At 38.8% G+C, this 142,266-nt stretch overlaps 2 protein-coding genes and 1 non-coding gene across 7 annotated transcripts; 2 read left to right on the forward strand and 1 right to left on the reverse strand.

Annotated features, from left to right (window-relative positions):
* Positions 1-3,749: 3,749 nt before the first annotated feature.
* NT5DC1 (5'-nucleotidase domain containing 1) lies at positions 3,750-116,388 on the reverse strand. Of its 5 annotated transcripts, none has more exons than XM_086317193.1 (12): positions 116,018-116,388; positions 109,301-109,392; positions 107,591-107,662; positions 104,910-105,016; positions 101,543-101,622; positions 98,101-98,182; positions 25,291-25,465; positions 20,412-20,509; positions 18,776-18,894; positions 17,574-17,726; positions 14,691-14,859; positions 3,750-5,534 (listed from the first exon to the last, which is right to left on the reverse strand). In XM_086317193.1, exons 1-12 carry the CDS (start codon positions 116,108-116,110, stop codon positions 5,419-5,421), a joined length of 1,356 nt encoding a protein of 451 aa, XP_086173319.1. In that variant the 5' UTR covers positions 116,111-116,388; the 3' UTR covers positions 3,750-5,418. The 5 variants fall into 5 exon arrangements, with proteins under 5 accessions (XP_086173319.1, XP_086173318.1, XP_086173320.1 ...); XM_086317192.1 differs by having other exon boundaries at positions 98,101-98,185; positions 116,018-116,346; XM_086317194.1 differs by lacking the exon at positions 116,018-116,388 and adding an exon at positions 109,509-109,609 and having other exon boundaries at positions 98,101-98,185.
* On the forward strand, positions 44,306-44,378 carry TRNAS-GGA (transfer RNA serine (anticodon GGA)). The gene has a single exon. It is a non-coding gene; the product is annotated as a tRNA-Ser (tRNA).
* On the forward strand, positions 89,692-96,740 carry COL10A1 (collagen type X alpha 1 chain). The gene is made up of 2 exons (XM_086317200.1): positions 89,692-89,855; positions 93,898-96,740. Exons 1-2 carry the CDS (start codon positions 89,702-89,704, stop codon positions 95,766-95,768), a joined length of 2,025 nt encoding a protein of 674 aa, XP_086173326.1. The 5' UTR covers positions 89,692-89,701; the 3' UTR covers positions 95,769-96,740.
* Positions 116,389-142,266: the final 25,878 nt, after the last annotated feature.

The raw sequence follows: 142,266 nt of genomic DNA on the forward strand, positions 1-142,266 counted from the left end.
GAGTAGTATTGCATTGTGTGTATATATACACACCCTATCGTCTTTATTCTTTGATCTGTTGATGGGTGCTTAGGTTATTTTCATGTCTTGGATATTGTAAATAGTGTTGCTGTGAACACGGGTGTGTGCATCTTTTTGAATTATAGTTTTGTCCAGATATATGCTTAGGAGTGGGGTTGCTGTATCATATGGCAATTCTGTTTTTTAGTTTTAAGGAACCTCCATACTGTTTTCTGTAGTGGCTGCACCACCTTATATTCCTGCCAACTGTGTCAGAGGGTTCCCTTTTCTTTACACTCTCCAGCATTTGTTTGTAGACTTTAATGATGGCCATTCCTACCAATGTGAAGTAATAATTCATTGTAGTTTTGATTTGCATTTCTCTAATAATTAAGCTCCAGTACTTTGGCCACTTCATGCGAAGAGCTGACTCATTGGAAAAGACTCTGATGCTGGGAGGGATTGGGGGCAGGAGGAGAAGGGGATGACAGAGGATGAGATGGCTGGATGGCATCACTGACTTGATGGACGTGAGTCTCAGTGAACTCCGGGAGTTGGTGATGGACAGGGAGGCCTGGCGTGCTGCGACTCATGGGGCCACAAAGAGTTGGACACGACTGAGCAACTGAACTGAACTGAACTAATTACCAATGTTGAGCATTTTTTCATTTGCCTATTGGTCATCTGTATTTCTTTGGGAAAATGTCTTTAGTTCTACCTATTTTTTGATTAGGTTGGGTTTTTGTTGTTGGAACTGTTTGTGTATTTTGGAGAGTAAGTCCTTGCCAGTCTCATTTGCAAATATTTTTTCCCATTCTGTAGAATTGTGTTTTTGTTTTGCTTATGATTTCCTTTGCTGTGTAAAAAGCCTGTATGTTTCATTAGGTCCCATTTGTTTTTATTTCCATTGCCTTAGAATGACCCAAGAAAGAATTGGTATGATTTATGTCAGAACGTTTTGCCTGTATTCTTTTAGTTTTATTGTGTCATGTTTGTCCTTTTGAGGTTGTGTCTGGTGTGAAGAGGGTGTATTCTAACTTCACTGATTACATGTGGCTATCTAACTTTCCCATCAACCCTTCCCATCAACCCGTTTTTTTACCCATTGTGTATTCCTGCCTCCTTTGTCAAAGATTTATCGACCTTAGATGCGTAGATTTCTGGGCTGTCTATATTCTGTTCCACTGCTCCATGTGTGTGCCAAAAGCTACAAAGCTACTGTAATCAAAACAGTATAAATAGCACGACAGCATGCTGCTTTGATTACAGCAGCTTTGTAGTATTGTCTGACATCTGCGAGGCTTATGCCTCCTGCTTTGTTCTTTTTATTCAGGATTGCTTTGGCAACTCTGGGTCTTTTATGATTCCATATAAACTTTAGGATTATTCTAGTTTTCTGGAAAGTGTCATGGGTAACTTGACAGGGATCACATTAAATGTGTAGATTGCTTTGGGTAGTATGACCCTTTTAACAATATTCTTTCAACCCGAGCATGAGATGTATTTCCATTTCTGTGAATTGCCAGTTTTCTTAATGTAACTCTCAGCTTATCTTTCACCTTGTCAGATTTTATAGGTTTTTGTTTTTTTTGATGTGATTTTAAAGGGGATTGTTTACATTCCGTTTGTTAGTGTAAAGATGGCTAACAAACACATGAAAAGATGCTCAACATCACTCATTATCAGAGAAATGCAAATCAAAACCACTATGAGGTACCATTTCACACCAGTCAGAATGGCTGCGATCCAAAAGACTACAAATAATAAATGCTGGAGAGGGTGTGGAGAAAAGGGAACCCTCTTTCACTGTTGGTGGGAATGCAAACTAGTACAGCCATGATGGAGAACAGTGTGGAGATTCCTTAAAAAACTGGGAATAGAACTGCCTTATGATCCAGCAATCCCACTGCTGGGCATACACACTGAGGAAACCAGAAGGGAAAGAGACACGTGTACCCCAATGTTCATCGCAGCACTGTTTATAATAGTTAGGACATGGAAGCAACCTAGATGTCCATCAGCAGATGAATGGATAAGCAAGCTGTGGTACATATACACAATGGAGTATTACTCAGCCATTAAAAAGAATACATTTGAATCAGTTCTAATGAGGTGGATGAAACTGGAGCCTATTATACAGAGTGAAGTAAGCCAGAAGGAAAAACATAAATACAGTATACTAACGCATATATATGGAATTTAGAAAGATGGTAACAATAACCTGGTGTACGAGACAGCAAAAGAGACACTGATGTATAGAACAGTCTTATGGACTCTGTGGGAGAGGGAGAGGGAGAGGGTGGGAAGATTTGGGAGAATGACATTGAAACATGTAAAATATCATGTAAGAAACGAGTTGCCAGTCCAGGTTCGATGCACGATACTGGATGCTTGGGGCTAGTGCACTGGGACGACCCAGAGGGATGGTATGGGAGGGAGGAGGGTTCAGGATGGGGAACACATGTATACCTGTGGCGGATTCATTTTGATATTTGGCAAAACTAATACAATTATGTAAAGTTTAAAAATAAAATAAAATTAGAAAAAAAAAAAAGAAATGCAACCAATTTCTGTATGTTAACCTTGTAGCTTGATATTTTGCTGAATTAGTTTATCAGCTCCTATAGTTTTTCTGTGGAGACTTTAGGGTTTCCAGTATATAGATAGTAGTTCAATGTATAGAAGACTCTAGTAATAGTCATCTGTATGTAATGAGTTTTACTTCTTCACTACCAATTTGAAAACATTTTATTTTCTTGTCTGATTACTGTTCCTAGGACTTCCAATACTGTGTTGAATAGAAATGGTGAGTGGGCATCCTTGCCTGATTCCAGATTTTAGTGGGAAAGCTTTTGGTTTTTCACATTATATTGGTTTTGAGTTTGTAATAAGTAGTTTTTATTATGTTGAGATATGTCCCCTCTATATCCACTTTATTAAAGAATTTTTATCTTAAGTAGATGCTGAATTTTATCAAATGCTTTTTCCGCATCTGTTAAGATGATCATGTGGTTTTCGTCTTTTTGTTGATGTGGTATATCATATTGATTGTTTTACATACATTGAACCATCCTTGTGACCCTAGGATGAAACCAGCTTGGCCGAAGCATATGATCTTTTTTCTGTTGTTGGATTTGGTTTGCTAATATTTTGTTGAGAATTTTTGCATCTATATTTGTCAAAGATATTGTCTTGTAATTTTCATTTTTGGTAGTGTCTTTGTCTGTTTTTGGTATTGGGTGATGGTGGGTTCATAGGCCTGTGTGCTAATATTAAACTTAAGTCCTTTGTCCATTTACACAATTTTCTTGCTTTTTTACTTCATGTAACTTTATTATCGAATATACAGCTTTTGTTCTCCAATATTGTCTTTAAAATTTTTGATGATTATTTTTCTGGCACTTTTTAGAAACAAATAATAATTTTAAAAGTTTAAATACAATTCAACAGATCATTCATTAGAAGCACTGACTGCTCTGCTAGTAAAGTGGGGGGAAACTTGGATATAAACTTTAATTTTCTTTTGACAAATGGAAAAAACTGAAAGGTGGTAACTTGTTCAGATTTCTTAGGTAGGTACTGCTGAGAGGAGCACCAGAACTTCTGACTTGAATCAATTTCTTCCACTCCTCAGTGGCTAAAAGAATGAAATTAACTTACTCGGAGGTTCTCATTTTTCATATTAATAATAGCAGTTTAGAAGTATTTAAAGATATATTATTCTTTGCCATTGACAAAATAAACATGCATAAGGAAAAATAGCTTTATTTTTAAAAGAAATCAAAGGTATCCATGAAAGTATACATGAAAACAGCATCTTTCCTTGAGCCCTAAGCTTGATTGTGCAGCTCTTTATTATATTCCAATGAGATTTTGGAAATAAATTTCAAAGACATTAACATTTATTAACAGATACTGAAGAAAGCTACTAACTTTGAGAGAAAAAAATTCAGTAACTGTTTACCTACCCTGAGATACTCAATCCCACAATATATTGGGGATTATTTGAGCATTTAAAAATTTAACAAAATATTTATCTTTTCATTGCATCTATCAACATGTTAAACTCTTGGCTACAAACCAAGTAAAATGATGGTGACCAGTGTTTTCTGATTCTGTCCATGATGGACAGAGTGAAATTACAGCATAAAGAGTAGCCAGGAATTTATACTGTAAACATTATCTGGGTCCAAACATCTTGCAACAAACCGCTATTAATATGACTACACATAGCACATAGAACACAATAATCCTGGACTGCAATACATCTATAAAACCTTTTAAAAATAACTTTTTTCAACCTCTTTTTTCATTACCACTGCCCCTTGCCCTAGAAGAAAAAATATATTTAATTAATAAATTTAGCTTTAAATTACATTTCTCCCTAATGAGAGAATTTACTAAGGAATAAGATTTTATTGTGTAGAATAAAGATATGGAGAACCATAATCCACTGCATTAAGATTTTTTTTACACCAAGAACCAATTTTTGCCCCACTGAGAATACACGACTTAAAGTGAATGAAAAGTGAAGTAGACATTAGGGAGGAAAATGAAGAAAACATTAGGGAGGGAAAAAAAAAATTAAACCCTAATGATTAACACTGGAGGCTCAAACAGTTGGCTTCTTCTATCATCCAGGTCCCATTATGGCTGCGAGGTCTCAGAAGACATCATGTCTATCTCCTTGTTTGGGAAATTAGGAAAATAGCATAAAATCTGATAGTTTGGAATAATAATTTAATCTGACTAGACTTGGTGTTTTTGACTGTAAATTCAAACAACAGGTATAGATCAGTTATTCTCAATTTTGGCTGCATTTTCCTGGGACATATTAAAGATGTCAATGTTCATCTGTATCCCCAGATCAATTAAACCAATGTCTGGAGGTTATAGTCTAGCCAGTGGTTCTTAAACTTTGGTGTGAGTCATACTATAATTAAACACAGATTGCTGGGTCACAGTCCCAGATTTTCTGATTCTGTAGGTCCGGGATGGGGTGTGCAAATTTACTTTTCTATCAAGTTTGCATCTGCTGCTATGCTAGTGGTTTGGGGACCACACTTTGAGGGCCACTGGTCTAGGTAAGTGTGTAAATATGTATGTGTATATGTATGTATGTATGTATATACGTATATATAGCCCCAGGTAATTCTAATTTCAGAACTACTAGTATAGAAAATATTGATAAGATTCTTTTCAACTCTAAGATACTGAGATTTTAACATAATGAGTGTCGTTGGGTATCAAGACAATCTCTATAGAAAGGAGACCTATGGAAAACATACCAATTTCTTGGTCATGTTTCATTAATAATTTTGTTTCTATAAAACATTTTACAGTAGTTTTTGAGAATTAACATGTTTACAGTACATTTGCTGCATATATGGTTTTCACTCATTTTTTGGTAAAGATAGTTTATTTGGCTGTCAGTTTTCCAGCATTTGATAAGACCAATGGAGGGTTTGGATAATAGCCTGCTGTTTTTGAATTATTTGAAGAGAACCTTGTAAATTTGTAGTCCAGGGGTAATTCTGAAAAAAAAAAAAAAAATTATTCTGCAGATCTCAGAAGGCCTTTTATAAATATAAACAAATCAATATTTGATAGTTATTTATAGTGAAAGTTTTTAGAGTTTCATAATTTTAATATTTCTTTTGTCACCAGGATAGGTTGCACCTGGAATGAACAGTGTAGATGTCTTTTCCTATATAATGTACAGTAATATTTAAGTCAAATTACATTTAGAGATATTGCAAATTATATTCAGAGGTCTAACTAGTGAATAAACTCCTTTATTGACTCTCTACACAAAAGTAAATACACAAAATAGGAACACTCCTCTGATTTGTTTTTTAAATTTAAACATCTCTAAGCCTTTATCCAGAAACTTATGTAACTGGAAAATGAGAACTAATCATCTTCATGCATGTGTGTGTGCTAAGGTGCTTGAGTCATGTCTGACTCTTTGTGACGCCATGGACCCTGGAGGCTGCCAGACTCCTCAGTCCATAGGAGACTCCAGGCAAGAATACTGGAGTGGGTTGCAAAGCTATCCTCCAGGGAATCTTCCCAACCCAGGGATCAAACCTGGGTCTCTTATGTCTCCTGCATTGGCAGGCAGGTTTTTTTTATCACTAGCTCCACTTGGGAAGGCAATAATCTTCATAGCCCTGAACAGTAAGAGAGTTATGAACAATAATCTTTGAATGCTTAGCTAACTAATTCCAATATGCACAATATGGCAACTTTTCCATACGATAAGCATCGCACACACACACAGCCACAAGAGGAATGTGTGGAGAGAACATAAAATTCGTACTTTCTCGATTGTGGGACATTGTGACATTTTCATATAAATATCTCAAAAGCTAGCCTTCAGATATATTCTTCCTAAGTTTCTTCAAAGAACCATTACCATAAATATTACAAGTGAAACATTAAGACCTACGTCATGTAATGATTATTCATTCCACATGCAGATACTGGTTAGTAATCCTTATTTCACAAATTTTACAGGTAAAACATCATTTGGTAGTACTGAGTGTTCTGAAAATGATACTAAAATAAAAATTATATTTTAAATGCCAGTAAGAATCATTAAGACCCAAACAGTTAATCCTTACGAGGAAAAAACTAGTGCTGAAAATTGCGAAGAAGGAACACTGCCTTTCTGAGGTCAGAGAAAACTAAGATTACTTTGAATAGAAAAACATTCAATATTTTTCAGTATTAGTGAATTTCACTGGTCTTCACTGCTTCAAGTTAGCCGGAGCATATTTTCAGCCATTAAAAAGGCTCATTAAAAAGCACTGGAAATAAAATTGATAAAACTGAGTTTCAAAAATAGTGCACCTGAGGTTCTGGACTTCTTGTAAGCCACCAAAATGATACAGGCTAAGAGGTGACCCAACTACCTCTTTCTCTGTCTTTTCTATACATTTCCTAAAGTAAAGGTAGCTATTATTAAAAGGTTAAAATGATTACATTATCAAAACACTTATAAAACAAACATTGCAGTAATATATACTGCAAACTTTTATAATATCTATAAAAAATGCTTCTAAGAAATCCTGAAAGAGATGGGAATACCAAACCACCTGACCTGCCCCTTGAGAAACCTATATGCAGGTCAGGAAGCAACAGTTAGAACTGGACGTGGAACAGATTGTTTCCAAATAGGAAAAGGAGTACGTCAAGCCTGTATATTGTCACCCTGCTTATTTAAATTATATGCAGAGTATGTCATGAGAAACCCTGGGCTGGAGGAAGCACAAGCTGGAATCAAGACTGCCAGGAGAAATATCAATAACCTCAGATATGCAGATGACACCACCCTTATGGCAGAAAGTGAAGAAGAACTAAAGAGCCTCTTGATGAAAATGAAAGAGGAGAGTGAAAAAGTTGGCTTAAAGCTCAACATTCAGAAAACTAAGATCATGGGATGTGGTCCCATCACTTCATGGCAAATAGATGGGGAAACAGTGGAAACAGTGGCTGATTTTTATTTTCGGGGGCTCCAAAATCACTGCAGATGGCGATTGCAGCCATGAAATTAAAAGACGCTTACTCCTTGGAAGGAAAGTTATGACCAACCTAGACAGCATATTAAAAAGCAGAGACATTTCTTTGCCAACAAAGGTCCATCTAGTCAAGGCTATGGTTTTTCTAGTGGTCATATATGAATGTTAGAGTTGGATTATAAAGAAAGCTGAGCACCGAAGAATTGATGCTTTTGAACTGTGGTGTTGGAGAAGACTCTTGAGAGTCCCTTGGACTGCAAGGAGATCCAACCAGTCCATCCTAAAGGAAATCAGTCCTGGGTGTTCACTGGAAGGACTGATGTTTAAGCTGAAACTCCAATACTTTGGCTGCCACCTGATGCGAAGAGCTGACTCATTTGGAAAGACCCTGATGCTGGGAAAGATTGAGGGTGGGCGGAGAAGGGGACGACAGAGGATGAGATGGGATGGCATCACCGACTCAATGGACATGGGTTTGGGTGGACTCTGGAAGTTGGTGATGGACAGGGAGGCCTGGCGTGCTGTGGTTCATGGGGTCACAAAAAGTCAGACACAAATGAGTGACTGAACTGACTGACGCATTTAAATGTCAATGAGAGAATCACATCTAACAGAATACAGACGAATAAAGAAACTTTCCCTGGTGACTCAGATAGTAAAGAATTCACCTGCAATACAAGAAACCTTGGTTCGATCCCTGGGTCAGGAAGATCCCCCGGAGAAGGGAATGGCTACCCACTCCAGTATTTTTGCCTGGAAAATTCCATGGACGGAGAAGCCTGGTGGGCTACAATCATGGGGTCGCAAAGAGTCGGACATGACTAAGCATGCAAAGAAACATTACATGAATTCAGGAAGGTTTCAAGCAATGATGGGGAGTATCAGGTTTTTCATTCCCTATCTCCTTTAAAACAGAATGTTATTCTGTCTTCCAGGTAGCACAGGAAGCAGAAAGTCTACTAAGGTTAAGAAACTGGGTATGGAATAGCCAAACTGAGGTCAGATGACTATTCCGTTAAAAAAAAGGATGTCCAGATTGGGGTTCACCAAGAGGGAGATATTTGCATCTGTCTTAGGAAAATCACTGTTGGGTGCTGTTTGGAAGAAAAGAGAATGATAGACAAAGAACCAAATTCTTGTTTACCACAGTAATTTTCTATTAAACTGTGTACTGAATATACTATAATATCAACCACATTATCTAATAATTATATGAACTGAACCAAAATGAATATTCATAAACAGTAAGTTCAGTGTAAAATAATGAAACACAGAAATACAACAACTCTTGTGACTTTTTTTAAAGATATTGACAGGATAACATTTATATAAAGATTTTAAAAGCCATGACCATCATACTGTTTTTCTTTCAGCCATTTTTTTTTTTTTTGTACTTGCAGGTAGATTACACAGTCCTATCCAAATTTACTGAATATGTTACTGAAATAATTTCAAGTTCTATGCGAGAGGATTTCCTTATGAGAATGTGATCATAAGCAATGAGTGCTAAGTTAAAGAGAAACTAATACTTTGCCTTTTGAGGAAATGTCTTAGGCATCAAAATCAATACTGAATGTAATATACCAACTCTCATTCTTTCTCCACAAAAACAATCTACTTGTTTGGCTTTGTTTGACTACTGGTGAGTCCAACTAAGTATTTTCTCCTAAAAAAAGTCAGAAGACAAAGGCTCTGCCAAGTTCTCTTTCAGGGCGCTGAGGAAGGAAAGTTTGGGAAAATGAAAATGGGAGACACTGATGTTATTATTGCTTCTTTAAGGAGAAGTGATCACCCTAGAAGACAGGGATTATTTTCCCTTTTTTTTTGAGAAATATTTAAATCCTAGAATAATGGAGAGTCACTTTTCTTTAAGTCTCTTACTCTTTCAGAACCATATCCCATTGAACAGTTTTTAGAATAATTCAAGTACTTTAGAATAATTCATTGACTTCCATTATCATAAAATCCTACTCTCACTATAAATTTGAGTCACTGTGAAGGAAAGAAAGTGAAATATAAAAACTGAAAATGACAGTGTAATTCTGGGCCAGTCCCTCCCTTCATGTTACAAGGTCCATTTCTTCAATAAGAAAATTGTATGTAAAAGAAAGAAACATATTCTTTAATTTTATGTGTGTAAGCATGGAGCAAAATGAAAAAAAAAATGCTTTTGAAACTAGTGAAAAATGAGTATTTCAGCAAGTAAGATGTATTGACATATTGGATTTGGATACTGATGTAGAAGATGGACTTTTTGGAAGGCCACACGTCTTAGTCATCACTATCATCCCACTACTAAACATCAGAAAAATATCTTGCTTTACTTTCACATCTGTCCTGTGAGGGTGGTATACACCCAGTTTAAGGAAGAAGAATCTGAGATTCAAGGAAAACCACATCTGAACTGGAGCTGATACCAACTAGAAGAGCTAGATAAAATAAAAACGTCAGAGTGAAGTCATTGGAGAATTGAAGAGACTACTAAGACCCAAGGACACACAATTCTTGGAAAGGAGAAAGCAGCAGTGAAGTGAGTGAACATTCTGCCACAGCTTTTCCCTTCAGGCACCTGAATTCTGGGTGGAGGCGTGGAAGGGGCAGTTACCAGCAGCAGGAAAACCAGAAGAGATTTTGGCAGTCTTGAGGGGCTACAGAGACAAAAAATTGGGCTGTAGCCTAAAATAGAGGAAGGTGTGGAGAACTGAACTGTGGGCTCAAGCTGCTTGCCAAACTCTGCAAGGAAACGCAGAAATATACCCCTCTGTAAAACAGAGTGGATTTTTCAGCAGTTTCTTGGTACTGAGAAAACAGGGAGGGATTAAGTTCTGACCTGAGAGAAGAGAGGGTGAATTTACTATTATGAAGAGAGGATGAAATTATTATGAAGTGATGCTCTTTCATGTTAATAATGGATTTTTTTTATCCCCTTCACATTAACAGAGCTAACTCTTAATTTTCTTTTGGTTACCATTAACACGGTACTGGAGAAGTGGGTGGCAGAGGAAGAGATGGTTAGATAGCAACACCCACTCAGTGGGCATGAATCTGAGCAAACTCCAGGAAACTGTGAGAGAGGGAAGTCTGGCATGTTGCAGTCCATGGGGTTGCAAAGAGTCAGACACATCTTACTGATTGAATGACAATAAACATGGTATTGTCTCTTTCCATCTTTTGATATTCAAACTTTCTGCATCTTTTTGTCCCCATTTTAATTTTTTTTGGAGTTTTAAAATTATTTTACATAATTAGATCAGTACGTGTATAATTATAATTCTTTTCATAGTTAATATCTTATTAGAGACTATGATATGCATTTTTGGTTTAATAGCTCTCATCCTTTGCCATATATGTTAGAACACTCTACTATGAGATTTATATGCCCTTGGTGTCAGGTCTTAAAATTCTTTCCTTATTCAAACCTCATAGGATTAAAAAAAAATCGTTTCTAACTGTAAATACTCACATATTTACAGTTCCCATTTATTCACATGTCCTTTTGTTGCTGTACATTCATTTATTCTTGGGTTTCTCGTCTTCCAATAGGGACCGTTTTTACTTTTGCATGGGCAACAATACCCTTTAGTGTCTTCCACAGTGCACGTCTTCTGGAGATACACTTTCTCCATTTCTGTCTGAAACTGAAGTCGCACAGTCGTGTCTGACTCTTTGTGACCCCATGGACTGTAGGCTACCAAGGCTCCTCAGTCCATGGAATTTTCCAGGCAAGAGTACTGGAGTGGGTTGCCATTTCCTTCTCCATGGGATCTTCCTGACCCAGGGATCGAACCCATGTCTCCCGCATTGCAGGCAGACACTTTACCGTTAAGCCCCCAGGGAAGCTCCATTTCTGTCTACAAATACTTTTTTTTATCATTTAATGATATTTTTAATGGGTATAGAATTCTATCAAGGGTGACAATCATTTTCTTCCAGCAATTTAAAGATATCACTTTACGGTCTTTTGGCTTTTGTTTCTCTTTTGTTGAAGTACTCCTTTGAAATCAATCTGTCTTTATTCTCTGACTGCTTTTAGTATTTCTTAATTATGTGGTCTTTAGCAGTTAACTTCGGGATTTCCTTTTATGTACCGTGTTTCAGTTCTTTGGGCTTCTTAAACCTTTGGCTTATTTGTTTTCATCATTTTTGGAAAGTCTATAGCTACTGCTTTTGGCTTATTCTCTCATCGCCTAAGATTCTAATGACAGGAATCTTACTCCTCATTCTATCTCCTGTGTCTCATAGTCCCTCTGCTTGTATCTCCCATGCTTTTTCCTCTTCAGGATTTATTGTGGGTTTTTTTTTTTTGGCTGATTTTCCAGGATACCAGTGCACTTTTCCTGTGGCCACTCTTCTGTTAAACCCATCCATTCAGTTCTTAATTTTGACTTTTTAATAAGAATTTCCATTTTCCCAAGTTTTTATATATCTACCAAATTTCTCATTCCTTTCTTTTCTATCCTTGGTTACTTCTGTTAGTGTAGTCTCATATCCTTGCACACCTGGCTATTTTTTCATTACATGCTGAACACTATATAAATTGTTTTTTTTTTTTTTTAATAATTTGAGTCCTAAAAGATGTTATCTGCCTCAAAAGAAGAATGATTTAAAGTTGAGCTTCAAAGTGTACGTGAAAATGTAATGAGATGAAAGAAAATCTCAGTCACCAAAATCTCTTTAGAGAAAGCATTGTATTGGTCCTGGAGTAAGTGTCTGAATTAACCATTATTAGTCAAAGGTAAGAATAACCTACAGGGTGTAGATGCATACTCAAGAAACAGGAATCACTTGCTAAGTTGTCCTGTATGACTGGGAAGTGAAGGATTTAAAGTTCTCTTTGAAAAGAGAAGGAGAAAGAGATCAGAGAAGGAAAATCCCACAAAGGGCAAGAAAAAGAAGAACCGAGAACAGATGTATTGGATGGTTAAACCATAACCAAAAAAGGTTTGCTGCTGCTGCTGCTGCTGCTGCTAAGTCGCTTCAGTCGTGTCCGACTCTGTGCGACCCCTGAGACGGCAGCCCACCAGGCTCCCCTGTCCCTGGGACTCTCCAGGCAAGAACACTGGAGTGGGTTGCCATTTCCTTCTCCAATGCATGAAAGTGAAAGTGAAGTCGCTCAGTCGTGTCCAACCCTCAGCAACCCCATGGACTGCAGCCTTCCAGGCTCCTCCATCCATGGGATTTTCCAGGCAAGAACACTGGAGTGGGTTGCCATTTCCTTCTCCAATGCATGAAAGTGAAAAGGGAAAGTGAAGTCGCTCAGTCGTGTCCGACTCTTAGCGATGTCATGGACTGCAGCCTACCAGGCTCTTCCATCCATGGGATTTTCCAGGCAAGAGTACTGGAGTGGGTGCCATTGCCTTCTCCATAAAATATATATATATAAAAAAGCTGAGCTTTAATTCCTGTGAATGCCTACTTCTAATTCATCCTTCAGGGTCTCAAGATGGGTTCAGAGAGTCTATCAGGTCTATCCCTCCTTTGGCAGGTCTTACCACCGCCACCCGCCCCCGCCCCGCCTACACACACACTTTCTACCCCTGTACATTCATGAAACTACAAAAAAAGCCACTCACTCCTTTGGGTGCCTTCTCTTGAGTTAGCAAAGAGGAAGAAAAGCAGGCCCCAAAGTCAGCATCGCCCAACTGGGCCTCCTTAGCATCCTGTCCTGGTAACTTTCCCCTAGCTTTATCCTGTGACTCCAGGCTGATTAAAAAAAAAAAAAAGTGCAGCATTTGCAGTTGGTTCCAGCAGACAGGCAAGTCCTAATTACCTCAACTGCCATATCTATATGTTATCCAAGAGAAACCTACATATGTCATGGGAAAATTTTCTTCTTTTAAAGAAAAAAATTTCACTGTTTGCAGATGACATGATACTGTACACGGAAAACCCTAAAGGTAGTATCAGAAAATTACTAGAGCTAATCAGTGAATTTAGCAAAGTTGCAGAATACAAAATCAATACACAGAAATCACTTGCCTTTCTATGAAAAAATCAAAGAGACAATGAAAAAAATCAAAGAGAAATTAAGGAATCAATCCCATTCACCACTGCAACAAAAAGAATCAAATATCTAGGAATAAACTTACCTAAGGAGACAAAAAAATTGTACACAGAAAATTACAAGACACTAATGAAAGAAATCAAAGATGACATAAACAGATGGAGAGAGATTCCATATTCCTGGGGAGGAAGAATCAATACTGTGAAAATGACTATACTACCAAATGCAATCTACAGATTCAATGCAATGCCTATCAAATTGCCAATGGCATTTTTTCAAATTAGAACAAAAAATTTCACAATTCATATGGAAACACAAAAGACTCCGAATAGCCAAAGTTGTCTTGAGAAAGAAGAATGGAGCTGGAGGAATCAACCTTCCTGATTTCAGATTATATTACAAAGCTAGTCATCAAGACAGTATGGTACTGGCACAAAAACAGAAATATAGACCAATGGAACAAGATACAAAGTCCAGAAATAAATCCATGCACCTATGGGTACCTTATTTTTGACAAAGAAGGCAAGAATATAAGAGGGGGCAAAGACAGCCTCTTTAATAAATGGTGCTGGGAAAACTGGACAGCTACATGTAAAAGAATGAAATTAGAACACTTCCTAACACCATACACAAAGATAAACTCAAAATGGATTAAAGACATAAATGTAAGACCAGAAACTATAAAACTCTTAAGAGGAAAACCTAGGCAGAACACTTGATGACATAAATCAGAGCAAGCCCCTCTATGGCCCACCTCCTAGAATAATGGAAATAAAAACAAAAGTAAACAAGTAGGACCTGATTAAACTTAAAAGCTTTTGCACAGCAAAGGAAACTGTAAGCAAGGGGAAAAGACAACCCCTGGAATGGGAGAAAATAATAGCAAATGAACAACTTCACTCTGTGTAATAGGTTCTAGGTTCATCTACGTCATTAGAACTGACTCAAATGTGTTTCTTTATGGCTGAATAATATTCCATTGTGTATATGTACCACAACTTCTTTATCCATTCATATGTTGATGGACATCTAGGTTGCTTCCATGTTCTAGCTATTGTAAACAGTGCTGCAGTGGACACTGGGATACATGTGTCTTTTTCAATTTTAAAACTCTTCCTCAGTCCACAGTAACAGGCAAAGCTCTTAAGTATTTTCCCTCTTACCTGCTATTGCTTCAATACTTGGAATTGCAATAGTGCTGTAAGCACTTATTCGCTTACAGGACCATGTATAAACCAAGGAATCTTCTCTGTTTTCCAGTCCGGAAACTGAATCAATAAAAAAAGAGCCCCATTTTTTAGATGATGTATTCAGAGGCTTTGCCTTTGATCCCTGAAACAAGAAACAGAATAATGAAACTGATTAATTAGTGTTCAACCTCATTTTTCCCACCACTAAGTAAATCAAAATAGAAAAACTCTGCAGAAATTTCAGTTGTTTAGCCAGACTATATAAAAAGTAAAACAAAGCTCAGTAGTCCTTTAAGGGCTTCCCCAGTGGCTCAGCAGTAAAGAGTCCAGCTGCCAATGTAGGAGACACAGGTTCGATTCCTGGGTCAGGAAGATCCCCTAAAAAAGGAAATGGCAACCCACTCCAGTACCCTCACCTGGGAAATCCCATGGACAGAAGCCTGGCGGACTACAGTCCATGGGGTTGCGGAAGAGTCAGACATGACTAAACAACAAAGCAGTCCTTTGAAGTACTCTCTCCCGGCTTTGCCTGGGAACGCCTTTCTCAGCCTTTGGGATCTGGTTTGGATACCACCTAGGACGTTTTCCTTGACTTTCCACACTTAGGTGAGATTAGGTCTCCTCCTCCATTTTCTCACACTCTTGAGTTTATTCCTAATACAGTACTTTTCAAACCATCTTGTAATTATCATACTATTTACTTTTTGCCCTGGACAGATTATGAACTATATAAGGTGAAGAACTATCTCATGTATTAGTTTATCGCTAGGGCCTAGTGCCTAGGACATAGCAGGCACAGGAAAAATGTAGACTAAATAAAAGACTTATTCAAGAAATACTTCTCAGTGTTTTATAGATGCCGTATAAAATTAAGAATGAAAAAAAAATCCCATCACACCCATATAATTTGAATTATAAAATTTGTCATACTTTCTGGATGAAAACTTTGTTTTAGAGCATCAGAGAGTCCCCAGTATGCCTTTAGATTCATGATTCTTTGTGCTGGAACTCAATTTGTGAAGTAAGATGAAAATACATGTTTTTCAGATGATGCTGTTGTTTAGAAATTCCTTAGCAAGAATTTATTTGGATTTCACCAAACATACTAAGCAGTATGGAATACAAATATCTGTGCTTCTGTATATACATTTAAGGTGTATTTAAATATAATTTCTCAAGGTGTAAAGAGAAGCTTATAGTGTAACTTTTATTTGGCTCATTGTCTTTGTCTAATGAGACTAAGAAGAGATGACTCACATTGCACAGACTATATGTGGATAATGGTTCTACCAACACTGAGTTTTGGTAATCTGGGCTGCATGTTATTCCTCTGAAAAGAGGAAAGCAGACTTGTTTACCCTTTCTGGTTCAACGTATTATGGATGCTGTTACTGTCTAAATGTTCATGTCCTTCCAAAATTTGTACGTCGAAATTCTAATCCTCAAGATGATGTAATTATGAGGTGAGGCCTTGAAGAGGCACTTAGGTCATGAAGGTGAAGCCCTCATGAATGAGGTTAGTGTTCTTATAAACGAGATCCCAGAAAGCCCATTATGTAATGTTGTGTTTGTAATGAATTAGCAAGGAAAGGGGTCTATGGCAGAAGATGGAGCTACTGTTTACATAATGCTGAAGGAAACATTCCCACCATGTCTTCACTTTCTTTTCATTGTCTGTGCATTCTCAAATCATTGTAAAGAAACCAAATTTCCTTTACATTGTAGAGAAACCAAATTTCTCTTTAAGGGAAACCTCCTCCACAATCCCTCAAGTTAGAGGGTCCACCTCCTGGAAGGTTATTTTAAAACTCTTCTTAACTCAGTCCACAGAGCTATATAGTTCACAGAGTTCCCAGTGTCACGCTGAACACTAAATGTTACTCAGTGGAAACCTCATAGAAACCTGACTCCTTTCTTCTAACATAGTAGTCTTTATTTCTTAGAACAGTTTTAGGTTTACAGATAAACAGGGCAGATAGTATGGAGACTTCTTAAATATGTTGCCTCTGGTCCACCCCTAACACGATCTCTCCTGTTATTAACAATTTGTATTAATTAGTGTGTTATGTTTGTTACAACTGTGCTCCATTTATTCATCCCCTTCCCCTCTGAGCCCTGGGGCATTCACTGGTCTCTTCCCTGTCCCTATACTTCTGTCTTTTCCAGAATGTCACACAGCGGCATACAGTATGCAGCCTTTTCAGACTAGCTTCTTTCACTTCTTTCACCTTAACATGCACTTTAGGTTCCTCCACGTTTTTCCATGGCTTGATAGTTTCTATTGGTATTTTTTGATTTGATCTTTGGTTTTTGACTTTTTAGATTCTTCCACTGGAATGAATTTAGAAGAATGCATAGTGCATTTTATTTTCTGATCTTTTTTTTCTGCTTATTTTTGCTTTTATATACGACTCTCCCTTTCTAGATTGATGACATACTTTATTTTCGTTCCCTCAAAGTTCATTGGGGGTGGCTCAGGAATAAGTTTATGGGAGCTACCAATTTCCGAAATTAGACCCATGGAAAGAGAGCACAAGGGCTTTCATGGCTAAGCCAAAGAGACAGAGTGTAACTACAGCGGGTCAGGATCTGGCTGCCTTGTCATCAGCCAAAGCACAGCCATGGTGCCACAGCTCTGGACGAAAGCAGGGAGCCCAGAAGACAGACAGATGGTCAATGGCATTATCTCGGCATCATTGAAAAACTACCCACAATATCAACTGCAGAGTTGAGAGGGCATGAAGATTACAGTTAAGTGCCAACAGACTTCATTGCTCATGGCAGAAACAAGCACTTTCTAAGATATGACAAACACAAAGGTCTTCTTTTAAGGAAAAAACTAAAGGAGACTCTTACCTCATATTTTCCTTTTTTCTCTTCAGGTTCTGATTCCTCAGGCTTCCCATCTTTGTCCCCTCGGAGCTCTTCGAGGATAAGGACTGTCTCCCAATTACTATAATGACAGGCTGGGAAAATATCTGAATGCATGCTGTCACCAAAGTAAACAACCTGTAAGTCAGACAGCAAATTTTGTCTGAGACATGAGGACTGTGAAGGGGCGTGGTGGTCATTTTACAAAAGGCACAAGAAAATTCCTTAACAGCTATCAAAGAGTAAGTCATGTAAAAGCTGCATAAACATCTTAAATTTCCTTGGATAACTTCACAAGTGACCACTGACTTGTTCCATTTGATTCACAGGGTGTCAGGTTTAAGAAATTACACAATTCATTTGCATGCAGAAGAGCAGAAGATAAGTGAACTTAATTCAAATTTCTGAAATGAAAATGAAAGAGCCCCAGTGTTTACAGTTAAACCTTCCCCTGGAATTGAAGAGCAGGTGACATACTGGAGACAGCCTGTTATAGAGGATTAGATTAGCAAGAACACTCACAACAGAGCCAATTTACCAAAGTTTATAGGCCCCACTCACACCTGCTGAAACAGCGTCTCTGAGAGTGGGTGGGCGAGGCAGGTGGACTCCAGGAAGCTTCCCAGGTACTCTGAGGTATTCTGAGGCAAAGCTTACAGATGAGGAAACCAGGTTAAGAGCATATGAGGTAGAACCTCCAAGTCAGGAGGCCCCGGGGGCTTTGCCAGTGTGGGAGCCAGTGGATCAGGGCTCAGTGATGGACTGACCCATGCTCTCATGGGGCTTGTGGCAAACATTTTTTAGAAGGAAGTGTCCTGCTATTAAAAATATACCAATGTCCAACATCAACAATATGACAGGATGTTAAAAGCTAATGTGTCTTTAGTCTGTAGTATAATCAGTTATTGCTGGTTTCACATATAAAAAGGTCCTTGATGGGCAGTTAGCAGGGTAACATTCCTCAGGTAACCCACACACTATTCTAGGTCTGTGTTCCTGCTTGGAATATTTGCTTTTCTTTGTCAGAGATAAAAATGTACATCAAAGGAAAGACTTATTTAAGCAGAAGAGACAGGCAAGGAGGTTGGCAGATAGTTATGCGGAATGCATTTAGAGTTACGGTTTTAGTTGACAAAGGTTTCTCTCTCCAAGTGGGCCACAAAGACTCCACCCCAATGATAAAATACCTTGGGTTCAGGCTTGCCAGTCATTTTCTTCAGAAGTTCATAAAGGTGGACAGCGTTCCCTTGGGAGTACCAGCCAGGTTTATCCAGAAATGGCAGTGCCTCGCGCTCCTCGTCATTCTCTGAGAACACAGGTCAACAATCATACGTTTTCATCGAGTGGCAGCACTCATCTGGACAGACCACGCTTTACATGGCTGAAGGACATGTGTAAGAAGGAACCACGTGGGGATGGCAGCCAGCATTCAGCAATCACCTATACGTCATGAGCATTTAGTTGACATAGAGACATATTTTTTAAAAGAATTTTTTAAGAGCAGTTTTAAGTTCACACAAAACTAAGAGAAAGGTACAGAGATATCCCATATACCCTCTGCCCTCACAAAGGCACAGCCTCCCCCATTACTGGTGATAATAAAACAGTCCAACATATAACAATGGAAGATGAATTTCTACACAACCTCAGTTATTCTGAACAAGAAATTCTAAAATCACAATTACAGATAATTAAAGCCACATCACAGCTAAAGGTCAAAAGATATTCAGGCCTATTTGGCTGACATTTCAGCAGCCATTTTTTAATTCTTTTATACAATCAAATTAAAACCCTATTATTCTCTAAAGAATAGGTCAAAAATAAGCCATGGTTAGCCTAACATTAAGAGTCTAAGAATCATCATCATATTCCTGGAGAAACATGGTGAAAACCAATTATTTCTCATGTCTGTCTGTCTTTACTTAGTACAGAATGTCTTGCCATGTAAATAATCTGGGTTTATGGCAACTGGAAAATGATTAACTTACACAATTATTTTTGAAAGCAAACCTACATCTGATATGTAGAGGCTCCCTGCGTAGGAAACGTTGGAAAGGGAAGCTTTCTATTGCTTAGTAAAAAAATACAAATCTATAGAATCATGATTTCTCAGATACTGGGACTCAATTATTAACAAAAAAGAAAATTTCTTCTTTATACAAAAACTAAAACAAAAAACTCACTTTACACAAATATATCCCTTCCCTTCCCTGTTTTCAGCCCCCAGACTGGAAGCTGCTCTGTAGGGTCCTATCCACGCAGGGCAACGTGGAGGGCTTAGAACGTTCGTAACTGGGAAGCTGTGGGACTCAGAAAACCATTAACTCCAGCAGCAGACAGCCAAGGTGGCTTATGAAAGCATCAGAGCTGAAGCAGAAGCATACAGTCCAAGGGAGCACACTCAAGGAAGTTTCAAGCAACATCTTCATAAACCCAAATACAATACTTAAACATTTCTTCTCATGCTCTATGGGAAGCACCACCCTCCCTTTCTGTGTCTCCATGACAATGGCTGACATCAGTCCCTTGCAACTGCCTCCCTGTGGGCACTCTAAGGTGGCCTCCCAGTTTACTCGGTGTCACCAGGCAGTCACTGCCACCTTGACAGGGAACATGGCCTGTAATCCCGTCCCACGCATTCACCGACTTGCTTATGTGTTTGTGTTTGTAACCTCATGAGGGGAAAGGACACTTATCATCTCTTTAATTCCCTTCATTGCATCTAACATGAAATTTTGCACATGGCTGTCAGCCAACAGGGTATCTATCAAGTGAATGAATAAATCTTAAGCAGGAGAGGAAAGACACAAACTGTGAACTCACCAAGCGTCCGGAAAGGCCTCTGACTTGGTAAATGAGAGAAGAAGCCAGGCTTCAATGCATTTGTAATCACAATGTCAAAAAGATCTTCAAAATCATTCCTACAAAGCAGTGATATTTTTCATAAGTTTATTTTAAGGAATTAGAAAAGGTCCATAAAAAACAGAACTTAATCTTTGTCTATCTGACCACAGCATCATTTATTTTTGATTAAGAAAAAAATAAGAAAGGAAATAGAAGGTGGTCAAGCACTAATTATCCAGACACCACCCTGAAGTATACACATAAGGGGAAAAAAAGCACATTAACTCATTAACTCTAGGTGCTAAGCTGACTTTCTCACTATGGCAACAGTTATAAATTCGACAGTTCTAACATCTATGTATTCACACACTATGTTTTCAAATTCAGGGCCTGAAATTTGTTTGAATTTATTAGCATCAAGAGTTATTAATAATTTTGTGTATCTCATGGGTCTTACCAAAAGCCAGCATTGTATTGAGTCAGGAGACATCTTTCAGAGAGTGTTAAAAAATCAGGGTAGTCTTATAATATGGTTATTTTTGTATAATAATAAAAATGTTTTTTTTAGTCTGTATTTAATACTATACTAAGGATTATTTGGGACAGCAAAGGGAAGATAATTTTTGTTCCTGACAGACTCACTATTACATTGGGGAGACAATATTTACTCAACACTTCAGAATACTTTTATAACAGCAGAACTGTACTACAGAGGAATTCAGATATGGAGAAAAATTCTGGTAACCTACAATGAATGTAGGTCACCAATGAAAAAAAATACTCCCGAGTGTTTACTCTGAAGCATGGTCCTGGTACCAGGACACAAATGTTCTATAGAAGGCATTTACTTCCCAAGGCACCTGGGACTGCAGCCTTAACTCACTTCAAGGGTCCCATCCCTTAATATTAATAAGAAAGCAGAAAACCACCAACAGACTGTAACTGTACCACAGGTCAGTCTGAACCTACATGTGCTGAAAAACATGGGAATTAGGAAACTAAACCAGTCAGCAAGGGGTCAGTCTGGAGGCTAAATTTTGCTTCATACTCACAGCAATTCAGTACAGTGTCTGTTAAAATTTGAGGAAACATTAGGGCAAATCTAACAGCCGATTTCAGAATCTAGATCTGACCATGGATATTCCCAATATGGATGCCATAAATAAGTATTAATGCTTACTAAAATTTATCAACTACTCTGCCTAATACTTTAACCTGTATTATGCTATTTAAATTTCCCCTAACACCTATGAGGTATTGCTGTTGTTCAGTAGCTAAGTCATGTCCAACTTTCTGCAACCCCATGGACTACAGCATGCCAGGCTTCCTTGTTCTCCACTATCTCCTGGAGTTTGCTCACTGTCCCATTTTTAAGAAGATGAAATGAAGGTTCAGAGAGGTTACAGAACCTACCCTGGGTTACAAAGTAAGTCGCAAGGCAGGGCTTGTGCCCACATCTGCCTTGAGTCTACACATTTATACTGTCTTGATGTTCACGGATGTCAACCCCACACCTGGATGGGTAAATGGTGAAGTGCCTGGCTCCACAGGGAAATTGCTGCAGGGGGGCTGTATTCCAGGTGAGTGTCAGGGAGCATAATCTGTAACTCAGTGTCCCTCAAGAATCACCCAGCAGCGTGTTGTTCAGCCTCCATATGTTGGAATTTTTAATAGTTTTTCTCCTGTAATTGAGATCTAATCTTACTGCATTGTGGTCAGAAAAGATGCTTGGAATGATTTCTATTTTTTTGAATTTACCAAGGCTAGCTTTATGGCCCAGGATGTGATCTATCCTGGAGAAGGTTCCATGTGCGCTTGAGAAAAAGGTGAAATTCATTGTTTTGGGATGAAATGTCCTATAGATATCAATTAGGTCTAACTGGTCTATTGTACTGTTTAAAGTTTGTGTTTCCTTGTTAATTTTCTGTTTAGTTGATCTATCCATAGGTGTGAGTGGGGTATTAAAGTCTCCCACTATTATTGTGTTATTGTTAATTTCTCCTTTCATACTTGTTAGCATTTGTCTTACATACTGCGGTGCTCCCGTGTTGGGTGCATATATATTTATAATTGTTATATCTTCTTCTTGGATTGATCCTTTGATCATTCTGTAGTGACCTTCTTTGTCTCTTTTCACAGCCTTTGTTTTAAAGTCTATTTTATCTGATATGAGTATTGCTACTCCTGCTTTCTTTTGGTCCCTATTTGCATGGAAAATCTTTTTCCAGCCCTTCACTTTCAGTCTGTATGTGTCCCCTGTTTTGAGGTGGGTCTCCTGTAGACAACATATGTAGGGGTCTTGTTTTTGTATCCATTCAGCCAGTCTTTGTCTTTTGGTTGGGGCATTCAACCCATTTACGTTTAAGGTAATTACTGATAAGTATGATCCCGCTGCCATTTACTTTATTGTTTGGGGTTCGAATTTATACACCATTTTTGTGTTTCCTGTCTAGAGAATATCCTTTAGTATTTGTTGGAGAGCTGGTTTGGTGGTGCAGAATTCTCTCAGCTTTTGCATGTCTGAGAAGCTTTTGATTTCTCCTTCATACTTGAATGAAATCCTTGCTGGGTACAATAATCTGGGCTGTAGGTTATTTTCTTTCATCATTTTAAGTATGTCTTGCCATTCCCTCCTGGCTTGAAGAGTTTCTATTGAAAGATCAGCCGTTATCCTTATGGGAATTCCCTTGTGTGTTATTTGTTGTTTTTCCCTTGCTGCTTTTAATATTTGTTCTTTGTGTTTGATCTTTGTTAATTTGATTAATATGTGTCTTGGGGTGTTTCGCCTTGGGTTTATCCTGTTTGGGATTCTCTGGGTTTCTTGGACTTGGGTGATTATTTCCTTCCCCAGTTTAGGGAAGTTTTCAACTATTATCAAATACAATACAAAATAGTTTCAACTATTATCAAATACAATACAAAAAACCTCGAATAGCCAAAGCGATCTTGAGAAAGAAGAATGGAACTGGAGGAATCAACCTACCTGACTTCAGGCTCTACTACAAAGCCACAGTCATCAAGACAGTATGGTACTGGCACAAAGACAGAAATATAGACCAATGGAACAAAATAGAAAGCCCAGAGATAAATCCACACACATATGGACACCTTATCTTTGACAAAGGAGGCAAGAATATACAATGGATTAAAGACAATCTCTTTAACAAGTGGTGCTGGGAAATCTGGTCAACCACTTGTAAAAGAATGAAACTAGAACACTTTCTAACACCATATACAAAAATAAGCTCAAAATGGATTAAAGATCTCAACGTAAGACCAGAAACTATAAAACTCCTAGAGGAGAACATAGGCAAAACACTCTCTGACATACATGACAGCAGGATCCTCTATGACCCACCTCCCAGAATATTGGAAATAAAAGCAAAAATAAACAAATGGGACCTAATTAAACTTAAAAGCTTCTGCACATCAAAGGAAACTATTAGCAAGGTGAAAAGACAGCCTTCAGAATGGGAGAAAATAATAGCAAATGAAGCAACCGACAAACAACTAATCTCAAAAATATATAAGCAACTCCTACAGCTCAACTCCAGAAAAATAAATGACCCAATCAAATAATGGGCCAAAGAACTAAATAGACATTTCTCCAAAGAAGACATACAGATGGCTAACAAACACATGAAAAGATGCTCAACATCACTCATTATCAGAGAAATGCAAATCAAAACCACTATGAGGTACCATTTCACACCAGTCAGAATGGCTGCGATCCAAAAGTCTACAAATAATAAATGCTGGAGAGGGTGTGGAGAAAAGGGAACCCTCTTACACTGTTGGTGGGAATGCAAACTAGTACAGCCACTATGGAGAACAGTGTGGAGATTCCTTAAAAAACTGGAAATAGAACTGCCTTATGATCCAGCAATCCCACTGCTGGGCATACACACTGAGGAAACCAGAAGGGAAAGAGACACGTGTACCCCAATGTTCATCGCAGCACTGTTTATAATAGCCAGGACATGGAAGCAACCTAGATGTCCATCAGCAGATGAATGGATAAGCAAGCTGTGGTACATATACACAATGGAGTATTACTCAGCCATTAAAAAGAATACATTTGAATCAGTTCTAATGAGGTGGATGAAACTGGAGCCTATTATACAGAGTGAAGTAAGCCAGAAGGAAAAACACCAATACAGTATACTAACGCATATATATGGAATTTAGAAAGATGGTAACGATAACCCTGTATACGAGACAGCAAAAGAGACACTGATGTATAGAACAGTCTTATGGACTCTGTGGGAGAGGGAGAGGGTGGGAAGATTTGGGAGAATGGCATTGAAACATGTAAAATATCATGTATGAAACGAGATGCCAGTCCAGGTTCAATGCACGATACTGGATGCTTGGGGCTGGTGCACTGGGACGACCCAGAGGGATGGTATGGGGAGGGAGGAGGGAGGAGGGTTCAGGATGGGGAACACATGTATACCTGTGGTGGATTCATTTTGATATTTGGCAAAACTAATTAAAAAAAAAAAAGAAAAGAAAAGAAAAAAAACATTAAAAAAAAAAAAAAAGAATCACCCAAAGCTGAGAAACCAGAGACATGGAGGATGCCTGAAGGACTTGTGGTCTGTCCACAATATTTTCCAGAAAATCTAAAGTCCATCAGCTGTGAGCATACTGGGCCTGGCAAGACTGCTTTGCTGAAATGTACGTGGGGTATCTTGCTGTCAGCAGATGTTGAGGGCTGTTACGAGAAACAACCACGTGTCACTCAGTATTGTTTAATATAATGACATGGTCATGGCTGAACACTTAAAAAGGGCACTGGTCTAATCTGTTATCAGGATTTTATAAGACCATGAAAACAAAATGACTGACCACTTACCCAAGGATATACTGGCAGAGGAGTCTACAGTAATCACTGTGAGAACTGGTAATTAACATAAGGATTTTGCCAGCATTCTTTAGCTGTCGAAGCCACTTTTTTACTGATTCCGGACAAGTGTGTAAATATTTGCCTGGATCTCTTTTTATTTCTGGAAAATATATTCCACAGTTTTCTGAAAAATAAAAATATCACAGAGATTAAAAATTTTTTTTGATTCAGTGTATTCTCAAATAAGTTCGTCTCTCTCAAATTATAAAATTAAAAGGATAAAAACTATGTTCAAACAATCTAGCAACAATGCCATTACTAACTTCTTGAATACTTACTGTTCTTTAGTTAAAAACATGATGACTGAAAATGTCAGTTGAAAACATTTTCTGGTTGTTTGACAAGTATTAAAACAGATAACATAATAAACAAAATATATCAGCACTTTCAAATCAGAGAAAAACTTACTGTATTTGAAATGTCAATAAATATTCTTTCAATCATTCAACAAATACTTGCTGAATTCAGAAAACAAACAAATACATTTTCAGATAATGCAGCAGGAACACACCTTGGCATGAAGCAGTGGAGAAAGGAGCTGTTTCAGGTTCTGTTTCAGACGGAACTGAGACTAGATGTCCTGGGTCTGTTACAGCCCTTTGGAGGCTGTGATATTAAATGGAAAAACAAGCCAGAAAAGGCAGGAAGGCAGTGCGACTGACAGAAGCTGAAGAACCTGAGTCACTGAGCTAGCCCAGCTCTGTTCCTCTGGGTCTATAAAGAGTCCAGGGGGTCAGCCTGAGCTCTGAGGCAGCTGGTGCCAACATTTCCAGAAGTCCTGGTCAGACGCACCCAGTGTTTGATACGGAGCCTTCAGAGTTATGCGTGCTTAGGCAGACAATGCAGGTTTGGTTGAAATGCGATTAGATTCATACAGCACTTTAGAGATACAGGTTTTGGGGGCGTCATAGCACTGGTAAGCACAGAAAGAGAACCTGAGTTCTTACTTTCCTTAACTGCTAGAGAAAAGACATGTGCATAGACAAAACAAGAAGTGAAAGAGCTTGTGCTGAATGATAAAATTCTGCAACAGAGTCTATACATCTGTAATTCTGTTCAGTGTCATGCACTTAAAATAAGGGAAATGAAGTTTTACTTCAAGAACGTCAGGACAAGAAAGAAGAGTCTCTAGCGGGGAAAAAAAAAGAAACAAACAACAAAACCAGAAATGGCACCAAATACTGTTATCTGACTGCCCAAATCCACTCTCCCTCTTCTTTGCTGGAGAGCACTCTAATTGTGCTGGAGGTTTCTGAGGGGCTGGGTGCTTAGAGACGGTGGGTCTCTCTACCAGTCCAACCTAACAGGGTAATTCCTTCCCATGTCCTGGTCATGTGAAACAACCCAATTTAGCAATAGCTTAACCATTAAGGATATCTATTATTTGCAGCCTACAACATCTTTCTTCAGAAAATAATACAATGTAAGAATTATTCATAATCAGACCAAAATATTACTTAACAAAAGAATGAATGTTGTAAAATGAGAAAAACAGCTCTCAGAGTGCCAAGAACAACAAAAACAAACTTCGTGCCCTCATATTCTGCCCTACAAAGAACATGTGTTCTTGGATCTCTTAATATCCCAGAAGCCATGTAATGGGCCTTGAAAAAATTAAAATATATCTTCTGTTTTTCAGGGATGAGAAGGTACTAGTAAGAAAGGACTAACTTAAGAAAGAAAAAATAATATATTTAAATAGCTAAAAACAGAATAGTTTGATGAGTAATGATCAGAGCAATGGCAGAAGCTGTGTCTCCCAGAATTTACCTGAGGCAGTCATATGTAAGATTATTTCACCCAGAAAAACAAAGGCTTTTGTAGTGATATTATGGGCTGGATAACAAAAGATTTGTAGTATGTAATGCTGAAGATACTTAAGCATCTGTATTCAGAAACAATCGCTGAGAAAAGGCTATTTTTTCCTTAGCTTATTTGTGCTTACCACACATAAGTGTGGTCAAAGTGCCACCTAGTGGTCAAAATGTAAATTACTGTTAAAAAGCTTTTCCATTTCCAAATGAATTAAAAAAAATAAAACATGCATTTAAACAGAGCATTTTGAAATTCCTGCCTAGATTAATATTAGTTTCCCTTAGTAAGCCTAATCTAAAAGAGTGCAAACATAATAGTTTAGTTGGAGAAAACTGCTCCCTGAGGAAATAATGGAGATGTTCTCGCTTTGTCCACAAGCCAGAGAGAAATGAACAAATTAAAAAAGACAAATCCTGTACAAATGGATATGTTATGGTAGATTATGGGTTGCTCTTTGTATAAAAGGTCACTAACCGTGGTTGGGGAAAATATTTTTCATCCCTTGTAACCTCAAATCATTAAGGGAATAGGAGGTATGTTCATGTAAATACACACTCATCTTTCAAAGTTTATTTTTAGTGATATAACTAACACATAACACTGTGCAAGTTTAAGGTGTACAATGTGTTGACTGACATTTATACACTGCAGGGGATTATTACTGTATTTAGCCAACACCTCTATCATGTTGCACAATCATTTTTCTTTTTTTGTGGTGGGAACAATTAATATCTAATCTCTGAGCAATTCTGAAGCTTATAATTTAGTACTGTTGTCCATAACATATACCCATCATTTTTACTGAAATGGTCAAGCTATTAAACCAGAGGAATTTATGTTAAACATATTATGCTGGAATAATGACTGCTTATTAAATTATTTCCCTAAAGGCAGGGAGTCTGATTTTCTGTTTGACATTGAGCAATCATTCAATGAATGAATACTTAAATAAGTGGAGAGGCAGACACAGGAACATTTATGTTTATTTAAAGTCAAAGTAATGATTTGTAACATATAACCTATGACAAAAATTCTATTATTCATGTCCTATTAATGTCATCCTATCTAAAGTACCTTCCTTTCTATACCCCTATTGATAAAAATAATCATGTTTATTCTATTTTTATACTGAGAGATTGACACTGACTAGACAAGACAGGGAACTGAGACTGAGACCTAAGGTGGAAAGAAAGGAATGGTCCTGTTTGTTCTCCACTCACAAAGCAGCCTGTGTTTTCACTTAACCTCAAAAGAATTCCATTTCATTGCCATTTTATGTAACTCATTTTCCTGGCCTTTACACTCCTATCCTTAGATGCTGATATTTTCTGTATCCAGAGGGGATTAAAAGTAAAAAATTTAAAAAGCTAGTTCTAAAGAATAAAGGTTTCACTCTCCTATATTAAAAGTTCGGTATTAATGCAGTCACGGGAAGAACAGCGAAGTGCTGCGACAGTCCTTCGGGCAGAGAAAATGACCTGCATGCAACCACTGTAATTCAGGATTGAGGGACCTCTCGTGGTAAAAAAAAATAAGTACAACTTGAATATTAAAAATGCTTTTTTAGCTTAATAGACAATTGTGCCACATCACGATTTCTATCATCATGGAATAAGTAAGCATTTTCCTTGTTAACTATATCGCCAGTGTTGGTGTGACGTGTGGGTCGTGTTCTCTAAGCTGCCGTGCGGGAGGATCAGAGATTCTGGAATGCTATCAGCTCCACCATCAGCCTCCAATTAAGGTCTGTTATCATTTCCACTGCAGAACATAATTTAGGAGAGACTGAAATATTTACAACCTTTGTAGGTTATAGAAGAGCAGGCCAGTGAACAGCTAAAATGTTCAGCCATGAACTGTTTAAATGTATTTGCAGTAAGGGATGATACAATTTTCTGAAATACACATATACTATATAAATTTCTTTTGGCCAAGAGATACTGAAATAGTTTTTGAAGGATGAATGAGATAAACAATAGATTAAAAAATGTTCTAATTTTTTTGTTTGTTTATAGAAGGCAAAAGATGAGACTGAAATTTAACGTTAAAACAGATTTTCTGTTTATGGACCCTATATGGGCCCTAAATGGTTTGCTTTTAATATTTGTAAATAAATCTAGAATATCTAGATTGAGTATCTATGTACTAAACATAATGCTTGGAAAAGGACAACGAGAATTGAGAAATGAAGGGTAAAGGTATTGAAAACCATAATCTATAAAATTTACATGAACAGTGTTTGACTTCTATCTCTGTATCTGTGTCTTACCCCAAAGATTCTGATTTAATTGCTCCAGGCTGGAGCCGTGACACTGATATATTTTTTTAAAGCTCCCCAAGTAATTTCAATGTACAATTAGGATTAAGAATTATGGCTCTAAGCATAAGAACTAGAACTTTTGCTATTATTATCTGTATATCCTGCCTGCCTCATTGGGATCACTGGCTCTCAGAGAGCAGGGACTTCTTAATTTTATAGTATCTTGTTACCTAACATGAGCTACGTAACCTCACTGCTTACGTGTCTAAAACCTTGTTTTAAATTTAACTTATCAGGTGATCAGTGTCTGTTAAAGAAAAATAACATGTGCAGAAGCAGCAGAAGTCAAATGCTTCAAATCCATATTCAGTGCTGTAATTGTTGAATAATATGCTTTTCCTCACAATACCTACCGAAGTTTTTTTGTAGTGACTGAGCTGATGTTGGGCTTCCCTGATAGCTCGGTTGGTAAAGAATCTGCCTGCAATAAAGGAGACCCTGGTTCGATTCCTGAGTCGGGATGATCCCCTAGAGAAGGGACAGGCTACCCACTCCAGTATCTTGGGCTTCCAGTATTCTTGAGCTGACGTTATCTATGCTATTATCTGGGAACTGAGATTTTATATTGATAGGCCAAACCAAAAAACAAACCCAAAATAAATGTCTTCCACATTGAGGTATAAGCATTACCTTCCTTTGTGGAATGTACTCTCCTCTCTCTGCTGCTTTAGAAATGCTTGCCGCTTGTCTGTGGAGCATTTCCCAACACCCTCACCCAGTCACACCACCTCTGGACATCATTCATCACACTGCACGATAATAAACACTTGTAATAAGTGTGTTTATGTATTTTTCTTTCTCCTGAGACTGAGATCTTTTAGGAAAAGAACTGTCTTTACCTTGGTATTTACATTCTCAATGTCAGGGAAACAGCAGAGGATGAATAATTGTAGAAGTAAGTCTGTGTGCGGGGAGAGCTATCAAGTGAGATTTATCAGGTGATCAGAAAAACCCGAGGCCGCAAACCACAGCCCGCAAGCTAAGAAAGGTATTTACTTAACACGGTTATAGAAGTATCTACATAAAGCCTATAATATTTACATGATCTGGTCTTTTGAAAAAGTTGGTTGATTCCTGAGACAGTATTTCATAATTTTAAGACAGTAACAATAAACAATAGTTATAACTCAGTTTTAGAAAATGCCAGCAAGACTAATGAAGTTGTTCATTTGAGAGATCCTGTTGAAAGGTTTCATAGTATCTCAGCAGAGTGACTATTAGAAGATCATGTGTGATAAAACTGCTTTCTGAAAGACAATATAAATACTTTTACATATGTTTTTCACCATGACATACCTGCTAAGTGCTGAGTTGCTCAATCATGTCCGACTCTGCGACACTATAGACTGTAGCCCATCAGGCTCCTCCGTCCATGGGATTTCCTGGCAAGGATACTGGAATGGGTTGCCATTTCCTTCTCCAGGGGATCTTCCTGACCCAGGAATCAAACCTGTGTCTTCTATGTCTCCTGCATTGGCAGGCAGATTCTTTACTGCTGAGCCGCTAGGGAATCCCTACTTGTAGCCCCTCAGTTATTTTCTGGCCTGGGTCTTCTAACAGTCTCTTCTATTGAAGCAGAGAAGGTTCTCGTCACTTTTCCATCTTGTTAAAACAAACCTAAATCTGCCTTTGCCGTTGCCTGTATGATTCTGATACACCTTATTTTTTAGTCTCTGAATAAAATATTTCCAGGTTCATTTGCTCTGCTTACTAATGGAGCAATTATAGCAAGGGCCACAGCAAGACACTTCTAGTCCAGGCCAAAAGCTTACAGCTGGTAATATTTTCCCTTGTTAAGGTCAGAGGAAGTAGAAAGATCCAAGAAAGGCACATGAAGACAAGATGACATCATCAGAAGGACCTAAAGAGTGTGCCACTGGGGATGAATAAAGGCACTACTGCCTAAACACACGCAAGTTAGCTTCACAAGACCCAGGGACATTTTCCTTGGCAAACCGATGCCCCAGGTAAAACCTGGGACAAGTTTTAGGGGCCAGCTTCAAGGAGCTGCACTGTAAATTTTGTCTCAAAATATGTTTTTAAATGTATTTACCAGGCATGAAACCACCTTGCATGGTTTTTGTCTTCACCAGAGGACACAGACCCACATATTATTCTGACTTGAAACCTCCTATCTCCTCCAGAAGAAAGAAGATGGAAAAAATCAGAACTAAAACAGGATAGCTTGGGGCAAAGCAGGCTCAGAGAGGTGCCAATGCTTAATCCTTTAAAAGAAAGTTATAGGTGGCTTCTCTAGCTCTGAGGCACACAGAGATCAGAAACAGTAACAGGAATAAAGCAGGCATATGCCAGACATTGGAGAAGGTGATGGCACCCCACTCCAGCACTCTTGCCTGGAAAATCCCATGGACGGAGGAGCCTGGTGGGCTGCAGTCCATGGGGTCGCAAAAAGTCGGACACGACTGAGCAACTTCCCTTTCACTTTTCACTTTCCTGCATTGGAGAAAGAAATGGCAACCCACTGCAGTGTTCTTGCCTGGAGAATCCCAGGGACGGGGGAACCTGGTGGGCTGACGTCTAGGGGGTCGCACAGAGTCGGACACGACTGAAGTGACTTAGCAGCAGCAGCAGCTGCATGCCAGACATTAGGGTTCATTTACAATAAACATTTTGAGGGAACCTTCCCCCTACTGAGGAAGCCAGTGCTCAGTTACTTAACGATTCTTGAAACAAAAACAAAAACAAAAAACCCCCACCAAAATCCAAAAAACTGTGTTTCTTCCCACCTGGTTTTTCTTCTAGAGTAGGCAGCTTAACAGAATGCCAAGACAGCATTTTAGAGGGTACACACAATGCTCAATTCAGCTCCCAAAAGAACATAAATAACTAAAAAACCCCATTATGGGAACCCAGTCTTCATTCTACAATAATCCATTTTGAGCAGAGTGGAGAAAGCCTGGGGGCACAGCTGACCCAGCCTCAGCCACTAATATACAGCCTGTAGCCTCTGCATGGAGGGGGCAGGACCTCAGGCAGAAACTGGGGAGAATGGGCTGGAGGGGATCCCAGCTGAATCACGCTGTGTTCCACTGGCTTCCAGAGAATTTTCTACTTTAAGGAGTGCTTTTAATCTTCTCAGTCTCTCTTTTTCCTTCTTTGCCCTACCTCCTTCCAATTTGACTAATACAAATAAGTTTATGTATCTGGGGTATTTTTGTGAACTAACAAACATATAGTCATAGTAATATGACAACCATATATATTTTTAAAATACTTAAATAAGAAAGACTTCTAAAACTAAAAATCAAAAAACAACTCAGCCAGGTTAACATGAAAAAATCTTAAAAACAATGTTAAATATTCAATTTTATACATACATACATATATACACATAAAATTAAATATTTTGAAAGAAAGATATTTTTCTGCTTTCTCCACCACACTATCAATCTTAAGCCATTATTCAAAAACCAATTTCTTTTCTGCTTTTCTAAATTCCATCCTGCTTTTGGGACTCAACATAATTTCCACTTTTTCTACTTTTCAATCTGTCAGCTACTATATTCTAGTTTACATACTCCAACCCTTAGTCATGTATTTTTCTATATAGTTTATTGTGTAAGAAGTTTATCTTCTATTTAATCTCTATAAATCAAATTTCTCTGTGTCATTATAGTGACTAGCATTACAACAATTAGATTCTGAGCATAGAACACATTCAATAAAGGTAATGTAATTAAACTTTCTCTTAAGGATGTTGAACATACTTGCTTGAAATCTTGGTGAGTATAAAGTATTATGTGATTCAATGAAATAAACAATTCCTTCCGTAGTCAAAGGGAACTTTATTTCTGCTCAATCTAAATGAGGCCTACTTATAAATTTTAGGGCTTTCCAGGCGGCGCTAGTGGTAAAGAACTCACTTGCCAATGCAAAAGACTTAAGAGAAACGGTTCAGTCCCTGGGTGGGGAAGATTCCCTGGAGGAGGGCATGGCAACCCATTCTAGTATTCTTGCTTGGAGAATCCCATGGACAGAGCCTGGTGGGCGGCAATCCATAGGGTCACGACTGACGTGACTTAGCATGCATGCACATATAAAATTTAATTAAATGGAATCTCAAGACTAAAGTTCTTAGGAGAAGCAGTGCAGCTCTGATTGCTGGTATATATTTAGTGAGTATCACCAGTGTTTCAGAATAAAGCACAATAAATCTGCTATAAGCATAGAATAGTTCTAGTTATCAAGGCAGGGATCCTATAAGTGCACCAAAGTGTGTGTTAGTTGCTCAGTCGTGTCCAGCTCTTTATAGCCCCATGGACTATAGCCCACTAGGCTCCTCTGTCCATGGGATTCTCCAGGTAAGAATACTGGAGTGGGTTGCCATTCCCTTCTCTAGGGAATCTTCCCAACCCAGGGATTGAACCTGGGTCTCCTGCACTGTAGGTAGATTCTTTATTATCTGAGCCACCAGGGGAGCCCAAGTTCCCAGAAAACCCAAATAAAACAACAATGTCCTAATCAAACTTTGTCACTATGAAAAATTATATTCTGACTTCTCTTGACCTAAGAAAAAAATCTGTTAAGAAACCATATGACATCAATGATCAGACTGTTTCTTTCTAAAGGAAAGGTGCTGTCAACATAAATCCAGAGAAGCAGAAAGCCTAGAATTACTCAATAACCAAGAAAGAAACATTCAAAATTCAATTTAAGTAAGGCAAATATTTTACTCACAGTATTTGGCAAAAGTTAGCAATAAACACCAAATGAGCTATGTGTACTAAATGAAGAAAAATGTGAATGAAAAGGAAATTGCACTAGACCTCACAGATGCCCAGTAACAATTCCATTTATCTGAAAACTATGAGAAAGAAAATGTTTTTCCTTCCAGATAAGAACTCCATTTACACTTCCAAAGGAGTTTAAGTGTCTCGTGCCAGCAAATTAAATCATTATAGAACAGGGGAGGAGGGCGAAAGGAATTTGTGATTTTTCAGATGAAGTCTTTACGTAATGGCTCTTGCTACTGATGAAAGGAGAGCAGCTACTCCATTCTTACTGAAAAACCTTCAAAGGACAGAGCAGTTGTGTGCAGAGCATATCAACATATACAACAAGCACATTACAGGATGCAGGCCTGGGTGATCCTGGATGGCCTGATCTCAGACAGTCCTGATTCAAGTCTCAGTTGTGCAATTTGTGTGGCTAAGTGTCCTGGTCATTCAGACACTGTGTTGGCTTATCTGTGAAGTGATGATGATATTAGAACCCACCCGGTAAGATTATCAGGTGGATGAAACACGATAATGTATGTGAAACACCTGCTCAGTGCTTGGCACATGGTAAACACTCTCTGTGAGCCGCCCTGGCTTAAATATAGGCTTAAATCAACTGTGAAATCCCCCCGCCTATGGGCCATGTTGCATCAGGAGCCTGTCCCACAAGGGTTGAATTCATGATCACATGGTCAGTTCAGTTCAGTCACTCAGTCGTGTCCGACTCTTTGTGACCCCATGAATCACAGCACGCTAGGCCTCCCTGTCCATCACCAACTCCTGGAGTTCACTCAGACTCACATCCATTGAGTCAGTGATGCCATCCAGCCATCTCATCCTCTGTCGTCCCCTTCTCCTTCTGCTCCCAATCCCTCCCAGCATCAGAGTCTTTTCCAATGAGTCAACTCTTCGCATGAGGTGGCCAAAGTACTGGTTTCAGCTTTAGCATCATTCCTTCCAAAGAAATCCCAGGGCTAATCTCCTTCAGAATGGACTGGTTGGATCTCCTTGCAGTCCAAGGGACTCTCAAGAGTCTTCTCCAACACCACAGTTCAAAAGCATCAATTCTTCAGCACTCAGCCTTCTTCACAGTCCAACTCTCACATCCATACATGATCACAGGAAAAACCATAGCCTTGACTAGACGGACCTTTGTTGGTACTTACTTTCAAAACGTATTTGGAAAAAAACTTCAAATGTTCTGACCAGGATGCAAGGCAGTGTCTCTTTTTGCCACTTTCAGAGAAAAACACAGGACTGAATGCCCACCGCTCCATTATTTGACATTTCTCATAGCACTGGGCAGACAACCTCGCAGACCACAGAACCCCATCTCCTCACTGTGGATACTGAATACAAGGCCTAGAGGCTGACTTGCCTGTCAGCACACAATGCTGTTATTATACCTTTCATTTTACTGTCCATTAATAAAGTAGAGAATCTTTTTGTATTGTTATTAGTCACCATCTTTCATTCCTTTTGCAGTTCTATCTATAATACACAAGGTTGGGAATGAAGCACTCACCAAAAAAAAAAAAGTTTGTTGAACCAACTAGGTGAATTGAGGGCTATTTGTGTCAAATTACTTGATTATAAAAATTCACCAAACTCACTTGGAGAGCACTTGGTAAACCCAAGTATTATTAACTCCTCAAGTATTTCTGATTCCATCAAATGCCTACAGGCTCACATCAGAGCATTATTCTCTCTTATCCAACTGTTTCCCTGAAGGACCAAAGGCCATTGTCTTCAAGGCATTTTCTAGATGGGCCTATGGAAAGTTAGAAGTGTGTACATTTGATGATCACTCTGCACGTATGTAGAACAAATAAATTGTGGTAGAGTCATACAACTGTGTACTACCATACAGTAACAAAGAGGAATGAATACATTATACAACAGGTATAAATTATAGAGATATAATGTTTAGGAAAAGAAGCCAGACAGAAGAACACAGATATAGCCTAATTCTACTTCTATAAAGTTAAAAATCAAGCAAAATTTATCTATGGTGTGAGATATCCACCCAGGCAATGGATATTGGCTAGAAGGGAGAATGAGGAGAGCTTCTAGGGGACCAGAAATTGTTCTATCAGCTGAAAATATGTTCATGAATAACACTATTTAACAACAGTACTTATAAAAAACTGACACAACATTTTCATGACCATAAAACATAATATAAGAAACTGAGTAGAAATAAGTGCTAAATCAGAAATTTAAGAGTCCAATCAAATGAGAATCTATGTAACCCAGCATTGTAAAACTGTTCAGAACAGAAAAGCAAGCATTTAGTGAATTAGTTTGTTTAAATTTTCATTAAATAACATCTTAGAGTAGCTTTACTATTTCCTGTCTCCCAGCACAAGAAGTGTTTTTCTACTATCATAATCTGTGGGAGATAGTTGTCCATTAAACTTAATTTGAAAGCATTGTATTAAGCTGTCAAAAGCCATGTTATAAGGAAGAAAACTTCTAGTGGGATAGGACTCCAGTTTTTTTTGGCATTTAATATTGCTCCTAATAATATCTGTTACCTGTGTATTTTCCTTACGCCTTGAGAATTTCCAGTACAGAAACTGTTGACTAATCAAAAACTGTCATTCTAATTTTTTCTACAGAGCTTCTGAATTCACTTGTTCAATTCAGCAGCAGTAGTAATGGCAAGAGCTGTCACTGTTTTAGCATTTATCAGTAAACGCATTCTCACTTTATAAACCACAGTTCCCCTTTTCCCAGACTATAATCTCAGAATTCTGTTCTTAACTTAATGCAAATATCATGTAGCGAGATTTTTGTCTGGCTCTGTAAGTATCACTCATTCCTGATTTAACGTGTCCCTGAATTTTGCAGGCATCAAATAACAGATTTGTATCTGTAAAAGAAAATAGTCCTTTGTTTTTAGAATTAAAGAAGTAAACCTCTTGCCAATAATAGTTTTCTAAAGGTTCAAACTCTTAAAGGTAGAATCAAGGGCATATGAGACCACTGTTTCCTCATTTCCCCCAAAGAGTATGGTGAATTAAAACTCAGCAGCTTTTATTTTTTAGGGTTGACTTAAGATCTCATGACTTTCAAGTCAGAAAGACAGAAACAAGTATTGTATATTAACACACATATATGGAATCTAGAAAAACAGTACTGATGAACTTATTTTCAGGGAAGGAATGGAGACACAGATGTACAGAATGGGCTTGTAGATACAGTCAGGGAAGGAGAGGGTAGGACGAACTGAGAAAGTAGCACTGACATATATACAAAACCATGTATAAATTGGCTAGCTAGTGGGAAGCTGTTATATAAAACAGGGAGCCCAGGCTGGCGCTCTATGATGACCTAGAGGGCTAAGATACAGAAGGGGAGGGAGGCTCAACAGGAAGGAGATATATATATACACACATATATATATAAAATATAAATTATGACTGACTCACGTTGTTATACAACAGAAACCAACACCACATTATAAAGCAATTGTTGTCCAGTTAAAAAAAAAGATCTCACAACTTTCAATTTAAATGGGCTAAAATTTAGTAGGAACTTTGTTTGGCCAATGGTTATATATTTGAAATATCCTAAGCACAAGAAAAGAAAAGTTCCTCAAAAAATAATTTTTTTTCTAAAAGAAGGGCCAAGCATGCACAAGCAGCTCTGAGGGCTAACATACAAGAGGAGCCTACATCCAATACTGTCTAGACCTGTGTTGTCTAATATGGTCATTAGCCACACGTGGCTATTTAAAGTTAAATTAACTAAAATTAAAATGTAAAAGTCAAGTCCTGCAACACCCTAGCCACATTTCAAGTGCCTGGCAGCAGCATGTGGCTAGTGTCAGCCACACTGGACAGCACGGATACAGACCATCTCATCCCTGGGAGGTTCTACTGGTCAGAACTCCTCTAGGATAACTTCAGTCCATGATTCCTAAAATTATCAGCCGTGGCTGCATAAAACTACGGTGTGGCACTGGGATCAAAATAGCAAGCAAACATGATCTGGTCCAAAAATAGAGCATTTAAAAAAGCAGAAGTCATAATTATAATCATGAAACCAGGCCAAGGCTGCAGTGTGGACTTGTGCGAGAAACACTATGGCCAGAATCAGGCGGCTTGGGCTTTACACCTGCATTTCAGCTGTGTGTCTGTCCTCACCTGCCATCTGGCAGTCATTGTTAGGGTTAATAATCAGGGTATTGGGTGGGATGGATGACAGACCTAAATACCTAAATGATGCAGGTGCCTTAGGAGAGTGGTAAGCACTTGTTCATGTCATTATTCTTATGTTAAACGATGCTTTTGTTATCAGCAGTAAGCTTAATGTTTAGCTCACTGTGGTGCTTGAAACCAAAAAGCATTATCGGGGTGATTTCATGTTGGTAGTTATATTAGGGAACTTGACTGATCAGTTCGTAAGTACTAAGAGATTACAGAACACTGCTCTCTGTATAATGGAGTGATTCTGAATTCAGTATTTATAATGAACCATGCTCATATATGTACCTCTATACAGTGTTACTTGCCTGGGATGAATAAACTGTTCACTGAAATGAGGAGGGTGGAATAAAAAGGTAAGAGTATCACAAAGAAACCAGGTGTGTGCTGTCACTTCAGTCACTTTTGACTCTTTGCAACCCCATGGACTGTAGCCCACCAGTCTCCTCTGTCCATGGAACTCTCCAGGCAAGAATAGTGGAGTGGGTTGCCATTTCCTCCTCCAGGGGATCTTCCTGACCCAGGGATCGAACATGTGTCTCTTCTGTCTCCTGCACTGGCAGGCGGGTTCTTTACCACTAGCTCCATCTGCGAAGCCCCTACATAAAATATTTTTTTATCCTGTAAAGTTATGACCAACCTAGATAGCATATTCAAAAGCAAAGACATTACTTTGCCAACAAAGGTTCGTCTAGTCAAGGCTATGGTTTTTCCTGTGGTCATGTATGGATGTAAGAGTTGGACTGTGAAGAAGGCTGAGTGCCGAAGAATTGATGCTTTTGAACTGTGGTGTTGGAGAAGACTCTTGAGAGTCCCTTGGACTGCAAGGAGATCCAGCCAGTCCATTCTGAAGGAGATCAGCCCTGGGATTTCTTTGGAGGGAATGATGCTGAAGCTGAAACTCCAATACTTTGGCCACCTCATGCGAAGAGTTGACTCATTGGAAAAGACTCTAATGCTGGGAGGGATTGGGGGCAGGAGGAGAAGGGGACAGCAGAGGATGAGATGGCTGGATGGCATCACTGACTCGATGGACGTGAGTCTCAGTGAACTCCGGGAGCTGGTGATGGACAGGGAGGCCTGGCGTGCTGTGATTCATGGGGTCGCGAAGAGTCGGACACGACTGAGCGACTGAACTGAACTGAACTGAATACGATGTCTCACCAAGGTTTTACCATTGTGAAGGATCTCCCCACCTTCTATTCCTGTTCTGCATATATCTAGGTGCATTACCTGCTGGGCAGTCTGTGCTTCACCTGACAGCAAAGAGGGTGCTGCCACAGTACCTCATTTTTCCATTCCTCTTTGAGAAAACAGAAACCAAACAGGGAATCTTCTAGATCTTGGTTAGAAGAAAGAACCTATAAGCTGTAAAGGCAGCTCTGATAAGGTGCGGTAAGAAGGGAGCACATGTGGATTTCCTCACAACAGAAAGTAAAGCTGGTCTGCCACCAGATTTACACCAACATGGTGAAGACTGTTAAGTGATACATAAATACCATAGACAAGGACATTAAACATTACCGTGAGAATGATGTCTGGGAGAGATTCCACAAACAGACTTTTAAACCTTCAGTTAGTTCAGCTGTGTCTGACTCTTTGCGACCCCATGAATCACAGCACGCTAGGCCTTCCTGCCCATCACCAACTCCCGGAGTTAACTCAGACTCACGTCCATCGAGTCAGTGATGCCATCCAGCCATCTCATCTTCTGTTGTCCCCTTCTCCTCCTGCTCCCAAATCCCTCCCAGCATTAGAGTCTTTTCCAATGAGTCAACTCTTCGCATGAGGTGGCCAAAATACTGGAGTTTCAGCCTCAGCATCAGTCCTTCCAAAGAACACACAGGATTGGTCTCCTTTAGGATGGACTGGTTGGACCTCCTTGCAGTCCAAGGGACTCTCAAGTCTTCTCCAGCACCACAGTTCAAAAGCATCAATTCTTCTATGCTCAGCTTTCTTCACAGTCCAACTCTCACATCCATACATGACCACAGGAAAAACCATAGCCTTGACTAGACAGACCTTTGTTGGCAAAGTAACGTCTCTGCTTCTAAATATACTATCTAGGTTGGTCATAACTTTCCTTCCAAGGAGTAAGCGTCTTTTAATTTCATGGCTGCAATCACCATCTGCAGTGATTTTGGAGCCCCCCAAAATAAAGTCTGACACTGTTTCCACTGTTTCCCCATCTATTTCCCATGAAGTGATGGGACCAGATGCCATGATCTTCGTTTTCTGAATGTTGAGCTTTAAGCCAACTTTTTCACTCTCCACTTTCACTTTCATCAAGAGGATTTTTAGTTCCTCTTCACTTTCTGCCATAAGGGTGGTATTACCTGCATATCTGAGGTTACTGATATTTCTCCCGGCAATCTTGATTCCAGCTTGTGCTTCTTCCAGCCCAGCGTTTCTCATGATGTACTCTGCATATAAGTTAAATAAGCAGGGTGACAATATACAGCCTTGACGTACTCCTTTTCCTATTTTAAACCTTAGAGATTCATAAACTAGACCTGCTAATATCTTTCTGGATAAAATAACCACTGTTTATAATAGTACCTTAATTTTATTTACCTATACTTTTAAAAATAAACTGTAGAATAACTTTAGATCTACTGAAAAACTGCAAAGATAGTAAGAGAATTTCCATCACTTGCTATTTCCCTATTATTAACACTTTACAATATTCCACGTTTGTCACAATGAATGAACCCAGACTGATATATTATTAAAATGGCCACGCTTTATTTTTATTTCCTTAGTTTTTATCTCATGTCTTTCTCCTTCTTCCAGGATCCCATACCACATTTAGTGGTCATGTCTCCTTAGGCTCCTCTTGGCTGTGACAAGTCTCTCAGACTTTCCTTGTTTCTGATGACCGTGACAGTTTGGAGGAGTATTGGTCAGGTATTTTGCAGAATGTCCCTTGACCGAGATTTGTGGTGAGACTAGGGTTATGGGTTTTTGGGAGAAAGAGCCCAGAGGAGAGGTGCCATTCTCACATCATATCAAGGGTATTTATGTCATCAACATGACATCTCACTGCTGATGTTGATCTCGAGCACCCGGATGAGGTAATGCTCATCAGGTTTTTCCACTGAAAAGTTACTCTCTTTTCCCCTTACCATTCTGTACTCATTGGAAACGAAGTCACTATGCACAGCCCTCAATTAAGGAGTGGGGAGTTATGCTCCATCTCCTAGAAGGTGAAATGTCTGCAAAAATTATTTGGAATTCATTTGTATAGGCAAGCAGTCTCTTCTCCTCATTTATTCATTCAGTCATTTATTTATATCAACAGACTCACTGGTATTTATTTTATACTTTGGGTTATAATCCAATACTACTTTATTTATTTTGTCCTTAAATGGTTCCAGCTTTGGCCACTGGGAGCCCTATTACTTGATTCCTGGGTCCCTTTGACGTATCCCATCATTATGTTTTGGTTTTTCTTTTGAACCACTTCCCTACTTTGTGGCACCACAGGATGCTCTAGTCATCTTGCATGTTGCCTGCCCCAGTCCTAGAGTCAGACACTCATCCAGAAGAGCTCTGGTTCAGATCTGGGTTCCTTTTTAGTTTCTAATGGGTTTTGCTACACGTGCTTCTCTCACATCCACAGCCTCTTGGACAGATGGGTAAACCAAGGTTCTGAGTAGCTGAGGCATTTGCTCAAGATCAAGACTAATAATGGCAGGGTTAGGATAAAATTCAGTCTTTCGATGATAATATTGTTCTTTTCCATTACTGAGTGATTTCTGGATGAGAACCTGGACTCAAAGACCAGTCTCACAACTTGTAGGAAAAAGGAAAAAAGAAACTGACATTACCAGAACATAGTCCTTCCAGGAGAGAAAATATTAACAGAGGTATGTGACAGACTCTATCTATCTAGAAGGAAACAACTGGAGATTCTGTATTCTACGGACAAAGGTCTCTAATTGTATTACAGCAGTGGTTCTCAACTGGAGGTGATTTTTCTTCCTGCTCCTCCTCTGCCCTACCCTGAAACATCTGGCAATGTCTGGACACATTTTGTTGGGGAGGGGTGTGCTGCCATTGGAGTCTAGGGGAGAGAGGTCAGGGATGATGTCAAACATTCTATAATGCACAGAAGAGCTCCTGCAACAAAGAATTATCCAGTTCAAAATAACAACAGTGTTCACACTGAGAGACCCTAAACCCAGGGACGGCTAAAGAACTTCACCCAGTTTTATGCCATCTCTACTCTTGCTGAATTACTTTCCCATTGGTGGCTATGAGGGACAATCGTGGAAGATTCTGGGGGGATTCTGTGGCTTAGTGAGTTAGTCTATTAGCAGGAAAAAAAAAAAAAACCAACCCATTTTGGTTAAGAGATACAGCTCAGCATCAGATAAAAGAGTTCTCCCTGGTGGCTCAACTGGTAAAGAATTTGCCTGCAATGCTGGAGACCCAGGTTGGATCCCTGGGTTGGGAAGATTCCCTAGAGAAGGGAATGGCAACCCACTCTAGTATTCTCCCCTGGAGAATTCCATGGACAGAGGAGCCTGGCAGGCTACAGTCCATGGGGTCATAAAGAGTCAGGCATGACTGAGTGACTAACACTTTTGGTTCTTACACGTGGGTCAAACAGGAGAAGGGGTGCTCATTACAATGAGCAGCCATGGCTCATGTGTTTACCATATATGCCATCGTTTACTAGTGGGCCATGCATCTGCTATCTTCTAGTTCAGGAATAAGCTGTGCAGAATGGTATGGTGGCTTAGAAAGTCTGCCAATGAACTGGTCAGCCTTACTAAGTAGATGGCTGTTCCCCAGAAACTGCTGTTCATTGCTCAGTGACCTCAGTTTGGAGAGGAAGTAAGTGACTGAATCCCTGTTTGTTGATGCTGTCAGTGAGCACCCAGCAGTTTGACAGAGGAAAAGAACCCTTGTTTACTATGACCTCTCGGAAGCTTTAGAAAAGCTTGCTCATCCTTGGTACTAACATTCAATGGAGGACATTTTCTGAGCAAAGCTAGGTGTGTCCTGGGATCATAAATCGCCATTGCCTTCTATAAAAAAAGAGAGCTTACAGGGGCAGTATAGTTTGGGGTGATCCTATTTGGGGAGATCCTGATGATGCAGATAGGTATATGTAAAAGTACTCCATGCACTGTAATGACTGGTACATAGTAACTGCTCATCAATTGTAGCAACAATAAACACCCAAATGTTTACTTAGTGTTTTTTAGGTGTCAGGCCCTGTGCCAAGTACATGTTTATCTCATCAAACACTCATAATTAGCCTATGAGATAAGTGCCACTCTCACTATTACTACCTAAGTTATGAAGGAAATCAGATGCTTATGGAATATATGATAGTTAAAGAAAGGAAAACTGTCATCTTGTGATACAATCTTATTCCTGGAGATGACATGAGGTCACAAGACCACAGTGATAAACAAATGCCAAGTTTAGCCCCTTAACATCCCCATGTTACCAACCACAGTCTTACAGGAGGTGTCAAACACTGGACGGGATGGGTGGATGCGCCCGGAACTAAAACAGTGCTGCAGGTCGATTACACTTCAAAACCAACTCAGCACAGAGATCAGACTTGGCATTAACAGAGGTGGGGAATAGGGGATGGGGCATCAGATAAAGGCAGTCAAAGGTACAAACTTCCCGTTATAAGATAGATATACATTAGGGATGTAATGTACAATATAATAAATCTAATTAACACTGCTCCATATGAAAGTTGCTAAGAGAGTAAATCCTAAGAATTCTTACAAGGAAAAAAAGCTTTTTTCCTATTTGTTTACTTTCGTATTTATATGAAAAGATGAATATTTACTAAACTTACAGTGATAACCATTAATGTAATTATTATGCTGTATACCCTGACTTGGGCTTCCCTGGTGGCTCAGAGGTTAAAGCGTCTGCCTGGAATGCAGGAGACCCGGGTTCGATCCCTGGGTCAGGAAGATCCCCTGGAGAAGGAAATAGCAGTACTCTTGCCTGGAGAATCTCATGGAGGGAGGAGCCTGGTAGGCTACAGTCCATGGGGTCGCAAAGAGTCGGACACGACTGAGCGACTTCACTTCATACCCTGACTTATACACGGCTGTATGTCAACTGTATCTCAATAAAACTGCAAGAAAAAAAAAAATTGAAGTTTCTAGGCCTATACACACCCCTCTTCAGTCCTGCACTCAAAAATCACCATTTTTAGTCATTTGTTCTTAACCCTTCTGATAATTTACATTCACAGCTCTGAGTAATATACTTAATTCATAAGCTTTAGACAATATCCACTGACTTCCTACTAAGAAATGAGAATTCACTTAATTCACATTAACCTTTATTATTCTTTTCCTTCCTCTTTATAATATTTATAGTTATATTCAGATTTATTCTCTTACTGGTCACTTTTTAAATACTGCGCATCCAGCTCTATTTGTTGTTCCATCAAAATTTAACTCCCCACAACATAAAATAGGCTATTAGTAATTCTCCTTCCCATCAACTCTCCAACTCCCTTCTACATTTTTTTTTAAAATAGTTATTTATCTGACTGTGTTGGGTCTTCATTTTGGCATGCAGGATGTTAGTTGTGTGGCATGTGGGATCTAGTTTGCTGAAGGATTGAACCCCGGGCCCCTTGCTTTGGGAGGGTGAAGTCTTAGCCACTGCACCACCAGGGAAGTCCCCTTCCCCTTCTACAACTTACCATCTGATCATCATCTTATTTTCTTCAAATTACCAATAAACCTTTCTGCGCTTAATGAGTTGCTTCTAAAAATCAAAGGTAAATAATCTGTGTTTACTGTATTGTGATCTGTAAATATTATTCATTACAGAAACAAGGAGTGTGTTAGAATTACGTTTCTACTTCCAGAAGTCCATTTTTTACTGAATTGTCATTCAAAAGAACATGTTATTAGAATAAAGGTCAAGTGGATTTCTTTTTCTTAGTTTTCATAATTGCTCAAAATCCCACATTTTTGTTGTATTGTGATTGCACAATGACATTATTGTACATTTTTTAATCTGGAGTTTCTAATTGCCTTTACTTTTCTACTGTTCATATCATCAAATTTTTACAGCAAAATTATATTTGGGCTCACCAAATAAAGATGAAAAATTCAAAGTTCATTATAGCAGACTTAAAAACAATCAACTTTTGAAAACACCATTTTGTTTTTAAATTCTTAAAGATAACTTTTTGCTTATGTGTCCTTTAACACAGAGATGAAGTGTATTCCGTATACATTAGTAAGATCCATTTATATGATATTTTCAGTTTATAAAACACTGCCTGCAAATATTGTTTTGTGCTGTCAACCCATGAAGGAGGCAGAATCGTCTCTAGTTCACAAATACAGCAATTTAACATCACAGAGAGTGAAAGATTCAGCTACAATCAGACAGCAAGTAAGCTGCAAGTTCCAAATGTGAAACCAAGTTTTCTTTTCCCCTCAAAGCCCAAGGTTCTTTGCTTCTACCTCAGCTGCCTAACACATGGGCTCTTTCTGCCTTTTGTTTAGAAATAAAACATCATGATTCTGGTTTAGATGTTTTATCATCAATTAGAGCACTCTTATGGAAAGCAACACACTACTCTCACTCCTTATTTACTAAGGATAAGGCGGGGAAGGATTTTTATAAATAAACAATAGAAAAACTGGCAGAACTAGAAAACACAGAAAAACACAAATCAAAAGGCCATTACATAAAGACACTACAATGACAAACTGAATAGTCAAGGCAGGCCAAAGATTCGTAAGCGCTGGGCTTCTCAGGTAATACATGAGCATCTGTAAGCACTGGGGTTACTACTCCAGCAGGATAGTGCTGACATGAAAGGGACACCGAGCCCAATCACACTCTCACAAACCAGGCGCATCTCACACAATTAGCTTCTGAGGAACAACTCTGGGTACTGTCTCTGAGAGGTCAAGGTCTACCAAAGAGGAGAACCAGGGTCCTGAGAAGACGCCATGTGAGGACACCAGGGGAAGTTCAGCACAGAGAAGTAGGCTCAAGTTACAGTCATGAGCACCAAGAAATGCGTTTCAGCATAACATGAGGAAGAATTCCTGACAGAGGAAACATGCCCTCAAAACCTGACAAAATAACAGCATTCAGACCAGCTAGACTCTGGTTAGTTGAAGCTTTAGACTCTCTATACAGGTATAAGGCAAAAGCTGAAAATTCAACTTCTGAATTTTGAATTTCATGTTTACCATTTATAATAAAGCAAATATTGTTTGAAGTTATTTAAGACTTGATTTTGACTTACATCAGAAGAAAACAGTTCAGGAAAAACAGTTTCTTAAAATAAGAACTTACTTAATGTAAATATTAACAGAAACACAGAACTCAATTTGAGCAAGAAATGTCCAGGCTTTCTTCTTATATATACCTAAACTCTAATATGTCAACTTTTTTTGAAATAATGGGGGAAAGCAGTCAAGTTTGATTGTTTTTGTATGTAGCTATCCAGTTTTCCCAACACAGTCTAAAAATTGACAGTCTTTCCCCCATTATATGTCAATTAATTGACATATTATAATATTGACTATATTATATGGCCAATTAATTGACCATGTAAGTGTGAGTTCATCTCTGGACTCTATTCTGGTCCACTGATCTGTATGCCTGTTTTTGTGTCAGGACCATACTGTTTTGATTACTGTAGCTCTATACTACAGTTCAAAACCAGGAAGCATGATACCTCCAGCTTTGTTCTTCTTTCTTAAGATTGTTTTGGGGTCTTTTGTATTTCTATACAGATTTTAGAATTGTTCTAATTCTGTGAAAAATGCTATTGATATTTTGATAGGGATTTTACTGAACCTACAGAATGCCTTGGTTATTACTATGGTCATTTTAACAATATCAACTCTTCTAATTCATGAGCATGAACTATTTTTCCATTTGTTTGTGTCATGCTCAACTTATTTCAACAGTGCATTATAGCTTTCTGAGTTGCTCTATTTATTTCATCAGGGTCTTGTAGCTTTCTGAGTATAGGTCTTTTTCCTCCTTTGATTTATTCCTGGGTATTTTATTCTTCTTGATGTGCTTATAAATGGAATAGTTTTCTTAGCTTCTCTTTCTGACAGTTGTTAGTGTACAGAAATGCAACAAATGGAATATTACTCAGTCATAAGAAGAATGAACTCTTGCCATTTGCAAGAATACAGACAGACCTAGATTGCATTATGCTAAGCAAAATAATGATTTCACTTATATGTGGAATCTAAAATAGAAAACAAATGAACAAAGGCAGGTGATTGCCAGAGGGGAGAGGGGTTTGAGGGGATGAGAGAAACAGGTGAAGGGCAAACTTCCAGTCACAAAATAAATGCGTCACAGGTATGAAATGTACAGTGTTGGGAATATGGTGAATAACTGTGTAATATCCTTGTACGATGACATACTATAACTAGACATTCTGTGGTGACCATTTTGAAACATATTAAAACATCAAATCACTATGTTGTACACCAGGAACTTATAGAGTGTTGTAGGTCAGTTATTCTTCAAAAACAAACTTACAGAAAAAGAGGTCAGATTTGTGGTTACCAGAGGTGGGGAGTGGAGGAAGGGGATATTGAATGAAGGCAGTCAAAAGGTACAAACTTTCATTTGTAAGATAAATAAATACTAGGAATGTAATGTACAATGTGATAAACATAATTAACACCGCTATACATTATATATGAAAGCTGTTAAGAGAGTAAGCTCTAAGAGGTCTCATCACAAGGAAAACTATTTTTTTCTTTTATTTTATATCTATAGGAGATGAAGGATGTTTACTAAACTTACTGTGATAATCACTTCATGATGTATGTACATCACATCATTATGCTGCATACATTAAACTTTTACACTGCTACATGCCAATTATACCAGAATAAAACTGGAGGAAAAAATTCAAATGATGGGGATAGAAGAAACATATTTCATAAGAATATTTGATTACATACAAAAAGGGAATCATCCCTTTCATCAATAACAGTATTAGCTGATATTTACTGAGAGATCACTACATACTAGGGACTCTGTTTAACCCTCATATGCACTACCACTAATAATAATACAATTTATCTCAATTTTAAATGTGTGCTGAAGACTTACAGGGGTTAACCTGCCAAACCTAGAGTTAAGTCCAAACTGACATTCATCTCTTAAAACATTACATCCACTACCACTACCTACCTATTCAGTGGACTGGAGTTCATGTGATAAATCCTTATCACGATATTAATGATTATCAATTTTCATCTGAGTAATGGGCAAAAAGGAGATTAATCAGATGCCTTTCATAAGACCAAATTCTCACTCTTGTGTTTGCTGATGATTTCTATTATCTTTATTCTGTGTGGATAGAAAGGGAAGTCAATATAGCTCAAAGTAGCAAAATTAATTTAAATTCATCTCTGATAATGTTTCCTGCTCCCTTGCTGGCGAGGACATCAATAAACAATGAAAAGCTGGCAGACTGAAAGCCTAGGGAGCACAGAAATACTGCCTATCGATATACACAACTTTAGGAGTCAGGTCATAGGATAAACATTTCAGAGTTTGATGTTGATTGTAGAAACTTATCTAAACTACTTTATTACATAACTGTTAGACAATTTTGTAGATTATTTTCAGCAAAAGATTTTCTTTACAAACTGTTTAGACAGGCTATTTTCCTACTGCAAGTCATTCCATATATATATGGTGGTACCATATATGTTGAATAATCAAGATGTGGTTACTCGTATGTATCAAATACATAAACATCTTTTTGAGTTAGACAGTGACTGCTGAAGGATATTTTATCTTATCAATAAACTATAATCTATTAGTAAATATTTATGAAGCACCTACGAAGTAGAAATCACTTGCACTGTAAGACCTTTCTCTTTCCTCCTCTTTCCTTCCACAGAGAAACAGGAACTATAATATTAAGTACAACAGGGTTTTTTTATTTACTTATGGTTAACATTTTTTGAAGATCTCAGATGCTGTTCCTTGTTTTGCATCTTGAAGCAATATGTCTTGTTTCAGGTCAGAAGTAACAAATTCCAAGGAAAAACAGTTGTTGTTTTTTTTTTCTTTTCTTTTAAGACACTGACATTCAAGGCTGAAAACTATTAAATAAGTAGAAGCACATATTACATTTCTAAGGAATGGTTTCTCCTGTTAACAGCACTGAGCCCAGGAGTTCAGAGACTCAGGTCCTGGTTCTACTGTAACACTCACTAGGCAACTTTGGGGAGGTCATCTTAGACCTCTCAACCCCAGTTTCTTCATTTAAAATAAGGAACTGGAGTTGGATAATTTCTCAACTCAACCCCAGCTCATAATTCTAGGATTTCCTTGTAATGGTCTTTATAAATAGGGGCAAGTCAGGTGGCGCTTAGTGGTAAAGGACCCCTCCCCAATGTAGGAAACATAAAAAACATGCGTTTGATCCCTGGGTGGGGAAGATCCCCTGGAGGAGGGCATGGCAACCCACTCCAGTATTCTTGCCTGGACAATCCCATGGACAGAAGAACCTGGCAGACAATGATGTCCATAGGGTCACAAAGGGTGGGACGTGACTGAAGCAACTTAGTACACACAAGTTACTAACGAGGATGCTTGCAGAAGCACCACACAGAACCCCACCCAGTGAAACTAAGACCGCCCTCTGGCACCTACTCAGATTACTGAAATCCAGCACACCTGTCAATTGCTCTGCAGAAGAACGATTCTTTCCATACCACATGATTCTGGCAGTTCAGCTGTCAAGAATCCAGAGACCAACACATTTTTGGCAGCTTCACAGGTCTAAAATTTCCTGTTTGATTTTATTCAAGACCTAATAAAGCAAAAGGTTGTGCCAAAGTACAAGCTTTCTTCACTGGGTGTTTTATCCCCATACCCACCCTCACTTTTATTGCTCTTGACTTAAATTTAGCTGGGCAAAAAGGGCAACAAATGAGATGGGAGGGCGTTTGCTTTGTTTTCTCAAGATGCAATGCTCCTAGCTCCTCAACACTATACTGTCTCCCTCACTTCTCATTCTGCATTCAAGTAACTGTCCATAGCTCCCTCACCCTACATCTACCAACCTGAGAACCATCAGAGATTACTTCCTTTCATCTTGCAGCAATAACTTCACTTTTCAACGAAAAAAATCCCCAGTATTTCACCTAATAATGAAAGAAAACATAGCATGATAATTTTTAAAAATACTCTTCTGACTCAGGGAGGCCTCAGTGAAAATACAGTGCTAGGAAAAGAAAATAAACACATATTATCTACTGCATGCCGAACACTTTATATGCCTTGTCTTATTTAACAGTCACTACAGCCTTTGTGATAGATATTGTTATACCCTTATCACTGATGAAAAAAAGCCCTGAGGTTAATTCAGTGAGATAAAATAATTTGCCCATTATTTAAACAGAGACCGTGCCGTTTCCATTATATCATGCTGTTCATATTACTCCGATATGCTCTGAAAACTTATTAAAAGAAAAGCATATATTTTATTTCTCCTGTGAAATCAGTTTAAACATCTTGAAAGGCAAATGCATGATATAGCAAAATGTACAATAAAATAATTATGTACTTGCTCTGAAGTGATGCTAATATGAACTTGGCATTTATTTAGGGATCTGCTCTGCCTACCATTATTTCACTTCCCTACCTGCTGCATCTGAATAGATTTTTGTATCCTTTTCCTTAAGGATACAGTTCTATTAAAATCATTTTATTCACCCTCAAAACATTTTACCATAGCCAACTACAAACATTTACTCTCACTTGACAAGCAAGAGTCTTTTTAAAGGAAGAAAAACAGTCTGCATAGCTGGTTTAAACTTCTGAACTCTATTTCATCCACGAGAATGATAGCGGACCAGCAGTCCCATAAACACAACTCAGTGTCATCCAACTTGGGCTCATCTGTTTATATGTACATGCATGTGTCCTCTCCATGTACAAAGGATCTGAATTACTTGCACAAAACGCTTAGGAAAAGATAAAGATACAGAAAGAATAAACATCACAACCAGAGGAAATAAGAGTAAAATGTCAATATAAGACAAGAAATAAAATGCACACATCGGCCAATACTGGGGCTCTATGTAAGTTACCCGGAGAAGGCAATGGCACCCCACTCCAGTACTCTTGCCTGGAAAGTCCCATGGAGAGAGGAGCCTGGTGGGCTGCAGTCCATGGGGTCGTGAAGAGTCGGACATGACTGAGCAACTTCCCTTTCACTTTTCACTTTCATGCATTGGAGAAGGAAATGGCAACCCACTCCAGTGTTCTTGCCTGGAGAATCCCAGGGACGGGGGAGCCTAGTGGGCTGCCGTCTATGGGGTCGCACAGAGTCGGACACAATTGAAGCGACTTAGCAGCAGCAGCAGCAGCAGCAGCATGTAAGTTACCAACTGAACTCTGAGCTTACTTACTGGTACTCAAAATGGAGAAAATTACATACACACACTCAGTGACACAACTCTAACATTTTATGAGAGGGAAACTTCTGGTTAATCGAGGTATGTCTCTGATCACAATTTACACCTAAAAAAATTTCTCAGGAGTGGAACTAAAAACAGAGAGCAAAACTTAAGTAGAAAAGGTATACTACCCAGATCCATTTTCTCATCAGAAACTGCAAAATGTGGTAATCAGTTCTACTATTCCTTTTCCTTTTTTTAAGCTGAAAGTTTTTTATAAAGAAAAGCTTTCCTGCATCAACTAGTTACTGTGCATTAAAATATGTACAAGAGATAATTCTTTGATTTTTTCCATTTATTTACTATTTTCAAAGCTAGTTCCCTTGTATCCTCAAAATAATCAATGAAATAATAATAAATTATAACATGTATATAATATATATTAATAATAAAACATTTTATTTCTTTAAGGGAATAAAGTAAAATACATCTTTTTTCAGACTACATAACTAAAAAAATTAAAATAATAACCATGTGAAATAAAGAAATAGAAATCTTTATCCTCTTAGTGAAGTCGCTCAGTCACGTCTGACTCTTTGAGACCCTGTGGACTGTAGCCCACCAGGCTCCTCCGTCCATGGGATTCTCCAGGCAAGAATACTGGAGTGGGTTGTCATTTCCTTCTCCAGGGGATCATCCCGACCCAGGGATCGAACCCAGGTCTCCCGCATTGCAGGCAGACATTTTAACCTCTGAGCCACCAGGGAAGCCCATAATATGTATAAAATATATATTAATAGTAAAACATTTTATTCCTTTTAGGGAATAAAGTAAAATACATCTTTTTTCAGACTATCTAACTAAAAAAATTAAAATAATAATCATGTGAAATAAAGAAATAGAAATCTTTATCCTCTTAGGTTAAATTCCTAATTTTATAGAAAACTGGATGGTTATCTGTCAGTCTAAAAACCCAAGATTCTACTGTGATGATGACTTCTTGCTATTTTATGCCTACTGACACTTTTCTAAAGTTCTAACAAATGTTAATTTGCTTCAGAGAAATCACTGGTTAACAAATCGTTTACGATAAGGGGCTTTTGTATACATAAAGAATCTTGGCTAGCATTATGTACATTCTTGTGCATTTCCAAAAGAGAGAGAGAAAAAAAATCACTCCAAGTAATAACAGAAAAAAACAGGGCCCAAGAGGTGTGTCTTAATCCAATGAAATCTTATAATACTGGGTTATCACTGAAGCTGCTTTAGATTCCAATCATGCTACCAAATGGTTACCAAAAATCTGCAATGTTTTTGAACAGCCTCGAGGATGATTAAAACAATTTAATATAGTATGTGAATTTTTAAAAAAAAAGTCTTTGTGATTGATAAATTCAAGGAGGAAAAAGAACGCTAAAACCACAATTCTCTGAATAGAAGTATTATTGCCTGATCAGAAAAGTAAACTAAATCCTTTCCCTGATAGCTCAGGTGGTAAAGAATCCACCTGCACTGCAGAAGCCAGTTCAATTCCTGGATCAGGAAGATCCACTGGAGAAGGGATACACTGCCGACTCCAGTATTCCTGAACTTCCCTTGTGGCTCAGCTGGTACAGAATCTGTCTACAGTGTGGGAGTCCAGGCTTTGATCCCTGGGTTGGGAAGATCCCCTGGAGAAGGGAAAGGCTACCCACTCCAGTATTCTGGCCTGGAGAATTCCATGGACTGTATAGTCCATTGGGTCACAAAGAGAAGGATATGACTGTGAGACTTTCACACACTCCTGCCATGATGCAGTTTTCAGATTTCTATATTTTAATGTTGAGGCAAGAAGCATTTTGACAGTGATAGTGAAACATACTGGAAGAATACCTATTATACTCTATTTCTGAAATAAACAGCTATCCCTACCCTCATAATACCTCAAGGTGAGTATCTCATTATGCTAAATACATTACAAAAAGATAAACATATTTTATTTTACAATTTTTCAACTTGACTATTTTAGGACCAAGACTTAGTCATTTGTGTAATGATAAAAATTAGGATTATGGAAACTGTTTCTTTCTACTGCTAATTAGCATTGTATCCTTAGACCCATGAGAGACAACACAGAAGATCTGGAAATGTGTATCGAGTCAAGGAAGAGTTGTTTAGGGCATGATGGTTTATAATGTGAACACTCAAACATCAAATTTGTTAAAAGCCGGAGGCTTTTTTTGGTTCTCACCTAAGTCAATAAGCCCAAGGGTTGTTTTTGGTTTTGTTTTCACTATTCTGGCAAGCTTGCGTTTTTTGGGGGGAGATCAGTTAAGGAGTTTTATCATTGGAGGGAAACTGTTCTATGTTTCTAGAAAGGAAATAAAATTTTAGACTTTTCAATAAAGCTGTCTTTACCAATATCATGCTTCTTTATACTGGGTTAGATATATTCAATCCTTAGAGGAGAAGGTGGAGCTCTTGGTAATTTGACTTCCACACACCAGCTTATCTTAGTGATACCTGCTTTAACAACAGAAGACTGAGAGTTAGTTTTCTGCTTCACTGTAGAAATCCCTTTTAATGAAACTGGCCAAAGTCTTTTTTAACTGAGGAGTAACTGACATGTAATATAATTATACTAGTTTCAGGTATGCAATGTATGATTTGTATTTGTATATATTGCTAAATGGTCACCACAATAAGTCCAGCTAATGCCTATCACCATACAGTTACAAATTTTTTTTCTTAAGGTGAGAACTTTGAAGATCTACTCTCTTAGCAACTTTCAAATACATAGCACAGTATTAACTGTTTAGCTGTGTATTACATCCCCGTGACTTTTTTATTTTAGAATGGTCCTTTTGACTGCCTTCACCCATTTTTTTTGGCCTACTCCCCTCACCCATACCTGGTCTCTGACAACCACCTATCTGTGTTTTGACCACCTGATTTCTGGATTCCTATACCTAGACATAAAATCCAGATATGTCTACGGCTTCCTTCTATCCCTTCCATGAATCAGGCAGGCAGGCTTTATGTTAAGATGTTGAGGCAGGTTTTCTGGATCTGTCCTTTGGTGGTGATGGTTTAGTGGCTATATTCCGTGTTGTACAATATACCTTACAGTTTATTTTATACACAACAGTTTGTACTTCTTAGCCTCCTACCCTTACACCACCCCTCCCCCTTTCCCTCTCTCCACCGATGACTACTGCTCGCTGCTAAGTCACTTCAGTCATGTCTGACTCTGTGCGACCCCATAGACGGCAGCCCACCAGGCTCCCCGGTCCCTGGGATTCTCCAGGCAAGAACACTGGAGTGGGTTGCCATTTCCTCCTCCAATGCATGAAAGTGAAAAGTGAGAGTGAAGTTGCTCAGTCATGTCTGACTCTGTGCGACCCCATGGACTGCAGCCCCCCAGGCTCCTCCGTCCATGGATTCTCCAGGCAAGAGTCCTGGAGTGGGGTGCCATTGCCTTCTCCTGATGACCACTAGGTGTTTCTACACCTGTGAGTCTGCTTTTTTATTGTATATATTCTTATTTTATTCCTATAACTATATCCAGTAAAAATAATAAAAAGTGTTCTTGACTATGACAATTCAAAGAAATCACAAAAAAGGTTTAAAAGGCAAACATGGTTTAGAAGCTGTCGTGTCTGACTCTTATGATTCTATGGACTGTAGCTGGCCAGCTCCTCTGTCCACAGGCTTCTCCAGGCAAGAATATTGGAGTGGGTTGCCATTTCCTCCTCCAGAGGATCTTCCTGACTCAGGGATCAAACTTGCATCTCCTGCACTGGCAGGTGGATTCTTTACCACTGAGCCACCAAAAAAGCCCTTGCTTTACTTCTAAATACATTTTATCATATAATTTTCTTTACCTAAGCCGCATTTTAAATTTAGCAATAAGGTTCACACTTAACTAGAAAATTTGTATGATTAAAGAGAAGAAAGCTCATGAATATTTTAAACCCAATTTACAGTAAAACAGATGGAAGTTATTTATAATACTTAAGAATGGTGAATTTCGATCACAGAAATAATAAAGTCTAGATCTTACAGTGGCGCTTGTCTTTGGATACACTCTATCCAGTTTCTTCCTTAAAGTCTATAACACCCATGAATGAAAAACACAGTTAACTGAAAAGTATGACATGAATGTTATAAACAGTGAAGAGAAAAAGCAAAAGAACATAATTTGAGGCTAAACTGAATTATCTGTTCTGAGACTTTGTTGAAAATGGAAAGCTCACATAATAAAAACTTAATTTTTAGAGTCTTGTGCATGAATTCATTTTATGAGAGGATCTGTGTCAAAACTATATACTATACCATAAAGAAATTGCACTCTAAATGGGAACTTCAGATTTTAGCTGTGGTACTCTAGACATTTTCTAAGTCCACATGTCTCAGTATTCAATTCAATATAAGAAACTGTATTAAAATTACATATAAAAGTTCCCATTAACTTTCTGAAATATTACTGGGGAAGAATGAGGTGTTTAAGAGGGAGAAAGATACTAAATGTAGAACAGTGCAAAACAGAGTTTGTGTTACTGCCTATCAATGTACTATCAGCTGCTATGGAAAAGCTAATGATGTTTACTAAGTACTTAAGTGCTTAATGGAAAGTTGTTTATAAATCTTCCTTTTAATATATTAATATTTTGAAACAAGAAAACAAATGTGGAAAAAAAGCCGGCTCTAAGGTAAAAACTGAAAGGTTTTGAAAGAAATCTGTGTATTATACATAATGGTTTCACTATTCTGTTTGGGCTTCTACAGGAAGTACAACTCAGGATCTAAGGCTTTCAGAAGGAGGCTTAATAGATGGGTCAGGTCAGCTACTGACCTTTATTATCTATAACTTCCCTCTGAAAGCCTCTGAAATGTGCCTCTCTTCTCTCCATCCCTGCTCACTCCAACATTCTAATTCAATTTGACTCTATTTGTTTAAAACTGAGCCCTAACAAGGGGAGGATAGGGAGATACCCTCTCTTGTGGTTCACTATGCTTTTTGTTGTGGTGGTGGTCTACTGAAAAAGAACTTAAAAAACTTGCAATTTCACATATACTTTATTTCCCTTTGGAGTCAAATCTCTGCAATAATTCATGTCAATATTTTTCGAATTTAAAAAACTATTTAGCTTTAAAACTGACGCTGGTTTTTGGCAGACAGCTTTTTCAACAGTTTCAACTCTTTGAGCCTGTCCCCATAGTTCACTGCCACAGTCTGGGCTTCCAAGATAGCAGTGGCTAACATATTCTTGCCTGGAAAATCCCACAGAGGGGGCGCCTGGTGGGCTGCAGTCCATGGGGTCGCTAAGAATCAGACACGACTGAGCGACTTCCCTTTGACTTTTCACTTTCATGCATTGGAGAAGGAAAAAATGGCAACCCACTCCAGTGTTCTTGCCTGGAGAATCCCAGGGACGGAGGAGCCTGGTGGGCTGCCATCTATGGGGTCGCACAGAGTCGGACACAACTGAAGCAACTTAGCAGCAGCAACAGCCTAAAATGAGTGTGGATGCCCATAAAAGTTGCTTGCCTAGGGTTCCCCTACACAAGATACACTAACAACTGACTGGTCTCAGACAATCTGACGCTTATACAGAAACTTAAAGCACTGCAATTGATTCAAAAGATGGGATGGGGGGATCTTCATTCTTAGACCAACCTAAGTAAGAAACCAAGAGACAAAGGGAAAGGGGGTAAAATATCGGGATACAAATAAAGTTTCACTTTGTTTTCCCCTCTCACCCCGAACAGTTCAGGTAATTGCAGCCCAAGGTTAATCTCCTCCCTTCCCTGTCTTGTTTGGTTAGAGGAGAAGTGGTATTATGAAGTGAGTATAGTTAGGCTAAGACAAAAAACAAAACAAAGCAAAATAACAAGGTGTAATGAGGAGAGAGGAGCAATCCTTCTTCCTAAGGAGTAAACGGTTCTTCCATGGACCAGGGGCTAGATGCACAGACTGGGGTCCTTAAAACACAAGGAACTGTGTTGTGACTGGAGAGTAAGGTAGGGTGAGGACTGGAAGCACAGTCAGTTATCTAAGCTTAATTATCTTCATATCCGTAGGTATCTTTGATAACAATTTCAAATGTAGTTTTTACTCAAGATATACTGAATGTCAGAAGCAAATATGAAAGGGTCATTACAATATTTTTAGTGTCATCCCTCCTGACTCCCCCAAGTTGATGAAATCCATCTCTCAAGGCAACTTTAAATTACCCTGCCTCCAGGAAGGATACCTCATGTTCCCCTCATCATCCCCAGTTAGGAAACTATAATTCCCCCACCCCGTCCCTTACTTTATCCACATCATTTTTATGACAGGTTCCTTTCTACTTATTATAGTCTGTCAGTATTAATTTTAATACTTTGGGGATAAAAAGCAGAGAGCACATAATAGGTCTTTCCAAATACTTAAAGCTCATTAATTCTCTCAGAAATTTAGAGGGACAGGGACCAAGGAAAACACTACAGAAAGTAAATGTGAAACAGGAAAACAAGAGACAAATCAGAAACATTCTTTATTTATTCTTCCCCCAAATAAAGGATGATGGGGACTAAAAGGCCAATAATATTATTTTTTCAAAGTAAAGAAATATTGACCTTAACATAACTTGAAGAATTTTATGCAATGGTATAATCAGAAAAGCATTTTTGACTACTAGCATGATATTTCATTACAGGAGATAGTTCATTACTGAACATGATTTAAATCAATGTAATTTTTCCCAGACTATTCCCAATCCTAAATGCCTTTAACTGCTTATTTTAGTTACTTGCATATTCTTCCAGTTTTTTGTTTTTAAAACCACCCTCCACTTCTATTTATACAAAAGATAGCATAAAATGTATATAATTCTGTACCTGGCTTTCAAAAAACTTATATACCCTAGAAATCCTTCCATTTGAACACATGCAGAACATCTTCCTTCTTTCCTTCCTACCCCCCGCTTTTTTTTTAAAGGAGAAGTGTATGATTTCTCTGTGTGGATACACTGCTGCTGCTGCTGCTGCTAAGTCATGTCAGTCGTGTCCGACTCTGTGCAACCCCACAGACGGCAGCCCACCAGGCTCCCCCATCCCTGGGATTCTCCAGACAAGAACACTGGAGTGGGTTGCCATTTCCTTCTCCAATGCATGAAAGTGAAAAGTGAAAGTGAAGTCGCTCAGTCGTGTCCAACTCTTAGCAACCCCATGGACTGTAGCCTCCTCTGTCCATGGGATTTCCCAGGCAAGAGTACTGGAGTGGGGTGCCATTGCCTTCTCCCGGTGGACACACTATAGCTTATTTACCCAGTTCCTTTTACATGGATAGAAGTCTTGCTTCTAACCTTTTGCTTTTATGACCAATGTTATAATGGATAACCTCATTCATGTGTCCTTTCATTGATGTGTAGAATACTGGCAGGAAAATACATCTGCAATCCTTGACTGACTCAAAATCATTTTAAACTGTTCACTTTAGGCTCTAAAGGACATATTCAAACTTCTTTAACTGGACCTAATGTATTACATTATTTAATCCCCAAATATGGTCTTGGCAAAGATTAATTTACAATAGTCTTTTAGATGACCTAGCAAGTGGCACTGATTTCCAGAAGAGGTGTCTGTGCTGATGAGAGACAAGAACTATAAAATGAAAACTATTACTATAAAGTGCTAAATGAAAGATTGTTATCTTTCTCAGATTGTCCCAGATTGTATGGAAACTTAGAGAAGTTAGGAAACTGCACAATATGTAACCATCAAGACTGTATGTTTCCTGTAACACTAAAGTTTGCATGTTAAATACTTGTAGTCTTAACTATCCAAATGGAGAAATATTTCAGTGCCATATTGCATTCAGTTGGCCACATATCAAGTCTATATATTCCCTACCTAAATAAAGTTCTATTCTATCATAACAGCCTCATTTCAAATCTGTACAGGGAGTAAAAACAAAACAGATAAAGAATGATGTGATTTTAAGTTCACCCTCTTTTTGTAGTCCTGACTTTCTATTTTTATCTCATGAAGAAATATATTTTATTCTCAAAACAATTCAGGATTTTTCCTCATTTATAGGATGTTTATAGCCCAGTCAAGAAATGTAATAAGATGCCTCTGCTAAGAAATACTACCTTTTATTAATTCTGATTTAATAAAGCATATCAAGCATTGCTTTATTTTTTGTTTCATGGCTGAAATAAAACAGAACAAATAAGGAATTATTTAATTTCATCATCAAAAACATCCCAAATACTTCTCAAGGAGGCTCTCGTCCATTCATAATTAAATTAACCTGTAAGTTTACCAAATAAACACCACGAACAGTGTACTTTTAAATGGTTATAACACTACCTCACTGTTCTAGCATTTTTAAAAAAAGCAAATACAAGGTCTTCTGTATTTTGTTAATCAACATTTTGCTGGAAAACTTAAAAATAAGGTTTACAGAAAAATTCCAAAATATCTGTCAGATCACCTGTAGCAAGGAGTACAACATGTCTGGGTGAATCTATTGACAGAGTTCAGGGAAGAAAACAGGTCATAAGTATGCCTGCCCTGTGAGGAGACCGGGTCACCATGGACAGTGTTAGGATATAGGGATGGGAAGAGATTCAAAGCCTCAGTGACAGGAACTTCAGACATTTTGCTGCTCTGTTAAAGTAGTAAATGTATTTATTCACCAACTATTTTAAAATTTCACATATTGTTAACACTACCCACTTGGTAACCAAAAATAAAATCATTAGAATATTATTACTATTCCAAGGGGGAAAATACATTGCAAATCAATGTATTGACCTTAGACCCATGCTTTAACATCTTTTTGGTCAATCACTTCAACTATCGCATAAACAAAATACACCTAGAAATATTCCCTTTAGAGACACGTATTGCCTGTCCTAATTTCAAAGATTCACCCTGCACTTTCTGAGTGCTGTACATATAACTTTACACTAAAATGGTCCTTGGAAACTCTCTGGCATTTAATAAGCTTTATTCTGAGGGACTTCCCTGGAGGTTCTGATGGTAAGGAATCTTCCTGCTATGCAGGGGACCTGGGTTCAATCCCTGGGTCAGGAAGATCCCCTGGAAAAGATGGCTACTGACTCCAGTATTGTTGTCTGGAGCATTCCATGGACAGAGGAGTCTGTCAGGCTACAGTCCATGGGGTCGCAGAGTCGGACATGACTGAGTGACCACCACCTTCACTTTTTTTTCCATTGTCACTCTGAAGGTTACTTTGCCAAATTGCATTTCTAGGCATGTATCTTTCACAAAGTCTCACAAAGAAGGTGAAAAAATAATCCTGTCAAGATCAAATCTTTCACTTACCAAAGCTTAACAGCCCTCAAATGACAGGAACACTATTCAGGTCATTGAATGAAATGTAAGAAATAAAAACGACTAAAACAATAAGAAAATTATTAGGTTGAACTACATGAAACTACTGATATTTGACCGTTTTTGATAGATAAAAATGGTAATTTCATGCGGTTCAACTTAATACATTTCTGAATCCTGAACAGAAAGAATGGTGTTTATAACCAAAACTTAGTTCAAGGAGACTTAAAAGAAACTGGAACAAAATGTTTTACAACTTAAAATTTAAATGAAGACATGGAATATTTTTGTTTCATTTTGAACTCTAGCTGAACACAGAGTCTACAAAACACTGTGTTTAAATATAAAGTGTATGTACTCATCTGACGATAGATATTATTTCTTTAACAGATGTAAAATCACCTTCAAGGTATTTGTGAAACTTTCAGAGCTGATGTCTGTTTATATTCTGTGCAAGAATACGATTTTAAAATATATTGGCTTTTTAAATGTCTTATCAAAATACAACATTTTATAAATTACAGCTAAAATCATACAAGGTCATAATTTTTAAAAGTTTTTAAGAAACAATTCTAACTAGCTTGACTATTCAAGATTAAGTTATTTATATGTTTATATATGCATGTATGTGTGCGTATGTGTAAAGGCATATACATATTTATATATCAGACATTTTGTAAAATGTTATACACTAGGCTATTTCAAGGGATTAGGAGTTCCTTCCTTTTCCAAAAGCAATGTAATTCAGCCATCTAGTGGTAAAGTATAAAGCAATCATCTCTGTATTTTATTATGCTATGAAAATAAGACTAGCAGTATGGAGGGGGATTATACGTTATTTAGATTTGCTGTTTTTTCCCCTCTGGTGAGACCACATAGCCTAATCAAGAAGTCAGAAGCACTTTCTTTGTGGATCTTTAAAATGTATGTTTAAATATTAACATGGCAAAGCATCAGTTTTTATTTTTTATTGTACTGTAATGAGCTATACCATTATAAAACATTCTACCGAAAATTGATTACTTTGACAAATAAACAGATTTGGCTCTAAATTTGCTGACACAAGACTTAAAGCTACAGGAGATAGAGTCCATTGGGAATAGGACATATGTATAAGTCACAGGAAATACAGTAAGTGCTAATGTAAGGCTCTGTAGGAGCAGAGAGAGAAATTATTTTAAGCTTGACCACAGTTTCCTTGAGGAGAGGTTGTCTGAGCTAAATTTTGGAGGCTAAAAAAAGAGAATTCACTTGATGGGCACATGTGGCATTAGCATCCTCTTCCATCCTCTTGGCTCCATATCCTCTTCTCATGTCTTCAATTTCCGCCTACAGATGGGTTCCTTCCAAGGCCATTATCCCCATATCAGATCTATCTCTGGAATGCCATATTCACACAATCAAGTGAATAACTGAAGCCCAATAGATACTTCCAACCCTACATGTTCAAAGATAAAATGATCATCTTTGAAAGCTTTGCTCATTTTCTCATACTCCAAATCTTAATGGATGGAGTCACAAACCTTTAAGTGTTTAAGTCAAAAACCTCAACGTCATTCCTCACTCCCACTATCCCTATCAAATGGAATGTAAGATCCTGTAGATTCCACCCTCCTTACTATATTCTGTAAATATCTCACTTCTGTATCCTCTGAGACCCCTCAGTTTTGTTTCATAACATCCTTTATTGGGATAATTACAACAACCTTCAGATTCCTAACTCTTCTGTACCTAGTAAATTTCCAATAGGATGTTGGAAATGTGAGTCTGAAGAAGAAGCCAGATGTCTTACGTAGAGACCAGAAAAGGGAGAAATAAGCATGTGAATAAATGGTGAAGTTATGACAATGACTGTGGCCATCCAGGTAGGCCCTGCAGTATAAAGAGGAGGGCTACACACAGAATCTTTAGGAATCCCATTCATGGGAGGAGCAAAGAATAAGAAAGAAATTATGGAGTACAGTAAAGAAGAAATTCAGAGTTGACAGGGGAACCAGGGAAAGAGGAAGGAAGAAAGCCAAGCAGACAGAGTTTTGAGAGTGATTTACACAAAGCCAGGCGTTTAGAAGAATGGCAGTATTATTACTGAAAATACATCACTGGGCTTGAGCAGTGGGACTTTCTGGCTGACTTTATTAAGAACAGTGGAATGGTGCCAAGAACTGTATGCGTTGTAAGGAAAGAGGCAAGTCTAGAACAATGACCTAATAAGTATGGCTGTGAAAGGAGAGAAGGAAAGAGAAGAGAAGGAACTGTAGGCTATAGGAAGGTTCCTCTTCTTTCATAGCATTCAAAGTCCTGAATATGTTAAGGGGCTTACATAAGAATGCAAAGAATACATGTAAAAGAAAAGTCCCATGTGAGATAGAGGGGGATGAATAGCGTATACAAGAGTTGGACTGCCCTGGAGAAAAAAGCAAGGCACCTCATTCTCTGACATGGTAGCATGGATAATTAACAGAAAAAATTAAAGGTAGATGAGAGAGGAGCTGGAAAAGTTGTTACCTAATATTTTCTCTTACCTTTGAGAAATAATAATTCTTTGCCTCTTGTCAGACAAGAGGCAAAGGGATCTACCTTACGGTGAAGAAGCAGGGGCCAGGATGAAAGATATGGAAGTCATAAAAGAAGTTGAACAGTCAACTGTTGTAATTTTAAGGTGATAAAACCCAAATCATTAACAGAAAAGACTCAAACAGCTCCTACATTTGCCAATCACATATGCCAATTTCGAATTTGGAATCTTCAAACTGGTTTAACATTCGCATTTCAGAAGTTAACTGAACTGAAAGTTTAATGAAGTAAAATGAAGACAGTGTTTCATTTTAAAGAAGACTATGGAAGACAAACCTCACAAACTTATATCCTTCAAAATTTCCATTTCCCCCTCTCTTTTGTAAGGAATAGCGTATCAAAATAAACCAGGTCACTGTAACCCTGCATATCAGTCAGTGAAGTAGCTCAGTAAAATGAAATAGGTGCTTTCTATCAAGTTGGCATCAACTACTCCCCAAATAACACATGTCCTTATTAAGCTTCAGAAACCAAAATAAATGCCTTGATGCTCTAGCAACAAAAGAAGATCTGATGAGACAAAATGATCAGATTATGAATGTTTCAATAATCAAGAAGAGCTGTTATTATTCACAGGCTACAGTGAACTATTTTGTTGCTGTTTATTATTATTATTAAAGTTTTACTTGCTGTGCTAAACTGGTATTTATTACAGAAAAAATAAAAAGGCCAGAATTTATTCCTATTATAAATGGGCAGTAGAAATAAAAAGTAATGCTTTCTAACATTTATACTATCTATATATCTAACCCTAAATTTAACAACCTAATGCCACATTTTTCAATATTTATGTGTACAATTTTCCTGACAACACTGAATTCTAGAAGCATACCAAGAGGCCACATATAAATTATTTACATTCCATGGCCCTATACTAACAAACTTAAACAAGGAACAGCATGAAAGAAAGGGTTTGGAAAAAGATGTCTTATGCAAATGGAAATGATAAGAAACTGGGGTCACAATATTCATGAGACAAAACAGACTTGAAAACAAAGGCTATGAAGAAAGATAAAGGAAGGACACCATATCAGTATATATAAAAAGAAAGAAACTTGCAGTGCTCAATGTTTCAAGTGAATAAATGAATGAGTGAAGGGAATAAAAACCTGTTTTACAAGGCTCCTAATCATATGATAATTCTGGAGGGCATAAGCCAAAATCAATATACATTGAAAACATTTAGGATTCTCCTTCTTGTGTAACTTATTTTGAGAAAAAATTAGCCAGGAAAAATAGGCCCTGTACAATAAGAGCATATTTGCACATATGAAATGGGTTTAGGATGGCCGCCACACTCACTGAAAGGGGCACACTGAGAAGCCTTCACGGCACAGGGGGAGGGAGAAAAGAAGAGGCTGGTGCAGCCGCTGAGGACACAGGAAGATGCGCAGGGCTCTGTACCGAAGCAAAAAAGGGATGAGTCAGGGATGCAATTAGGAGATGCAAACCCTACTTCCTGTTCAAATTCAGAGATAAAGTCCAGAAATGAGAAGATTTCGATCAACAAAACATAACATTTTTAAATGCCATAAGAAGTTGTCAAATGTCATCTTATCAAAAATCCTAAAACCACATATAACCTGAAATTATTTCTATTCATGAAGTTTAAACGCCAATCGTAGTACCTAAATCAATTTATATAATATTTAAATATAAGCTCTGTATCCATTACACACAATTTTAAGTGTTTTGATATTTCCAAACTCACCACATTCGATATTTACCACTTACAATATTCCAAAATTCTCCAGTTCCCCTGTTATCATACAATATGACGAGAATATATGACAGAGAGCTACAACAGGAAGCAACATGAATAAAAATTAGCTTATCAAATATTGCAAGATGATGTCCCAATCTCTCAAAACTAGCTTTTAAATATCACTTTTACCCAGCTACTTCACTCCAGATACACCACACCATTCTAAGACACCATCTTCTTAATGACCTCCCAGTGACCACTGACTCCCCAAAGTTCTGCATATTGTAGCCAGTGTAAAATTTTAAAAAACACATATTTAATAGGTCACTTTTCTACAAAGATTCTTCAAGCCTTGGCCTCATGGCCTCTGTTGAAGGTCAGACTCTTCGACTGGGTCTGCACAGCTACAAGATCTAGCTCCTGTGCTTTTGGTCTCATCCTTCATGGCCCACAAGCCTTCTTTCAGGTCCTGAACAGCAGCTTGGGGGAAATCCTCAAAAAGAGCTACCCTAGGAAATAAAGATCAAATGTTGTACTAAGACAGTCTCTTCTACCTACATGTGAGGGGGATATCAGACTTAGATAAAAAGCCATGAGTCCTAATTCTGATTCTTCGTATAACTCAAATTCCTTCTGAATTTCCTCATCTCTAAAGAAAGAGCACTGGTCAGAAGGATCTCTAAGAATTTTCAAGCTCTCCAATTCTATAACTCTTTCACGACTTATTTTACAGATATTGCAGCCTCAAGGGTTCTATTCCAATAATCTACACTGATTTGGTGTATAAATCAGAGATTAAATTCAACTATTTCCTTTTTAATTCAGTGACTGTACTAAGCAATGGGACTCTTGGAAAACAGCTCTCTGCAATTTCCAGTCTAGCTACCCTTTTCAACAGCTGTCTTTGGTTCACCTTTGTTAAAAGCAACAGTGCTTATAGATGTCACTATTCAAACAGCAGTTTGTTTGGAGACTCCATCTCAGACTCACCTTATTTATCTTACTAGAGTAGAATAGGTCAGTGTCGTGTTAATATTGGTAAGGAAATAACCTAGAGGATTATAATCTTAAAATGCAAAGTCAGTCTAGTATAGAAACACACTGTCTACTCTATTTCCTGTCACACAGAGTAGGAAGAAGCGTAAGTTAGTATGCAGAAATGGCTTACAATGCTCCGAAGCTGTACAGTGACGAAAACAGCTATTTACGCTATTAATTATGAAAAGTTCTGAATTTAAAATTTTAGAAGTCACTGGGTAAAATTGTGTTGAATTTGCTAATAATACCACTTCCAACTTCAAATTCTGACTCAAATGTGTAATTACCCTAAAATGGCCTGCCAGTAAAAAATATTTTGAGAACTTTGTTGGTTTGCTGTCCACCTGTGTTTATCCATGTGGCGCTAGTGGTAAAGAACCCGCCTGCCAACGTGGAAGACGTAAGAGATGCAGGTTTGATCCCTGAGTCGGGAAGATCCCCTGGAGAAGGGCATGGCAACCCATTCCAGTATTCTTGCCTGGAGAATCCCATGGACAGAGGAGCCTGGTAGCCTACAGTCCATAGGGTCTGTAGGGTCACAAGAGTCAGACACGACTAAAGCGATTTAGCATGCATGCATGTGTTATCCATGGGCTATGCACTTTTCTTATAATAAAGAAAAATTCAAGGAACTTGTGAAAAAGACTGAAAATTCAAATGAGTAGGAAAATCTGAGAAGAATGGTCAGTTTCCATTATTTAAATTTTCACTATGTTCTAGTAATAAAAAGGATCATCAGCTCCTTCAAATAAACTGTAATAAATCAGTGTCAGGTAATACATATTTATTGAAGATATTTCTTTGACTAGATTTTTATTTTCCCTTTATGCTTCCAATTTGATTTACTTAACAGAAATGACTGCCTACAAAGGTAACCACTCAAAATATGATTTTAAAAAGTACATTTAAGTATATCTTAATAGTAACATTATTTTGCTCAGTTTTCCCACAGAGAAACACAAAAAGCCCTCAAAATTTACTAAATAATGATTTTGTTACAGGAAAACCATTTGACTTTTAGCCACTTCTTCCTTAACAAAAAAAATATATATGTACTCATTAATACTTCTACTAACATGTCCATATTTTAAGAGTACAATGAAAACTGATATTCACAATGATGATCCTAAGGCAATGTTTAAGATTCAGTAATATTAGTAAAAGAAATAATTAAGCTTTAGTATTATAGTTATTTACTACTGTATTTAAATACTCAAAAAAGCAGAAAATCTTTTCTTTTCCTGCTTTTTTGGAAGGCACGTATAGTAAACTCAATGAAAACAAATCATACATTCTTTTTTCTCCTTTACTTTTTGTCTTTTTATAGAATTTGGAATAGATTAACATGTTAAAACATTCAAAAGGTAAATGGGCATACAATGGAAAGTCAGTCTTTCTCCCACACCATCCAGTTTCCCTCACAAAAGACAATCCCTCTCACGAGTTTTTTGGTCCATCTTACATAAAGTGTGTGACAGTCTGTGTTACATATACAGTTTCATGTATTTTACAAAAGGACTGTTTTAATACATACTCTATTCTATACACATTTTTTTTTCTACCAGCTAATTTCTGGAGGTCCTTTCAAATCAGTCTCTAATAAGGTAGTCCCACCTTTTTAATCACTACTTAATGTTCTACTGCACAGATGAATGAAATTGTAGCTAGTATTTATTAATGAATATTTGAGTAGTTTCCCTCTTTTGCTATTATAAACAAAGATGTAATGAGCAATCCTATAAATACACACACACACACACACATACATTCTCTCTCTCTCACACACATATCTTCTGTACGTATACAATTTTATCTATAAGATAAATTTTCAGAGATGGAATTCTTAAGTAAAGATCATGTGCATTTAAAATATTTAAATTTGTATTAATTTACACTTTCTGCAGCAGCTTCTATTTGCAACTTATTATGAATGAAACAGAATATCTTTGCACAAGTTTAAAGTCATACTTCCTTTTCTGTTAATTGTTTATATCCTTTGTCTATTATTCAATGGGGTAATTGTTTTTTAGTATGTTTTAAAAAAACTTTAATATTTTAAAGACTATTATCTCCTTGTCCATTACATGAGCTGGAAACTTTACTCTTGGTTTGTCATTTGTCTTTAATTTTGCTTTTATTTTTCTTTATATGCAGAACACTTTTTAAATGTTGTCAGACTCATACATCTTTTCTTTAAAGGTTTCTTGGTTTGAGATTATACTTAGAAAGGTTTTCTGATACCAAGATTTAAAAAATTACATATTTGTCTTACATTTTTTAGCAGCAACTTAATGACTTCTTTTTAATGGTCAGAACTTTGATATCTGGAATTTATTTTGGTGTTAGGCAGGGCACAACTTTATTGTTCAAAAAGCTACCCATAAGTTAAACAAAACTTCTGGAATAATCCATTTTCCACTGATGGAGAAGGGAATGGCTACCCACTCCAGTATTCTGGCCTGGAGACGTCTACGGATTGTATAGTCCATGGGTTGCAAAGAGTCGGACACGACTGAGAGACTTTCACCTTCATAATCAGGAAGAATTACAGATCAGGAAGAATAAAAAACAGATCAGGAAGAATTCACAGTACACTGAAGCTTAAGAAATATGCTACATTGTATCATAATTACAGAAAACTATAAGATGTAGATAATATAAATATTCTTCCTAGCCTTAATACTTACTTGTTAATTCATTTATCTTTCCCCTCTCCCTGCCAATTCTTTCTTTAAGAAGAACATTTCCAAGTGGCCATCTCAGAATTTTCCTGATTTCAACCCAAAGGGATTTCTTTTCCCATCTTGGGTGAAGTAACTCCAATAATTTACTTACGGCATATGCCTGTAGAGAGAGTCTTCCCCCTTTTATTTGAACTTGAAAGGTCAAAGTATGATCAAGTCCATTTTGTAAGCTATCTAGAATTACAGGATGATGCCACATAATCAAAAATGTTTTTCTACAGCCTGGATAACTTCTTATTTGCTTTATTCCTTTTTAATCATATACTGGACTGGAATCTCAGAAAATTCACACTGCTTTTTATCAATACCTCAGGGACTCTCTGCCCCAAATCCTTTCACTCACCTCAACTTCTGTCCACCACAAAGTATGACGTTTTTCCTAATCAGCACTATCTATAACCATAACCAGCAAGTTGGGCTGTGTGCCATGTGGCTGGCACCTCTGCTGAGTTAGGAGAAGGAGAAGGACTTCTCTCTTTTTCTGTGCTGATCTCCAGAAACAAGTCAGGGGAGACTTCTGCCTGGGAGTAGTGTTCTGTGGAAAGCCTAGTGAGTGAAGCCTAGACTGCATGCTAAATTAACATAATTACAAAACAAAATTCTGGGCACCCGCTCACTGCTTTTAAATACTGTTGCATAAATGTTAAAAGAAGGTGAGAAGGTACCAAAAATATCTATTTGGTCAGTTTGCAAATACAATTTTCCACTCAGTCATGTAACAACTACTGGTAAATAACAGAATGAACTGCTAATAAAATATAAAGTGAGAAAATGAAACAAACCATTTTCACATTTTATTGGATGAAAAACACAAATGTATTTTTAGATCCCTGGCAATACCTAAGAGAAAGACCCAGAGGATCTTCCTGACCCAGGAATTGAACCTGGATCTCCTGCATTGCAGACAGACTCTTGACCATCTGAAAATGTATAAAATGGTAAATAAATAAATACTGGGTAAGAGATGGAAAGAAAATAGTAAGATGACAATGGCAGGATTTATAATAATATAACAAAGAACCCATTTAATATCTTAAATGAATGTGAAGTTTATGGATTTATTCTCAAGCAATGATACAACCAATCTCTTTACTAAGAAATAATAAAGAACACAGAAAACTGCATTTTAAAAATCAGCATTCCCTTTTAATCATCAGTTTAGTATTATTTAATTTTTTTAGACTTTCACAATGGATAGTTATTGAGCTCAGATCTTATGATGTTGATAATCCAAATATTTTACTGTGAACTCGGGAAAGGAGTACATCAGGCTGTATACTGTCACCCTGCTTATTTAACTTATATGCAGGGTACATCATGAGAATGGAAAATAGAAACAGTGACAGACTTCATATATTTTTTTTGGGCTCCAAAATCACTGCAGATGGTGATTGCAGCCATGAAATTAAAAGATACTCGGTCCTTGGAAGAAAAGCTATGACCAACCTAGATAGCATATTAAAAAGCAGAGACATTACTTTGCCAACAAAGGTCCATCTAGTCATAGCTATGGTTTTTCCAGTGGTCATGTATGGATGTGAGCATTGGACCATAAAGAAAGCTGAGCACCTAAGAACTGATGCTTTTGAACTGTGGTGTTGGAGAAGACTCTTGAGAGTCCCTTGGACTGCAAGGAGATCCAACCAGTCCATCCTAAAGGAGATCAATCCTGAATATTCACTGAAGGACTGATGCTGAAGCTGAAACTCCACTATTTTAGCCACCTAATGTGAAGAACTGACTTATGTGAAAAGACCCTAAAGCTGGGCCAGATTGAAGGCAGGAGGAGAAGGGGATGACAAAGGATGAGATGGCTGGATGGCATCACTGACTCAACAGACATAAGTTTGAATAAACTTATTGGGAGTATAAATAATACAGAATAAACATATAACATAAATAATACTGAATAAACATATCTGGGAGCTGATGATGGACAGGGAGGCCTGGCGTACTGCAGTCCATGGGGTCTCAAAGAGTCGGACACGGCTGAGCGACTGAACTGACTGATTTTATCACACCTCATCTTTCAAAACAAATACCATCTGGAGACATTTAATGGTAAGCAGTTATCATAACACAATTTGCAGAGGGAGGGGAAGATCCTAAAGAAGCTTCCAATCTATTACAAAGCTTCAAACCCACAGGAAGGTTTATGTTCCATTACTTTGCTCACATATTAGATTTAAAAGGCACTCCATTTCTCATGTGTCGATCTGATGTAAGAATCAAACCTGAGATTCTTGTTCTTGTTCATTCACTCTGAGAATACTTCAACATCATATTCTAGCTGAATCCTTACTCTTGCTCCTCAGATCATGTCCCCCCACTGCTGGCAACAAACACATTTTAAAATCCAGTAACTTTCAACAGAGTTGTGCAGACAACAGTCAGTGCTGTCAGTCTAAGATGCTTTGGTTAAAAAAAAGTCTCGTTTTGAACTACATGCCAAAGAGAGGTCTCATTCTCCTATCATGCATATTTGTGGCTGCGCTATGATGAATTAGCTCAAAGCTGTCAGAGACCAATGCCATTGGCTCATTATTGGTTTCCTTCCTGTTATCACATCCAGTCCCTTTAAAGATTGTATTACTGCTGGGAAGTCTTAAATAGTTGGGTGTGTAAACAGGCTCTAAGAGTCCATTGACTAGCTGATTTGAAATCAACATTAACTTAAATACACTCAAATATCTGAGTTCTAAACTTAGAATCTTTTACTTAAAGTAATATAGAAAACTAGAAAAGATATGCTTTCAACAAACATATTCAGCAGTTTTGTGCATGTGAATGGAAACTGTGTTAAGTTTATATTTTAACGTTGTAACAAAAACAAATGTTGTTTCACATTTTGCTATAAAGTGATTCTAATTATGTAAAACCCTAGTGTGTGCATGCTAAGTGAGGTCAGTCCTGTCCCACATTCTGTGTGACCCTATAGACTATAGCCTGCCAGGCTCCTCTGTCCATGGGATTCTCCAGGCAAGAATACTGGAGTGGGTCGCCATGTCCTCCTCCAGGGATCTTCCTGACCCAGGAATCGAACCTGTGTCTCTGACATCTCCTGCTTTGGCAGGCGGGTTCTTTACCACCAGCACCACCGGGGAAGCATAAAACCCTAGAAGTCCATATATAATGTTCGAGTGCAGAATGGCCAATACCAGTAATAAATCAGTCCTGAATGTCATCATTATTCAGAAATCAGTGACCATACTTATCTGTGAAATAATCAATACTATTACAATACTTAATGACTGAAAAATCATAATGAAAAAACTCCAATCTCTCTAAATCTTCCCCCAAGTTGTCAAAACATTTAAGGCCATCCCTTTCACATCAGCACTTTTATAAAGGGTTGTAAACATCTTAGTTATAGATTAAAATCTAATAGAGAAAATATATCACAACCAAACACTGCTACATTCAGCCAACTGCAATTAATAACACACAGCAATAACCTTTCTTGATTTGAGTACAATAAAACAAATCATTATAGTTAATTTTTTGAGGAAATGACTTATTTCCTTATAGGCTTATCCATAAAATGATCACTTGTCTTAAAAAAAAAAAAAAAGGGCACACTCACATTCTTTACATATGGCTAACAAGGACAGTGTAATTTGTTGGCAGTTTTCATAAAGAGGAAAAAAAAACTATAAGTAGTAGGTTTAATTCATTCTGAAAAAAGAAATCAAAATAAAAAGGCAGAAAAATATAGTACTATTCTTCCTAACGTTACTTATGTCAGTGCAAATTCCTTTAATTATCACAGTATGAGTAAAATGTCAGGCATTTTGATATTACCCCAAAATAACAAAAATCATGTCTCTGGGAATTTCATAGTGATAGCAAAATATGTATGACAGAACCAGAGCCTTCTTCCAAATAAGATATAAACCATAACATCTATGTTTTTATCCACGAATTCTTCCCACCGTAAAACATAAAAGAGAATAGTTTTAACCCAGATTTTGTGAGGCATCCACCTGATTTCCACATCAGACTGACGTAGAGCTGAGACTCCCAGAGCTAGTAAACATAGCACCTTGCATTTGGCAGTCTGAAGAATACAGTTAACAAGAAATGAAAAGAAACAAGAAAGGCAGTGCCAAATTACTGTTCAAGGTTTGAAGAACACTACAAATTCACTGACTGCTTCCTGCTTATTCAGAGCCACTGCCATGAGCCTCTCTGAGTTATCGTTCTATCAAGACGCCCGGATTGCTACAGACAGCCCTTATGCAAGCACAAAGTTTCCACCACACACTATCGTCTCATTTTCCTGTGCATGTTTATTTTCAGATTTCAACAAAATTATCAGACACGAGTTACAAGTTCATTTAACATATTTTAAGGGTAAAAAACATGACTTTGACAGTGGAACTGACACTGATGACACATAAGATACTCTTGTTAGTTGACAAATTAGGCTGTCTGTGGCTTTGATGTTTATGTTACTACATTATTTTTTTTCAACTCAACGCAATCTCTACTACTGTTTCCTAAGAATTTGCCAGGTAATGACTTTTTTAGGTTATAAAAAAGCAAAAATGATGTTTAATAAAATTGAGTTTGTGGGATTATCTTTTAAAATTAAATTCCTAAAACTGACCCCCTAAATACTAAAAAATAAAATGGAACACCTGTGAATTGTATTAACATTAGTTTCATATTTTAGAATGAGAATCTATTGACCCCCTTAAAGTTTTATAAATATGAAAGTAAAAAATTTACTTTTCATATAAATATGAGTAAAAAAAGGAATTATTCTAGCAATAATTCCATTTGTATCACACATTAGAAATCAGCCATGAAATGAAAATAAGGTAACAAGTATTTTTTTTTAGTTTTTTAATCCAAGCAACTTCAAATTTTTCCCATAAAAGGAATTCCTCTTTATTTTTCCAGATTAGAAACATACCATATTTACATACTTTTCTCACAAAATCACTTACTAAAACAATTAGAACCTTGTAAGAGAATTTTCATTAATTAAATGCTGATCAAAAAATGCTCATATGGAAACATTTTCCTGTTGGAAACTCTAATAAAGAAAATGTGGTGCTTTATTATTGTATGAAAATAACATTTCCTTAAATTCAAATGTCAAATATAAACCTCCATTGACGATTTACGTAGAACTTTTTCAAGTAAACCTAGAATTTCAAACTCTGTAAAAAGAATGCTCACCTATTTCTACTATAGGAAAGAAAGTCAACAAAAGTAAAATTTAGTGAAACATTCTCTATCATCATTCAAAGAGGTGTTCTTTGAATATACAGTGGCATAGAGTCCCACTTGAAAGTTGGGAAAAGAATAACAACAATAACTTACTGGATCTCAATGAGTCAATTTTAAAAATAGGGTCTTCCTTGGCTAGACAGGTGCAGACAACACATAAGGTGCCATATATTTGCAAAATACTAACTAATGAAAATCAATGTTCAAAACACAGAAGGAATGCTCAAAAAACAATGACGACAACAAGAGAAGATGATTCAAAAAATATGGGCAAAGATACAAACAGGTGTTTGAGAGAGGAATAAACACAACTGGCCAATGAATATATGAAAAGATGCTCACTCTCATTAGAAATCAGAAACATGTAAATAAGAATCTAATGAGATAGCATCTTTATAGCCATCTTTAAGACTGATAAACCTTAAAATTTAGGCAAAACCACGTAATTCTCATGCTCTGCTAGTAAAACATAAAATAGCTGTAGCAAACAATCCAGTAAAACCCAAAACATGTATCTTCAATATTCCACTTACAGGTATCTTACTTGAAAAATTCTTTTGTGGATAGATAGGAAACATGTAAAAGAATGTTTAAAGCAGCATAATTTTTAAGGGCAAACAAAAATAAGCTAAATATCCATCAGCAGATGAACAAATAAATTCTGATATACGATGGGAAACTATATAGCAGAAGAACATGAACAAAAAGCCACATACATAATACAGACCAATCTCAAAAGTCTAATGTCGCATCAGAAAGTCAAGGTGCAGAGGCTCACACATGCTATACTACTACTACTAAGTCACGTCAGTCGTGTTCGACTCTGTGCGACCCAATAGACGGCAGCCCACCAGGCTCCCCTGTCCCTGGGATTCTCCAGGCAAGAACACTGGAGTGGGTTGCCATTTCCTTCTCCAATGAATGAAAGTGAAAAGTGAAAGTGAAGTCACTCAGTCGTGTCCGACTCTTAGCAACCCCATGGACTGCAGCCCACCAGGCTCCTCTGTCCATGGGATTTTCCAGGCAAGAGTACTGGAGTGGGGTGCCATTGCCTTCTCCGACACATGGTATAGTTCCTTTTAAACAGAATTTTAAACATCAATGAAAAATGTTGTAGTGGGCTATGTATGTGTTTTAGGGGTGGGGTATGGAACGCTATCCTTTCTATGATGACAGATGAATAACATACACACAAATTCAGCAGTTACCTATAGGGGGAACACAGGGAATAAGCCAGGGAGGTGGGCACAGGGGCTTCAAAAGTAGTGATAATATAGGTGTCTTTTAGGTGGGTGGCAGATACATATATGTTCACTTTTTGTAGAAAAGAATTACACAGTTATAAAGAATTATATATACTATAAATCAATTTTAAATATTAAAAAGGGATTCCTTGTTCTTGAAAACTGTCAAAAGCAATGAGCTAAGGCAGAAAAAGGAGACTGGCATAATGTGGCCCGAAGAGCAGAAGAGTTGCTTCTACCCTGAGAAAGTACGGCAGCCAAATGATGTAAAACTGGGACGTCAGCGTTTCAACTAGTTTGTAAGGGATGGAACTCCAGCCTAAGTTGATTCAGTGAAGAGGAAACTACACAAAAGAGGAATATTTAAAAATACCTAACTGTATGCTCTTGTGGAAAACACCAGTGTAGCATTTGACCCTGGCATCTAAACTCTCCGCTCTGCCACCTACTGGCTTGACAAACTCAAGGGTTTCACTAGGGTCTTAAAGACAGACAACTTCTACACAAATGGCCCTTACCTTGAAGACGACGACTTAGTATTTATAATGTCTGTTAAGAAAAACATAATTAAATTCCTATTTCTTACTTTCCTCTCAAGAAAAAAATACCTAAAGAACCATAGCTCATTAAAGCGCCCCACATATGCACTTTTCAGCTGAAAAATAAGACCCTAAAGTGCTATAAAAGTTAAATGTAAAAAGACATAAGAGCTCTTTACTATCATACAAAATGTTTTAAAAAACTCTCATGAATTTATCAGTACTGCAAGTCAAGTGCATTTTAAAAGCAGTTCAACACTGTTTTACTGTAGCATACAATATGCATTAAAACGGACAAGAATTTTGATGTATCAGTTCTGAGAGTAAAATAAAGTCTAAGTATAAATGGTTCTCAAATACAATTATTTCTCAGAATTTACCCTAACATAGATGGTTCTCAAATACAATTATTTCTCAATATTACCGTGAAGTTAACTTTTAAATGGTATTATTCAAAACACAGTTTTATTACCTCAAATCCACACGAGTTTAATCAACATTTGTACCAAATAACAGAATTTTAAGTCAGTAAGTTAATAGTCACAAATTGTTGAAACTAGAGTGCTTTCCCCCACCAAAAATAAAACATATTTGATAAGGTTGCCTGTTCCCCACAGGCTACAAAACTCTTTAAAAATTCTCTCTTGAAACTGCAACCCACTCCAGTATTCTTGCCTGGGAAATTCTGTGGACAGATGAGCCTGGAGACCTACAGTCCATGGGGTCACAAAAGGGTCAAATACAACTTAGCAACTAAACAACAATATGATCAATATGCCTTTTGCTAAATTAATTTTTAGGCGCTTTTCCTAAATTTGAAGAAAAAAGTTCTTTGATAAGCATGTAATTGGTCCCAGTTCAAAATAGGGTGATACTAATTAAAAACGTATTTTAGGTTTCTGGCACCAATACAATCACAGGAGGAGAGAGTCCTTTATGTTGTATTTGATACTCAAAAATGATTTTTCCATTTGAAGGGCAGGAATGAACTAAAGATAGGACTTTGGTTAACCTTTTGTTCAGAGTTGAGTTGTTTTGAGGATATTAAATTTAAAGAAATAATAACATTTGAAGAGGTAGGTCAAACAAAGGTCACCCAGGATATATTAGCAAGAGAATTCAAATAATAAATCAATTTATAAAAAGCTCTCTGCCTTTTCTTTTAAAAACCATCAATCTCTCTGAAGTTGAAAATCCCACATTAAGGTTTCCCCACTTAGAGATCTCTTATTACAGATGAAAAATGCTTCATAACTTTTGCAACAGTTTAGCCATTGTTAGGATTAAAATATAAGTTAATAATTTAAACATCTGCTGAAACACAGAATCTTTTAGTAATGCCACCTTGCCTTTCAATGATTTTAAAAGACCATGATGGGCTAAAAATAACCGTAAAAAACACTTCCTCAGGATAAAAGCAAACATAACAACATTAGCACCATTTGCTTTTTAGTTAGCTTCTTTTTAAATTAGCAAATTCTAAACTAACCCAATCTAGAACTGAAACAACACAGCTCTTTCAATGGCAAGGAAATCTGAGAAGCTGATCTGGAAAGCAAGTGTATTGGGATTACACTTTCATACACATTCTTGACAAAGAACGGCCAACACAGTTTTAAATTAAATAGTACTACACTTAAAATTATACTGGGTCCTGTGTAAATCCTCGAGAGAGATATCTACAGAAAGCAGTAACTGTATCATCACTGACTGTGTGATCTTGGCTAGAATGCGTAACCTCTCTGAGCCTCAATTCTTCATGTCTAAAGATGGGTATAATAACAGTACCTGATTCATGTGGCTGCTACAAGGAATAAATGAGATAATAATGCAAAGTTCTTAGAATTGTATCTAGCACGTGATACAAGCTTAATACATATAAGCTATGCGGTGGACATTTTCTAATGGATTTCAAAACTCTAAGACGCTTGATTCTCCATAAAAATTTTAGGTATAGTAAATAAGAGTATTTGTCAAAACATGACCAGGGACCAGGGATGATCCATAGCTACAGTAGTGCCCGAGGTTTGGCTAAGAAGTATCTTTTGATTGAATTAAAATTTAATGAAGCTAGAGTAAATTTTAAGTATAACTTATGGAGTCCCTTGGACTGCAAGGAGATCCAACCAGTCCATTCTGAAGGAGATCAGCCCTGGGATTTCTTTGAAGGAATGATGCTAAAGCTGAAACTCCAGTACTTTGGCCACCTCATGCGAAGAGTTGACTCATTGGAAAAGACTGATGCTGGGAGGGATTGGGGGCAGGAGGAGAAGGGGACGACAGAGGATGAGATGGCTGGATGGCATCATTGACTCGATGGATGTGAGTCTGAGTGAACTCCGGGAGTTGGTGATGGACAGGGAGGCCTGGTGTGCTGTGATTCATGGGGTCGCAAAGAGTTGGACACGACTGAGCGACTGAACTGAACTGAAGGAAAATATTTTTGGTAATATAAGTTAAATTATCAAAATTCTATTATGTTGTTCATTAAATAACGAAGTGATGTATTACCTGTGGTTTTCATGGAAAAAAGTTAATTCTGCTCAAACATAAGTTTGCTAATAAATACATGTATGTGTATATATGTGTAATTATTATTATCTAGAAGACTTAATGAGTCATAAAAAATGGGTTTATGTCTGCTTCAGACAAAATGTAAATATCAGTTTCTAGTACTTAATAGGATTGGTATTTTTTACAGCTCAAATATTCATTTTTTGATGGTACTGAATGTCTCAAATTCTTCATCTTACAAATTTTAATGTTCTAAGATTATCTATAACTCAACCTCCAAACAATAACTTATTTTCCCTTTAAGGGTCACATTCAGGAAAGAAGATGCTAACAGGTAGTCTAGGTAGGCAAAGAATAAATGCTGTCAGTAGTCTATGAACCTTTTTTTTATTTCCTGGCATATGTGTTTAATACATTGAGGATTTGAATTAATTGGTATATCAACAAGTACATGAGGTATGGATGGGTGAAAAAATTTGGAAAATAAAGCACAGGCTAGTCTAAAAGTTATCTGTTGCTCTAAAATTATACAGTTCAGGTTTCCGAGGCATTTAAAGAAATCCCTGTAAGTTCCCAAGAGTATGGGCTCCTCTTCTTTCTCTCTCTATTCAGCCCCTTTCCTATAACTACACCCTTTACACTCCCAACCATGGCTACCTAGAGGAATACTGTCTTTGGAAGATCTTACTCTGAAATTCTAACTTGATTACCAGTAGGAGGGTTGAAGGTACACAGTCTGTAGAACAGAAGCCACAGTTACTTTCTTTTGCAAAATGGCTTTGGGAAGCAGTTGTTAATTCCCAAAGCCATGTGGGAAACTGTGACTTCCATAAGAATTGAGAGTTATTTTAAGGTAAAACAGAGACTGAAAAGACTCAGATTCAAACCAACACTATGCAGAAGGATCCACCCGAGTGCCCACAAATATGAGACAAAATGCCCACACTCATTAAACACTGAAATCTGGTCTCCTAAAGCTCTTAATTCCTTCATTCAGCAAATATTTACAAGGTCCATGTTCTGTACCAGGCACTATCTGTGCAGAATGGAGCTTCAGTGGTAAATAACCAACTGTCCTTGAATTACATTCATAAACAATTAAAAAGTGTGATGATCTGGAAGATGGTTTCACATCAGAATCCATGAAATCTGGATTATAAAAAAGCCAGAGCAAAGGCTGTAAGAGGGCTGTGTTTGGTATCTGTCTCCTTCACAAGAGTAAGATCACCCTAGCAGGTTGCATGCGTGCCAGGTCACTTCAATCATGTCCAACTCTTTGTGCCCTCTGGACTGTAGCCCACCAGGCTCCTCTGACCATGGGATTCTCCAGGCAAGAATACTGGAGTGGGTTGCCATGCCCTCCTCCAGGGGATCTTCCCTACTCAGGAATCAAACCCGCATCTCCTGCAGCTCCTGCACTGCAGGCAGATTCTTTACCGCTGAGCCACCAGGGAAGCCAGGTTAGCAGCATCTAATCTAGCAACCGGCACAAAGTAGAGATTCAAAGTTCAACAAACATTGGGGAAGATTAGCAGTATGAAGAGGTTCAAATATAATGTCAGAGGTATTTAATTCTTCAACATCAGGGTGGACACCATCATCATTCACGTTTACTGAGCATTCCCCAGACATCGTTCTACCACTTCACACACATCTTTCTTCACCTTTCAAAGTTCCTAACAAATAAAAAGAGAAAACAGGATAGGACCATAGAGTTTCTACATTTCAGCCTTACTAGGATCAGAAGTGGCAAGATTTACTTTGACACAGGTGATTAAATATGACTGACAGAAGCTTAGAACTAAAGTTCTCATGGGGAGGCGGGTGTGGAGAGGAGATACCACCATTAATAGCTTTTATATCCCTACGGTGTATAAATTTTATTTTAGATTTTCTATGTTTTCTCTAAATAGTAATTACTTTAAAAATCTGAAAGGAAGTAAGCAGACTTGAGGGATTTTACTAAAGAGGGAACCTGGGTGCAAGAAGTCGGGAGCCAGAGACGTCAGGAAGAGCAGTCCCTTAGCATGAGTCTACAGGGAGCGGGGAGGTCTTCCGGCCAGGTAACAAAGTTGTCTGACTAAGGCTCAGCATTCCTTCAGCTGAAAACTCCAGGGTGTATTTTAATTGTTTATATGAACACATTACTGCTGCAAGGAGCATCAGTCTTGAAGGCAGGTTTCCTGGTGGTCTGTGTTGCCACCTACAGAAACTGTGCTTCACATCCTCTAATGGATAGTGATCATGGAGCTGTTCTATGTATGATAATAAACCAGGGGGAGGGGAGCACAAAAACATATAAATAAAAAAGCATCACCCCATGATTTCTCCAATTAATACTTTAATTCTCTACTTTCTCCTTCCAACTTAGCAGACTGCACATGAGAAGTTGAACTTGTAAATAAAATAGGAACACACTTGAATGGAGGAGAACCTGTCAGGTGGCCGAGATCCTTGAAGATTTTAGGTCAAGGAGCCAAGAAGCTCTATATTTTAAACTCAGCAGGTTACTATGAAAAGATGGTGATCTCATTAAGCACCTGAGACATAAAACTATGAGTTCTTTAAATAATGTGGCAATTTATGCACCATAGAAAATAGAATATAAAGTCTTTGTTCAAACTTTCCAAGTGACTCTGTTTTTCTTGACCTGGCCTGAAGTTTCAGGGGTTTTCATCAACACCTGTCTTTATACGTGAATTTCTTCTTTCAAGCCCTCAGCAGCTATCTAACCACTAAACCACATTAGGTCATTTACACAAATAGATCATTTTTAGCTCTTGGGTTCTGTAATAGGATAAGACAAACGTTCTTTTAAAACGTTTTCAAGAGGAATGAGGTACAGCTAGGTGGTGGTGGAAGCTGTGGGTCTCCAAGTGCCTTCACTAAACTTCTGGGCACTTTCCTCATTTCCACGGCTTAAAAGACTGAAGGATTAGAGGAACAGGTAAGTCAGTATCCTGCTTGGGTAATGACATGAACACATGAGCTTCATCTGTGGCGTTTTCCCTCAATGGGCTCCCTCGTCCAAAGCCCTTTACTTCAGAAACTCAACTCGACTGAACATCAGGGAACATGCCATTCATAAGAAAGAGCTAGTTTTCTCCTCTGAAGAATAAAATGACTGATCTAGATAACTTTTAATGTTCCTTATAGCTCTGAGACTCTGAAAGAACAATAATATTCTGCATCAAAAGTTTATGTGAAAAGTTTAAATGTTACAAAAACCTTTATGAGCAAACTAAAAAGATAAACTGGGAAAAAACATATGCAAGCTGTATCATAAAAAGAGGTTTGTTTATAGGAAACAGACCACTTTTAGGAGTATGCTAGAAATATGGTCTTAACTATATGAAAAGGTGCTCAGTCACACACTTAGTAAGAAGAATGGAAATTACTAGGCCAAGACTCCAATTTTCATTTCTAAAATGAGGAAATATCGAGAAGTTCAACAAAATCTAAATAACGCATCCTACTGGCGAGGCTGTGGAGAAACAGGAACTCTCACACAGTGCTGGTGGAAATGGAAAATGATACAATACCTATGGAGGGGGACATCATAATAGTCAACAAAATTACACAGGTATTTACCTTTGGGCTCATGTATCCATATGTAAATATATACTTATATGCGTGCATGCTATGTCACTTTAGTCATATCCGAGTCTTTGCAACCCTATAGACTGTAGTTTGCCAGGCTCCTCTGTCCATGGGGATTCTCCAGGCAAGAACACTGTAGTGGGTTACCATTTCCTTCTCCAATGCATGAAAGTGAAAAGTGAGAGTGAAGTCGCTCAGTCGTGTCCCAATTCCTAGAGACCCCATGGACTGTAGCCCACCAGGCTCCTCCGTCCATGGGATTTTCCAGGCAAGAGTACTGGAGTGGGGTGCCATTGCCTTCTCCACACCACCTGGAAACTCAAATGTATATGTATATGGATTTTAAGTATTATATATATGGATTATATATACACACACACATATATATGTATTCAAGCTAATAAGCAAAGAAGGAAAGATAGAATTAGGATATCTAGGTCATGCTCATTCCTAGCAACATCACACACAACCAGCAATGAAAGGTTTCCTGATTAAAATACACAACACCCACTGGATCTACAAAGTACCCTTGGCCAAAAAGTATTTGTGTGTGTACATCTGAAACCTAAATCCGATTGGATCTCTGGATCTAACTACCAATTTTTCAGGAAATGAAGCATACAGAGAAGCATGTTAAGTGACAGCAAAACCCAAGGTGTAGGAAACTGTATAGGCAAGAGGACCCAGTTTCTCAGCAAATAAGCTGTAAAGGGAAAAAAGAGATGTTGATAAGAAACCTACATGAACGCGGCATATCAATTCAGGGAAATTCATGAATCTGAGTTGAACAAACAATCAATAAAAAACTATGAATATGTATGTATGTATACTACATATGGACTTCCCAGGAAAAGGAGTACGTCAAGGCTGTATACTGTCATCCTGCTTATTTAACTTATATGCAGAGTACATCATGAGAAACGCTGGACTGGAAGAAGCACAAGCTGGAATCAAGATTGCCGGGAGAAATATCAATAACCTCAGATATGCAGATGACACCACCCTTATGGCAGAAAGTGAAGAGGAATGAAAAAGCCTCTTGATGAAAGTGAAAGTGGAGAGTGAAAAAGTTGGCTTAAAGCTCAACATTCAGAAAACTAAGATCATGGTATCTGGTCCCATCACTTCATGGGAAATAGATGGGGAAACAGTGGAAACAGTGTCAGACTTTATTTTTTTGGGCTCCAAAATCACTGCAGATGGTGACTGCAGCCGTGAAATTAAAAGACGCTTACTCCTTGGAAGGAAAGTTATGACCAACCTAGATAGCATATTCAAAAGCAGAGACATTACTTTGCCAACAAAGGTCCATCTAGTCAAGGCTATGGTTTTTCCAGTGGTCATGTATGGATGTGAGAGTTGGACTATAAAGAAAGCTGAGTGCCAAAGAATTGATGCTTTTGAACTGTGGTGTTGGAGAAGACTCTTGAGAGTCCCTTGGACTGCAAGGAGATCCAGCCAGTCCATTCTAAAGGAGATCAGTCCTGGGTGTTCATTGGAAGGACTTATGCTGAAGCTGAAACTCCAATACTTTGGCCACCTCATGCGAAGAGCTGACTCACTGGAAAAGACCCTGATGCTGGGAGGGATTGGGTGCAGGAGGAGAAGGGGATGACACAGGATGAGATGGCTGGATGGTATCACTGATTTGATGGACATGAGTTTGAGTAAACTCCGGGAGTTGGTGATGGACAGGGAAGCCTGGATGGCATTACCGATTTGATGGACATGAGTTTGAGTAAACTCCGGGAGTTGGTGATGGACAGGGAAGCCTGGATGGCATTACCGATTTGATGGACATGAGTTTGAGTAAACTCAGGGAGTTGGTGATGGACAGGAAAGCCTTTGAGATTCATGGGGTCGCAAAGAGTCAGACACGACTGAGTGACTGAACTGAACTGAAGGTGATGCTAGTGATAAAAGAATCTGCCTGCCAATACAGGAGATCCAAGAGAGACAGAGGTTCAATCCCTGGTCAGGAAGATCCCCTGGGTAGGAAAAGGCAACCTGTTCCAGTATTCTTCCCTGGAAAACCACGGAGAGGAGCCTGGCGGGCTTCAGTCCTTGCAGCCACCGAGAGAATCAGACACAGCTGAGTGACTAAGCACACATACTACATATATGTTTGTATATCTGTATGTACATTTTAAGTATGTATGTATATCCATATCCATACATATATATGCATGTGTATGTGGGCGTATACACACATAACTGAAGAAATCTGAAGTGAACTAAAGCATCTGATAATATTAAGAAACTTAATTTTGGGTGTATGCTGAAAACACTATTTTAAAGAAGAAGAACTTACTTTCAGGAAAAATATACTAAAATTTCACAGGTGAATTGGTAGAATATAGTCCCTGGTGGCTCAAACAGTAAAGCGTCTGCCTACAATGTGGAATACCCGGGTCAATCCCTGGGTTGGGAAGATCTCCTGGAGAAGGAAATGGCAACCCACTCCAGTATTCTTGTCTGGGAAATCCCATGGATGGAGGAACCTAGAAGGCTACAGTGCATGGGGTCACAAAGAGTCAGACACGACTGAGTGACTTCGCTTTCACTTTCTTTCATGGGATTTGTTAAAAATGTGGGGGTGAATAGAGGAAGGATTGAGTGACAATGACGAGATTAGTTTAAGTTGGGTAGTGGGTACATTCATGGTTACCATTCTCTCTGCTTCTATGGATAAGACTAAATTTTTCTACAGTAAATCTAAAAGCCACATGAACAAAAACAACAAAATTTATGTATCTAATACTAACAAGCTGGTAATAGAACACTGATATCAGACTGCTAAGTCGCTTCAGTAGGGTCCGACTCTGTGTGACCCCATAGACGGCAGCCCACCAGGCTCCACCGTCCCTGGGATTCTCCAGGCAAGAACACTGGAGTGGGTTGCCATTTCCTTCTGCAATGCATGAAAGTGAAAAGTGAAAGTGAAGTCGCTCAGTCGTGTCCAACTCTTAGCGACCCCACGGACTGCAGCCTATCAGGCTCCTCTGTCCATGGGATTTTCCAGGCAAGAGTACTGGAGTGGGGTGCCATTGCCTTCTCCGGATATCAGACTAAGACATTCTAACTTAGGAGCGCACCTGAGGAGCTTTTTCAAAATACAGTTTCTGAACCACCATTATCTTAATGAATCCCAAATACAGAAGGAACGGTGTTGTGTCCCTCAGGACTGTGGGAGTGTGGAAAGAAGGTTGAGAACCACCTACAGTGTTTAAACACCATAAGGGTGGGGGCTGTACATCATTCATCCAGCTCTTTTACCACCATACTTGACATGTAGAAGGTACTCAAGAAATACTTGGTGAATTAATGATAACCTGGGAAGTGAAAATGAACATGTAAGCTTAATAGCAGCTAAATGCTAGTGTGCAAAAAACATCTTCATATTTGATACTGAAAAAACCATTTTGGTTGCTGAGTTTAAAGAGCATGACTTTCTGTTCTTTAAGTAGAATAGGTTTTCATTATAAAGCCACAGTCTAGTCACTTTCAACAGCTACAGGTAAACTCCTAGAATAAAAATAGTTTTAAATACACAATTGGGTGGGGTGAAGCTAGAAAATATTCTGATTCTACAATCTGTTTTGGACAAGACAGTGCTTTTTATGTGACTAACAAAGCAAACAGTAGTCAGATTCCCTGTACTGAAATAAACACACTATTTGCCAAAAGGGTTGAACGTACAAGGCTTATTCAATAAAGACACATTTCCCAAAATTAAATGGGAATATAGAATGACAAATACCCACATATATTTACATATCCCCCAAAGAAGACATATGACCACTTGGTATGGATTTTGTCTCTAATAATTACAAAATGGAGCCAAGCCCACTGTCTTACTGCAGAAAACAGCAAAATACCGCAAGCACAAGAATTACCTAATTTTAAAGTTGGGAGGAGTTTAGAAGCTAATCCAAACTTTTCATTGTGTTGATGAAAAAACAAACACCTAGAGAGGTTAAGGTGAAAAGTTCTGGAAATAGTTGGAGCAACCACAGATAAACACCTTGTCTACACAGGTGCACAGAATGAAGAGCTGAGAATTAATCTTTGAATTTTATGTGAGTAATAACGAACAAGGTATCAGTCTTGATTATAAACAAGTAAGTATGTGTCACCATATATACACATAAAAATACTGGAATATACATTTCTAATAAATCCTTTTAAAACAAAGCCTATAACCTAGTATTCAAGGGCATCCATAACGTTACCCCACTTACTTCTTCAAAATCTTTCCCAAGAGAACCACAGTACCTGGAAGGCAGCCATTTCTCTCTCTCATCTTTTGTGGTCTCTTATAGATGTAGTAGAGGACATAGTATAATTACAAAAAGTATTATTCCACAGATAATTTTCAAGTGATGAAAGAATGATCAGAATATATAGAACAGATACACAACAAGGCCCTATTGCATAGCAAGATCAGATCAGATCAGATCAGTCGCTCAGTCGTGTCTGACTCTTTGCGACCCCATGAATTGCAGCATGCCAGGCCTCCCTGTCCATCACCAACTCCTGGAGTTCACTCAGACTCACGTCCATCGAGTCAGTGATGCCATCCAGCCATCTCATCCTCTGTCGTCCCCTTCTTCTCCTGCCCCCAGTCCCTCCCAGCATCAGAGTCTTTGCCAATGAGTCAACTCTTCGCATGAGGTGGCCAAAGTACTGGAGGTTCAGCTTTAGCATCATTCCCTCCAAAGAAATCCCAGGGCTGATCTCCTTCAGAATGGACTGGTTGGATCTCCTTGCAGTCCAAGGGACTCTCAAGAGTCTTCTCCAACACCACAGTTCAAAAGCATTAATTCTTCGGCGCTCAGCCTTCTTCACAGTCCAACTCTCACATCCATACATGACCACAGGAAAAACCACAGCCTTGACTAGACGAACCTTTGTTGGCAAAGTAATGTCTCTGCTTTTGAATATGCTATCTAGGTTGGTCATAACCTTCCTTCCAAGGAGTAAGCGAAGGGAACTATATTCAACATCCTATGTGAAGCCATAATGGAAGAGAATAAAGACAGAATGTGTGTATGTATATATAACTGAATCACATTGTTGTACAGCAGAAATTAATATAACATTGTAAATCAATTATACTTCCATAAAAATGACTGAATAGAAAATACAATATAAACTTTTCAATTCTCCTGTTACTCAGAACTGATATAAAAGTCATATTTCATATGAATCTGTGAATATTATATAGAGACATGGTAAGTTTCTAAATATAGCAACCAATAAAAGCTTTGAAAGTGAGAGTTAAGAGAAAGGAAGGCAGTGAGATGAGTTATCCGTTTATATTTCTACAAGGTGCTATGCAAGGCTTAGTTCAAAATATATGCAGAAAATTACATGCAGGGGAGGAAGAAGGGAAGAAAAAGAACAAACCCGTATTTCATCCACTGGTCAAACATTTAATTTCAATTACTGGTCAATCTTGAATCCATACCACTTTAATTCTACAGAGATTTTTTTTAAAAAGACGTATCTATGCCTATTATGGAATTTTCCTTCTCACCTACTTCATCTGTAAAGTTGATGTGATTTAGTTCCAAATGACAAAATGAAATAAGAATCAGAATTTGGCCTCTCAACTTGCTGTTATTAGATTCTTTAGGATCCTGAAAACTGATTTTAAGAGTCTCCTATTATTGTTAAAGAGAATACCAACTACTGAAAATCACAACGATAACATTTACTTTCATCTTTTGGGGGGAAAAAATGTTTCTAACTGAGCTGATTCAAGATCCTAGAAGGAATCTGCAAGGCAAACAGATAATACTTCCAAAAAGCTGAAAGCAAAGTCTGAAGATTAGTCTTCTGAAATGAACACAGCAACCTTATTTAAATGGACATGATATGATATGATATGATATTATCAAGTTAAGGGTTTTTGTACCTCCTCCACTGCAACTCTAAAATAAAACCCAAAATTAAGCAATAAAATCTGAAGCCATATACCGAACACAGTAAGTAGAGTGTTGTGAACAATGAATTTAAATCCTTCAGGCTAATTACACTTGCAGCTCTTTAAATTTATGGATGTCTTGCTTCTGTTTGAAAATTTTTAAATATTTAAATGCAAAAACTAAAATGTTTATATGCTAACATATTTTACATTTCTCTTATTAACATCTGAGGGCTTACATTAAAATCCTGAAATACAAGACAGCATACCTACATTTTCACCATTGTGCTTCTTCCAAGCCTAAAAATAAGAATTGAGGTATGCTATTTTCATAAAAATTTAGAAACATTCATGGACACTTGACGGCTTTATGTAATAAGTGAAGAATTTAGGTGATGGTTTAAACCCACACTCCCCTCCAAGACTTCTTTCCCTGCTTTTACATACTCCCAAGTATTTTCAACCAAGTAACACAAGAACGTGCTTTCTAAAAATATAAAGGGGCTAGGACCACCCCATCATGAACTAAAAACCTAAACATCTGAGTAATAACTTCTAAAATAAAATCACAGAAAAAGATGGTACATTGCTAAAACTATTAATAAAATTTAAGACAAAGAGTTTATTTTTCAATAAGAAAACAAGGCAAAGAAAACCCAACCTGATCTTGTATGCCTGCCCAATAGAACTTTCCACCATAATTAGTGCTTTCCACCTCTGGGGCAGGGGGAGGAGCTTAAACTCAGGGTGACCTCATGGAGCAAGGGAAAAACAGTATAAATACTGCAGGACAGCTCTGGAGAGGGCATCTTCTGCAGTGCTCACCTGGGCACAGGGCAAGGCACAGAGCACTGGTAAGAAACCACCTCCAGGATCTCCGAGAGTCTGGGTAAGTCCACTGGTAGACCTCCATGTCAGCGTATTTGGAAAAAAGTCTCAGTTATTTGTTATTTTGTGATTTAAAATAATGGCTTTCCACTAAAATCACTCAGAAAGTTTAATTTGTAGCTGTCTGTAAAATATAGTCTTAATTAAACTATATTTGCAAAAACATGTTGTAATCTGAATTTCAGTGTTTTTGAGACTATTGGTAATTTCAGTCTGTATCAAAGATCTTGAGTTATTTAATACAGACATACAACTACAGTTTCTGTGTTTCTTTTATTGAAATCATTTTATTTTCACTTGATTATCTGGATACGGTTTTCAAAACCGACGAAGACATATATTTACATAATTAACAATTATAACTCTCAATTTATGGAATATATTCAGGATATACAGAATAAGGTTAAAAAAGTAGATGAAGAATTCATCTATGCAACATTAGAAAAATAAAGCAGGTCAATAATGAAGCTATATGAAATTATTCTTTTCTGTTTTTCAGAATCCAGCTGAGATCATGCTGCCACAAACAGCACTTTTGCTGCTAATGTCCTTGAACTTGGTTCATGGAGTGTTTTATACTGAGCGATACCAAACACCTACAGGCATAAAAGGCCCACCATCCAACACCAAGACACAGTTCTTCATCCCGTATGCCATAAAGGGTAAAGGTAAACTGAACTACCTATCTTGCTCTATTAACTAGTGGGTTGTTGCTTTATATAATCTTAACCATCTCTTTAGCAAAATGTTTTTTTAAATTTTGGCATTAAATTACCTTCAAACTCCTTAAATAGCCCAAAATGATTTATGGTAAAAGTAGGTCTATTCAAGAACATTCATATCCTTTACATAAGAATAGGAGAAAGACATACCTAAAGAATATTAGGAAATTTTAGGTATAGAATTTTTTCCCTCAAATGTGTGCTTTTTGCACAAATAATTCCCATAACCTGGACATATTAATCCAACCAAATTAGTCATGTTTAAATTGTTTTAACTAAAAATGTCCATTGTACACAAAAAGAGTAGCAGGTTTATATATCTACATGCATACACACATTTCTTTTTACAGCTTATTTTTCTAGCTTACAAATCCAAACAAAATTGAGTCTTAGCTCTCAAATAACATGAGATCCCCTCAAGAGAAATTTAAAGGCAAATGAAGTAGCAATTCTCATAATTTTTTTAATGCATTTTGGTTTAGTTTAGTAGTTAAGTGCACACACCTAACTGCTTTATGCAACCCTGAGTTAGTTAGTTATCCTCTCCATGCTTTAGCTCACTCATCTGTAAAACAAGGCGCATCTATTTCAAAGGGCTGTTCTGAGACTTAAATTAGTTAATACGCAAAGTGCTTAAGGGTTAGCTATTACCACTACTGCTTCTATTTTTCATACTACTTCCATTATTTCTACTCCTATTATTACTTCTCTCCTCCTCTTCCTCTTCCTACTCTAGTACTGGTGGTGTAGCCTTAGGTAAGTTTTAACTCTGTTCTTGCATCTGTTCTTCTGCTGAGCTTTCTTGACTATTATGAAGGGTACTGATATCATGTATATAAAGTACTAACAAATCCTCAAGCAAGGGCAACTTTTAGGTTCATATTCACCAATTTCATTTAATAGCTATCTGGCACAAACTGCCTGCTACATTACTGAATTACACTGAGTAATATGAACTGACTGTAGGACTCAAATTTCTTTTCCATAGTATTTTTCCATTATGCTTACATATTTTATCCTATAAAGCTATGAACAGTTGTCATAAAATTTAAAAATTATGCTTCTGGAGATGACTATTTTTAGCAAACTGAATGTATAGGATTGTCTTTTTAAGAAGAAAGATGAAATTTTAAATGTTTCATGAAAGGTAGCTTAATGATCAGAAATAAATGCATAAATGCAAGTACTCAATAGATACTTTCGATGCTCAAATACAAACACAGTATGAGAAAGAAAAAAGTTAGGAAAAGAATAAAAGACAAGAAAATCTGATACTTTGCTTGAAGCAACAAATGCAATTTGAAATGCTATGACAAGCAGCACTGAATTATACTCTGTATGATCACAAATTCAGACTCTTTGTAGCTTACAAGATCATAACAAACAGTTGTGAATTAAAATAAAATGCACCACCACTATTAGAAGTTCAAAATATTTTCTATCTTTTCACCATAACACACTGTATCATTTTGGTTTTTCTTTTGTAGAAAAAGTGAAAATATATCTTGTTAACAAATGAAAAATTTAGAAGCCATATTTTAACTATTAAATCCACTTTAGTCTACTTGGTAATACACAGTAGAAACAAATACATTATTATCTACCAGCAATTAAATGAAGACAAAAGCCCACAATTTATATAGTGAAACACTGAATTGCTAACAGATATACAAGGAATTCCTGTGCAGTTGCTAGGCATATCTGTTCAAAAAGGTTAAGAGAACTGTCAAAACACACTAAATTATGCTGCAGAGGGTTTCATTACTGGTGAGTACACGGGAACCATTCTCTGACACAATCAACCACTTTGTGGACATTTAAGAAACTTCTCCTCTGGAACCTACCAGGGTAACATTCTAAGTGACAGTGATCACTGTCTTTGGAGTTTCAGTCTCAAATTGGGCTCAATTCAGTCATTCACAGCAAGACTTGCTTTTCCTCTCTACTTTACGAGTTAAACATATTTCCAACCAGACCAAGACATTTTTATATAGACATGATCTTTATAAGATTCTGAAGCAAACCCCAATTTAATATGATTTGCATTTTAAAAATGTCCCATTTTACTGCAAACCATTAAGAAATCCTTTATTCATTTATTCTATTTGCAAGGCATTAGCACTCATTCATTTAGATATATCACATATGTATAGTAACATCACCAACAATATGTGCTAATATATGGAAATCTTTTCCATAAATTAATTTTTCTCAGTCTTTTTCCTCATGTCATTTTCTGAAAATCAATGGGTAAATAAAACTACACATTTGTTTGAAAAATGAAATATAACTTCTAATTAGTACAACATATAAAGATACCCAAATGATTTTCCTATTTCAGTATATGTTTTAATGACTATGCTCTGTATTTTATACTTCATTTATTATCAAATGTTTTCCAAATACCAGAAACATATCTACCCAAGAGTATACATTAGCAACTACTGTTGGCTGACTACTTCTTACATGCCAGTTAATTAATATGAAAGATTTTAAATATACAGTAATGTACCAGTTAACATTTAAAAGAAATTATACCCATAAAAAAATATTTTCAAAGGCAATTTTCAATTCATTTAATATCAATTTCATTTTAGTCTTCATTTTGATATTTAAAGCCATTAAAGATTTAGTTAAATGGAGTTGAAGCATATTAACATGTTTTCTACAAAAAAAGATGGAGCTCAAAAGTGACAGTTCTAAGTCATTTTCAGGGTTTTGACCAAACTATTCAACTACTTTGACATCTACTAAATCTACCATTACTATGAACCATTTTCTGACAGCATAAGAATTGAATATTAATAGTATACACAGACATTCTAACTATATTTCTGAGAACTTATTAAACAGAAAATTAATTTTAAATAAATCCTGCAAGTAGATATTTAAAAACGTAAGTAATTTCATTACCATCTTTGCCAGCTATAGAAGAATTTCTGAGAAAAAAAGACTTTTATCTAGAGGCATATGATAGTGCTGCCTAAAGATCCTTTGACATGGTGATACTTCCCCAATAGTGTATCCCAAAGCCAGCCATGCTCTGTTACACCCCACCTTCGAATGACTAAAACCAAAACTCTGGACACCTCTTAAAGCACTTATCACATGGACACTTGTTTTATTCCCTTTGGGACTACAATTCTTACAGGATGTGTTTTGTACTTTTCTTATACTTACAGTTCAATAACAGATTTCACATCACAGGCACTGAATAATTTTTTAGTTTTAATTTACTATACTAGTAGAAGTATTTAGCTCAAATGAACCCACCGATCTATGAAGTTAACAACAAGTGCATTAATCAAAGAAAATTTTATTTTACCATTTTAATACTATTTTATGTACCTTTCACATTAATTCTCTAATTCCTTATCTCAATTTTAAGTCAATAACAGAGAATGTAAAGAGCTCATGCTTTGTACTGAGGTCAGAAACAACCAAACAAAAGAAAACCCAAAATCTAAACTGTTTACAGCAGGGTCATGGCAGGTGTAAATTAAAACAGACTGCGTTTCTCCTTTACCTTATAGGATAGCTTTTGTGAAGGAAAGTTGTTTTAGTTCTTAACCTGTTCCTTTTTTTATTCTGTACTTGCCTTTTTCCTCTTTTCCTATCAAATGCCATTTTTTTCCTTTTCCTTGGTAGATGATTTTCCTAAAATAAATGCGCTAAAAAGTTTACCTCCAATGCACTCTTATTCCAAACGAATGTTTCAATCCCAGCTTATTTTCATGGATCATTAGGACATAACAAAAGTATGATGGTAGCCACAGTCTTGTGAAACCATCTTCTCTAACAGTATGTTTTAAAACAATATAAATGTCTGAAAACAATATAAAATTGTCTAAAACCATTCAAGACTAGTCTGCCAAAATGGTCTGACTGCCACTGCAGTAAATACCCTGTCCTCACTTATATTTTGAGAAGCAGTGGTTCCTGAGCATCACTAACCCCTCACCTTGTGTGTTCTGTGCATGTCCTTCAGGTGTGTCACTGAGAGGAGAGCAAGGCATCCCTGGTCCACCAGGCCCCGCTGGACCTCGAGGGCACCCAGGCCCGTCAGGACCACCAGGAAAGCCTGGCACCGGAAGTCCTGGGCCCCAAGGACAGCCAGGGTTGCCAGGACCACCGGGACCATCAGCCACTGGGAAGCCAGGTTTGCCAGGACTCCCAGGAAAACAAGGGGAGAGAGGACTAAATGGACCAAAAGGAGATATTGGACCAGCTGGTTTACCAGGACCACGGGGCCCACCAGGACCACCCGGAATCCCCGGCCCAGCTGGAATTTCTGTTCCAGGAAAACCTGGGCCACAAGGACCTACAGGAGAACCAGGTCCCAGGGGCTTTCCTGGAGAAAAGGGTACGTCAGGGGTCCCTGGACTGAATGGACAGAAAGGGGAAATGGGGCATTGTACTCCTTGCCGCCCAGGTGAGAGGGGCCTCCCAGGTCCTCAGGGTCCCACGGGACCACCTGGCCCTCCTGGAGTGGGGAAAAGAGGTGAAAATGGGTTACCAGGACAGCCAGGCCTCAAAGGTGATCAGGGTGTTCCAGGGGAAAGGGGAGCAGCCGGCCCACCAGGCCCTCAAGGCCCTCCTGGGGAACAAGGACCAGAAGGCATTGGAAAGCCAGGAGCCCCTGGAATTCCAGGCCAGCCAGGGATCCCAGGGATGAAAGGTCAGCCAGGGGCTCCAGGAACAGCTGGGCTCCCGGGGGCTCCCGGCTTTGGGAAACCAGGCTTGCCAGGCCTGAAGGGACAAAGGGGACCTGTGGGCCTTCCAGGGAGTCCAGGTGCCAAAGGGGAACAAGGCCCAGCAGGTCATCCTGGGGAAGCAGGTCTGCCCGGACCCTCAGGGAATATGGGACCCCAAGGACCAAAAGGCATTCCAGGCAACCCCGGGCTCCCAGGCCCTAAAGGTGAGATGGGGCCAGTGGGGCCTGCAGGAAACCCTGGGGCGAAGGGAGAAAGGGGCTCCTCTGGCTTAGATGGAAAACCAGGGTACCCAGGAGAACCAGGTCTCAATGGTCCCAAGGGTAACCCAGGGTTGCCAGGCCCAAAAGGTGACCCTGGAATTGCAGGATCCCCTGGTCTCCCAGGCCCCGTGGGTCCAGCAGGAGCTAAGGGAGTGCCTGGACACAATGGCGAAGCTGGGCCCAGAGGTGTCCCTGGAATACCAGGTACTAGAGGTCCCATTGGGCCACCAGGCATTCCAGGATTCCCTGGATCCAAAGGCGATGCGGGAACTCCAGGGCCTCCTGGCCCAGCTGGCATAGCAGTCAAGGGCCTTAATGGACCTACTGGGCCACCAGGGCCTCCGGGGCCAAGAGGCAATGCTGGGGAGCCTGGCCTCCCAGGGCCCCCAGGGCCCCCAGGCCCTCCAGGCCAAGCAGCCCTGCCCGAGGACTTTGTAAAGGCAGGCCAAAGGCCGTTTGTTAGTGCCAATCAGGGAGTAACAGGAATGCCTGTGTCTGCTTTCACTGTTATCCTCTCCAAAGCTTACCCAGCTATAGGTACTCCTATCCCATTCGATAAGATTTTATATAACAAGCAACAGCATTATGACCCAAGAACTGGAATCTTCACCTGTAAGATTCCAGGGATATATTACTTCTCTTACCACATACACGTGAAAGGGACCCATGCTTGGGTAGGTCTGTATAAGAACGGCACCCCTGTAATGTACACCTATGATGAGTACATCAAGGGCTACCTGGATCAGGCTTCAGGGAGCGCCGTGATCGACCTCACCGAGAACGACCAGGTATGGCTCCAGCTGCCCAATGCAGGCTCGAACGGGCTGTACTCCTCTGAGTACGTCCACTCCTCTTTCTCAGGATTCTTGGTGGCTCCAATGTGAGCATATTCTCACCGAGCTAACACAAATCTGCTTGAAAAGGCATTCCCCAACTCCACCCCATCCCACGAAATGCATATGGAGGTAGGCTGAAAAAAATGTGACTAATTTTCCAAAATACAGGTCTGAGCTCTCAGATACGGTAAACATATGTGAAGGCCCTCTTGAGTTTCTAGTCAGCAATCCTAAAACTCCTAAAAGTCTTCTGTGAACTCCTTCAGTATTTAAAAATTTCATCCTGCTAGGCTGAAAAAACGATCGCAAAAAACCCTGAAATGTGATGCTAAATCATGTCAAATTTGATTTCAGAAGTTCAGCATTTCCTTTTAAAAATCAGTCTGTTTCTGACAATTAACAGGAAAATTTCCAGGAAACATTCGGGAGATGTCATATATCTTTATGGGACTTAAATACTTGAATATTCAAATTTAAAAAACACTACATACCCTGAGATCTTTCTGATGGTGCATTACTCAAAGGTTTAAGTGGCCCCTTTTGTCAATATCTATTCAAGTATACAGGTGCATATAGACTTTTTACAGCTCTCGTAAGAAACCCAAAATATTAATGCTAAAGTTAATCTGAAATGCAAGGTGCTTTTGTCATGAACCTCTTCAAACTTTTCTGTGGATTGCTGAAAGCTTTCTATATACCCTTTACAACTTGGAAATGGTGTCTAACCTATTTTATTTATTTGACACAAGTGTGATTAATTTGCTTTAATGACTACTTGAGTCTTATATAATCTTAATATGATTTTGTGGGTTTATAGAGTATTAGCATATGTACCTTGGGCCTCCCATTCCAGTGAAATTGTAATATCAAGGGTTTCAAAATCTGACTAGAAATGAAAAGATATTATTTATTTCTGCTCTGTACTGTATTTTAATGTTTCTGTTTAAAACTCTTAAGCTGTGCCTCATGAAATGTTTTATCCACTCCTTATTTACAATGCAATAAAATAACATCAATAGATGATTATGTCGAATTTATTTGAAACCAGCAATTTGCCATTCTCAACCACTCTTTTAAGGGTTTTCATTTTACAAAGTTAATAAAAAGTAAAATGATAAACTGGTGGGTAGCTTTTCCAAGGGTCATGGATATAGCCTTCTACTGGAGATGGGCATTTCCATACACCCAAGTGCTCATTGTGGACTGAAAAGCCATCAAACAGAACCACATGTGATCTACAGGGTGAAGGGCTGGTGACTGGGAGCAGAAAAGTAAGACAATCACCCAAGTCAGTGATATTCTTCTAGGAAGGAAAGAAGCAGGCAGCAGAGAAACATGTCGTCTGAACAAATATTATGCAGTTATTCACTGCCTTGACATGTTTTTAGTCATAATATTTAGGATCATTTTGATGGCTTAAATGACATTAAAAGGCAGGCAAGAATTTTTATGCCAATCAAATGGCAACATTTTTATTTTTCTCAGCTGAAAAACACTGCCTGTGAGCATCCATCAATCCACTGGCTGAATTAGGACAGTCTGGTTCAAGTCACTCAGGTACCACACTATAAAGGCATCTCTTAATGCCTTAGAAGCAATGTTTGTGTGTAACTCAAGCAAACCTGTTGATGGAACTGTAAAAGCTTGGGCTTGGGTTGGTGATCTCTGCTCCCACTCTGTGTGAGCTCAACCTGCTTTTAAGCATTACAAACAGAATTTTCACTCTTCCTCTCTGACTGTAATTACTAAACTAATGGTTACAGCTGTCACCAAACTCATTTCCAAGCCAAGAGAGACCAAATTCTGGGGTATCCACAAAAGGGTCCTAGCGGTGAGCATGTAAAAGACAGCATCTCTTAGAATACTGGCAACGATGGCCATTAAACAGACATGAAGAAAAGAAGCTCTTAGAATATGACCAGTATCAACTTTATAGCAATATCTTAGGTCAAATTAAATCCTAATTAAGGTACATTAAGAACAGGTACCTTCTAAGTAATTCATTAGACACATAGCATTGAACAAACATCTAAAGCCTCTCTCCAAGAAATGGACACACAGACATAGAGAACAAACTTGTGGACACAGCCAGGGAAGGAGAGGGCAGGACAAGCTGAGAGCGTAGCACAGGCATACATACACGCTCACGTGTAGAACAGATGACTAGTGGGAAGCTGTCACAAAACACAGAGCTCAGCCTTGCACCCTGTGATAACTAGAGAGCCGGACGGGGTGGGAGGGAGGCCAACGAGGAAGGGGGATGTATGTATAATCATGACTGATTCGTGCTGACGTATGGCAGAAACTACTGCAACACTGTGAAGCAATGATCTTCCAATAAAAAAGTAAAAGAAATAAAGTCTCTCTTCACATTACTCACCTTTAAAAGCTGACATTTTATAATTATGTTGTATACCAGCAACTATGTCCTTCCAAAAATCAAATGGTTTTTGACCATTGTTCTGCTAAAGAAAAAAAAAAAACAAATCCAAATGTGACACATGTAATAATTGTGTTTTTAAGCATAGTAGAAAACACTTGGCAAACAACTATAATATTACTGTACTGTAAAACAGGGATTCGTGTTTGAGGAAATAGATCAATAAACTTCTCACGTTTCCAGATGTGATTGTAGAAAAATATCTTCCATGAAAATCATGGCTATAGAGATGTATATACACATGACTAAATATTAATGTAACCCATATAACCCAAATAAAATAAAAATTTCCATGCATTATAAAGTCTAAAAAATATACACTACTTTTAACACATAACAAATCTACAATGTTATAGCTTAGGAGATATCAGGATATGTCACTTCCTGTACCGTGGCATCAATGGAGCTAAAAGGCCCACAGCCTTAAAACTGCAAAAGCTGCTTACTTTACAGTTCTGTGCATATTTACCTGAGTTTCAGTATACAAGAGCAAGTAAACAGGAATATACACAACCCTATAGCCCCATGCTTCCTTGGAGATATTAACCAGTATCCTTCTATATAAACAAAGACCAACTACTAGATAGTATTTAAATTATATCAAGCCCAAAATACTTAAAGACTGGTACATTTGTTACAGTCACTATAAAATGAGAAGCTGACTCCATCCCATAATAATAACTTCTACAAGCCAGCACTATGGCTCAACAGAAACTTTCACAAACACATGACTGTAATTCTGACTCAAAAATAAATCAGCATCTAGTCCTATCAGAATGCAGAGTTCCAAAGAATAGCAAAAAGGGATAAGAAAGCCTTCCTCAGTGATCAATACAAAGAAATAGAGGAAAACAACAGAATGGGAAAGACTAGAGATCTCTTCAAGAAAATCAGAGATACCAAGGGAACATTTCATGCAAAGATGGGCTCGATAAAGGACAGAAATGGTATGGACCTGACAGAAGCAGAAGATATTAAGAAGAGGTGGCAAGAATACACAGAAGAACTGTACAAAAAAGATCTTCATGACCCAGATAATAACGATGGTGTGATCATTCACCTAGAACCAGACATCCTAGAACGCGAAGTCAAGTGGCCCTTAGGAAGCATCACTAAGAACAAAGCTAGTGGAGGTGATGGGATTCTAGTTGAGCTATTTCAAATGCTAAAAGATGATGCTGTGAAAATGCTGCACTCAATATGCCAGCAAACTGGGGAAACTCAGCAGTGGCCACAGGACTGGAAAAGGTCAGTTTTCATTCCAATCCCAAAGAAAGGCAATGCCAAAGAATGCTCAAACTACCACACAATTGCACTCATTTCACATGCTAGTAAAGTAATGCCCAAAATTCTCCAAGCCAGGCTTCAAAAATATGTGAACCGTGAACTTCCAGATGTTCAAGCTGATTTTAGAAAAGACAAAGGAACCAGAGATCAAATTGCCAACATCCGCTGGATCATCAAAAAAGCAAGAGTGTTCCAGAAAAATATCTATTTCTGCTTTATTGACTATGACAGAGCTTTTGACTGTGTGGATCACCACAAACTGTGGAAAATTCTGAAAGAGATGGGAATACCAGACCACCTGACCTGCCTCTTGAGAAATCTGCAGGCAGGTCAGGAAGCAACAGTTAGAACTGGACATGGGACAACAGACTGGTTCCAAATAGGAAAAGGAGTACGTCAAGGCTGTATATTGTCACCCTGCTTATTTAACTTATATGCAGAGTACATCATGAGAAACGCTGGACTGGAAGAAACACAAACTGGAATCAAGATTGCTGGGAGAAATATCAATAACCTCAGATATGCAGATGATACCACCCTTATGGCGAAGAAGAACTAAGGAGCCTCTTGTTGAAAGTGAAAGAGGAGAGTGAAAAAGTTGGCTTAAAGCTCAACATTCAGAAAACTAAGATCATGGCATCTGGTCCCATCACTTCAAGGCAAATAGATGGGAAAACGATGGAAACAGTGACAGACTTTATTGTTTTGGGCTCCAAGATCACTGCAGATGGTGACTGCAGCCATGAAATTAAAAGACACTTACTCCTTGGAAGAAAAGTTAGGACCAACCTAGACAGGATATTAAAAAGCAGAGACATTACTTTGCCAGCAAAGGTCCATATTGTCAAAGCTGTGATTTTTCCAGTAGTCATGTATGGACATGAGAGTTGGACTATAGAGAAAGCTAAGCGCCTAAGAATTGATGCTTTCCAACTGTGGTGTTGGAGAAGACTCTTGAGAGTCCCTTGGACTGCAAGGAGATCCAACCAGTCCATCCTAAAGGAAATCAGTCCTGAATATTCATTGGAAGGACTGATGCTGAAGCTGAAACTTCAATACTTTGGCCACTTGACTTGAAGAACTGACTCATTTGAAAAGACCCTGATGCTGGGAAAGACTGAAGGTGGGAGGAGAAGGGGACGACAGAGTATGAGATGGTTGGATGGCATCACTGACTCAATGAACATGAGTCTGATTGAACTCTGGGAGCTGGTGATGGACAGGGAGGCCTGAAGTACTGCAGTCCATGGGATCACAAAGTCAGACATGACTAAGCGACTGAACTGGACTGAATTGAGGCCTATCAGAAACATCACTGTCATTCTGAAAGACAACATAGGCAAAAAGGAAAGGGATTCTGGCATAAAACCAATTTATGTTCATAGTTCTTAAGCTCTAAGTATAAACTGATATAACCAGAGATCTATTTAATCCTGATACCTAGGACAAAGAAAAAAATCTATATACATTAAACTATGCTCAAAATGATCATTTCTAACATTTCATCCCATTTTTTCTGGTTTTGTACTATCTAACAATGCTTAAAAAGACACGTGGAATTTCTTTACATTTATTTATTTTAAAAACTCTGCTAATGAAACCAAGAAATATTTCTCCACATGTAAGTTTGGTATTTTCTTTTTCTAGATTTTTGCACCCCCTGCTGGAGAACAGGTTTATTATTCTTAGGTATGGTCGTTTTTTAATTTTCCAAAAATACTTTGACCAATTTCTCTATGTCTTTCCTCCTTGGTAACCTCTGAAACTACAAAGGAAATGGAGTAAAATCTCAACTCAAAAGACATATATAATTAAGTCCTCTGTGTGTGTGTGTGCTTAGTTGCTTAGTCATGTCTGACTCTGCGATGCCATGGACTGTAGCCCTCTGTATATGTAGGCTCCTCTGTCCAAGGGGATTCTCCAAGCAAGAATACTGGGGTGGGCTGCCATGCCCTCCTCCGGGGGATCTTCTCAACCCAGTTCTCCTGCATTGCAGACAGTTTCTTTACCATCTGAGCTACCAGGGAAGCTCAAAATCCTCCGATTCATGGCCAAACAATATACCATGGTTTCTAAGAAATGAGTCCCCACTCACCTTTGTTAAAGAGTCTACCACTCTGGCACACAGAAGAGCTCCAGGCAGGTCAAAGTAGTTATCATAAAAGTAGTATTTTCCTAAAAAGAACACAATTTTAAACTGGGATCAAATTAATGCCTCATTTATGTCATATGGAAACTTAGCTAAAGAGGCTATATTTTGGTTTAGTTACTTAAAGGGGCTTCTATTTCAATTCAGAACCACTCTACTCCATCCTGTCATCCACTGTCTTTTAAAGAAGGCTTTTATTTATAATAAAATATGATATGCATAAGTTAAGCATTTTATTAAAAACATTTTAATTAAAGACTATATCATAAACATGAAATAGATTATGGAAAAGTCACAATTTGTATTATCAGTGTCACTGAATTTCAAAACTATCAACCTAACGCTGGAGTACCACGAAGTCCGTTCACTAATCCGTGTTGGTTGATCCCCTGGAGTCTCACATTCAATCTTTATGCAACTTCAGACAAATTTCAGTACAATGTAAGAACAGCCAGGGTGAGAAAAGGAATAAAAAAAACAATGTGTCCTCACATCACGCGAGGACACAGTGTGTACTTATCTTAGAAAAACTTGGAAGCACAGCACAGGCACACTCTAGATCTTGGAGAGCAGAGGGTTTGATTTATCCTCCTTGGCCTGAGGCTAGAGTTCAAGTGGAGCCCTTCCTTGGCACTGACAGCACTTTTGAATCTGCTGTCCCTGGGCAGAACCTTTTGAGGATCCATGTCACACCCCCTTGGTCCACGGCTGACCCCAGCCACAGCTGTGTTGAACACCACTGTCCTTCCTCAAGCCACATCTGTGTCATTCCCTCTCTCTGGAAGCCTCTAGAGCCCATGTGGCAAGCCTCAATGGACAGGTCAGGAATCAGTGAATGCAGGTCCCAACTTCCTATCCCGCAGGTTGACAATTCTGGGAAGTGCTCTCTGTGCTTCTCCTCAGAAGTCCTGGTGGAATCCAGGGCCCTTCTCTGTTCTTTCCTTTCACGTCACACTCTCACTGCTATCTCACTCCTGCAGACTGCAAGCAGGAGCTACCACTCTGCTTTGAGCACAAACCTCACAGAGTCCTCTCTCCTGAGAACTCCTGGTACAAAGAGGAATCAGGCAGGATCAACAGGTGGAGTCGGATTTCAGTTTAATGTAAGGGAGTACTTTTCAAATGGTCACAATTACTTTTGTGCAGATTATTGTTAACTGCCCGCCCCCTTCCTCCATTTGCAAGCTATGTATGAGGTTATTGAACATAGCGGTCTTGTGTCTCAGTGTCTACTATGCACAATTTCCAGTATATTGTAGGCACTCAATAAATGCTTGTTGAATGATCCAAAAATTGAATGGGTTACAGTCAACCTTTGAACAACACAGGTGTGAACTGCACAAGTCCACTTTTACATGTATTTTTTTCAACACGTAAATAAATACAATAAATACTATAGCAGTAGACGATCTGTGACCTGCAGTGAGTTGAACCCACAAATGCAGAAACTGAGACAGGGAGGAACTCCAAGTAGGGAGGGCTGACAATTAAGTTATACTCAAGATTTTCAACTTCTTGAGGTAAGTGTCCCTAATTCCTGAGTTGTTCAAGAGTTAGCCGTATGTTGGAAAGAAGAAGCGTCACAGTAAATTAAGAGAAAACTCTAAGGTCCAGATGCTTATCCCTTTAAATGTTACTTAACGCCCTCATATCTTCATGTCAAATTACCAAGAATATAAAAGAAATAAAGTCAAGTTCTATTAATTCACAAACTGGCTGTATAGGTTTGTATGCCCTTTTCCTCAGTTAAGAATATTATGGTTGTCACAGTCTTCTTGTTTTTTAACTTTTTCACAGCTGAAATTGTTGGGGGGAACATCTCAGACTAGTTTCCATTCTTAAGAAAAGCTAGGATGTCTTTGTCAGTATGAGGAAAAGCAAGAATTTGGAGAAAAGGGAGAAGACGGCCCACATACATCTCTGCCCACCCTGCTATGCTGTCACACCACATGACACACCAGGGCTGCAGGGACCAGGACAGTGGACACAGATTCCCAAGGCTCACTACCCGTAATGCATCTGATCTCTCGGTCTATGATACCAGGGAGACCTGCCTGAGCCAGCCAGCTGGTGTAAGTGGACCTGCCCAGTTCAAACCCATGTTGTTCACCTCTATTTACAACTGCCTACATCTGGACAGGTGGGACAGTGGTAAAGAACCCGTCCGCCCATGTAACAGGCACAAGAGACGCAGGTTTGATCCCTAGGTCGGGAAGATACTCTGGACTAGGAAATGGCAACCCGCTCCAGTAAATTCCATGGACAGAGGAGACTGGCGGGCTACAGCTCACAGTCTAAAAGAGATGGACGTGAATACGCATGCACGCTTGTACACATACATCTGGACAGACTACAGGAGTCTTCCTTATCACTTGAATAAAAAGTAAATCTATCCATTTAACTTCCTAGCTATTGTAAGTTGAGTGTGAAAGCATTCTACACCTAACCCCAAGGTGAACTCTGTTTTTCCTATCAACTTATTTTATTATTAACACATACTTCCTGACGTTTTCTTCTCACTATGAGAAAACAAACCACCCAAAAACAAATATGACAAATAAAAACACGATAGCAATAAGGAATAACTCCAACTATTTTCCAGTTACTATACTTTTGAAAGGAAAATAGGTGTATTCAAAACTACAGTATGGGAGAAAATGACCAAAAAAACCTAGAACAAATGAAAAACTAACAATTAAGACTTTTAATGAGGTCTATTTATAAGTGTTTTAATCATTCTTTATTAATGACATCTTTTGTCTATAAATAATTTTTGAAAAATCTTTTCATGTTTACTCATGGTAAAACTCTTTAAGGAGAGTGGGAAAAAGTTGTGTAAAATCACTCGCAGTAAAGGGTGGCAAAAAGATGATGGTAGAAGATACTAGAAATGGCAGTAAAGAAAAGAATTCTAGAAAACAGGAGAGGTGAGGAATATGAATGTGGGGAGAAGCGGGGAACAGAGAAATAAAAGGATTGTGCAGGTAACGAATTAATAAAAATACAGAATAAGTAATGTATTATTCCTAAGTGCTAAGTCTTCGTTACTCCAGAACAAGTAAAAGGTGAATCAATAAAAACGTTAAATAAAACAGAACCAACTGCCAAAGAAAAACCAGACACACATGGGAAATAATAGTTTCTATGAAACCACAACTGCGGTCTTGTGCATCCTGCCCAGCAGGATGCTGGGTTGAGGGGTGAAATGGAGGAAGCCCACCCCTCAAGACTTCTCTGTGTCTTGATGTCACAGGTTCAGGGTTAAAAACAACATTAGAGGGAATGGCGGCGCTGCCCCACACAGGAACCGTACCTGACCGGAAGGCCATTCCCGTGTCCGGCATGAAGTGCTTCCACTCCTTCCTGCCAAACTCCTCCGCCAGCGCCTCCGCAGACAGCATCTTCGTGCCGTGGCTGGCCCTGGTTTGAAGAGATGAGGTACACGGTTCATCGGTGGTTCCCTTGAACACTCCCTCCTCCAGCCTTGCTATTATTAACTTATTAATTCACCCTAATACTACTAAAGGGTTTTTTTTTTTTAAGAAAAAGGTTTTCAACGGGATGACTTCCCTATTTAGGATCCTATAAGGTATTTCTCTTTTTTGTTGTTATTTCTTAAATTTTTATTTTTAAAATTTTTATTGGAGTATAGTTGTTTGACAATGTTGTGTTAGTGTCTATTGTACTGCAAAGTGAATCAGCGATGGGATACATAAACATATATCCCCTCTTTTTTGAAAGGCATTTCTCTGAAAAAGGCTCTTTTTCTTCCTCCACTTCACCCCTCAACCAGCAAGTGATCAGGAGAAGCACACTCTGAGGTCAATGCTGTGATAGGTGTCCCAGACCAATCTATAAACTACAACTTCTCTGGGAGAAATAGGACAAGCCTTGCCTAAGAAGTTGTCCATTAACCATGCAGATAAGACTTCCCTAACGGAACAAAGAGCAAACAGCTGCAGGGACTAGGTGGGAAGCTGGCCTGTGGGGAGGAGGGAGTCCAAGTCAGAGCAAGAGCTAAGGCCTGCAGGAGGAAAGATGTGCCTGGTACCCAGGGCTGCGCAAGCACAGGGACTATGAAGATGAAGACAGGGTAGTAATGTGCCACTCAAGGACATAAGGTAGCTAAAAACACAATGGGAAACAGTAAGATGAACGTGGCAAAACCTGGAACAGGAAGACAAGAAAGTAGCTATTTTTTGAGCTCAAAATACTGCTTTTACATGGGTTGGGCCTGGTTAAGAGAATCTTACCCTATAGAAAAACAGTTAATATTTCATGTAGTTTACTATGAGAAATTATAATGCTAGATTGTGGTAGCAAAGCAAAATGAAGAAAATGGAAATGAAATAAGAAAGGCAAATGAAAGAAAATCACAATTAGGATCCTTTTTATAGAGAGGTTAACATTTATATAATAAAAGCTATATTAAAGGTGGAGGAATCTTGAGCAGGAAGTACGAAAAGGTATCTACTACATTGTTTGAAAGCAGGCATCAAGGACATAAGCTTATAAACTCAGGAGGAGCTGGCCGGTCGGTTAGCCAAACTTGAATGGAGATGGTCAGACCTTGGAGAAATGATGTTGGGAATGGGGACAGACAGAACAAAGAAAAGAAGCAAAGTTGCAGAATGATTTCTATTCTTTTAACCATGACTGAAGATAGCCAAGTACATTGTAAGAATCGGAAAGGGACATTAAAGGTCATGGTCAAAGCTGCATTGTGTGTATGTATGTATATATGTGTCTGCATATATATATCTATGTTTATTTATACATACAAATGAATACATACACTCATATCTCTAGCTGCCTGAGAAAAAAAGATGTAAATGAATTACAAAATTATCAGAAGTGGAACGACATCTGCTCTAGCTAGCTCCACCGTAGGGGACAGTCTGGGTAGAGTGTGAGCCTGTACTGTACAAAAGGAATGATGTACCCAAAGCAACGAGCATCCTCTTCTTGGACTCCAACTGAGTCAGCATAAATAATAAATCACACAACTGCACGGCCCTGTTAACTTGCCTGTACTGTCAGTACTGGAAGGAAAATAGACGCTTACCCCATGGTACCTTCTGTAAAACACAAAGCAGTGATGGCAGCTGCTTTTCCATTGCCTGTTCCGTGCTGTGCTAAGTCGCTTCAGTTGTGTGCAACTCTTTGCGACCTTACGGGCTGTAGCCTGTCAGGCTCCTCCGTCCATGCTTGCCCTACTCTTATTAACACTCAAAGTGTTGAACTCACCTTCCCTGGTGGCTCAGATGGCAAAGAATCTGCCTGTGATGCAGGAGACCCAGGTTCAATCGCTGGGTCAGGAAGATCCCCTGGAGAAGGGAATAGCAACCCACTCCAGTATCCTTGCCTGGAGAATCCCATGGACAGAGGAACCTGGCGGGCTGTAGTTCATGGGGTTGCAAAGAGTCAGACACAACTAAGCAACTAACACTAACTAACTAAGAAGAGGGGAGGAAAGGGAGTCAGCACTAAGCTTGGGACGGGGAGACGCTGATGAAGGCTGGAAGAATCTAGAAACACTTCCAGAAGCTGAGACACAACATGAGTCCTGTATGATGGGGGCAAATTTGGACCAAGTGGAAGAAAGAGGGGTGTGCCTAGACCACCAATTCTACCCCATGTCCATTCTTTCCTTCTTCCTTAATAAAGAGAGCTTCAATTTTACTCCAGGTTAACATGATAAAATTCCCAGGCTCTTTTGCAGTAGAGGTGGTCAAAAAGCAAGTTAACATTCTACTGTATTTCCTGTGCAAATATTTCTGATAAGCTAAATTTAAAGAATTAGACCTTTCAATCTAATGCTCCCAGATTTATATTTAAATGGCTCAAACGAGTCCTACAAAGACCCGCAGGCACACAGACAATCTCTCATCTGACTGACTCAAGTAATAATCTTGTTTAATCCATACCTTAACAGTCTAATCCTACATGGTAATAAAAGAGTAAAGTTTCGACACCACAACTAAATTCTATTACCTGAGCACGGTGCCGTTATCTGCAAGTTTAATGAAGTTCCCATCTTCCAAATCCAGTGCCAAGCCCTTGCAACTGAAACAGAAAAGTCTGGTTACCAGTCAGTTCACATACTTATTAACACTTAATCAAGAAATAGTAACTTATATTTTCAAAAAGTCATAATGCTAAAAAAAGACTCTCCCACCCAGGTGAATAACATGTTAATCAAACAAGTAAGCTCTTGAATTCTAAAATTAAATATCCTCAGAGCAAGTACATGAGGAAAACTGCTATGTGGGCAAAGGACAGCATATTTAGTGTCTAAACTCTTTGAGCTGAGAAAAAAAAACTCAGAACAAAAAATGAGCACCATTGTATGCCTCTGCTAAAATGTACAAATGTTTTTCATTAAATAAAACACACACAAACACACATTCATATTTTACAAGTTAAGATCTTAGCCAGAATCTTTTCTGTACTCTTTAGACTCTGCCTCAATTTAGGTCAGGCTATAGTAACTAGCCCTCTGGGCTAGGCATATTATTGAAAACCACTAAAAGAAAGTCAAACACTAAGTTTTAGGTTCTTCACTGTAAAAGACTTATGGGATTTGGGAAGAAAAGTGGGTTCAGAGTCATTATTATGAGTAATAAAAACAAGAAGGCATAATGGCCACCAAATACCAACAGAATGAAAAGAAAAGGACAGGATACTTTACAAACATTATTTACTTTGGTCCACAGTAACATTTCCATAAGAGTTTCATATAGCAAAATGTTTCTGTTTCTTCCTTTTCAGAAAGGGAGAAATCAAAAAGGACTAACCAAACACTGGAAGAATGCATAATAGATGAACACCGTTGCTGAAGAATTATTTCTGGACGTATTTTTCATGCGTTTCAGGACAACTGTTAATTTTTAACTGAACGATTTAAAGTGGTTTAATAGGACTTTTGTTTGATTTTATTGGTTAAACGAGGAAGAAAGACAAAGGAAACCTTGGGAAGTTGAGACTCCTAAGCCAGGAAGGGAGTAAGCTGTCAAGAGCCTCTGTTATAGGAATATCTACCCAAATTACACAAAAACAGATGTCCTAATTCAGACACTTATTAAAAACATGGGAATTCCCAGGTGGCACGATGGTAACAACTCTGCCTGCCAACGCAGGAGACACCAGAGATACGGGTTGGATCCCTGGGTCGGGAAGATCTCTTGGAGCAGGAAATAGCAACCTGCTCCAGTATTCTTGCCTGGAAAATTCCAGGACAGAGAAGCTTGACAGGCTATCGTCCACAGGGTTGAAAAGAGTTGGACACAACCGAGCACGCACATGTGCACACACACACGCATTCAAAACGTGATGATTTCCACCTCTTTTCACACAGTTCTGTATAGGAAGGGCAATAAAATAATCTTTTAATAAAAGATGTACATTTTAGAGACAGTTCTTAATCTCTGAAACTCTTAATAATGACAGACTTAACCCATGCAAAAATATCCAAATTAGTCACATTCGCTCTTAGCTTAATTTTCATACTTAACTAAGCAAGCCTAAAAATAGAAAGGACTTTAATTCATCAAATATAAAACTTTTAGTACAGAAGGCATTCTGTCCTTTGGCTCAACTTCACATTTCACCTTCTGTCTCCATGGAAGAAGAAGCATTAAAATTTTATCCACAATAATTAAAAACCAGAGGGAATGTACAGACCTTTAAAAAAAAGCTGCTTACCAGAAATCCCAATCCTCTGGGGTCACCGTGAGCAATCCCTTGTCATACCCTTTCTCCTTGACCAGGAACTGAGCAAAGCTATTATAAATGAGCTGTTAACAGAAAGGAAAAGAGATTAAATGTAAATTTCACTATGCCTTCTTAACTTCACAGGCCTGAAGACCTAATGGAATAAGCCACGAGATAGCTGGGAAGGAATCTGTATTACCTGTTAATTGTGAAGCTTGGCGGGTTAACATTCCTTCCTAGGAATTTATGCACTCCTGCGAGCCCCAGGTAGCTGCTGTCTTTTTTACACTATCAGTGTACAATTACACAACCAAGGACAATTATTAATCCTACTCCTGAAGCCCAGAGGGTTGGAGATCATTAAGACGACAAAGCTTTGTAAATTGATTTAACAATTCACCAGATGATAAACATACTGACCACTCTACATCCACCCCGTCCATCCTTTCCAGAAGGCCCCATGACAGCTGATAACGCTATTTTATGTACTTGAGCCCCAAACAGTGGAGGCCACCCCACTGGCCCAGACCTTGGCACAATCTAAACCTAAATCAGTGTGCACTTATAGAAAATCCCTGTCAAGGAAACCTAACACACACCAATCACAATCTGCCGTGTCAGCTTTACCTCCCTTACTTCTCCCTGGAGAACAGGACCCTCAGTCCCTATTAGGAAATTTCCAACCTCCTAGCCAATCAGACCCTGTTTTTGCATTGCCTCATCTAACACTATAAAACACGGTCATGCCCAAAATCTTTGGGGAAGAGTGCCCCACTGCTTGTGGGGCCACTGCACTCCCCCAATCCAGGAAACGTTTTCTCTAAATGAAGGAACATCCAATTCATTACTACTTTTAGTTTTGTCGTTTGACACAGGGGAATCTCCCTTGTGGCTCAGCTGACAAAGAATCTGCCTGCAATGTGGGAGACCTAGGTTTGATCCCTGAGTTGGGAAGTCCCCTGGAGAAGGGATAGGCTACCCACTCCAGTATCCTGGCCTGGAGAATTCCATGGACTGTATAGTCCATGGGGTCACAAAGAATTGGGCACGATTTCTTTCTTCTATAGGGGAATCTCAAAGAGAAATACACACGATGACCGGGCAGATCATCTACAGGAGGAATCACGGCACCTCCTCAGACACAGGGACTCTCTCCTTTTATCCATTGTAAGAAAAGCTGAGGGGAAAGGAAAAAAAAAAAAAAAAACCTCTGGAAGCAAGCATAAAAGTAAACGCTCTTCTGACTGTCGATAGATTTCATTCTCAACAACAAAATTCCAGGTTTTTTGAGAGTGAACAGTGTCCAAGAGGACACACAGAGTATCCTGACCCTTCTTCTGCAGATGTTAGCCCATGACAGGTTTCAACAGCACTGGAATGGCACAGAGGGGAAGTGGGAATAGATACAGCAGCAAGAGTAGAAGGCCTCCCTGAGGGAGTGATGTCCACACTGGCTCCTGCAGGACAGAGCAGTTAGCTGGGTGAATCCAGCAGGGAGAGGGCCACACAAGTCCAGGGGACACACAGCTCACACAGCTCAAGTTGAGGATTGGGATTATGAGTGTCAGGAGATGAGTACAGAGAAAGCAAAGGCTCCTGGTCAAATAGAGCTGTTTCCTGTCATAAAGCTAATGAAAATGGCTATACATGTACCCCACACAATGAGACCCTGATCCAGGTCAGTTGTTCAGAGTTACATTAAGTCAACACTATGTACAAACAGTCCTCAACCCTGGAGGTGAGTCAGAACCACAGGTGATAGTTCTTAAAACCACCCAGAAATTCCAAGCCTTCAGGACAGGGTGGCTGCTGCTGCTGCTGCTGCTAAGCCACTTCAGTCGTGTCCAACTCTGTGCGACCCCATAGACGGCAGCCCACTAGGCTCCCCCGTCCCTGGGATTCTCCAGGCAAAAACACTGGAGTGGGTTGCCATTTCCTCCTCCAATGCATGTAAATGAAAAATGAAAGTGAAGTCGCTCAGTCGTGTCCAACTTATAGCGACTCCATGGACTTCAGCCCACCAGGCTCCTCCATCCATGGGATTTTCCAGGCAAGAGTACTGGAGTGGGATGCCATTGCCTTCTCCGGGACAGGGTGGGGCTCCTACCAAATTCCTGAAACTGTGAGATGATTGAAAATCACTGACTTCTATGTTATATGAATTTTCACTCATATGAATTATCAATCATAAAATGTACTGAGTCACTTGAAAGTACAAAGTACTATGGACGATAAAAAAAAAAAAAAAAAAAAAACACGTCATGATCCTGCCTGCAAGAAACCAGTGCCCCGGGATTAACAGATGTAAATCCCATGTGTAATGTAAATCCTCAGATGCTTAAAGCAGTGCATGGCACACAAGTAAATTCAATTTAGGTATTGCTATTATCCCCAGTCATGTGGTGGTTAATAAAAAAAAAGCCCTGACTCACAGCCTTTGTTCATTTCCATGGAACAGATGCCCCCGACCATGGCCCGTTTCAAGCTACCAATGGTTACTGCACACCATTAGACTTGCCTCTGATCAAAGTAAGTATTTTCAGCCTTGGACAACTGGAATTTCTCACCCTTTGGCAATATTGATCAAGACACGGATACGTGATTCTAATAAGGTCAGATTCCTTCCCAAGGCAAAGAGCCCTTTCCAATAGGGCTGCCTATGGGGGTGCCCACAGCTGTATTTGGAGGAGAAGGTTCTATAATAGGAGAGAATGGGGTCAATGTGTATGGAGAAGCAGAGAAGAGCAGTGCTGAGAAACACAGGGAAGGCTGTGTCTTTGAAAGCCCTCTTCAGTCCTAAGCCCTTGGCCCTTGAACCTTTTCCTTACATTAATGTTGACTCACCCCAGAAGCCCTCATGGCATAGGGCCTCCACCACCCACCCCTTCCTCTCCCGGTCTTAGCTGCTAACTTACTTTCCCAACAGTCTCACCTGAATAATGATCATGCAGAATCCCCAGCGGTTGCAAACTGGTGCCCTGCGGGTTGTAGGCAGACCACAAATTATATCTGGTTCCCACTGAAGGATGCCAGGTAAAATATGAAACTCCTAGGTCAATTGGATTTTCGGCTAAATAGCAAGTAATTTTTTAATATAAGCATATCCCATGAGATAGTTGGAACACACATACACTAAAAATGTTTTTGTTCTTTGAAACTCAAATTGAACCGGATGTCCTGAGTTTTTCTTCGCTATATCTGGCGACCCCATAATTCTGCTGTTTTGAAAATGAGTTGGCACTGAAAAAAACTGACAGACTTCTCACACAAGCTTCGATTTCTAACTTGCCTTGAGAGAATTAGATCTGGCAAGACTGAGCCTCTACGCCCCATGGCAAATGCCGGCAGATGAGCACAGCTGTGTATGTTCATTCTCCTGGCTGCCAGAGACCCCCACATTCCCCGTCGCACATTCAGGTTAACTGCCTGACCCCGAACACTCCTGAGTCTGAAACTCCAGGACAACACAGGTGTCATCATTTCCAGGATGCTTTTCCTGAGCCCCTGTTGAGGTGACGCACCCAGTTCCACACTGGCATAACACTCTGCACTTATTAAATGGCTTTCCAGGTGGCGCTAGTGGTAAAGAACCCACCTGCCACTGCAGGAGACACAGAGACTCTGGTTCAATCCCTGGGTAGGGAAGATCCCCTGGAGGGAGGGTGTGGCAACCCACTCCAGTATTCTTGCCTGGAGAATTCCAAGGACAGAGGAGCCTGGTGGGCTATGGTCGATAGGGTCACAAAGAATCGGACATGACTGAGGCGACCTAGCACACAGCACACTGCACTTATTAAATATGCCCATGAGGCACTCAGTGACCCACCATGCAAACACCACTGCCATCTCCAGTATCTTCTCCTGCCATTCCCCACCTTCTGCTTGATACCCAGCAGATCCAGGTGCTGTTTCTTATCTCTTGGTCCTTGCCTTGGCCATATTTCCTCTGCCTGAAATGTTCCTCTTTGCCTCCTCACCTGCCAATTGTCACTCCTGTGCTGGGACCCAGTTCAAGCATCACTCACTCCAAGGCCTCCCTTTTGGGCTTTATAGCACACAGAAAGCCTGTGGTAGGCAGCAGAAACCTGCCGGCCAGCCCACCATGCTGGGTGACCCTGGACAAGCTACTTACTTATCCTTTCTGTGACTGTCCTCATCTCTGCTGCTGCTGCTAAGTTGCGTCAGTCGTGTCTGACTCTGTGCGACCCCATAGACGGAAGCCCACCAGGCTCCTCTGTCCCTGGGATTCTCCAGGCAAGAACACTGGAGTGGGTTGCCATTTCCTTCTCCAATGCATGAAAGTGAAAAGTGAAAGTGAAGTCGATCAGTCGTATCCGACTCTTAGCGACCCCATGGACTGAAGCCCACCAAGCTCCTCCGTCCATGGGATTTCCCAGGCAAGAGTCCTGGAGTGGGTGCCATTGCCTTCTCCAGTCCTCATCTCTAAAGGAGGTTAATAACATCTACCTCATACAGCTGTTGTAAGGATCAAACCAGTTTGTATCAGCAGAATGCTTATTAGAATAGTGACTGTGAGTGCCATATTCAGTTACTGAAATACCTATTATTTATTCAATCGTTTCATAATTATTTACTGAACTCCGCATGTGCAGAGTCAGCTTGGCACACAGAACACACAATAAAGTCACAGATACTGAGGTCAAGGGTCATGGCTCTAGGATCTAGGGGAAGGTTCCAACAAGTAAACAGGAAAAATTCAAGGCAGTGTGTAAGTGCTGTGAGAAATTAAGGTTTTATGGAAAACTGGAGGTAGGATCAGGATAAGAAGGTAAACTTAAGGGGGCCCAGGCTATTTAATATGAGACCTGCCAGATGAGGGATCAGTGTGATGAAGAAAGGAGGGCCCCTGGCAGAGGTACAGCCAAGCGTCAGCAAGGGCCAGGCAAGCTGCCGTCAGCACAGGGGGCCAAAGCTCACCCTCCAACATCCTCACCCATTACAAGGCCACCGGAGGACCTGTGTGTTTCCTCTGTACTCCTAATTCTATTACGGTGCTCAGCACACAGAAAGATTACTGAACCAAACAGAAAGAAAATGCACCAGATAACCGTTTTCAACCTTTATATATCGCTTATATTTGAAGCTTGTAGTAAAGAACTCTTGCTTTTGGGAAATCTTGGATTCTGAAATTGTATGCTCACACATGCACAAAATTGACTTTTACCAATATTTCTTTCAAAAGAAGGGGACTAGAGAGGAAGTGCAAGAAAATGTTAATCCAGGGGAAGATTTGAAAGGCAAAAGAAGGAAAATATGAATCAAAGACCTAGACGAAGTAGTGGCCAGAGAATCGAGGAGAAAAGTCTCCTTCACTCTCAACATGAGGAGGGAAACATCTGTACTGTGGGAAAGCAGGAACACACATTAGGAACAATACACTTTTTTTAAAAACCATCTGTACACAGAAAACGGGAGTAATTCATACACTGTTTTGACCTTTGACAGGTACCCGAACTGCTAACTGGGGCAGTGAACCTCATCTTAATGAGGAGCTGCCCTGGCTGATGTCTATTCCAGCTACTTGGCACTCTATCCTAAGTGGTCAGGTTGGACAATGATTCCAGTAGTAACTACAAAAGCCACCATTTGTGTCAGAAACAGCTCTCAGCATTATATATCCATTACCTTTTTAATCCTTGCAACAACCTTTCCAGGTAAATCCAATTATTAGCCCAGTTTTACAGATGAGGAAACTGAAACTAGACACAGGTTAAGTAATTTGCCCAAGGTCACAGCGCTAGTAACAGAGGAGCTAATGCCTTAAGCTAGGCAGTCTGGCTGCAAATTCCTGGCTTTGACGACCATAGACAGTTTTTTTCTGTTTTGGATACTTAAATCTTTGACTTACCAAAAAAAAAATTTTTTTTGGTTAATTTCTCAAAATCAGTTTCCATGTGAAACTAAAGGAATGGGGGAGGAAGAACAATTCACTTAAGGGTACAGATATGGAATCATACACACTCCACTTCCTGTTCCTTCCCTAAGTGCAGGAAGGGTCCGGGCTGTTGTTAGGATTAAAACTTGCGTGGAGCATGCAGTAGACGAGCAATACTTAGTTCCTTCTCTTGGTAAAAGGCAAAATTAGGGCTAAGATCTTAATCACTTTCCGGTTAGTCTTCTTCCCTAAGAAAAGAATACACCACACAATTTTTCCCCAGACGGCAGTATTTAAAAACTGACAGGTGGTCGCATGGAAATGCAAAAGAAAAAAAAATGCAGCCAAAGACGAAGACAAAAATCGCTAACCAGGTGGCTGTATCAGCGCTCTGCTGGTAGCCAGGATGATTTGCTGAGACGTTTCAAAACCGGGGATCTGCAAAGGACACCGCGTTTCCCCGGCCCCGCCCTTCCTCTGCCCCAGGAACCGCTTCCCCAACCCAATCTTGCACAACTTGTCTTTCCTTCGCCCCTTTTCTTCTCTACCCATCTCTCAAACTAGGCTATGGGCTGGGCCAAAGAAGCCGGTTCCCAGAGCAAAGGCGGAGACGGCGTGGGGGGCGGGGGCCGAGGGGTGGGGTATGCACGCTTCATTTCGCCCCGCCTCGCGGCGGGAGGCCGAGTGGTGCGCAAAAGCGCGGCGGCTGCAGGGCCCGGAGACGCCCGCCGCCGACTAAACTGGGAGGAAACTCGAGCCGGCGCCACCAAGGAGGCTGCACGCCGGGCGGCCCGGCAGCCCGCGCCACTCACCCGGGCGCTCTCGGGCAGGTTGTAGCAACACAGAGTGTGGTCCAGGTCGAAGCCGACCACGTCGCAGGCGGCCAGGGAGAAGTGCTGAGCCATAGTTGCGCGCGGAGCTCCAGCGACTGCGTGGACGCCGGAAGGTGGCGGAGAGCACGCGGGGAAGACGCTGCGGGGCTCCCCAGCGGGGCGCGGCGGAGTGGGGCGGGGCTCCGGACGCCGCACGGCGGCCCGGCGCTCTTCCCGCGCCCGCGAGCCCCGCCCCCGACCACGCTTCTCTCCGCCCCTCGCAGCCGGCCTTCCAGGTGCCCGGCCTTCCAGGTGCCCAGCCTTCGGGTGACACGCCCAGGCCGGCTCCTGCCGTAGTCTCACCACTCTGATCCCCGCCCCTAAATCCGAAGGCGGGATATGGCCAGGAGCGGAGCCACTGCTGCAGGGATTGGGGGCGTCGCTAAGTCCCTGTTGGTGCATAGCCTTTGCCACAAAATTAACTCGGGCGCCCCAGCGTTATCAAAATACCAGGGAAACCGTGAGACAGCCAAGTTACACCTGACTCTTTACTCTTGGGTGCGAAATCATATAAGATTTTGCAGAAAATGTTATCAACTAATACCCCTCTGCCCCAGGTAGCCTATAATTTGGAAGATTATTATTTTGTCCTCAAGATCTCTAACCATGGATTGAATCAAAAATTTTACATCCCTTAGAAAATTCCTAAGTATATTTCTAAGTAAAATGGGGGACTTCAACATTTCACCCCCTGGAGCGTATTAGAAAATAAATTTGTTAGAAATCGTGAAGGACCATTTTTGCAAAGTGATGATGATTAAGGAAACCAATATTCGTTGTTATTTGATTATCTTACTTTTATTATAGTGAAGAATTTTTCCTGTGAAAGGACTTTAGAAACTTCCTAAAACATGCTGCAGAAAAGAAAACTTTATGCAAAGAAGTTTTAAAATTTATACAACACAGCGATTTGAATGACAATGTTCTCAATTCTCTCAAGGACTGTGTATAGCGAGTATCATTTTAGATGCAAAGAAGAAAAGTTAATTCATAATGTACACTGGATCCTCAGGGCATTTAATTCTGAGAACTCCTGGATATGAAGGGCTAGGACTCTGAGATTTTTTAAGTTGTTTACAAGAGAAAATACAAATCTTGACATTAAAAAGAGAATAGAAATGTATTATTTTTGTACTGCTTCTGTTTTAAATTTAAAAGAAGGCTTTGCCCAAAGGGGAAAAAACCAATAGTCATGACATAATGAAAATATAATAGATTGAGAATTATACTTAACCCTTACAAATACTAATCCTTATGAGGCTAATAGACCAATTAAGGAATTAATTTAGTACAATAAATAGTTCAACCTGGTAGGACACTTATTGTACCCAGTGGACCCATTTGAATAAATTAATAACTTGTTCCATTATGACTTGTGAAAGCCCCAAACAAATCTGTCTGGACTAGGAACAGGAAGGAATCCTCAAGAAAATCAAGCTATATTCACTGGTTAAAGCCCAACAGCCATGTCTTTAATACCTGTGAATCAAAAAAGAAAAAGCTGTATTATTTCATCACTTGAGCCTGTTTCTTTTTCGTGAATCTGTTGGCCATAGAATTGACCTTAGCATTCTTTTTTGGCCCCTGCATTAGAGTATGTCCCAAGGTCACACTACACATTGAAGGCCACAAGTCTCCTTGGGGGATATTTTGTTTTACTGTGGGACTAGGCACTTCAGGGACTTCTCTTAGTAATGTAAATGTACACATGCACTCATTGCTAGAAGGAAGAATATGAAAGGATTGGTTTTTCATGGCCTAAGTGGTCATGATCCTGGACTGGAGTTGGCCCTAAGACCTGGACATGCTTATCAATGGTCATATCTACTTGCCGAGAAACAACTCTTACATGCCTCATATTCCTCAAGGCCTTGTCTACAACAATGAGGAGGGTTTAGAAAATAACCTGACCCCATCATCCTGAATGAGCTGTCACTCATCATGACTTGCCATTCACCTTTCTTGGCCATTATCTTAAACCTCAGTCTAACTTCTGTAAGAACATGTGGGATGGTCTCCCTCTTTTCCTTCACTCTCTACATAACCTTGAACTTAAATACTGACATTTACTTCATTTCATAGGCTTATTTTCAAAGGCAGATATTTTCTTTCTTTGTATATATTAAACTTTTATCAAATATAGTGGCATGCACACTTCTTCTATTGTCAACCAGAAGTTCAGTGTTCTACTCAGACTCCAATTAATTTCTGTTTCTTTGAATGATATGTTAAATATGTCAGTATTAGGGACTGAATTACATCCGCTCAAAGTTCGTATGTTGAAGCCCTAAGCCCCAATGTGACTACATTTGGGTATAGAGATTTAAGGAGGTAAGTATGGTTAAATAAGGTGATAAGAGTGGGGACCTAATTCAGTATGGCTTGTGTGATTATAAGAAGAGGAAATAAATACACGAGGGATGCACATAAGAGGAAAGGCCACTTGAGCACACAGGGAGAATGTTCAACCTGCTAGCAAGAGGAGAGATTTCACTGGAAATCAGCCCTACCTGCACCTTGATCTTGGACTTTCAGCTACCAGAACCGTGAGAAAATAATTTCCTGTTATTTAAGCCACTCAGTCTGTGGCTTTCTGTTAAGGCAATCTCAGCAGACTGACGTACAGATGTTGTTCTGTCAAATGAGCAAATAACGTTAACATGTATTGTCTGAAAGATCTTTGGGGAAAGTGTTAGTTGCTCAGTCGTGTCCAACTCTTTGCAGCTGTGGACTGTAGCCCGCCAGGATCCTCTGTCCATGGAATTCTCCAGACAAGAATATTTCTGGTATTCTTGGGAAGGGTTACCATTCTCTTCTCCAGGGGATCTCCATGATTCAGGACTGAACCTGGGTCTCCTGCATTGCAGGCAGATTCTTTAACATGGGAGCCACTGGAAAGTGAAAGTCGCTCAGTCATGTCTGACTCTTTGCCACCCCATGGACTACTGGAGTGGGTAGCCGTTCCCTTCTCCAGGAGACCTTCCCAACCCAGGGATAGAACTCAGGTCTCCCACATATCGTGCTGATTCTTTACCAGCTGAGCTACCAGGGAAGCCTTAAATGATGTGAAATTTGTTTAAATTATTTGTTAGTTTTAAAAATTTTGATACTTTTATTTGTATGCAACGTCAATACCATGCTGTGGAGTTTTAGGGTTTTTTTATTTAGTGTTCCATGTACAAATATATATACATTTTTTCTTATAATTAGGAAGTTACAAAATAATTTTTAAATGCTCAGAAATAGGTTATGATTTTTATTGATCATTTTCTAGGTTTGAATATTATCATTATAACTGACCTATATTTTAATAATGAAAATACTATAATTTAGGAAATTTAACCTTAGGTATGCCTTTTACTTAATTTGTTAGTACCTAGGTAATAACTTTGTGATCAGCTAGCTTAAATTTTAGACGCTAAATAGCACATTAAGTGATATTTTATCGATTTATAATTCTGTATTTTAACATATAAATTGTAAATATTCACCAGGCTTATTAAGGGGGGGAGAGAGGGAAATAGTCTGTTTAATTTTTTGTTAGTTTAAAATGTGCTTTTCTAAATACTCCAAAATAAACATTATAATGTTCAACCTTTTATGTAATCTAAGCCAATCTATACATCTTCTCTGGATCATATAATTTGTTTAAAGGGGAATAATTAAGATTATTTAGTACTTTAAAATGTACAAATGCCTAAAAATTAAACTTTCTAAGTCATTTAGTGAAATAGAGCCAAAAACTTATTTATAATACTGGGCTGTGGCCTTAAGATGGCAGTAGTTCTGCATTAGGAATATTTTTCATTTGATTTCTTTAATCTTCAAATTTAAATACATTATTTTCTACTCTCCATTTCTCCTCTTGCCACAAGAAGAGAGGCCTACCTAGAAATTTTACTGTAAGTTTTTTTTGTGTGTATTTATTTTTGATGGTGTAGGGGAGAATGTGATAGAATGAAGTCCTTTGGTAAGAAATTGCTTATTAAGATGTGTGTGAATTAAAAAACCAAAATGTTTACAATGTGAAATGAGTGCCTCTTGGAGAGAAAACTAAAATACTAACTAGCAAAATTGTGACTCAAACAGATCTCAAACGATGTAGCAGTGGATTGAAATTTAATTAGGACAAATGTTAAGTTTGGGGTTAGGGTCAAGTAATCAACTTTATCAGTCTGTTATGGAGCATCTCGATTGATCAGATGTTAAGTCAGAAATAAAATATGGATAAACTCAAGGTGAACTCAGCTAGCTCTGATTTGAATTTAGTTTCTCTTTAATTGACTGTCACTTCACAATACTTCCCTTTGCCTTGGCTGTCTGAGGTATGAAGGTTCTAAATTGCAGAAGGTCTACCATGTTGTCAAGGAGTCTGGGAAGAGACTTTAGGTCCTTGGTTATTGGCATCCATGTAACTGCTTTTCCTCAGCTAGACCGTCTCGGTCAGTCTTTGGTTGCCTCTGGCCATATTGGCCACACTGGCCACACCATCAGCATCCATCCATACTGCATAAATTCTAAAACACCTCTAGTTACAGTGTCATCAGGAAAATGGTTAGTGTGACCCCAACCATGAAATCATCCCTCACTCAGCCAACCTCTGCTCCTCTCTTGAGCGGTTCAAGGAAAACTTCACAGGAGACTCTTGGCTTTGGAGCCACAGAAAAGCAAGGTACGTGTTATGGTGAGGGAAGGCCGGGTAGCTTCCTCTTTCTACGTAGCTGTGAGCTCACCCACTGTTCCTATTGTAGCGATGGCCCTGTGTTGTCATAGGACATTCGGCAAAGCTTTTGAAAAGAGAACTAGGATTCAATTCTCTCTGCTTTTGGATCCTCAAGCTCATATGGAAGGTTCTCTTTCCCATACAGGGGATTTAACCTTGTAATGGGATAGAATGTAGGGTTCCTTTCTCAGAGACACACACAAGTGACTCACTCTGATGCTCTCCATTCTGTTTCCCTCAGGACTCACATTGTCAGATAAGATACAGAATGTCTTTCAAGTACAGAGGTGAGTAAAAGTTTTGAGTCTTCAAGGGCATCTAAATATGAACATATCTCAGAAACCCCTTACAAAGAGTGATCCAGTCAATGTGGAGGCAAGACTCAGGCATGAATCCAGAGTGTCTTTGTCTCCAGACCTCTTAAGCAGGATGTTTATTTTCATGACTTAAATGACTGAATGCATCTTACCTGTGTATTTTCATCTTTGACCATTTATCCCTGTCTAATCATGCATTTTTTATAATGTACAAAGTGTTTCATTAAATGGATAACCATACCTCTCATAATTTAATATTGTTTCTTTATTTTGCCACAGTTTCTTTATCTGTAGAATCAGATATTTGAAATTAAAAATAATACTGGTATCTATTCACTATTTTAACAATGACATTCAAAATTGATTGTTGCTTGTCCATCCTTCTCTACCATTGTTTTTTTCATAAATGCCTCTTAACAAAAATATTCACATCAACCCTTTTTTTCTCTTTCTTTTTTATTTTTTAAACTATGAAAGCATGATAACACATTTATAGTAGACTTGGAAAGTACAGAATAAAGTTACATATAGTCCCGTTATATATTATAATTATTTTTTAAGTAGACAAATGAAGATTTTTAGTTGAAGTTTCAATATCAAATCTCAAAAATCAATAGAATGAATATACAGAAAAGCATAAGGATATAGTAGACCTGAAAAGCACCATGAACTAAACTAATTCAATATAATTAAGGTTTATACAATTTTCACACAACAGTAGGATACAAATTCTATTCAAGTTCCCATAGACTATAAACTCAGAGAAACTGGAACATATCCAGGGACATAAAACAAGGTGTAAAAATTTCATGGTCTAAAGGTTTTGAAATCATGCAGCATCTGCTTTCTTATCATCTACACTAACCCTTTTGAAAAGCAATGTGCAAATATCAAGAGTCTTAGAGATGGTTTATATGTATTAACATCTTTAATCCAATTCTAGACATCTGTCCTAAGATTTCTATCCCAGAAAAACCTCAGGTAACAGGGTGATTGGGTAATGGTAGTAACATTTCCATAATCTACCCAACTCCTGTGTTTCAGCTAAACATTCCAATCACCATTCCTCTAAAATGGATTTTTGAAAAACAAAACAAAAGAAGGCAGAGAGAATAAAAATAAAAGGAATGCTAAACATTTGGGAGCAATAGAAATATTAAATTATGAGATGTATTGTTATCGATTTAATGAAACACTTTGTACATCTAAAAATGCAAAATAAGATGGAGATAAATCATCAAATATGGTAGATTTAAACACAAGCATAATAATTTTTTTATTAGAGTCTGGTTGCTTTACAATGTTGTGTTAGTTTCTGCTGTACAACAAAGTGAATCAGCTATATGTATACATATATCTCCTCCCTCTTGAGCCTCCCTCCCACTCCCCCCCAATGATAATTATATTAAATATAAATTATCTAAAGACTCCAATTAAAAGTTGTTAGTTTTGTTCAAAAAGTAAGATCCAAGTATGCCATCTAAAGAAACCAACTTTACACATGAAGCTATAATACCATTTGAAAAAATTGGAGGTGTACCATAATTATCTGCCATCATGGAAAAACTGTAGTATAGTGATTCATTTTATTAATTTTCTCTAACATATTTCTATTAATTTGACTTATTAAAAGCAAAAATAGAATATATAAATGAAGAAGGACTCTTGCTTAGATTTCTAAATTTCTGGATCATAAAGCAAAATCAGGTTAGTCATCAAAAGACTTGTTAGGAAGCAAAAAGGAAATCATGTATTATCTCCCCTATCTTTGTTTTTGAGTTGCTTTTAACCTCCTTTCTCCATTCTTCATACCTACCTGCCCAGAACTGGTATTGGGATTTGTGGAAACACAAATACATCTTATTGGCCAAGGTCGGTTTCCAGACCGCACCTGTCCACAGTTCCCACTCACAAGTGGCTTATAGTCCTTTAAAAACGTGGCCAGGCATGTCAGGATCAGGGATGAGGAAAACAATGAGCAATTCTCTGGTCTTTCGATGGTTGCTGCTTCTTAACCCTTTCACCATTTTTGTTAGCATAAAGAAAAGCTCTTGTCATTTTGACATTAACTAGTTTTGCCTCATAATAGGAGCACTAGTTAGAAATGGAATTGAGTAATGGGAAATCCACTTGTGTAAGGCACACATTACCCAATACTAAGGACACTAAGTATTTTTCCTTCAGGGTTGTTTCATTATTGACTGTTTTTCTGTCAGACTTCTCTACCAGCTTGGAGAAGGAAGTGGCAACCCACTCCAATATTCTTGCCTGGAGAATGCCATGGATGGAGAAGCCTGGTGGGCTACAGTCCATGGGATGGCAAAGAGTCAGACACGACTGAGCGACTTCACTCACTCACCCACTCTCTATCAGCTGTAAGTTATTTCAGACTGGGAACTGTGTCTTGTTCATCTTTATGTGTCTTAGTCTGTAGCACACAGCCTGGCACATAATGCCCATTGAATGAGTGAATAAATTTCCGTTTCCTAATTTCCATCTTCATCCACTGTGAATTTTTGAATGGGTGCAAGGAAGCTTTTATTTGGAAGGCAAGAGGCACTATATTTCGTTGACATTCTAAATCCCTGTTCTCAGTAATCAATAAATCAGGATTCACATTTCACAGATTTATAATAAAGATTTTAATCTCTTGGAGCCAGTTTCAGGCAGTGTTCTGACAACCATTAATTTTTAGTCCTGTCAAATACTAGTATAAGTGTATCAGGCACAATTTTTTATTTGACCTTCTATAGACTCTTCACTGTGTGCACCAAGAGCTCTGATGCAGGCTGTATAAATTATCACGGGGTAAAAATAGCGTACGCCAACATTTTGAGAACCTAAGAATTAACTTCCCCAGTCACACTTACTTTTTAACAGTACATCATGTAGAAAAATACTCACTTTAGAAACTTTGGTTTATATGTTTAATGGTAAAGTTCACAGAACTTTTCTAGTTTCTATAATAGATTCTGCTTATATTGAGCTAATACTCACCATTAAACTCTTCATTAGGACTGTTGACCCTTGGAATGTAGTATTTTTTATACACTATAATTTATTCTTATTCTTCAAGCTATATTTTAAAAATGTCATTTGGACATGCAAACAGTTCTTAATGAGAATGGTTGAATAAATTCTCTTTTTGGCTTGCAGGGGAAGTGTCAATATATGCATAATTCATTATTATTAATTTCTTCTGGAAATCAGCCAAGTAGGCATTATAAGCAACATGTCCATTTTTTCCTTTTTCCTTTTTTCCACCCACAAATTTGACAGTACTCCAAGGAGGGTACAAAGTGCTGCTGTCTCTGGGTGCACACGTGACCTCTGTCCTTCCTTTTGCTCTCTGTGATGTGTGGGTGTGAACACACGCACACAAGGCACTTGCATGTGGGTGGGGAGGGCTTGTCAGTGAGTGGAGAAATAGCAAACACTGAGCTTGTGCTGTGAGGACTAAAATACCCGATACAAGCCCTGGAACTATAAAAATTCCATAACCAACATTTGCTTTTAGGAGTCTCTTTTGAATCTTCCTCTATCCAATAACTGGAGTCCTGGCTGGCTACACTCATTTTTCCAGATGGGTCAAGGGGCATTAAAAGCAGAACAAGGCTGTCCGCATGGGAGTGCTCTACTGTTATTGATCTTGTGAATAAACAATAGTATTAGCAAACAAGTTAAATACCTCTGTCTAACAAACCCTGGCATGTCATGTTCATACCTGCTGGAAGATACTGAGGGTATCCAGAAGATGTGACACTCTATTCCTGGATCAAAAAACTGTTTCCTCCAGTTTTCATTTTCCAAGGTATATTGTCTTGTAAAACACATCAGTGTTCAGCTTTGTGTAACTGCTGTAAGAGCATATGTTGATCTGGGAGGGCCAGAAAAAAGGAAGGAATCTGGTGACAGGCAGGATTTGCATTATGATCTATGAAGCAAAGTTAATTCTACATCTTCTCTGAAAGAAAGAAGCGTTGGCTTTCTCCACGTACAGTCCCTGGAATATAGGAAGTGGTCAAAAATGTTTGTTCAATGATCAAGGAAATGTGTAAATAAATACAATAAGCAGGAAAGAAGTTAGGGGGGTAATCACAATTTAAACCAGAGGAGAGGAGACCATAAACTTACTAAAAGATCATACTGAAATAGCTCTGTGAACCTACCTACAAGGATCAAATTACAAATTTGAATGAGGTAAGAGATGAGAAAAAAAGAGTTGTTATTAGTTTCCTAATTCTAAAACTTGGATTTAAATAATCACAAGAAAATAAATAATATTATTAACCATTGAGGGCTTCAGTTCAGTTCAGCCACTCAGTCAAGTCTGACTCTTTGCGACCCCATGGACTGCAGTACTTCAGGCCTCCCTGTCCATCACCAACTCCTGGAGCTTGCTCAAACTCATGTCCATTGAGTCAGTGATGCCATCCAACCATCTCATCCTCTGTTTTCCCCTTCTCTTCCCCACTTCAATCTTTCCCAGCATCAGGGTCTTTTCAAGTGAGCCAGTTCTTCGCATCAGGTGGCCAAAGTATTGGAGTTTCAGCTTCAGTGTCAGTCCTTCTAATGAATATTTAGGACTAATTTCCTTTAGAATGGACTGGTTGGATCTCCTTGCAGTCCAAGGGACTCTCAAGAGTCTTCTACAACACCACAGTTCAAAAGCATCAATTCTTTGGCACTCAGCTTTATTTATAGTCCAACTCTCACATTCATACGTGACTATTGGAAAAATCATAGCTTCGACTATATGGACCTCTGTTGGCAAAGTAATGTCTCTGCTTTTTAATATGTTGTCTAGTTTGGTCATAGCTTTTCTTCCAAGGAGCGTCTTTTAATTTCATGGCTGCAGTCACTATCTGCAGTGATTTTGGAGCCCAAGAAAATAAAATCTGTTCATTGTTTCCACTGTTTTCCCACCTTCTGCCATGAAGTGATGGGACCAGATGACATGATCTTAGTGTTTTGAATGTTGAGTTTTAAGCCAACTGTTTTACTCTCCTCTTTCACTTTCATCAAGAGGCTAGGTTTTGTTTGTGCCCTCCAGGAGTCTGTTTCCCCAGTCCTATGTAAGTACTGAGGACTCTATGGTGGAGTTAATGGTGACCTCCTCCAAGAGGGCTTATGCCATACCCAGGTCTGCTGCACCCAGAGCCCCGCCCTTCTGGCAGGCCGCTGCTGACCCATACTTCTGCAAGAGATACTCAAACACCCAAAGGCAGGTCTGGCTCAGTCTCTGTGGGGTCTCTGGGTCCTATTGAGGGCTTACTTTGTGTCAAAAAATTTTATAAGCATTTTACAGCTATGAACTCATATAATCTTCACAGTGATCCTGTGGTGTAGATACTATAATTATCCTCATTTTTATAGATGAGGAACTGGGCAAACAAGATTTAAAAAAACCCAAACTTGTTCATAATCACATAGATGGTAAGTAGTCATAGAAGAGACAAAACGTGGTGACCTAGCAGTCTATTTCATCTATTTCATCCACGAGTGGACAAATGAATTCATGACCATATAAGAGCCAGATTTTCTCCCCAAAGGGGAGAGAGAGTTCAACAAGCAGGTGGAAGAAGAGAAACTGAGGGAACTTGGTGAGAGCTGAGAACCCCATGGGTGATTGAAATGAGTCTGATCTCTGCTCCTCCTCTTCTAGCTGAGCATTCACAAGAGAGAGGATGGTGGGGGCTCCCAGTGCAGGGAGTATCCTTTGTTTTCCAGGTTGTAACCAGAGAAGATCTCACCTAACAAGGTATGACAGGGGAAGGAGCCAAGATGGATAAATTGTGACAAACCACTGATTCTCTTGTGTCCTTGGAGAAGAGTAGTAAGTTTCCTATGTCCCTGAATAGAACTCTGATGTAAGGCAATTGAGAACCAAAGATGAGAAGAAGCCTTGGGATGAGACAAGGGGAGTTAGATCTCTCCAGTTTGACTTTTAGGCAAGGAAAGAATCAAGGCAAGTTTTCAAAATGGATTTTATGTCTACTGATGATCTCCATGGCAATTTGATTACTATATATGAACTTTTGCTATTTATGAACATTTGACCATAATGAAATTTTAAAAGATATTTTTAAAATAATTTTAACATTTTTGCTCAAATTTAGTTTTGTGTCATGTATATCTGATTACCTGCAGAAGTAAAATAACTGGTTAAATTCATTTTGTCACATAAAATAAAGAAGTACCAGTATATTTTGTTACCTAGAGGTAAGGTCACCATTAACTATATGGATTAGGCTGGGACTTCCTCATTTTAACACAGAAAGCCTTTTGTACCAGGAGATCCTCAGTCTTTGGTAAACCGGGGTAGTTAGTAAGCACCTGCATACAAATCACATTTCCCTAACATTAAGGGAGTTCAGATGAGTCAGTCCAAGTATGACTGGTTTTAGCTCTGCAGAATGTACTGATGTTCCATCTTAAGCTCTAGGTAGACGCTCCTCATTTGGACTCATTGAGGACTCCGATTCTTCAGCAGGTCTCTGAATTGTGGGTTTGAAATTTTTCTTAATATTTTCTAGGAAGATGCAAGATATCTAAATCTGTGAAACAGCAGGAGCTAGGTGATAGAGAAGCATCTGTGATAGCTTCACAGACCATGCAGGAGTAACATAGGAGCAGGTGCTTTTGACTTTTGTGTCTCTGGAGAATAGGAGTCAGGACAGGACAAGAAATTCTCTGACAGCCTCCTTCACCCTAGCAGGCGCCAGGAGCCAGGATTTTGAACTTTGTTGTCAGCTCTCTTATTAATTCCTTCAGCAGTCCTTGGCATCGTAGCCAAACATCATTTTAAGCTCTCAGTCTGTCAACTCTGGATAATTCTTAGCTATCTCACAGTGTTGTTGTGGGAATTGATTAATATTTATGAACACATTTAAATGGAGAAGTGCAGTATAAATATTATTGAATGAACCGAAAAATTGTTTCCTACATAATATTATACATAAAGGAAAATAAGCCATAGACTGTAGTGTCTTCTTGGAAGAGTTTTAAAATAATGATCAGTTATCTGCTGTTTCCCCTTTCATCTTTAATAAGTTTAGTGTTTTGTTATCTAATGTTTTGAACAATGATTTCTGCTAAATTTATTTATTTTTATTGTTTTTGTATTGATGCATTTTATTTCCTGTTAAGTTCATCTCTTTATTTCCAGTTAAGGTTTTCTAAATCATTGACCATGATTTTTCTTCCACTGAAATTTATCTGGTTTAAAAGGGACATTTGTCATTACTTAAGAGTAACTATTGAAACTCATTGCTTAAGAGAATAGATATTTCTGTAGTTAGGATCTTTGCATCAAATTTCTGTTACATGAATTCCTATCCCCTTCTTACATTTTTCTGTATAAAATTAAAAGTATATTTAGCTGGAAGAAAATGGGATTTTCAGCATAATAAAATTTTACTTAAGTTTTTGGTTAAGTTTATAAATTATGTAAAATAGAGAAGTTATACCTTTTAACAAAACACATATTAATAACAATTCTAAAAATATTCATAATGGTAGTATTTTACAAATGGCAAAAAATACATTACATGTTAAAAGACAGTCCATTTCAGAAAGATTATTTTAAAAAATTCTGTCTCATATGTTGTGACAGCAAGGAGAGCTACTTGCTGTTGTTTTAACAATTCAACATTTAACTGCTTAACTTCTGTATCATGTCTAACTTTAAGACCAAAATTATTATTGTAAATGTTTCTTTAATTTCTCGTAACTTCAGCATAGGTAACTCTTCCCAGCCATAGCTGCTATTTAGTTAAGACACTGACAATGCTGTCTCCCATCACCAAATGCTGTGTCACTTAAGGGTGGCAGCCTTTTCAGACTGAGTGTCTTGGAGCATCAATATCTTAGTAGAGTCAATGCTGATGCAGGACCTGGTTCTCAATAATATATACTTAGAAACTTTTAAACAAATCAGTTTACTACAAATGATTAAATTTATAAAATATATCCTAGTTAGCCATATTCACGGGAGAATGACTTATGAAACACACATCAAAATTTTAATTCCAAATTAAAGGTATACGTGGTGAAACTAATAAGGGACATTCAGGAGCCCCACACAAAAAACAAACTGCTTACTGAACACAGAATCTGGAAAAGGAAATTGTTACCAAAAAGATGAGACTTCACTCTAATATGTTCTAGAATGAGAGCTTTTCTCATTCTTACCAAAATTCTGTAATTATAACTGATAACTAAAAGTAGAGTACCTACAGTAGAGACACACTAAAATATTCCTTTTGTTTACTCCTCTCTTTCAATTCTTCTTACCAGTAGCATACACAGAAAACCCTTCATAATTACCTAACAAATTTCCTCATCATGAACATATTACATTTACTAGAATCTATTTCAAAGGACTACTTCCTTTTTCAGGGAGCACCCTAAGTCTTTTGCTAAGGTTTCTCTAATCTTACCAGAGGTTTATTTTATGTTCTTCTACATGTCTCCCACTGCCCAACTCCCTGGTACAATTTCCACAGAGGTCTAACTTTATCTGCATTAGCAATCAGTTAGGGTTAGGTTAAGGTCTGCAAGAAACAATACTTAAAATCTTTGAGGCTTAAAACAACCAAGATTATTTCTCCTTTAGGTTATATGTATCTGTCTGGTAAGTGAGGCTCCTTTCCATGTTTTGCTCACTCAGGGATGCAGGCTAATAACCTTTTGTCTGGAACATTGCTGCCATGGTAGGGAAGGAAATGTAGTTAAGTGCACTCTTCCTCTTACAGCCTTCTACTTGGAAGTGATACATACTAGTTCTAATAACGTTTCATTGGTCAAAGCAAGCCCTGTGGTCATGCTTACCTTCAACAGGATAGGAAAGTACAATTCTACTATGTACTTGGAAGAGAAAAACTAGAAATATCTTTTAACAGCAATAATAAATACCACATCTAGTTATTTTGATTAATATTTTCATTTTTAAGGAGGAATGTTTTCTGATCTAGTTCTCAAATGAAAGGCTCAATCACTCAACAAATATTCATTTGAGTGTCAACTTTTTCAATCTATTTTGCCAAATGCTATGAATGATACAAAGATGCAAGAAGTGTGGATCTAAGGACTTTTGTATAATAGAGTACAACAGTCTTCTTATAGAGCTTGGTACTTCTGCTTCATAGTCCTTAGCAAGTAGTAATTATTTCTGCAACTATTTGTGTCATGTTATCTCCTACCTCAGTTTATATATTATATATAGGTTGTGGACTGTATCTCTTTTCATGTCTATTAATATAATCTCAAGAGCAAGCACCATGCCTAATACCTAGTAGGTGATATTCAGTGATTATCTACTGAATATATTATAAAAGAAAAAAAACTCATGAGGAAGTCAAAGAGAGAGACATTGCCTCCAAATAAATATATACCTTATTTAGACTTGTATCTCTCTTTGTATTGACAGTATTTATCTGGTCAGTATTTTGGTTTGCAATAATGTCCTTGTGTGTGTGCTAAGTCGCTTCAGTCATGTCTGGCTATTTGCAACCCTGTGGACTGTAGCCCGCCAGGCTCCTCTGTCCAAGGGATTCCTCTAGGCAAGAATACTGGAGTGAGCAGCCATTCCTTCCTCCAAGGGATCTTCCTGACCCAGGGACTGAACCCGTTTCTCTTTATGTCTCCTGCATTGGCAGGTGGGTTCTTTACCACTAGCGCCACCTGGGAAGCCAAATAATGTCCTTACACAGGAAAAACAATGCTTGTTTGACTTATTTTTTATCCCCAAGCACTAACCCAATGCCTGACACATGATAGGAACTCAGTAACCTTCGCTGACTCAGAGAAGCAAAGGAGATAAACCCTGAGGATGACTGAAGTAAATAACTGTCAATAGATAAAGTGAAGTGAAGTCACTCAGTCGTGTCCGACCCTCAGCGACCCCATGGACTGCAGCCTACCAGGCTCCTCTGTCCATGGGATTTTCCAGGCAAGAGTAATGGAGTGGGGTGCCATTGCCTTCTCCGTCAATAGATAAGCCACTGTTATATAGCAGTCACTAGAGTGTGCTTCGGAGAAGGCAATGGCACCCCACTCCAGTACTCTTGCCTGGAAAATCCCATGGACAGAGGAGCCTGGTAGGCTGCAGTCCATGGGGTCGCTGAGGGTCGGACATGACTGAGCGACTTCACTTTCACTTTTCACTTTCATACACTGGAGAAGGAAATGGCAACCCACTCCAGTGTTCTTGCCTGGAGAATCCCAGGGACGGTGGAGCCTAATGGGCTGCCGTCTATGGGGTCACACAGAGTCAGACACGACTGAAGCGACTTAGCAGCAGCAGCAGAGTGTGCTTTCTTCAGTCAGTCTATTAGTAACATATGGTTTAATTTTCTAAAGCACAAGTGTTACACACAATCGCTTCTGATAGGCTAGTAGATGAGTGTTTCAGTAATTGAACAAAATTCCAATTGTGTTGGACACACCTGGGCAATGGAGCTTTAACAGATGACTTCTAGTGGCTGGAGATCCACCTCCACTGGAGGACAAAGTTGAGAGTGACAAGAGGGAGGTTTGTCACATTCTATACAGTTGGGGCTAGGTTTGTAGCATGGATTTGCGTCTCAGTTCATATGTACTATTTTAAGTTTTGATATTCTGAATTTCTCTTAACTGGGGAAATGTAAAAATGTGTACAAGGGAGCCTGGTGGGCTACTGTCCATGGGGTTGCAAACAACAACAAAAATGTGTACAATCAACCATAGTATAATGAATACTTTTTTCTAAAGATGAATATAGCACGCAGATTATAGGTTTTTCATGTTAACATGAAGCAAATGTATGTATCACTCTGTACATAAGGGTCAAGATGTGACTTGTAGTTTAACTTCAACTGAGGAAATGTAAACTACCTTCTAATAGGCTTTTATTATATGCTGAAAATATTTTCTTTGATAATTCTCCAAGGAACATAAACACTGAGACTTGGTTACATTTCCAAGATGATCAACCATCTTTCAAGGTACAGGACAGCAATTACACCAAATATTACTCTGTAAATCATTGTGCCATTTGTACCTCTACATGTTATGTGGTTTAACAAGAGATTTTTTAATATAAATGTTGCTAAAACATCATTATTATGAGCTTAGTTATTAAAATGCCAGAAGTTTGAAAAAAAATCTAACCATCCTAAAGAGTATTTTGTTATTTTTGAAACTTTATTAGAGGTATTTATCTGAAGTCAACCCAAATATTTCCTTAACCTTGACTTTAAATAGTAGAAATTTATGAAAATAATAGGATTTGTCTTTCTTTTAAATCAAAGGAACAAAGGAAAAGAAATACTTAAAAATGAGACCATTAGATAATAACCACTTATTGGAAATATAAATGTTGTTACTTAGGAATAGTTCAGTATCAAAATAAAGAATGCCAAATATACTACTTATTGAGACAAAAAAAAAAGGGCTGGCTGAACAGGAAATTCTTGAAGCTCTGCCCAATTACTTGGCATGGACATTGGAAAATTCTAAATCTAGGAAGTTTAGTGTATTTAATAATATTTTCTTTGTGTTTATATAAAATCATGTATGTATAAGTAAGAACCAGTACATTTGTTATTGTTGATGATGAATAACAGAAATAAACCTAATATAATCTCTTTTAATTGGAGAATGCCTGTTGGACATATGGCAATATTCTTTTCACCCTTTGGGTTAGGATTTTGTGAAAAAATTTTTGCAAGTTCTAGGAATGCTAAAAAAAAGTACTATTGGGACTTATAGTTATCATAAATGCATCATTGTAGAAAGGGAAGCCTGGGTTCAGGTTAAATGATTCATGGTCATGGAAACCATAATCATTGCTGCTGTTGTTGTTTAGTCACTAAGTTGTGTCTGACTCTTTGCAACCCCATGGACTATAGCCCACCAAACTAGGTAAGAATACTGGAGTGTGCTGCCACCTCCTTCTTGAGGAAATCTTCCAGACCCAAGGATCAAACCCATGTATCCTGCTTGGCAGGTGGATTCTTTACTGCTGAGCCACCTGGGAAGTCCAGACACCATAATTCAGTTCAGTTCGGTTCAATTCAGTCGCTGAGTCGTGTCCGACTCTTTGCGACCCCATGAATCGCAGCACGCCAGGCGTCCCTGTCCATCACCAAGTCCCAGAGTTTACCCAAACTCGTGTCCATCGAGTTGGTGATGCCATCCAGCCATCTCATCCTCTGTCGTCCCCTTCTCCTCTTGCCCCCAATCCCTCCCAGCATCAGGGTCTTTTCCAATGAGTCAGCTCTTCACATCAGGTGGCCAAAGTTTTGGAGTTTCAGCCTCAGCATCAGTCCTTCCAATGAACACCCAGGACTGCTCTCCTTTAGGATGGACTGGTTGGATTTCCTTGCAGTCCAAGGGACTCTCAAGAGTCTTCTCCAACACCACAGTTCAAAAGCATCAATTCTTTGGCATAATTAGAAGGATACAAAATAAGTTGTCCAGACTGAAAATAAGGAGATTGGAGTCCTATCCTGAAGCTCGCATAACCTGGTTCTGGGATCTTGAATAGGGCCATATCAAAATTATCCTTGGTCCTCTTCATCTTCTACTTCTTGATTCCTCTTCCCTCAACTATGACAACCAAAGATTGTATGGAATCCTCTTTTGACTGAACTTCTTGAAGCAGAATTCTATGTGGTGGAAAGGAAGGATCCCTCCGGGGCAGGAATGCTGGATATTCCTGACTTTATCATCAATAATAGCTCGGTGACCTGAAGCAAGTCACTTCTCATTTCTGAGCTATTTCCTTCATTCTAAAAATGAGGTTATTGGGGCTTCCTTAGTGGTCTAGTGGTTAAGAATCTGCCTGCCAATGCAGGCAGGGACATGGGATTGATCCCTGGACCAGAAAGATCCCACATGCCACAAGGCGACTAAGGCCCAACTGCTGAGGCTTGTGCGTCCTAGAGCCTGCAACAAGAGCACTCACTGCAACGAGAAGCCCAGGCACCACAAAACTAGAGAGTAGTGGCTGCTCACTGCAACTAGAGAAAGCCCTTGTGCAGCAGTGAAGATGCAGTGCAGCCAAAATAAAATAAACTGAATAAATTAAAAAAAAAAAAAACAATGAGGCAACTGGACTAAAAGGTCTTTAAAATCCCTTTCAGGATAAAAGAAAAAATCTGAGAGACTAGACAATAGCATTTCTATCAAAGGTAACTGATTGCCAACTGAGCATTTATATGCTGGTGTCTTGCTCAGAGAAGCAAGCTGAGAGTTGTCACTAAATTTCTGCTACACAAACTGTGGTCTAGAAATCAGCAGCGAAGGCATCCTCTGGGGCCTTTTTAGAAATGCAGATTCCCAGGCCTCATCCCAGATCTACGGAATCAGAATTTATGTTTTTACACAAGCAGATTCAAGTCTGAGGAGCAGCTGGGCTAGATCAAATTCGTGAATGTTAATGCCGGCTCAGTTATGCTTTGGGTCAGAGGTGAGAGGGACGGAAGGAAGTCCAAAGCCCAGCCAATTTCCCTTGACCATCTTCAGGTCCCTCAGCCTGAGTCCTTTCTTGTTTGAAGTGAGAAGTTAAGCAGAGTTGAGACTTCTCTGGACCTGCATAAGATCTCCTGGAAATGTCAAGTGAGCGTGCTGCTGCTAAGTCACTTTAGTCGTGTATGACTCTGTGCGACCCCATAGACGGCAGCCCACCAGGCTCCCCCGTCCCTGGGATTCTCCAGGCAAGAACACTGGAGTGGGTTGCCATTTCCTTCTCCAGTGCATGAAAGTGAAAAGTGAAAGTGAAGTCGCTTAGTCGTGTCCGACTCTTAGCGACCCTATGGACTGCAGCCCACCAGGCTCCTCCGTCCATGGGATTTTCCAGGCAAGAGTACTAGACTTTAGTTTTCAAAGCACACCAGTTCTTCTGTTTGCTCTGGCTCTCTATGCTTGCTTTCCTTCCACCTGGCACACTTTGCATCTTTCACTCCCCCTTTCACTTATTCTTATTTCACTTATTCTTTCTTCAAGAATAAGAAATTCTTATGTAACTCTTATGAAACTCTTTAGTAACTCTTATTCTTTCTTCAAGTCTCAGTTTAGATGTCACTTTTTCTAAATGCCCCCTTTTCCCACATGCTTATCTGAGATATTTTTCTGTAGGTTCCAATCTATCTCATTAACAGAAATATTGTGATGTGTGTGTGCATGTGCACACAATAAAATAATGTGCATTATTTTATTGCATGTGCATGCAATCTATTTACTAATGACTCTGTTAACTTACATGGCTCATACAGACCCATTCTCAGACTTTTCAGAGGCCCTTCCATATTGAAAGCAAGAGCAAGAAAGAGACCCCTCCACCCCTTTCATGGGGCTAGGACATAACAGACCTGAACAAAGGCATTCTAGTGTTTCTGTAACATTATTTTATCATTTGAAACTTCATAGTAAATTTTGGTATTTTGGTGTCTTTCAACATCAAATCTTAAAATAACACAAAATATAAGATGGAAATGTATCTTAGTTGATCTACTTGGGTGATGCAGGTGTAATTTTAATTTTAGTTCACACAAACTTATAAATTGTTATTTTCCTGAAAGAAAAATGCAAATGAAAGAATAATGAGAGATGAGGAGAAGGGTGCAGTTGGGGAGGGTGAGAACTAAGAAATGATGGGTGGGATAGTAGTCATATGGAGAGAATTTCTGGGGAAAATCAGAGATTTTAAAGGATGTTTTCCCATGCAATCTGTTTCCTTCATATGCTCACAGAACAATAGTTTTGGCTATGTATGTAGCAATGCTTTTGAAACTGGGTATGTAGCCTGCCTTTTGCTTTTGCTTTAAGTGGGGAATGAGTTGGAAATGTGACAATTTCCTTAGTCGCTTTCAGGAGTACAAGGAGAGGGCACCTCTGGGTACCCAGAGGTGGCCCAGTTCATATTTTCACAATAATGACTAATATTTATTGGAACCTTTGTGTCCTGGACAGTGGGATAAATATTTTACTGTATTTCCACATTTAATTCTTATAACTTTATAGGGTAAACATTACTGTTTAGGAATTGTCAGCGTGTTACAGAAGAAACTGAGGCTCAGCAGTCAATAATTTATCCAAAACCACACAGCCAAAGAGTGCCAAGGGAACAGGAACTCTCACCCACAAGCCATGCTGCCTGTGACAGTACACCGGAACCCGCCACCCAAATGACATTGATTAACAAGCAGTGACATTTGGGTTCATTTCTTCAGCCAGTTGTGATTCTATCTAACTTCACTGTTATCTGATGTACACCAGAAAAATCTTCCTAGCAATGTTGATTAAGAATTAATCTTTTGACAGGAGTTAAACCCCAACAGAGGCATGGCTCCGCTAATCTTATTTTGCACATGAAGTTTGGAATTAGTCAAGAAACTTACAAGACTGACAGTAGGAAGCATACTTTAATACTATACATGCTCATGCTCTGGCTATCCAGCCAGAAATTTTCTATCTCAAGTTTGTCAAAATAACAGAATGGCTTAAGGAAAAAGCAAACAAATGAACAGAGACTTCTAGGTGTTTTCATTTTTTATCATTTGGGGAAATTGTGGTGGTCGCTAACAGACTAGAAAGACGCCTGGAGATTACTAAAATAATTTTGCTGCTAGATAAATGAGAACCTTGATGAATGAAACGTTTAAAAGGGAAGGACCAACCACCTGAGTGAACCATGCATATCTATCCTCGGCTTAGAAAAGGCTTATCAGCTGCTTCCAGGAGATTGTATATATGAGAATATTAACTCCTTTTTGAAAGCAAGTGGGACTTCCATTGGTGGGCCAGTGGTTAAGACTCTGCTTCCCCTGCAGGCTTGACCCCTGGTCAGGAAACTAAGATCCTACATGCCAAGTGGTGCCACCCAAAAAATTAAAGAAAGAAAGAAAATTCATTACCTCTTTACAGATATCTCTAGAATATTTGGTTAGTATCATGCTGAAATCTAGACATAGTATGTCTATTTCAAGTCCTTTAGTGCCAAGAACAAAACAAAGAGCTTTAAATAGGTTTTACCTTTCTTTCGTTAAAAATTTAAAAAAACTTTTTTACTTGCAGGTAAGAGATTCATATCAGTAAAGAAATTCACTGCATAGTTTACTGAGGGGGAAAAATGGTGGTTTCTGAAGTATGAGAAATGGAGTTTCCTGGTTATACTCTTGAAAACATACCCTCTGGATAGGACAAAATGAGTTCAGCATTTGCCTATGTTTAAAGTAGTCTATTGTCGCTGGTCAGGAAGGATGCCTTAGCTACAGTAAGGATCTAGCATGTCCCTCAAAATTCATACCCTTCAATAGTTTTACCTTGTTTCAACTAATTCTGAAACACAGGTTTGGCTTTGATATTTCCCTAAGTGCTTCTATCCAAGGTGGCCCAGTGGTAAAGAATCCACCTTCCAATGCAGGAGACGCAGGTTTGATCCCTAGGTTGGGAAGATCCCCTGTAGTAGAAAATGGCAACCCACTTCACTGTTTTTGCCTGGGAAATTCCGTGGACGGAGGAGACTGGCAGGCTATTGTCCATGGGGTCACAGAAGAGCTGGATACCACTAAGTGACTGAACATGCATGCGTGCACAAGTGCAACATTGTGAAACATTTTCCCTTTGCAAAAATTGGAGTTAATTTGGCTTTTTTTTTTTTTTTTTTCATTTTTGAGTCCATGTTGGCATCTAAAAATCAAGATGTCTGCTGAAGCTCTAGCCACCTCAACTCAACCGAGTTTCAGGCAAGAGGAAAAAGAAGAGAGGGAAGGGAAAAAGAGTAGATTCTCCAGCTGAGTCTGTTTTCTTAAGGGATTTTCCTGAAACTCCAACCAATGACTTTTGCTTACTTTCTTTTCTAATTTTAACTGGAGGATAATTGCTTTACAATGTTGTGTTGGTTTCTGCTGTACAAGGATGTGAACCAACCCTAAGTATTGATCACTTCTGGTTGTAAGGAAGGGTGAGAAATGTAGTCTCCAGCATTTCACTTCTGTAAAGGTAAGGTTCTGTTGGTAGGAAGAAGAAACTGGACACTGGGTAAGAAAGTAGATGTTTTTGTCTCAGAAGGAAAGAAGGTGCAGGGATTTGCAGAGGTAAATATATCTTTTTGATGCAAGAGAAGGACACTGAATCTGTTAATGTTGAAGAGATTTGGAATTTCTGTGAATTTCAGTGACAAGTTCATCACTAGAGAAAAGGGATATTTGCAGACAGTCTGAGAAGTATGGGGGACGATTTGGAATAGTGCTATGAAAAAATGACAAGAACCACATCTTAATGGACCGGAATATAAAAGAATGGTGATAAGGGCTTAGCAGGAGCTGGAGATCATTAATTTGTCCTGGAACAGAACTGAATAGCTGTGGGGTTTTCAGCTATTCAGTGCTTAACAAATCAGATATAGGAGCATGCTAAATTCGTTTAACATTGCCTGTGCGTTGGATGTGGGGTTGTAGGAGCTAGGGAAAAATCAAGGAAGAGAAAAATTATTTTGGCAGAAATGGACAAAGTAATTCCAAAGGAGGTGTGGGGTTTTTATTCAGGCCTCAAAATGCAGGCAGGAGTCTACTGAGAAGGGAAGGGACACCAAGAAAAAGAATGAAAACAGGATCAGAGATGGGAATGAACAAGACCTATTGGAGATACAGTAAGTCTATTTGGCTGAGTAGGAGGGTTAATCTAAGGCAGTAATAGAAGGCAGATATTGAAAGAGTACATCTGATAAAGACCGAATAAAGAACAAATTCTTTAGTCTTGAAGTCCAAGCCGTATTTTCCAGGCAATAAGGAACTGGTGAAGGTTATTGTGCGGGACAGTGATTTAAGAAGACTGATGTGGTGGCAGTGTGCTGTACGGATGAGAAGAGAGTGGTTGTGGAAAGGAAAACTGGTTTAAGAGGCTGGCAAAGGACTCTAACATTCGGGAGATGATGCATGGAAAGGAGGGGACTAAAAGGCAATAGATAGAAAGTCACTAACGTTCGTGCTCCCAGCTCTTTCCATACCTGTGCTCTCATTTGTGAATACTTGTCAAAGTGTTTATCTTACCACACTGTCTCCTTCCTCATCCTTCCTTCCTTCCTTCTTTACCCTCCCCTCTCCCCCACCCCTCTTCCCTTCCTTCTCTCCCTCCCTCCCTCCCTCTTTCTTCTTTCCTTCCCTCCTTCTACAAATACTTACTGAATATGTACTACTTACATACTGGACATTTTATAGGGCACTGAAGATTCAGAGAAGGAAATTTTATTCCCTTGGGGAATGCAAACAAGTAAGGAAATCAAGTGGAATTTAATAGGGGATCAAGTAGAAGTGTGTGTGCCAGCTTTTAAGGGCGCAGAGAATAGGGTCCTCTAATCTATTATGGCAGAGAAGATGCTACTTTAACTTGCCTGGAAAAATCACCAGGGAAGCAGGTAGAAGAGGGAGCAAAGATGCAGCAGGAAAGAGGACCTTGGGCCTCAGGGGCAGCTGGTGGCTTGGTGAACCTGATCACAGTGTGTCTGTGCAGGAGCAAAGGACCGTGAGGTCCAAGAAATTACCAGAATCTTGTGTGCCATGCTAAAGACATTAGATTCTATTCCAAACATGTTTTGGAATAGGATTTTACAAAGAAGAATATTAGCCTTTTAAAGAGTCACTGAAGGGGCTTCCCAGGTGGCTCAGTGGTAAAGAATTTGCCTGCCAATGCAGGAGACACAGAAACACAGGAGACATTTGTTCAATCCATGGGTCAGGAAGATACCCCGGAGGAGGAAATGGGAACCCACTCCAGTATTCTTGCCTGGAAAATTCCATGGATAGAGGAGTCTGGCGGGCTACAGTCCATGGGGTCACAAAGAGTCCAACATGACTTAGCGACAAAGCATGCAGGCAAAGAGTCATTGAAACAAAGGAGTTAAAATTTCAGGGCTGGAGTCAGATTGAGATGTTACTGGTGGTTCAGCTACTTGGGGACTGTGTGACCTCGGGCAAGTAACTTAACCTCTCTGCCTCAGTTTATTCTTCATTAAGAAAAGAAAAGAAAAGAAACAACAACAAAAACTACCTTCCTTGTAGGTTGTTTTTTTTTTTTCCTGATATTTAAATGACTCACCATTATCCTTAGCACAGTGCCTGGCACTGAGAAAGCCCTCAAAACTGATAGTACTCATATCGCCTCTGGCATTGTTACTACTACAATAACTGTTCTGGGAGTGGTGTGGAAGATGAGATAAGCTGGAGGAAAGGAGATTTGTTAGGAGGCCTCTGCAATAATCTAGGGAAGAATATTTGTTTTATCCGATACTTAAATGTCATTCAGAAGGAATAAAAAATGAAGAATAAATGAAAAGACCAACAAGTAGAATTTAGTGACTGATTAGCTCAAAGAAACCAAGGAAGGAGTGAAAGATGACCGCAAGGTTTCAAGCTCAGGTGACTGTAGAATTCTGATACTATCTACATAAGGAAGCTCTTTCTCTTCCCACCCATTACCTCAAGCTTCTCAGGCCATTGCTCGCCTGACATCTTTCGATGGTCAGTTCCTTTTTCAGTTTCATTCACTAGGTCGGTGACTGTGCTATGTAGGTCTGCCACTCTGCCTTTTTCTGGAATGCCTTGTCAAAATCATAATGAAGGCATATTTGAATTTAGAACCTTCAAATTTCTGAAGTCTTAAACTCCACTTAGAAATTGGGTTTGAATAAATCTTCCAATGCCTGCGTCCTAAGTCGCTTCAGTTGTGTCTGACTCTTTGTGACCCTATGGACTGTAGCTTGCCAGGCTCTTCTGTCCATGGGATTCTCCAGGAAGAACACTGGCGTGGGTTGCCGTGCCCTCCTCCAGGGGATCTTCCTGACTCCTGGGAACCTGCTTCTCTTACATCTCCTGCATTGGCAGCCAGGTTTGTTACCACTAACGCCACCTGGAAAGCCCATATATCTCTCTATATATGAGCCCATATATCTCTTTAGATGCTTCCAAATCTTATTTCATATTCTAGATCATATGTTTCATATTCTAGATATTCTAGATCACGTAGCTATCTCTAGAAAGACTTTAACATTTATGCCTCTGTTTAGAAGCATTAATAGAATTCTACACTTTTTATAATTTACATTGTGTTGGAACAAAATTTTATTATGGCTTCTTAATATTATATACTCTTTATTTTCTCTTCTGTTTTATACTGGAATTATATTTTTGGTTTCACATCACAAATAAAAAAGCAATCAAACCTGGCTTGGCTTTTGGCTTTTCTCTTTCTGCTCTTTTTGCTCTGACTCTGAGGGGTTCCCTGGTGGCTCAGTGGTAAAGAACCTACCTGCCAACGCAGGAGACACAGGTTTGATCCCTAGGTCAGGGAGATCCTCTGGAGTGGGAAATGGCAATCCACTCCAGTATTCTTGCCTGGAAAATTCCATGGACAGACAGCCTGTTGGGCTACAGTCCACGCAGTGGCAAAGAGTCGGACACAACTGGGTGACTAAGACACAAACACTTACACACACAATCTGACTCTGAAGACAGTTGGAGAAATCTGGAAGTATGACATGAGACCTTGTTTTAACCAAATGATCTGTTCATCATGAATGCCTGATTTCAGTACAAGGAAATAGGAAGGGAGACTAAGGCCACAGTTCTTTTCTTTCTTTTCTTTTTTCCTGTTTTTCTTGAGTTCAGTTATTCTGATTACTAAAAATGCTTTGCTGTTTGACAAAGAACAGAAATTCTGAGTTTGGATGGGGTTCAGGGATCCAGTAACATTCAGAGAAATTGTTTTTAAGAGAGAAACTTTAAAATAAATGCCTTATACAAAAATAAGTAACACAGCCTAAACAAGTTGGCAGAGTTCTCTGCTAGTGAAAATGGCCTTGTGTTGATGTGTCTAAACTCTCTGCCTAGGTTTCTTGGGATCGAGGGCACCTACCTGTGAGACAGCTGTCCTGAACTAGGGGAAGTAGAACAAAACTCACTGCCTATTGGAACCTCTGTCCAAGAGCTTGGCTTCCTTAGTTTCTGAGTTCCTGCTAATGAAGTTAGCAAGAACTAGTGCAGGCTTAGAGGTCAAAGTTGAACAGCAAGAGCTTCCACACCAGTTCATATGCAACCCTTGTACTCTTTCTCTCTACTGGTCACCTAGTCTGTGTGTGTGTGTGTGTGTGTGTGTGTGTGTGTGTGTGT

Source organism: Bos grunniens, chromosome 9, assembly GCF_055505025.1.
Source record: "Bos grunniens cultivar Pamir isolate PY7600 chromosome 9, Bosgru_T2T1.0, whole genome shotgun sequence".
In the NCBI taxonomy this organism is placed as follows: Eukaryota; Metazoa; Chordata; class Mammalia; order Artiodactyla; family Bovidae; genus Bos; species Bos grunniens.

Bases quoted from the DNA above. Each gene is read 5' to 3' on its own strand.
- NT5DC1 (XM_086317192.1), bottom strand. From the start codon at position 116,110: ATGGCTCAGCACTTCTCCCTGGCCGCCTGCGACGTGGTCGGCTTCGAC. The intron at 25,466-98,100 runs GTGAGTAATGTG...TTTATTTTTCAG, and splicing joins TAAAATGTCAGCTTTTAAAG to AAAACTGTGGAATATATTTT. The intron at 20,510-25,290 runs GTAAGTGGTCAG...ACTGCTTTGTAG, and splicing joins CTCTGCCAGTATATCCTTGG to GAATGATTTTGAAGATCTTT.
- COL10A1 (XM_086317200.1), top strand. From the start codon at position 89,702: ATGCTGCCACAAACAGCACTTTTGCTGCTAATGTCCTTGAACTTGGTT. The intron at 89,856-93,897 runs GTAAACTGAACT...CATGTCCTTCAG, and splicing joins GTATGCCATAAAGGGTAAAG to GTGTGTCACTGAGAGGAGAG.